The sequence below is a fragment of the Saccopteryx bilineata genome, chromosome 5, assembly GCF_036850765.1.
Source record: "Saccopteryx bilineata isolate mSacBil1 chromosome 5, mSacBil1_pri_phased_curated, whole genome shotgun sequence".
Lineage (NCBI taxonomy): Eukaryota > Metazoa > Chordata > Mammalia > Chiroptera > Emballonuridae > Saccopteryx > Saccopteryx bilineata.
In genome coordinates, this window is record NC_089494.1 from 61,142,852 (window position 1) to 61,287,030 (window position 144,179).

Below are 144,179 nucleotides of genomic sequence, written 5' to 3' on the forward strand. Positions count from 1 at the left end.
TGTCAAAGCATGGAATGAATAGGCCAAGGGTCAATATTTTGGCAGGCTAGACATCCAAAAGCAACAAAAACTCTGAAGCAAGAGAACTCTAGTGTGGGAACGAATTAACAGATCTCAAGGGTAATCCTATTTGTCCAGATAATCTGGCAGTAGCAATAGTAAATAGAGATAGTTAAGAAGACTTAGTCCTAATTCTTAACCTTCCACCTATCTCCTTGACTTATTTTGTTTTTAATGTTCAGATATATTTGGATAGCTTGTGTTTTGCTTATACATGTAAGAGGTAACTAAAGATGCAGCAGTACCTGTGAGCTTTGCCAGAAGTTCTGACCAGGCGGTGGCGCAGTGGATAGAGCGTCGGACTGGGATGCAGAGGACCCAGGTTCGAAACCCCGAGGTCACCAGCTTAAGTGCGGGCTCATCTGGTTTGAGCAAAGCTCACCAGCTTGGACCCAAGGTCGCTGGCTTCAGCAAGGGGCTACTCAATCTGCTGTAGCCCCACAGTCAAGGCACATATGAGAAAGCAATCAATGAACAACTAAGGTGTCCCAACGAAAAACTGATGATTAATGCTTCTCATCTCTCTCCATTTCTGTCTGTCTGTCCCTATCTATCCCTCTCTCTCGCTCTGTTAAAAAAAAAAAAAATCTTGACCCCTAACGCTGAGGTTCTTGTACTCTTGAAGGGAGGTGTATGAAGTGAGCAAAACCACAGAAAAGCATGACCTAGCTCCTGGTATGTCAGTTTTACTGAAGAAGAAGAAGAATAAAGGGGAGAATTAAGTAATTTAAATTTTTGAGTAGTGAGTTTTTCATGCTCGCTGACTCCTGAGAGTGAGTTTCTTTTTCAAAAAATGAAATTAGTTCTAGTTAGTTTTATTAACTTAAAGTCATGTTTGTTTGATAACCAATTTATGGAAACAAGAACATACATTTGCCTTTTTTAAATGTTGCCTTACACATTTTAAAAATAAATCAATCATACTCTGGATGGTCAGGAGGCATGAGGACATATATGAATGTTCGTATTACTCAAAGGTTTAATTTATGAGTAAAATCATTTTAAATTATATCAATATCTACAATAGAATATGATATAAATATTGTATGATTTTTTAAAAGAGAAAATAGAACAGGAGACTTTTTCACTAGCCCTTTAAGGCTATAATTGTATAGGGTATTGGTCTGTGCCTCTACACTGGTAAGAGTTCTCTGGTAAAACAAGTTGAGGGGACTCCCTTAAATGGTTAAGAAAGGCAGATGGAATCTGGCAAAGAACAACCTGGAACAACTGATAGACAATTAAATAACATGTGGCTGCTATGAACATATATGGCCATTCTCCTGAAATGATTGACCAGCCCTGTAAGATTGTACAACACTAATCAAAATAATGACCAGATAAAACAAGTGCGTTTCCATGTGTGGCTTTCCCAACAGGATTGTTCTCATCTCGAGAGAATGGGACCCTCTAAATTAAAGTCTTTATCTACTATGAATTTTGTTTTCCTTTCCTGCAGTCATTTATCACAAGTGTTTGTCTTACTGTTTTCTAATTCAAGTTCAAATACAAAATTTTACATTTAAAACTTGTAGAAGTTGAATATCTGGGTCCACTGAATATGGATGGGCTTAATTTCTTGAAGAAAAATATGGAATTTTACTTATAATTAATTATTTTTAAAAATAGATGAAATAGATGTAAAACCTTCCTATCACATATAAGAAACTCCAGACAATATATAGATAAGAAGGTACACGCACACATACACAATGCTTTAAATGCATAGATAGAGTTTGAATATAATTTAAAGAGTACTGAGTAGGGTTATTGCCTAAATGTATACCCAAACTCGTCACCAAGAAATAAAATTCAACATATAAGAATGCTTCCTTTGGTTTAATCAATGCAAGCACCACAGCAAGGATAATGTAATGAATGCTATCAATTACTGTGAATCAGTAAAACTTTTCTAATACATATTTTTTAAAAATTTGAAGTAATTCATGCATGTGGTAACATATCAAATAATACAGAGATGTGTGAAGAAAACTTTAACAGTTATTCTTCTTTCTTCTCCATCTCCATTGCTCAAAATTTTATTGAGTGCCTATTAATGGGCCAAGCATGCTAAACTACATGAATACAGTAATGAACCAAAGTTCTTGCCCTCATGGACTTATAGACTAATGTGAGAGCTAAACAAACACACAATAAATAATTCCACATAACAGTAGGTGCTATGAATAAATATAAAGATAGGTAAGGGATCCAGGAAGGTCTTTTATTTATTTATTTATTTATTTATTTATTTATTTATTTATTTATTTTTTCATCTTTCTGAAGCTGGAAACAGGGAGAGACAATCAGACAGACTCCCGCATGCGCCCGACCGGGATCCACCTGGCACGCCCACCATGGGGCGACGCTCTGCCCACCAAGGGGCGATGCTCTGCCCCTCCGGGGCATCGCCATGTCGCGACCAGAGCCACTCTAGCACCTGAGGAAGAGGCCACAGAGCCATCCCCAGCGCCCGGGCCATCTTTGCTCCAATGGAGCCTTGGCTGCGGGAGGGGAAGAGAGAGACAGAGAGGAAAGCGCGGCAGAGGGGTGGAGAAGCAAATGGGCGCTTCTCCTGTGTGCCCTGGCCGGGAATCGAAGCCGGGTCCTCCGCACGCTAGGCCGATGCTCTACCGCTGAGCCAACCGGCCAGGGCTCCAGGAAGGTCTTTCTTAAGTGGTGATTTGAACAAAGAGTTGAAGGAACTGAAGGTGTAAGCCAAGTGAATACCAGGGGAGAGGTGTTCTCAGCTAAATGAACAAAAAGTGCAGCTCTGTGAGGTGGAATATGGTTAGCATGTTGGAGGAACAGCAAAAGGCCAGAGCATGTGAAGCAGAATGATCAAGGAGTTATCTTTTTATCCATTTATAGAAATCCTTTGTGTTTACCCTATGTATTTATGCTACCAATCAGATACAGTTAAAATAATTTCTTTCATTTACTTTCACATTTTAGGAATTTTTTAAATTAAAAAGGTTAAAATTTTAAATTGAATTTTTAAAAATTTACTTTCATAAATGTTATGCATGGTTCCAAATTCAAATCTACAAAACAAAGTATATTCAAAGAAGTTTCCATTCTTGTTCCCTCCAACCTATTCCTTCCCCTGAAGCTGAGAAACAATCTATGAACCTTCTTGTTTGTAAGTACTGTATAGGAAATACACTTGTAATTCTCTCCATTTCTTCTATGGAGGTAAATTGTAAAGATATAGAACACTTACTGAATTTGAGTCATCTTTGCACAGGCACCATGCTGATCTTCTCTGTATCATTACAATTTTGGTATGTCTGCTGCTGAAGCAAGCACTAAGATATTAAGATTTTACATGGATAAAAGTTCAGAGGCAGGAAACTGCCTGAAAAGAGATGGCTTCCCATAGAGAGCCTTCTGTATTCTGGAGACACCATGAAGATACTAGGTGCCTACGGAGACAGTAGGCTGCCTAGGGATAGACCAAAGTCATTGAAAATAAGTGAAGGGGTAACTGTAGACTGGCATTGCCACTTCTCAATTCACCTAGGGCCTAGCTCTCCTTCAGCTTGTGTCCCATTCCTGCCAATATTCTATTGTACCACAGAATGGATAAATAAAAATGCTTTAATGTTTTGGGTTTTTTAATGAATTCTTTAGGCTTCCGAGAGCATAAGGATCCTTCATAGGCATGCAAAAATATTTGCTTGACCAAACTCATACCACAGATCAAAAAATGTTCCTTGGGGTATTGAAGTTTGAATTTTGCAATACTAGGGGGAAAAAGGCATTCCAGAGGTCATTCTAATTTGTTCAAATTGAATAAACTCTTAGTTTTAAGAGAGAACAATGTAGTTATTGTAAATTACTCCATACATACTAAGACCCTTATTTATTTATTTATTTATTTTATTTGAGAGAGAGAGAGAGAGAGAGACAGGAAGGGAGGGAAATGAGAAGCATCAACTCGTAGTTGCATCACTTTCGATTGTTCAATGATTGCTTCTCATATGTGCCTTGCCCAGGAGGCTCCAGCTGAGCCAGTGACCCCTTGCTCAAGCCAGCAACCTTCTATTCAAGCCATCTACCTTGGGTTTCAAGCCATCACCTTTGGGCTTAAGCCAGCGACTGTGGGATCACGTCAATGATCCCATGCTCACACTAGGGACCCTGTGCTCAAGCTGGTGACCTCAGGATTTCAAACCTGAGACCTCAGCATTGCAGGTTGATGCTTTATCCACTGTGCCACCACTGGTCAGGCAGCCTCTTATTAATGAACAAAAATGTATTGAATGACTACTATGTTTAATACTCTGTCTTAGGCGCTGTGGAAGAAATAAATATAAATTAGACCTAATCCCTGCCCTTGAGAATCTTAGCAGCTGTGCCAGTTATTAACTTGTGACTTCTCAGCTACAAATTTATCCTTCTCTATCTAGTTTGATTTATTCTCAAGCCCGACCCTGTAGGCATTTTTGCTCTGACACCTCGCAAAATATTAGGCTTTGCCAATAGAGGGCGATGGAGAGACACTGTGAGCCTAGGCCAGGAGGAATGGACTTTTCTTTCTTGTGTACTTTTTCACTAGGGCATTGGTTAGCGGGAAATGACTGGCTACCTCCTCAGCAGGACTCATGTTCACTTGTGGCCCATACCGTTGGATTGCACTTTCCTGTGGTAACCATACTCTCTCTAAATTTCTAAGTTCTTCCTTACTGTTCTCTCTTCCTTAGCCAAGAGTAGACACTATTCCCACGGTTGCTACTTCTATATCCTTAGAGTCCACTTTTCTTTTCTTTGATAGGTAAGCACCTTTTACTGGTTAATAACCTTTATATTAAATTTTACTTGTTCAAATTACTGATATGATTTTTGTCTCCTGATTGGTCCCTAGCAAATATACTAATGAATAAGGTGGGGGGGGGATAGATATTAATTTAATATAAATTCTGTGGGAGAAAGGCCATTTCTGCTTTAATCACAGCCCAAAGACCAAACTGCTCCAGAGATGTAGATCTATAGAATTATATATCGGTTTGGGTTGTATTCAGCTGCATATAACAGAAAACTGACTTTAGTGGCTTTACCAAATAGAAATTTATTTTATCATGTAATATAAAGTCCATAAATTGGCACTTAAGAGCTGCAATAACTATTGAAGAAAATATTGAAGAACTCAGGTTTCTTTAGCTTCTGGTTTCTCCAACCTTCATGTGTGGCTTTTGTCCTCATGGGTGAAGGTTTCTGCTTCACCTCCAGATGCTGGATCTGTATTCCAGGAAGGAAAAGGAAAGGGAAAAGGAAATGAGCCAGCTGAACCCATCCCCTTTCCAGACATTAAGGAAATAATGCCAAGTAACTTCAACTCACCTGTTACTGACCGTCCGTAACTATAAGGGAACCTGAGAAGCTCAGTATTTTTAAACTGTGAACAGGGTTCTGTAAGAAAAAAGGAGAAAATGGATGTTGCACAGGCAGCTAATTGTGTCTGCTACAAATTAATTGAAAAATTAGTAAGTTGTTTTTGAGATGGGCAAGAGTCAGCAGAGGGCCTTGATTTCATATCTATACGCTTATTCATTTTCTTTTTATATAAAGTTTTTCTATATTAATTATCGACCATGACAGAAATTTTTTTCTCAATAACTAGCATATATTATCAGAAAAAAGATGGACTAATATCTATTTTATTAGTATATTGTTTTCATGTAACTCTTTAATATAAATTTTTAGCCCAGACCCTCAGGCCATCTGAGAGGACTTGGAAAGATATATTTATTTTCAATTTCTTACTGAATTATTGGAATTCACTTAATAAATATGCTATTCCAGTATATCAGATAGCATGAAAGTAGCCTAATAATATGTAAAGGAGTCAAAATGAAATTTAAGGACAAAAATTTCTGCTCTAGAAAGTGATTTGTTAATAGATCTTGGAGTTTAGGTTTTAATTTAAGAGATCCCAATACATTTTTTCTTTTAAAAAAAATTATTGATTGATTTTCTAGAAAGGAGAGAGAGAGAAGCAGGAAGCATCAACTCATAGTAGTTGCTTCCTGTATGTGCCTTGACCAGGCAAGCCCAGGTTTTCACACTAGTGACCTCAGCATTCCAAGTCAATGGTTTACCCACTGCGCTACCACAGGTCAGGCTCCAATAAATATGTTTGAAACAAATCATCTCATCTCTTTCATCCTAGGTCAACAATGAAGTATTTACTGAATAGGTTAATCTCTTTTCTTAAGCTCTTTCCCTTATCATATACCACAGAACTTAGTCCTAGAACATACTGATTTGTATTTTTCTCGTTTTTTTATATACCTTTGTCCAATTTTTCTTATACCCCAGTTATATTGTAAACTGTTATCAATACATTTTCCTGCATAAGACAAACTGATAACAAATGAAGGCAAATAATAAGAAACAAAAACTTTTATAAGAAAAGCAATATTATAATGGAGCCCAGAATTTTATTTTTCTTTTGTATGACAAACACAGAGAGAGTCAGAGAGAGGGACAGACAGACAGGAAAAGAGAGAGATGAGAAACATCACTTCTTTGTTGTGGCTCCTTAGTTGTTCATGGATTGATTTCTTATATGTGCCTTGACGGGGGGGGGGGGGTGCTACAGCAGACCGAGTGACCCCTTGCTCAAGCCAGTGACCTTAGGCTCAAGCTGGTGAACATTGCTCAATCCAGATGAGCCCGCGCTCAAACTGGCGACCTCAGGGTCTTGAACCTGGGTCCTCCACATCCCAGTCTGATGCTCTATCCACTGTGCCACCAGCTGCTCACATGAGCCCAGAATATTTTTTACTTGCATTTCTGATTTTCAATTCTACAAACAGTATTTTTTGTATCATACTAGTGTGAGAAGATTGGTGAAAATTTCACTATTAACGTGAGAACTTTCAAAAGTAAATAATTTAAGCATCTTTCCATATGTTTGGGTTAGAATTACCTTGTACGAGTTTTAACAATAACAACCCTACTCCATCCCATTACTTCAAGGAAAGGTGAGTCAGTTGTCAAGACATGTGCTTCTCTCCCTGTCTGGTTTGCTATGAGCTTTACCTGGAATTCTGAACTGAAATTCCCCATAGTAAGATCCTACTATGCTGCTGCCTCCAAACAGAACTTAAAGAAGTAGTGAATATTTGGTACACAGTATTTCTTCTTTCAGTTATCTACTGCTGTGTAACAAACTACCATAAAATGTAATAGTTTCAAACAACAACCCTCTTATTGCTCTTGACTCTGCAAGTCAGGAATTTGGGCAAAGCTGTGGGTCAGGAATTTGGGCAAGATTCATTTCTGTTCCATGTTGTGTTGGCTGGGAACATTTGACGAAAGCTAGAGAACCTAAGAGAGCCTCACTCACGTGTCTGGGGCACCTTAGTTCTCTTTTATGAGGCTTTCTCTGTCCATGTGGTTTCTCAGCATCTAATAGTCTAACTCATGTTTCTTGACATGGTGGCTGGCTTTCAAGAAAGAGGTATGGGACCTCTTAAGGCATAGTCCAAAATCACAAATTGCCACTTCCAATACATTCTCTTGGTCAGAGCAAGTCACAGGATTAGCCCAGATTTAAGAAGGGACACAAGACTTCACGGCTTGAAGAATGAATGCAAAGGGGCTTGTAGGATAGGAGAAATTGTTGCAGATATATTAGAAGTGATTTTTCATACTTCTCTTTACCTCCCCATTTCTTTCTTCCCTGCACCATCATTAGCCAGGCTTATTAGATACTACCAAATTATGATGTTTCATAATTTAACATACCTCCACAGTCTAAGAAAAAATACTGAATCAAATACCTCACAAAAAATTCTCTATTCATCTTTATAGTCTCAGTGTACTCCTCTCAGAAGGCGCCTTTTTTATTCAAACTTCCTCAGTGTAAATAATCACCCTCTATCAACATGGGTTGGTGTCATTCAAGATACACAAGCCAGCAAAGTCTGAGTAAAGTGATCAAAAGCATCTTGGAGACACGGCCATGTTAAGCCCTCAACTGTCTAGGCTGCACTTTAGAACCCTATATCCAGTTTCTAGCCTCCAGCCTGTGTGAGGTGGATATGCTTTCTCATTCTTTAAAGTCTATCTTCCTCCAATAAATAATTATTGGATCCTTTTTCTCTTTCTCTCTGTCTTTCTGTTACACACACACACACACACACCATTCTCAAAGATACAACATCCGTTCTTTGAACACATAATATTCTTCATAAGTATTTAGACTCTAACTGATAGAACCCACAAAGGACCTAGTCTCTCCTCTTATAGGCCAGTTCATCTGCTACTGACATGTTGACAGTGCAGGGCCTGAACTTAGATTTCACCTCTCCATGCCCTAGACCTCTGTCCATGTGTACCCTGGAAGTGATCCTGTTAGGAAGCCTAACTTGTCTTGTGCCTCCTCAACAGTTACTACTACTGATTTAAGGTTGGACAGGTAGAAACTTTTCTTTATCTCCATATACAAATCCATTTAGAATCTTTTTTCCCTTAAGAGGATCTATTTGAAGTATAAGTCATATATAATGGTTAATTTTATGTATCAACTTGGCTGCCCAGGGAGGTGCCTAGATTAAACAAAATTTCTGGGTGTGTCTGTGCAGATGTTTTTGGATGAGATTGGCATTTGAATCTGTGGACTCAGTGAAATGGAAGTTCAATAAAAGCCATTTTCTCTGAGACATTTCTGTATTCAACTAAAGAACATAATTTGTCTAAAGTTAGCAAAAGCTGGTGTTCAAGTTTGGTAGGTTTTGAAAATATTCAGACGTGAAATACATGAAAACCCCTTAATTCTTCCAATCATAGAGCTGTAAGAAAAATTGACTTCCCTCTTCATCAAGAGCCAACTTTGTGCCCCAATTCACAAAACTCTTAGATGTATTCATTTGCTCATTCCTTCGTCCCAGTACTTCTTTCATCAAAAGAAGTCAGGTCCTCTTTCATCCAAAGGATTAACCATACTTCTGTAACCCTTTTCCAGATTCCTTTCAAGAAATGTATTCACTTTGCTGGGGATCCTAATTTGTTCTGTCAAGTAATGAATGAACTTTTTTCCCCCCACACAGAGAGTCCTATTTCACAGGGCAGAATCACCAAGAAGGGGACCCCTCTACTGAAGAGCAACTAATAAGAGGCCAAATCTCACGAAGTGTCAATTGAAAGAAAAAGCAGCACTTTCCTTCTCTGGCTCAGATCAAAACCTGTTTATTTCTCTCTTCCAGGGCTAGTTTTCAACATCTTTTTGTCTCTCAATCAAACCCTGTCCACCAGCCCATCATTGGATGGCTGTCAATGTCCTTCCCAACTGGTAACCAATAAAGTTGTTACAAAGTGACCTTGAGCGTCTTCCCTACTGGACCGGATTCCCCGCCTTCTCCATCCGGGTGCCGCCGAGCGGATAAGAGCCGGTCCGCGCCTGCGCGTTCAGCCCCACTCCTTCGACCTCTGCCGCCGCTGCCACCGCCGCAACCTCCCGGGAAGGTAAGCCGAGGGCGCCGGAGCATGGCCTGGCCCAGGCAGAGCGGCGCCCACAGGGACCCATTCATTCCGCTGGCGCCTCGCGGGGCGCGGGGCCCAAGCTGACAGCGTGCGCCAGAGACTGCGGCTCCTGGCGGGGAGGACAGGCCCTCGGAGGGCACTTGACCTTAAGCCTCTTTTCCTCCGTAGAGAGAAAGCGGGAGAGGAGCCCACGTCGCCTGTCACCCAAGTCCTCCAGCCGCGCCGCCCCCAGGACTGTAAGATGTTCGCCTGCGCCAAGCTCGCCTGCGCCCCTGCTCTGGTGCGTAGCCTGGCTGGGCGGGGGACTGAGGGCCCGACCTGTTGGCCGGGAGCGTCCACGTTGCCGAATGGGCCACCTGCCGGCGGCGCAAGCCGCCCAGTCTGGACAGTTCTCCCTCGCCCCTCACACTTGTGTCCTTTCCCCCCTGTCCCTCCTACTCCTGGCGCGCCTCTCTCTGCTCCTTCCCTCCGCCGGGGCGGTGGAGGGCCGCCGAGGCCTAGCCGTCAGGCCCCGAGCGGGGTAGGTCAAGCCCTCCTTCCCTCCGGGTCCGGAGCGGCCCACCCCCGCCGCGGCGGCGCTGGTGTGTTGGGGTCTGCGCTCAGGTTGGGGTGCTGGGAGGAACGTGGCGGGCCGCCGAGGCCCAGTTCCCAGCCGCAGCGCTCACCATTGCTGTCTGTAGGTCAGACGCGCTGCTACGGAGGGAGGGACTTTGCCTCACCCTGTGTGGGTGGAGGAAGGTGGCGAGGAGCTGAAAGTCTTTCTTCCTGCCTCGAGAATGTTATTTCCAGGACCAAATTTTGAAGGCTTTAGGTGAAGTGAAGATTTGGGGGATTTGTCTTTGAGAATCAGATCTTGGTTCGAAGGGATTTTTCTGTGACCTTAGTTTAGTGGACACTCAAGGGCAGGCAGAGCACCTAGGCTGGAATCTGTCCTTATGGTCAGAGTATTTCACCGATTATTCTTACTCTGATGTAGAATTGCTTGAACTGCGTTTTAATTTTATGATTAATAGACATACTGGTATATATTGGAAAATGTGGGAGCTCATATTAACTAATGGGCTATTTTAAATAGGAAACTGTTATTGTGACACTCCTAATATACTCACTTGTTGGTCCACCTAAACTTACCAAACAATGTGTAGTGTTTATTGCCATTTTTCTGATCTCAGTTCGGCACTACAATAATGACATTTTAAAAGCAATACATATTTTTTTAAATGTTCTTCAAAATTTTAAGTATATTACAAATAGCTTTTGAGACCAGCTTTAAAATGTCATTAGCAACTTTAAAATTATTAAAACTGGTTATTATTGAAAATAACCAAACAGCCAAGATAAGTGTCAATACAAAAAAGTTATGAACTTTTGAGGCAATTTTGCTGCTTGCTTTCTTAGAGTTCATGGTGCAAGATGGGTCATTGAAGTCTTATCTATATCGTTTACTTATTACATGGAATCTTCTTTTATTAATAGATCCGAGCTGGATCCAGAGTTGCATACAGACCAATTTCTGCATCAGTGTTATCTCGACCAGAGGCCAGGACTGGAGAGGTAATAGTAGCAATCACAGAAATTAAATGACACTCCTAAGTCTTAGGGTTTGAGTCAAGTGAAGAAAAAGAAAAGAGTTTTTGATTAAAGTTTTGATAAAATGAAGAAAATCTCATTAATGAATGGCTTGAAGGCAATCCTTTCTACACTTTTATTCAAAAAAAATGTGCAGAAGATGTTAGCCAATAAAAAACTTTTGTACCCCAAATTTACCCACCCAATTTGGCTAAGACATATTGTCAGTTTGTATATTTAAATATATAGGTTTGAGCAGCTTATATTTAAGATTATAATAGTTTTAGTTTTTGAAAGCCTACTCTGTTAAAAAGCATATGCATATATATTGTTTCTAAATTTTCAACAATTTTATAGGGTGTAGATATTGTTATTCCTGTTGTATAAGAGTGGAATTGTTTTAAGCCCGTGAATTTTCTATTGTGCCAAACCACCTCCTATTCAAACTTGGCTATAAAATAGAAAACTAGTTATCATTTTGATGTATAGTAATTAAAATAGCTAACTGTGATTACTGATTTGACCTTTGCCTTTATTTCCTGTTCTCTAGGGCTCTACGGTATTTAATGGGGCCCAAAATGGTGTGTCTCAACTAATCCAAAGGGAGTTTCAGACCAGTGCAATCAGCAGAGACATTGATACTGCTGCCAAATTTATTGGTGCAGGTGCTGCAACAGTAGGAGTGGCTGGTTCTGGTGCTGGTATTGGTACAGTCTTTGGCAGCCTTATCATTGGTTATGCCAGGTAATTTTTGTTGCCAAATAAGAGCATGCTTGAAATAGTTGGAAACTTAGCAAACTAGTGAAATAGTAATAGCTACTTTGCATTAAGTGTCTACTCTGTGTCTTGTATTTTGGGGGCTTTGCACGCAGTATCTTACCTCCCCACAATACCCGTTGGAGATATACTCTGGAATATCTATGAAGGACTACAGACACAGGTCTCAAAGTCATAGCTATAAGTGTCAGAAAATAAATTTTAACTCAGTTTGACTTCACAATCTGCACTCTTAAATTGTTAAGCTATACAGGAATATAACTAACAGCACATTCATTTAAGACCTTATTTCTAAACTATCAGATCTTAAAAGGTATAGAACATACTTTCACAGGCATAAGAATGTCAGGACCCCCAAAATGGAAGAAGACTAACCATTTATATTGACACACAGAGAGACAGCTCTCCCTTTCTTCCCCATTTGCTTAAGATTGAGGAGAAAGGAATGTCAAAGGCAATGCAAAAAAGACTAGGCAAATACTCTTCCAGTACTTTCCAAAGATCCTCACACAAGTAATCTGATTTTTAACATTTACCAGACATGGAAATTCAAATAGTATTTCAAAGTAACAATTAAATGTGTTGTGTCTCTTTTAGAAACCCTTCGCTGAAGCAGCAGCTGTTCTCATATGCTATCCTGGGATTTGCCTTGTCTGAAGCTATGGGTCTCTTTTGTTTGATGGTTGCTTTCTTGATTTTGTTTGCCATGTAACAGAAATTACTGCTTGAAATGTTGGCATTCATATTAATTACGGATATAATTCTGTGTACCTTACTGTGACTCCAAACACTGTAGTATTGGTGTCATGGAAACATACGTTATTTCCAAAGTCATTTCATTAAAGATGAAAACTTTAATTTTTGCTGTGAGTTGTACTTACCTAAATTTAGATTATCACAAAGAAGAAAATGCATTCAGGCAGATATACTAGTCAGGAGGCACTGTAGCAATTGCCTCACTGATGAAAGAGATCCTAATGTAATTTTATGGGAATTTTTTTATGTAGTGTTCTGAACATTATAAATTATAGGGTTGTTTATTCATAAAAGGAGAAATAAACTGCTCACAAAAATTAAGGGATATTTTATAGCTTCATATTCATTTGAAACATCCCCTAATTTTTGTGAGCAGTATATTTGCATGCTTGGAGCTTCTATGAAATATGATTAATTAAATCAAGATAGTTAATTGCTCAAGGTGGTTTTGTGTTTTTAAGGGCTAATGTGAATTCAATATTTGGAAGCAGGATCGCCTTCCAAGAGTAACTTGGCTGGTCTTACACAGCTGGATCTAAAAATCATGTCAGCCTTTTAGGAATTGAAGCCTTGTTTAATGGGGGTGGAAAGTAATTTTTACTTTTCAATAAGTCTGTGAGCAATTGTGTGTTTATAATGAATCTTAATCTCTCTTCTAAGAAGAAAATCTAGCAGCTAGTTTCTTGGTTAAACAAGGTCCTTATTAAAGACGAAATATCACAAAGTAAACCAAATTGGCTACATTTTTTAAAGCCAAAAATTGCTAAAGCATTGCTTATTATCATTGATACTAACATGTTTATAATAGGAGTCTTAGAAATATAGTTGGTTCAACAGTATTTTGTTTATAATAGTACATGTGACATCTTGGTCAAATTTTTCCTATTAAAAGGAAGAAAGTGGTGCTACTATAGAAAGATTGAGTTTTTCCCCTAGCAAATAAATTGTACTATTATATCATTTGTTATGTCCGTTTCAGGTTTCCATGAAGGTTAGGATGACAGTTAGGCAACCTACATTTTACTCCTTTAGTGTCCTCTGCCTAGTTTGATTTCAGCTGAGTCATCAAATACTAGGATTTCTCAGTGTGCCATGGGAAGACAACCTCCATCAAAAATCACCCAGGATGTCTGTTTAAAATACAAATCCCTAGGTTCTGGACCTACTGAACTAGAATCTTTGGCCATGAGACTCAGCCATCTACATTTTTAAAAAGGTTTCCCAGGTAATTTTTGTGCACACTTAGAAAATCACTAACTTATGCCTGACTGGTGGTGGCACAGTGGCTAGAGCGTCAACTTGGGATGCTGAGGAACCAGGTTTGAAACCCCAAGGTCACCAGCTTGAGTATGGCATCATACACATAATCCTATGGTCACTGGCTCAGCTGGAGCCCCCCGGTCAAGGCATATATGAAAAACAATCTAAACAATTCAAGTGCTGCAACTACAAGTTGATGCTTCTCTCTCGCTCTCTTGCTAAAAGAAAATCACTTACATATATCTTTCCCACTGTTTTTTAAAGTGAAATTAGTCCACAAAAAGCTAGAGCAAGAGTTACTACTTTTTAGTTGGTTAATCATCTAGTCCAGGGTTCCCCAAACTTTTTACACAGGGGGGCCAGTTCACTGTCCCTCAGACCATTGGAGGGCTGTACTATAAAAAAACTATACACAAATCCCTATGCACACTGCATATATCTTATTTTAAAGTAAAAAAACAAAACGGGAACAAATACAATATTTAAAATAAAGAACAAGTAAATTTAAGTTAACAAACTGACCAGTATTTCAATGGGAACTATGCTTCTCTCACCACCAATGAAAGAGGTGCCCCTTCTGGAAGTGCGGTGGGGGCCGGATAAATATGGCCCACGGGCCATAGTTTGGGGACCCCTGATCTAGTCTATAACATTCCTGGAGCCTTCACTGTTTTTTGTACTACCCAGTATTTGAACTCAGCAATATAAATAAAAAGTACTGTATTATATGACCCAGCAATTCCACACCTTGGCATATACCCCCAAAATTTAAAAATGAGTGTTCAAACAAATATTTGTATTTGAATACTCATAACACCACTATTCATAATAGCTAAAAGGTAGAAACGACAAGTTATCTAACTGATCAATGCATAAACAAATGTACATCCATATAGTGGAATATTACTCATTCATAAAAAGAAGTGGGTACTGATCTTTCCTACAACATGAATGAATCTTGAAAACATGGTAAGTGAAAGAAGCCAGACACAAAAGGCTGCATACTGTATGATTCCATTTACAATGGTGGGTAAAAGTAGGTAAAATTACCACCCATCATTACCTAAAAGATAAAGCATAGGATATGAGATAATAATATAAGAATAAACTCACCTCAGAACCATAAACCTACTTTTGCCCACCCGTGTATGAAATATCCAGAATAGGAAAATCCATAGAGAATGCAGCTTACCAGGGGCTGGGGGGGGGGGGATAGGGAGTGGCTGCTGACTGGGTATGGGGGTTCCTTTCTGGGTAATAAAAATATACTGGAACTCGATAGTGGTGATGACTGCACAATACTGTGAAGGTACTAAATGCCACTGAATTGGTACACTTTGAAATACTAGTTAAAATGGCAAATATATTTCCCTACTATTAAAGTACTATTAACACAAAGTACAAAAGTATAAATCATACCAAATTCTATAAATCCTGGGAAAATACATAGATTAGTCCTCTGCTCCAAGTTCATTTAAATTAAAACAACTTGTGTTTAAAAACAAAAGCTGTTCTTAATGCTGGTTTGGTGGTTGGTTGAAGAGGCCTGAAACACTGATTCTGGAACAGGTTTCTTGCAAGAGATTCCCCTGAGAACATCTGTAAGTGGAAAGGAAATATCTGGGCTATGGCTGCCTTCCATATTACTGGGCAAAAAATAATAATAATAAGGTCTTTAGAAAGTCAGTATAGCCCTGGCCGGTTTGCTCAGTGGTAGAGCGTCAGCCTGGCGTGCAGGAGTCCAGGGTTCGATTCCCGGCCAGGACACACAGGAGAAGCGCCCATCTGCTTTTCCACCCCTCCCCCTCTCCTTCCTCTCTGTCTCTCTCTTCCCCTCCTGCAGCCAAGGCTCCATTGGAGCAAAGTTGGCCCTGGCACTGAGGATGGCTCTGTGGCCTCTGCCTCAGGCACTAGAATGGCTCTGGTTGCAACAGAGCAACACCCCAGATGGGCAGAGCATCGCCCCCTGGTGGGCATGCCGGGTGGATCCCAGTCGGGCACATGCGGGAATCTGTCTGACTGCCTCCCCGTTTCCAACTTCAGAAAAATAAAAATTTTTTAAAAAGTCGGTATAACAGAAATACAACCACAACCTATTTTACCTAAAGGCAAAAGGGCATTGAAAAGATCAGCATCCTGGAATGTATCCTATTATTTATTCATTCCCAGTAACAAGTTTCTGACATTGAAAGTGCCTCCCTGGAGCCTGACCAGGCGGTGGCGCAGTGGATTTAGGGTCGATCTGGGATGCTGAGGACCCAGGTTCGAAACCCCGAGGTAACCTGCTGGCTAGAGCACAGGCTCACCAGCTTCAGCTCAGGGGTTGCCAGCTGAGCATGGGATCATAAATATGACTCCATGGTTCCATGGTTGCTGGATTGAGCAACTGGTCACTAGCTCAGCTGGAGTCTGCCCCCTGCCCCATCAAGGCTGCTATGAAAAAGTAATCAGTGAACAACTAAGGTATTGCAGCTACCAGATGATGCTTCTCATCTCCCTCCCTTTCGATATAAAAGGAAAGTACTTCACTGGAATACATCTGCTCTGACATCTACTTTGTGTTCCATTTTTTACAGAAGTATCACCTCCCTTAGTTCATGATCTTTACAAATAAGTATTAATGGTACATGCTATTCTATTCTATTCTGTTCTATTCTTTATTTTATTTTATTTTATTTTTATTTGACAGAGACAGAGAGGGACAGCCAGACAGGAAGGGAAAGAGATGAGAAGCATCAATTCTATGTTGCTGCACCTTAGTTGTTCAATGATTGCTTTCTCATATGTGCCCTGGGGGTGGGGGTGCTACAGCAGAGTGAGTGACCCATTGTTCAAGCCAGCGCGACCTTGGGCTTCAAGCCAGCAACCCTTGGGCTCAAGCCAGCGACCCCACACTCAAGCTGGTAAGCCCATGCTCAAGCCAGGGACCTCAGGGTTTGGAACCTGGGTCCTCTGCATCCCAGTCCAACACTCTATCTACCGCGCCACCTCCTGGCTGGTACATGCTTTTTACCAGCTTACTTTCTAAACAAGCCAATGAGATGTTATTTTCACATCAAACACCAAATCAATTCATGTTGATAAGAGTTTGGTCTATTTAAAAAGTCCAACAGGTGAGAGTACCCAAGAGGTAGAATGCCAATTCAATTATAGTATTCAGAATATTATTCCCAACAGTATTTCATCTTTTTCAGTCAGTTTTGGGTTTTGGGGTTTTGTTTGGGTTTTTTTTGGTATTAAGTTGTTACTTTTTCACAATACAGAAATGTGATTTTTTGTTTGTTTTAAGATTTTATTGATTTTACAGAGAGAGGAAAAGGGGTGGGGAGCAAGAAACATCAATTCATACTTGCTTCAGTTTAGTTGTTCATTGATTGCTTGACATATGTGCCTTGACCAGGCAAGCCCAGGGTTTCGAACTGGCAACCTCAGCATTCCAGATCAACACTCTATCCACTGCGCCACCACACAGGCCAGCCAGAAATGTGATATTTTTTTTTATTTCTTTGGGTTTAACTTAAAATACAGATGTATGAAATGTATGTTTGAACTAAAGACAAATTTGCCATCTAGCCACAAACACTAGATATGTATGGAAATAACTAAAACTCAAAGTAGAATGGTGAGTACTTATATGTTCAGAGTGGGTAGAAAGAATTTCCAGTGATAAAATCATGAAGAAATGTGATTTGTCTACAAATTAAGATAAACCTTAGAGAACTGGCGGAATGAAGACAGGTCAGAAGAAGGGGGTATCTTGGCTAGTGGACAGTACCAGGAAAGGTATGTGAGAAATAAAAGAGCTGTCTGGGAATGGGAAGGAAATAGTGAGATAGTCTGCAAAGGTAGTCTGGGGCCAAAGTATATAAACTGGCAGATATGAAAGTGTGGATTTTATTCTGGTAACCACAGCCAGCCTTTGAAGGGTTAGAGCAGTGTGTTAGAAAGGTATAAGACCTAAAAAGAAATAAAATAAAATAAAATAAAAAAAAAGAAAGGTATAAGACCAGTGTGTAGGAGGAGTAGGGCCAATAACAATCAGTGGTTGCTATAGTAGCTTTGCTGAGAGGTAACAAGGGCCTCATCTAGGATGGTGGCGAGTGTTTTTTTTTTTAAGAGAGTCTACAAAAGTATCAGGATTTGATATCTAGATTTTGGGAATTAGGGGAGGAGACGGTGTATAAATTAAATAAGTCATTTAACTCTAATGACAGTCTTGTAAAATTGGGATTTTCTTTTAAACCTTTTTATTTTATTACATTAGGATTTAAAAAATCATAGTTTAACCCTTTTTTATTTTAATCTTTTAATTATTTTTAAAATTATTTTTTATTTTTAATGTGTTGACATGTTTAATTTATTGCATTGGGATTACATTCCAAAATGCAGAGAAAAATTGGCTCAGAGGGGTTAAACAATTGCCAAAACCACAGAGCCATTAAGTGACAAAATCAGGACACAGATTTATATTTTTCACTGGTTCCAAAGTCCATGTTTTGATTTTTAGTATGACTATGTTAGGAATGACAAGGAAAAGTGATTTGGGGGAAATGATTATTTTGTTAAAAATTTTAAATTAAAAAATTGAAGTATAATCTTAGAGACTTGTGGACTTAAAAAGAAAGTTATAGTTTATGGTGTGGAGTAGATGTGAATAAAGGAAATGCAAAACTGCAGTAAGGACCCAGCTCCAGGCAGATAACATGAATTTATAGTAAACCTACACTCTGTGGTCAAGTTAATGAGTGGCTAAAGTTGAGTAGAAATGAATGCCATTGAAATTAAGTTTAAGGAAGAATTGGAAACAAATACGAAGTAACATTTGAGAACCAAATAAACTATACTCATACTTCTGCTGTAAGTTTTAAATTCTATTAAGTAAGTTTAGTCAGTATGATGTGATTTGAGTGATAAGTGTTTGGGAGAGAAAAAGTTTGTATTGTTGCAGTACTATCCTCTGCAAAACCTTTTAAAACATTGGATTTCTGCACATGAAATAATAACTGAGTTGAATTTTCTACATGCTATGCATGTAATAATTTAGTAATTCTCACCTGGCTTGTGGTAGTGCAGTGGATAAAGCCTCGACCTGGAATGCTGAGGTCCGAAACCCGGGGCTTGCCTGGTCAAAGCACATATTGGAGTTGATGCTTCCTGCTCCTCTATCTCTCTCCTCTCTAAAATGAATAAATAAAATCTTTTTAAAAACTTAGTAATTTCATGGTATAACTCTACTGATAATATTAAGGACTTGAGTCCCAAATACACAAAGTTCATAAATAACTTGCCCAATTCTTTATTAGGGGCAGTTTGTTTTTTCAGATCTAATGCTATCCTCTGTCTCAACAAATATGGCAGTTGGATTCTGTCTGTCAGTAGCAACATTATGCCTTAACTTACTTTGACGTAGAGATAATTAGTGGCGCCTAAAACTTATATAGGACTTATAAGAAAATATAGCTTTTTTTAAAAAAAAATCACAAGTGTATTACATTCCTCTCTCCTCTCTGCCTATCTTTATCCTAACTTCTTTCCCCACCCCACTGCGTCCAACACACACAAGCTCACTTGTGCATGCATTTATAGGCTTTCTGATGTGTATAGCATAATTAATAAATCAGAGCTTTGCTACTGAACATGAGGTCCACAGATCAGTAGCATAGGCAACACCTGGGAGCTTGTCAGAACTACAGGTTCTAGAGCCTTATGCCAGGACTTCTGAATCAGAATATAAATTTTAACAATGATCCAAGGTGTTTTGTATATATATTAAACTTTTAGCTTGACCAGGTGGTGGCACAGTAAATAGGGCATCAAACTAGGACGCAGAGGACCTAGTTTGGTTGAAACCCCAAGGTTGAAACCCCAAGGTCACCGGCTTGAGCACAGGCTCCCCCAGCTTGAGCACGGGGTCACTGGCTTGAGTGTGGGATCATAAACATGACACCATGGTCGTTGGCTTGAGCCCAAAGGTTGATGGCTTGAAGCCCAAGGTCGCTGGCTTGAGCAAGGGGTCACTAGCTCTGCTGTAGACTTCCCCCACCCTCACTATCAATGCACATATGAGAAAGCAATCAATGGGCAACAAAGGTGCCGCAACAAAGAATTGATGCTTCTCATCTCCCTCCCTTCCTGTCGGTCTGTCCCTATTTGTCCCTCTCTCTGTATCTGTCACAAAAACAACTTTTAAAAGCACTGTATGAGAATACTGCAATTTCCAGCATACCATGACTCAGATTCCTTATCTTTCAAGCTGTCCATTCATTGGAAGATTTCTCCTTCTTATTGGAGTATACTGCTAATCCCATGATTCTTAAAGTGTGGTCTGAGGACTTCCAAGACTTTCAGAGGCTTCAGAAAGGTCCTCCTTTTCCCATTTACATAGCTGTGAGGCTAGATTTTCATCATATTCTCCAACCAAAGGAACACATTGCAACAGATCCAATACTGAAGCAGATACAAGAATGCAACTGTAGGGATACCTCTTTTTATTGAACTTCACTTTATTGCACTTTGCAGGTGTTGCATGTTTTACAAAGTGAAGGCAAGACCCTCTACCAGCAAAAGATTATGACTCACCTTACTGCAATACTTGCTTTATTACAGTGTCTGGAACCAATCCCACATTATCTCCCAGGTATGCCTGTATCTTTTATTTCTCGAGGTCACATCCTTTCAGTTATCAATCTGTTTATAATATAAAACTTGGCCCAGGCTCCTGGTCAGAATATTTACTTCTTTCTCCTGATCAATGCTAGTAATCTCTTAGCAACTTAGTACCTTATAGCTCCTTTCTCAGGAGAGCTTCACTATTAAAAAGAGAAATTGACTTAAGGTCCACGGGCACTTGTAAATCCTAGGGTTTTTTATTGTTCCACCTATTAGTGTGAGCTAACATCCTACAACTGATCTTGGCAGACTCCTAAGGGGACCCATGGTTGTTGGCTGCCATTCAATAACAAATTTTAGTCAGCACTTCCCAGCCATGGAGACTCCAGGATCTGCTCTTGTAGGAGAGTTGCAGGGATTGTTTCCTCAAAGAGCTACAGGTTGGCTGAGTCTTTCAGCCGCTGGACAGTTCAGCATTATTCCCTTAATACCGCTAGCTAAAGGACAGCTCAGAGCATTTATCTACCTCTTGAAATATCTAAAATGTCACCTCTAAAGTCATATAAAAGCTTATAATACTGCATATTATCACAACCTTGCTATATTTTCTCAATAGCACTTATTACCACTATTTGAATTCTTATTGTATACATATGTATTATGTGTCCCCTCCCTCATGATAGTCTTCTTAAGGGACTTTGTCTTGTTTGTAGTTGTAGCCTGAGCACCAGGAACAATGCCTGGCATGTTTATGCTCAATAAATCTTGGCTTTGTGATTAGTGAACTATGTGGAGACAGAGCATCTGATTGGCAGTTAACCTAAGAGGCTGTGTCCAAGGTAAGAAGGTAACAGGAGAGAGCAGCGTATGAATCTAAGGGCCCAGGAGGATCCATTTGACCAGACCCTCCTTGGTTCCTGGTATAGGAATTGATGGTTTTGGTATTATGTGGGCCTCAGATCAACAAATAGACTAGCCATGAAGGGTAGATACTGGAATGCCAGACAAAATTCTTTCCCTAGGAGTGGTTCTCACTTTTTATTATTTATTTCTATTGATAATTTTATAGTGTGTGTAAAGCAGAACATAACTATGACAAGCTTTCTTTCTAGTGAGTGGGATGAGAGAGAGACTGGAGAAGGCATTGATATGAAAGATGAAAATAGAGCCCTAGATTCCATTTTCTGTCTCTGGGCTGGTCTCACTGAGGCTGGCATAAACTAATGGCTATGATACGACAAAAAATACAGCCCTCTGGCCTGACCTGTGGTGGCGCAGTGGATAAAGCGTTGACCTGGAAATGCTGAGGTTGCCTGTTCGAAACCCTGGACTTGCCTGGTCAAGGCACATATGGGAGTTGATGCTTCCAGCTCCTTCCCCCTTCTCTCTCTCTGTTTCTCTCTCTCCCTCTTTCTCTCCTCTCTAAAAATGGATAAATAAAATTTAAAAAAAAACTTAAAATAAATACAGCCCTCTAATTTTTTCCTCACAAAGCCACACACAGTAAATAAACATTTTGAGAAACCAAAGGTTGGGGGTGGGAGGTGGACAGTGGTCCCTATTGCACTTGAAATGCTCTAAATGGAAATTTCCATAGTGAGAACAGGCACTGAGAGGTAACTGTAACACAGGTCATTTCAGCAATATGCAGGAGGACCCTGGGCTGTCAGATATAAGACACCTGCCATAAGTAGAAGCTACCAAAAAAATCAACTACAATGCCTAGGGCCATGCTGTTCTCATCTCATCTCACTGATAACAGGTGAGTGGATAATCATGGCTTGCTCCTTCCAGACCTGTCATAACACACAAACACACAAGCACATCTGGTACCCAAAGGATGCCAATTTTATTCAGAAGTCATGCTGAATTCTTAAAGATTTACCAGATCTTCACTAATTTTCCTAGGATTAAGTTGGGTAGCTGCACGTATAGAACAAGAAGACAGGCAAAAAGTGGGTCCAGAAGAAGTTTCCTGCATGTGTATTAAGAAGATTCTAGAGAACATTAAGGCTCTTGGGGGATATTGAAGAATGAAAAAGTGAGGAAAAAATTAAAAAGCCTTTAATGAGGATATGGAAAACTATGAGACTTTCAAATTCTCAGAATCAGAACTGAAAATAGTTAACTACGTTCATTTTATCCACACTGAATGTTTTCTCCATGTGTAGAAAAGCTAGTCAGTGAACTGTGGTGTAAGTAGAAACATGTAAAGTGAGACCTTTTACCAACTGCCAGGCTGCTAACATGCACAGAACAGATTCGCATCCTTTCCACCTGTTTTTCCACAGCTTCTTTGTTTTATTAAAGTTTTTTTTTCAATTTTTAAAATTTATTCATTTTAGAGAGGAGAGAGAGAGAGAAAGAGAGAGAAGGGGGGCAGGAAGCATCAACTCCCATATGTCCCCTGACCAGGTAAGTGCAGGGTTTCAAACTAGTGATCTCAGTGTTCCAGGTCAACACTTTATCCATTGCACCACCACCAGTCAGGCTACATCTTCTTTGTTTTATTTCATGTTATACCTTCTTTTTAGAAAATTAGCCAAAATTGCATTGTCACAACAGATCTGAGTATTATTTGTATTAGTAAATGATTCTTCTCTTGTCTAAGAGATTCCTGAAAAACTTTATTTAAAATAACATGTTCCTCTAGTGTGTTATGTAGATACTTACTTGACAATAGACTGGAGAAGTAGAGAGGAGGAGAAATTTAAAACCAAAACTACTGCCAACTGAAAATTAGTCAAAACTAGAGAAAATAATTTAAAATATTTGATATAAGTGAAGGAAAAATAACTTTAAAAAATAGACTCCAATTGATGCAAACTTTTTTTTTTTTTTAATTTTAGTGAAGAAGGAGAGGCAGAGGGAGACTCACACATGCATCCCCACCAGGATCCATGCAGCATGCCCACTATGGGGCGATGCTGTGCCCATCTGGGGCCCTTGCTCCGTTGCAACCAGAGCCATTTTTCAGCTCCTGAGGCAGAGGCCATGGAGCCATCCTCAGCGCCCAGGGCCAACTTGCTCTAATCGAGCATGGCTGCAGGAAGGGAGGAGAAAAGACATAGGGAGAGAGAGAGAAGCAAGAGGGAGAGGTGTGGAGAAGCAGATGGGCGCTTCTCCTGTGGGCCCTGACTGGGAATCAAAGCTGAGACATCCACACACCAGGCCTACGCTCTACCACTGAGCCAACCGGCCAGGGCCTGATGCAAATTTATTTTGAAATGCTATAACATTTATAGTTTGTTTTTTTTCTCACATTAGACAATTTGAGGGATGGAGAGAAGCAGCACCATATTAGTGAATGTATTCTAGACCTAACAGTTTGTGATTTGTCTGTCAGTCACACATTTTGTCCATCATCATGTTCATCATTAGTAATCTGAGCCACTGAGACTTGGTTGATATAATTAGTGTTACCCTACACTAACCCTACTTTAATGTTACTGATATTATATAGAAATAGTACTTTCATTTTAATTTGAGAGGTAAACAGAATTAATAACATGGCTTCTTTCTGGTCTCTTGAGTAATGAAATTAGTTATAAAAGAAGAGTCAGTTGGCTCACATACATGTTTATAGGCCAAAAGCCTGTTAAAAGGTCCAGTGCCATTCCAATTTCACTTTTATGCCAGATACCATTTTGAATTTCAGGTTCATTAACTCTTAAATACGATCCCCCATTATCTTCCAGCCTTTTTTTCAGTCCCACTTTGATTTAGAGATAATGTTCTTGAGTTCATTTTGTTAATCTATGTATAAACTTTATTCATAATTTTGTTAGAAATCAGCACTTAATAAAGAGAAAAACAAGATATTGAAAAAATTTGCCTTTAGAAAATAGTTAATGCAAATTTTCACAAGGATTCTGATCGTACTTTTCAATTTATACAAGTATGTCTTTATTGAACAGTCAATATCCCTACACTTAACATTTGTACATTTAAGTTGTATACAGAACCACAGAGCAACATTAGGAAATAGTTTTAGCACCCTACTTATTTCTGAGTTTTTAGGAATTTATCTGTGTCAATGTCAGAGAAGTAAATACAAGGGTGGGCAAAGTAGGTAAATTACCAGCCATCATTACCTAAAAGATAAATCATAAGAATACAAAATAATAACAATTATAATAAGACAAATAATACAAATAAATAATAAAATAATTAATTTTAAAATAATACAAGAATAAACTTTTTCAGTACTCAACAGTAAACCTACTTTTACCCAATCTTGTATGGTTTCTTGTCTCATGTTAATTTAATCAAACAATCTCCCTCTCTCCCTCCTTATTTTAAAGTTACTTTAAGCCCTGGCGGAATAGCTCAGTTGGTTAGAGCATCCTCCCAAATTACAGAAGTTGCTGGTTTGATCCCTGGTCAGGGCACATACCTGTCTCTCTCACTCTCTCTAAAATCAATAAATAACCTAAAAAATAAACAATTACTTTCAAAGCTTGACATTTCTTTGGCATTGCAAAGACCTATTAAACAGTGGGATAGTATTGTGGAAAGAAAGTCATCTCTATGCCATATTCTAATTGTTGTCCTTTGGTCCTCTCTAAAATAGTCGTTTTAAAGGTTTTAAATTATTTCTACTAAAATTTATACATATTCTTTATAACTATTAAGTAAAGGAAAATTGATAAGATAGAATACACCATTCTCTTACAAACAAGTTCTTGCACTGTTTTAAATTACGGTGTTATAGTAGAAGACATTGTATTTCCTTTTGTTGTTATTTAACATAATTATATGCTAATATCATACAGTGTACTAGAAGCTTAGGAGCCGGAAAAATCAGTTCCAGCTATAGCTTAGTAAAATTCGAACCAACACCACTCAGAGCAAACGCTTTTTTTTCTTGCTTCAAGCATATGGGGGACCTGGGGGTTATTTCCGTCAAACTCCGCCTCTTCCAAACCTCAGCTTAACCGAAGCTCCCCTTCTCAGGCTTCACGGTAGCCGGAAGGTGGGTTTAGGCGAGCGCCTCCCTACGCTTTCCCTTTTTTCCTAGCCCGAGCAGGAAACTGACAGAAACGGAAATGCGGGCTCGCGTGGCTCGGCTTTGGGGGGGGGCTGATTACGCTCTCCCTCCCGCCACTCACAGCTTTTCCTCCCCAAATACCTCCAACCCCTTCCCGCTACTTCAGCATCTATTCTACCTGCTCCAGTTCACCTATACAGCCTCCGCCTCCAGCCGGCTGCCAATCATAGGCTTACACAGGTCCTGTGCTGATGAGACACCTCCTTTTGGCTCCATGGCTCCGCCCCCTCCAAAACTTCTTACCGCCCTTCGCGCTCTTTTTCCAATCATCAGCTAGTGAGTGTCCTTTGGTTTCCGCCCTCTTCATCCCTTGCCTTCCTGAAGTCCCGCCCTCTTTTCTTAAACCTGAAGGATCACCTGACCCGGAGGCACTCCGTAAAGAAGGCGAGAAGGGGCGTTTGCATGGAGAGAAGGGGCAACAGAAGAAAAGGGGGCGGTGCCAAGAGTGGGGCGGGGAGAAAGGTTGTCAATCCGATCTCGCGAGAGAGGACGGAAGCCTGTGGGAGCCCGTGGCCTTTAAAGTGCCGTTCAACCCTTTCCTCCAAGGGTAGTTTGTAAACACGGCTGAGCTCAGCCCCCCCCCAGGCGACCGAAAGAAGCATGGATTAGTGACTTAGAAAGGTGAGTAGTGATGGGGACAGTGCCGCAGGACTGGATACTGTAGGGATACGGAGAAAGAAGGCACTAACATGGCGACGTCGTTCACCATAGTCCCCACCCCCCCGTTTCCCATCACCTCGGGCGCTCCTGCCTGGGTGCCTAGCCCTTGGGGCGGCTGTGACTGTGCTGCCACCTCAGCGGCCGCGCCACGTCGGCTTCAGGAGCCCGGCCGGCCAGGCCGGACCGTTAGGTAGCTGGTGTTCGTTGTCCCGGCCCCTCCCCGCTCGCGCGCTTTCCTAACGAAGAGGGAAAAGGAATAACGGCTCCTCTTAGACCCCTCCCCTCGGTTTATCTCCTCTCGTCATTTCAGAGGTTCCTGGGCAACGCGTCGGGTATGATCAGGGATCAGGGAGCTCCCCTTCAGTTCTTGGATTGAGCAGGAAGAGGGCTGGCTCTGGTCTCCCACCCAGGACCCGGTGGCTGGAGACCGTGTATGTTATGGTGGCGGGGATGAAGATGGGGAGGCGCGTCTGAAAACAGGGTCGGGGTCTCTTGCTGCGGTGGAACAGGACGGAACAAATGGTATGGAGAACCTGGGAGTTGGACGTCTCGGCCTTTTCCATCCTTTCTGCCCCCTCACAGTCTCGCCACCCCCTACTTTTTCCGGGTGGGGCGGGGCTGATATGTGGGTGCATATTGATTCGTGTATTTCCCCCCATATTTTGCCTCTGTGGGTGGACTGCAGAGCTTCTGTTGGGAAATAACCTGTGCTTTTTATTGATGCCCCAGGGACCGGAGCAGAGTGTGTGTGTGTGTGTATGTGTGTGCTCGGGTTCTATGTTCGCTCGCTGAACCGACACAGGAAGAAGGGAGAGGCTGGACAAGCCGGGGACTGTGCCTCTAGGTAGTATAAAATTGTCTTCGCTTAATTGGGAGTCTTACAACAGGTGAAGCCAAGAGTAACACTACCGTGAATATGATTGAGTAAAAGGATTACTCCTGATGGACTTTAGGCCTATTGACTAATCCCTAAATTATAATGTGAAAGCATCAACTTTTTAGGAGTTTTAAATCGTGGAAACAGTAACAGTGCATACATTTCATTTATATATTTGAAATCAGAACAAAAACTGTACCTCTGAACACATTTGTTCTATTTGAAGAAATTCATAATCACTGGAATTGTCAATAATAGCCTTTCTAGGTATAATCTTTAACTATGTATCCTTGGTCCTTTGTACCAAAGCTATGGAGGTGAAAAGCTTGTTAAAAAAGTCAACCCTAGAAGTTCATATGCTTTGAAAGACACCATAGCAATTACATCACTTAATTAAATTTGTTACACTGACTTGAGAAATCCATTGTAAACACTTTTTTCAAAATTACAGAAACAATGTAAAGTATGTTTTAAAAAAATAGATTCCTTTCTGCAGCTCAATAAACAGATTTAGGAAGTTCATGCATCTTTAAGGCCACCAATGATAGAGTTACAATTAAGAGTCCTGGTCTTTGTAATTATAAGAATCTTCCAAATTTACAGAGGTGTGCATGCTGCTTTCCTAAAACATGTTTAATCTTGCTTTGAGAAGATGCTAGTGTCATTAAGTTTTTAATTATTTAAAAGTAGTTTGGTAATTTAGAACTTAGGTGCTTGTATTTTAATTGTCATTGAGGAAATAGCTTCCAGGGACTTTTGTGTATGTGTTTTTAAGGTACATAATGTCTTCTGTACATCTCATTGTATTTATTGGAAGTTTTCTTTTACATCTTATTAGAGTGACAGGAGATAATGATATTATGATTTATTAAACATGTATCCAGACTTTTTTTTTTTTTTTTTGTATTTTTCTGAAGCTGGAAACGGGGAGAGACAGTCAGACAGACTCCCGCATGCACCCCACCGGGATCCACCCGGCACTCCCACCAGGTGCGGTGCTCTGCCCACCAGGGGGCGATGCTCTGCCCCTCCGGGGCGTCGCTCTGCCGTGACCAGAGCCACTCTAGCGCCTGGGGCAGAGGCCAAGGAGCCATCCCCAGCGCCCGGGCCATCTTTGCTCCAATGGAGCCTTGGCTGCGGGAGGGGAAGAGAGAGACAGAGAGGAAGGAGGAGCGGGGGTGGAGAAGCAGATGGGCGCTTCTCCTGTGTGCCCTGGCCGGGAATCGAACTCGGGTCCCCCGCACGCCAGGCCGACGCTCTACCGCTGAGCCAACCGGCCAGGGCTGTATCCAGACATTTCTGCATTTACTTTTATACTTGGGATATTCCTTTCATGTATTTAAGCTAAGATAATAGTAGATGTGGTTATTACTATATGTCAGCTCTTTAATATTTTGCAGTGATGCTTTTTATTGTATTCACGATTTGGAAGCTGTATGAATATCAAACTATTATATTTGTTGTGCATCAATGCCTACTCTCTATAACTAGCATTAACTCTCAAGAAATCATCTACATTTTTTCTACCTAAGTTTTTGTATTTTGGAAAAGTTGGGTTTTAATGATTTATATGTTCTCTGCTGGTATATTAAATTGTTAGATCAAGTTTGTGAATCTTACTGTTTGTCACTCTAGGCAAATAATAGAATCTCTCATTTAATGAATATCAATAATTAGGTGTTCAAATTGTTCTTTTAAAAATCCATACATATAGTACTTGCTATGTTAGTCCCTGCAATTAAAATGAACTGTAGGCCTGACCTGTGGTGGTGCAGTGGATAAAGCATCAACCTGGAACGCTGAGGTCGCCAGCTCAAAACCCTGCACTTGTCTAGACAAGGCACATAGGGGAGTTGATGCTTCCTGATCCTCCCTCCTTTCTCTCTCTCTCTCTTTCTCAGTCTTTTCTCCTCTCTAAAATAAATAAATAAATAAATAAAGTGCTTAAAAAAAAGAATGAACTGTAAAAAACTAAATATTTGCATTGTCAAGTCAGTAGTTTAACTTAGTGATTCTGTGTTTATCCTATACTCACCCCTATTCTTTAAAGCTAAGAACTTATTTAAAATGATGCAAGTTCTCAATGTTATTAATGATGAGGTAGTAGTGAGGGTATTTACCTGTTTCTATACGGGGAAAACGCCACTAAGCATATTATTTCTTTTGTTCTGTTTCTTAAGCTCAGGATTAAAAATTTAGAATAAGGGATAGTTTCATAGAAATATAAGCAAGTATATGGATCCTTAAAGCCAACTATAATTGGAATTATTTTACATATTGTAAATGTATATCATATATGTACATATATTCTCTATATGCTGTTTTTATTCTTAACCTCTTGAAACTGGTGTATTTATTTACTTTTTTTTTTTTTTTTTTTTTTTTTGTATTTTTCTGAAGCTGGAAACGGGGAGAGACAGTCAGACAGACTCCCGCGTGCGCCCGACCGGGATCCACCCAGCACGCCCACCAGGGGCCACGCTCTGCCCACCAGGGGGCGATGCTCTGCCCCTCCGGAGCGTCGCTGTGCTGCGACCAGAGCCACTCTAGCGCCTGGGGCAGAGGCCGAGGAGCCATCCCCAGTGCCCCGGCATCCTTTGCTCCAATGGAGCCTTGGCTGCGGGAGCGGAAGAGAGAGACAGAGAGGAAGGAGGGGAGGGGGTGGAGAAGCAAATGGGCGCTTCTCCTATGTGCCCTGGCCGGGAATCGAACCCGGGTCCCCCGCATGCCAGGCCGACGCTCTACCGCTGAGCCAACCGGCCAGGGCCTTTATTTACATTTTTAAGTACATTTAGTGATGCTTTTTTTTCTTCTTGGCATTTTGCAGTGGTAGTAAAGTAATTAAAAACTTTTTTACAACAAGAAAGGATGTAAATAAACAATGTTTTGTAGAGAGGCCTATTCATCCACATCTGTATTGTGTACCTTAGAGAGAGTGGTTCTCAACCATTTTTTTCTGTCTTAATATCTGAGGACTAGAAAACCCTACCAACAATGGTAGCAGCTTATTACCACAGAGTCTCAACAAGATTACTGAGAAAGACAGGGTGGGAATGATTGTAGTTAGCAAAAGCCATTTGGCCAAATGCCAAGTGCATTTTGGTTATTTTGGTAATATATGGTTACTTTCATGTATAATTAAGTTTATAAATATGTGCCCTTACTGTTCTTTAGTTTGCCTAACTAAACCTAAACCACTGATATTTCAATTTTATAGCTTTGTTTATTTCTAATTCTGCTGTTTAGGCAAGTGTGTTTCCTTTTGTTTATTATTGAACATTTGTTAGAATACTGTTATTAGAAGTCAGCTCCAACTGTTTTCATTATTTTTGTTGTCTTTTAACTTGTGCATATATATTACAGTTTTTACAGAATTATAATACAGTTTTATTTTACTTTTTTTTCATCAAAACGGACCTATTGGGGTGCCAAAACCACCTGCGAGGTGCCGCCTGCTCCCCTGAACAACCTCTGGCCCCAGCCTATTTGCTTTTATAACATTAGCATTTTCCTCATGTTATTTAACCTTTGTAACTTTTTTTTTTGAGAGGGAGACAGACAGACAGGAAGGAAGAGAGATAAGCATCAACTCATAGTTGTATCACTTTAGTTCATTGATTGCTTTTCATGCATACTGTGAGCTCAAGCTGAGCCAATGACCTTGGGCTCAAGTCAGCATCCTTTGGGCTCAAGCCAGTGACTAGTGACCTTGCGTTCAAGCTGAGGAGCCTACACTCAAGCCAGTGACCTCAGGGTTTTGAACCTGGGACCTCAGCACCCCAGGTCTATGCTCTAGCCACTGTGCCACCACCAGTCAGGCTAACCTTTATAATATTTAATGGTTACATGACATTTACCAAATGACACATTAAAAAGTGTCCTCAGTTTTAAGTACCCAACATGAAACTAATTGTCTTTAGTTTTTGCATATTTTAACACTGAATTGAGGATCTCTGGTCATATATCTTTCTACGTATTTTGAATTATTTCGATAGTATACTAATCTCAAATGAGATTACTAGGTCAGAATATAACTGTTTCTTGCCAATTTTTTGCCTCCCCAAACATTTGAGCAAATTTGCACAAACAATATGAATGTACCAATGTTGTCATAATATCACTAACTTGGGAGTTGTGCTTATTAATAAAGAAGTATTACTTAATTAGTAATTATTAGTAGAAGTAAGTTGCATTACTTAGTGTTTTGATTTACATAGTTGACCATATCAATCTCTATTTCTCTAACAGTGATCTATGTCCTGGGACAGATATTATATATTTCATATTTTGTCATTTCATTGACTTTCTTAAGATTACTAAACTTTTTGACAGTCTAATAACAATAATTCTTAATTTTTATGTAGTTTTACATAGTTTACATGTTGGATGTCTTATTCTAGTTTGTTTTAATATAAGAGCTACTTGCAGCCCTAGATGGTTGGCTCAGTGGTAGAGCATGGGCCCGGCATATGGATGTCCCGGGTTTGATTCCTGGTCTGGGCACACAGGAAAAGCAACCATCTGCTTCTCCACTCTTTCCCCTCTTCCTTATTTCTCTCAACTCTCTTCCCCTCTGGCAGCCATGGCTAGGTTGGAACAAGTTGGCTCTGGGCGCTAAGAATGGCTCCATGGCCTCACCTTAGGCGCTAAAATAGCTCTGTGGCTGAGCAATAGAGCAACAGCTCCAGATGGGCAGAGCATCGTCCAGTAGGGGGCTTGCCGGATAGATACCGGTTGGGGTGCATATGGGAGTCTGTCTCTCTGCCTCCCGCTTCTCACTTAAGGAAAAAATTCATAATGGCATTTTCATATAGGTAACCCTTAAATAAAGAATATGCATGTTATAGCCAAATTGAGTTATTGTTTCCTCAGTATTGTTTTCGGTCATATCGTATGTAACCACCGTTTTAGGGTAGTTATTAGGAACCAGATTTTTATGGGTTCCTAATAACTTTAAGAATAATAATATTTAACTTCTAGCCTGTTGTGATAATTCAAATAATTAATGTATATACAGTGTTTAAAATAGTGTCAGGAATTTAATGAATACTCAGTATATGGTGTGGTAATTATTATTGTTAAAGTTAATTCAGAAATAATAATCTTATCACGGCCCTTCTAGGCATGTGTATGATGTACAATGCAAAAACCATCTATTTGGTAGCTTTGTCAGTATAGTTGGATTTCCCTAGGAATTTTTAGTTTGTGGTAGAACTTACCACCTTAGAATTTTCAAAAATCCATGTAAGAGAATATCTCACATTTTGTCCATATATGCCCCTTCTCTCCAAGTCAGATTCCTTCTATATACAGCTCATGAAATATGGCATATCTATATTTTGAGATAGTAGAATTGTCATATTATGATTTCCATAAAATCCAATTATTATTTTCTTCTGTTCTGCCAATCCCACTTATGAACATTTCAGAGAGACCTTTCATTTCTTCCTCACCATAGTGGAAGGGATGATTAAATTAAAATGCCACGTTCTAGTCCTAGCCAGATAGCTCAGTTGGTTAATTTTCCACCTTTTTTGAGCTGCGGCACATTTTTTACATTTACAGAATCCTGGGGCACACCACCTACCAAAATGACACTTTAACACAGTACATATTATACATATAGTTAATAATATAGTTTCTAAATGTATTTATACTCACACCTGACCATGTCTCACGGCACACTGGTTGAAAAACATTGGGTTAAGCATCGTCCCAAAGTGCAGAGGTTGCAGTTTGATCCCTAGTCAGGGCACATACAGGAGCAGATCAGTGTTCCTGTCTCTCCTTCTCTCCTTCTCTCCTCTCTCTCTCTCTCTAAAATCAATACAATAAACATTTTAAAAATAAAATAAAATGCCACATTTCTAGAGATAATTTATTTTTTAGTAACTTCAACTAATATAACTACATGATCAGTTCTCCACCTGTGTTGAGAGTCACTGGTATCTTTTGTCGTTTGTAAGGAAGGATTTTTAGTGATTGTTAAATACAGGTGTTTCTAATTGAGGATTATTTCTGTAGTAATGTCTCTCACTGCAATTTTGAAATACTTTGAGAGGAAGAGAGGTGAGCTTACCAATGTTGTAATGGGAATTGTACATAATTTATACCCTATTTTATTTGTGTATTCTTCATAATAAGAATTATTTATGTACTCTTAATAGTAATGATGACTGTGAATTATATAGTACTTATGGAACTGTGAATTTGTCTTCTGTTTACTTTTACAAAAGACAAGTTTTTAGTAAGAAAAAAACTAAATACATTTTATATATCTGCCTTGAGCAAAATAATGTACTGGACATTATTTCATATAACAGATATGATTACCAAATCTAAAATGGTATTACTAGTAAAAACTTGCATTAGCACTGTTCATATTCATAACCATTAGGCTGTTTTAAGTTCTTGGTAATTATATATTTCTAATGTTCTGAGGTAATTTTAAACTATAAAACAAGAACTTGCTCACATTACTTTACCTAGTGATTAGAGGTCTCTGCATAAAAAAATTCACTTTAAAAATGAAGTTTAACATAAAAATTGCACTGCTGGTTTTTATTAACGAATATTTTCAGATACTGGGCTGACATCACTATTCAGATACTAATAATGTACTTTCATGAATAAAATATTGAGAAAAGTCTGTGATAACTCTTTTTTGTATCCCATTAACTTTGAGGAATTTCCTCAAAACTTGTAGTATACTCATGGAAGTTGTAGTATGTATGATGGACACTTGTCATATCTGATATGAGTGGGGAAAAATTAAAAACTGCTTCTTTCCTCATTAGAGTTGGGCTTATATTTTTCTCATGTCTGAAGAGTTTGATTTCATTATATTGGTGGACCAAATAACATTTATGTACCAAATAACATTTAGACTAGAGATTATTATAAAAATCTAAGAGTTAAACTACACTTGTTGTTCTTGGTTTCTGGCTTTAAAAATAAAGGTGGTGATAAGATTAGGATTGATTAAACATTGGGGAAATGTACAGTTAAAAGTTAAAGTACAGTAAAACTTCTAATACACTTAATGGATACTGTATGAATACTGCGCACTATACTATGTATTTAAACGTTTTCGTTTATTCTTTTTGACAATCCTGAAACTGGTATAGTATTTCTTAGTGGGGAGGACTGTAGTGAAATTACTGTTTAAAATTTCCTAACATAGAAATATGTAAAGATACTTTAACCTTGAAAGGGGAATGAAGTACCAACTCATAGCTACAGGTTTTCAAAACTCTTAGGTTTAAGCTTATTATGCCCATTTTGCTGTTCCCAAGGTGACCTCCAGGATCAATTCTTGAATTTTGTGGCCTTTGATCAAGATACAAGGAAACTATAGCACAGAGAAAACTGTGTCTATAAGGTGCTGATACCCTTGAAGCCTTGGAACACAAATTTATCTTTCTGGACACGTTAACATTTTTTACTCTACTATCTAAGTTTGCATCTCAGATTGCCACATACTTTACATCTTAAAACAGCACAAATCTGTCACAGTTTTTGTAGGTCAGAAGTCCAGCTGGACTCAGCTGAATCTGCTTAGGGTCTTGCAAAACCAAAAATCAGTATGTTGGCAGAGCTGCATTTCTTTCTTTCTTTCTTTCTTTTTTTTTTGGAGTCTCTGGGGAAGATTCACTTCCAGGTTCATTCACATTGTTGGGTGAGTACAATTGTAGGACTAAGGTCCCTCTTTTCTTGCTCACTGCTAGCCAGGGCTGGTCTTTGCTCCTAGAAGCTGCAATGCTTTCGGTGCTGCCCCAGTCCAGTAATGCTAGGTCGTCTCTCCCACGCTTCTGATCTCTTGCTGCTGCTGCTGAATCTCTGACCCCAGAGCGAGAAAGTTCTCTGCCCATGTAGTTAGATTGGAGCCCCCGGATAACCCAGGTAATCTTCCTATTTTAGGATAATGTTTTTACATCTGCAAAGTAACATAACCTATTCACAGATTTCAGGAATTAAACTATGGATTTGGGGGGGGGGGGTGACAAAGTACATTTTACCTACTACACTCAAATGCACCTGAAAAGAAACTTAATCTTTAAAAGTTGAAAAAAGTATATAAATTTCTGGCCTTTCTAAATATTGATACCACTATTTTATAAGTGCCCAATCTCCATGGTGATTTTGAACTACCATTGATTTTAGAAAACAAACTTGATTTTCCTTGCTGATAGCGCTCTTGCAAACATTGTGAAGTTCCTAAAACCTGCCTAACTTTCTGTAAGTGCGGCACGCATCAACTGCACAAAGTAACCCAGTACAGGAAGGGCAAGGATTCTCTGTACGCGCAGGGAAGGCGACATTAAGACAGGAAGTTGAGGGGCTATGGTGGACAGGCTAAGCCAATTTTCTGCAAAAAGGCTAAAACTACAAGAGTGTTTTGAAGCTGGAATGCATTGAGCCTAACTGCAGAACTAAGAATGCTGGCCATTAAGAGGCATATACTTTGAACTGGGAAGAGATGAGCAGGACCAAGTGATCTGAGCTTCACAGTTTGTATTATTATGTAACAATAAAATCTTAATATATTTACTTTAAAAAACTTGCCTGACCAAGTGGTAGCACAGTGGATAGAGCCCTGGCCTGGGATCAGAGTACCCAGGTTTGAAACCCGAGGTCACTGGCTTGAGCATGGGATCATAGATATGACCCCATGGTCACTAGCTTGAGCCCACAGGTCACTGGCTTGAAGCCTAAGTAAGGTCTCTGGCTTGAGCTCAAGGTTGCTGGCTTGAGCAAGGGGTTGATCATTCTACTATAGCCCCCCCCCCCCCCATCAAGGCACATATGAGAAAGCAATCACTGAACAACTAAGGTGCTGCAACGAAGAATTGATGCTTCTCCTCTCTCCCTTTCTGTCTGTCTCTCTGTTTCTCTCATAAAAAAAACCCTTGAATTTATCTTTAACAGTTGGTAACTTTTGTTATTCCTTTTTCTTACTGAAGTTTTAATTTCTACCTCTCTAACAATTTTATTTGAATCCAGTGTATTTTAATATTTTAGAGTATTTATTGATCACCTTATCATCTCTGCAACAAATATAAACTATACTTTTCCAAGTTTCTTACTGATTTCTTTGCTTTGTTCTCATGGAGCTCTCTGGCAGGACAGTGGATTTTTGGATAATAGTTTGAGAATGGAAGAGGCAGTCATGAAATGAAAATGTTTTTATTCCTGTCATTACACTGTAGAATATATCTGAATTCTGAGCATTCCAGAACATAGGGCAAAACATCATTCTTAAAGCCATGCATTGCTTTAAAAGAAATATAAGACAGGAAAGGTCACAAGTCTGAGGTTTAATGGTGCCTTGATTAATGGAAACTTTAAGACCCTATTCTTTTCAATGATCCCCTTGTTTTGTTCCATGGAGTTTCTTACAATCTAGGGCAGTGTGTAGTAATAAGATTTGATCTGAGTGAGAGAGATGGGTTTCTTTTGAAATATGGAAGCGTGAGGACTTAAGGAAAGTAGGAGGATCATTTTAGGAAAGCAAACAGAAATTGATTTTCTTAAAACGGGTTTAGGTATTTTTTGGAAAGTCTGTTGTTTTCAGTAATATACACACCCCTTTGAACACTGCTACCTTGAGAGATTTGTCACCCTTTTGCCTAGCTCCTGTCCTCCCATATGGCCAGAACTCAACTTCTCCCTTCCAACTAGGATTGCCTTTGAGTATGTTTGACTCTGCTGAGTCCATGTCAAAGAAAATTAATTCCTTTCTCACACTGCCTTTTTTGAGCCCTGTTTCCTGACAGAATACTTGCCACTAGCAGTGTTTGCTCCCTTTAGCAGAGACCCTATCCACTACCCACAGGTTAGTTATATCCAAATCTAAGAAACACATATCCAGTATCTAGAGAAGGGTTGTAGTAATTCATCTCTACCTAGAACATGAGAACCTTTACATTATCCCACAGAGCCCCTGGCTCTTTGAATTGCTGCTTCATTTATGGTCCCCATGTTACGTTTGTATAGCTGAATATCTTGTTTGGGCCCCTTTGCTTTCAACAGGCAGTCTATATAAAACAATTTTGTTGCCAGCTTTAAATGAGAGTCTCTAGCTTCTGGTATTTGCATCAACATTTTAAACATTAAGGCTATTTCAGCCAACTTTATTCCAGGTACAGTGCAACCCCCTTTGCAATAGTCTGTACAATAGAGAAATATCCGAAGTTAATATATGGCCTAATAATGTGAGAGGAAACTATTTCCCCTTGTAACATCTTGCTTCTGGGTTCACTGCCTTTCCTTAATGCATTTGGTAACCGAACTATCTGCCAAGTTCTTTCCCAATCTCACCTTGGACACTCCCATTGCTTACATGATGGTTCTAAGTAATTTTGTGGTTTTTGGACTGCCTATATGAGTTTATGCTCCCAGAGTACAACTATTTAGGTTATTTCTTTACTCTGGCATTGTTATTCTGGTCTTCAGATTTTCCCCTCTGTCACCTGCAGGTTGGCCTTGCATTAGAGAAGTCCTTGTGAACACTGGTCATGTTCCTTGGTCTCTTGGCAGGACTTTCTGCATTTGAAAGCTCCCTTCAGTAGACTGCTTGGGCAGCTTTACAAAGTATACAACCATCTTACATTTTAGAATGAGCTGAGTATCATCACAGAAAGAAGTAATTGTCCACCAATATTCATTCTCTTCTTTTTTCTTATAGATGCTCCAATTTTTAGATGAGCATATGGTGAAATATGGAATATATTTTCCAGCTTTCCCACTAGCTATAAGGTTCTAGCCTATCAGACGTAATAAAAGTGTCCTATGAGATTTCTGAAAAGTTTCCCTAAAAGGGGGCTATTGCTTATCTCCCCATTCTCTTTTCTATTGTGTGATCAGCAAACGTAAGGACTAGACCTTGAGCAGTTATTTTAAACCAGTAAGGGGACGCCACATGTTAAGGGTTGCAAACCTATAAAGCAGAAAGAGCTCAGGCTCCTAACGATCGTTGTTCTAGACTGCCTGTGTTTATATGAGAGAAATAAACTTCTGAATCATTTAAGCCATTATTATTTTGAATACTCTGTCACTCATAGCTGAATCTAATTCTAACTGATTCAGGTATAAAAAAGTCAAGTTGCTTCCAATAAGCAACCCATAAACTGGGTCTCATGGTGTTTCGGTATAGCACTGACACAAGGAAGACTATTAATCTTCATTCTAACAATTTTGATGTTCAGATTCAGCATTACCATTTTGCCTGTCATCTATGACTTCCTGTCCCTTCTATTCCTGTAAAAAGATTCATTTTTCTCCTTTCACCAAGATTACACTGCTATACTTCCATTCTTGAAACTTAAACCTCTGATAAGAGGCAGTGTGCCTAGAGTTACGGCAGGTCACAGAATAAACATCTTCCTAGACCATTTAAGACTTTGGAGGGAACCCTAATTTTTATATAAAAAAAATAGAATGGAAGACAAAATCCACATGCTTTTTAAAATATAAAATAAAATGCACATTTAAAAAATGTATTGGATAGAGTTGAACCGCATGAGGCATTTTCTTTAGATCTGACAGTAATGAGTTCATCTTTTTGTGCCTCTTCTTTGCCTTAGGGATACTTAGAAGGAAACCTGAGAACTTGATTAGAACTGAGGGATTCCTGGCAGCAGAGTGAATAAAGCTCATGGCCCACCAGCTAGAAAGGTAAGAGACTTGAAGCTTTTAAAGGAAAAGTGGTCTTTTTATTTTGTGATTGTGTCTCTACCATATTGATAGTGTTTAATAAAAAAAAGAATTTCTGAGTTTCAGCAAATTTAAAAATGTTCTTTTGGAGCTGCTATGCATAGAAGCACGTAACAGCACACTGAAGACTTACATTGACGTGTTTAATTTTGTTTAACCCAGAGGCTCCTGAGCTTACCTGACTAGGGAACCTTCTATATAGCAAAGGGTCCTAATATGAAAGTCCTAATTCTAGAATTTTATAAGAATAGTAATGGGAGTTAATTCATGATGTATTTTTTATATTTCAAAAGTATTTTGGATAATAAGTATTACCCACTTTGAGGATGTAGAAGCTAACTAAAAAGTCACCTCTGTTCATTTTGGCTTGATTTATATCAACTATGTTTAGTACCGTCATTTCATGTTGCTCAAAAACATTAATGAGTTATATATTCAAACATTTACCTTTGTTAAATATCTATATGGCAGTCACAGTGTACTGATTGTTAAAATATATACTGCTCACAAATTGGGATATTTCAAAATGAATATGAAGCAATTAAAAAAAGAAGCATTTGATTTTTTTATTAAATAACATCAGAAAAGCAAATGACAAGTAGAAGAAAGTTGTTCAATTATTCAAATAAGATGCAAAACCAACTTTTATATCATTGATGAAAATGCGCTATACAGAAGGCTGAAAGTACTGGAGTATCTGCACGTTCCCTGATCCCCTATTTTTTGTAAGCAGTGTAGAAAGTACAATGATTTTTTATCTCAAGCCTTTTGTGGTTTGAAGATGTAGCTTCTAAAAATAAAAAGAAAATACTGATTTAATAAATGTGCCCTGGTGTATAGAATCTTTTAAAACAGTGTGGTCTGGTGATAGACTTTGTCTGATATATCAAGACTAGAAAGCCCGGCGGTCATACGAAATGACCGCTGTTCTAGATATTATAAATTGTAATTAAAATGATTTGTGCAAAGGTGTCTGCTAATTCAAACTGAATTACCCAGGGCAGGCAGCGAGGACGCCCCTTTGCTTAGTGCCCCACAGGGTTTCCCCCTTCTACTTGCTTAATTGCTTAAAGTGCAATGAAGGAAACCACTGGCCGTACATTTCTTAAGAGCCACCACTAGCTCAATAAATAAAGGTGATTTAAATAATAAAATGTTAATTCACATGTCAAAGATCTCTTTGTACACAACATTTCTTGTGTAGATCTTTCCATCATTTTTAAGCTCGCCTTGCAGAGGACCATCAATTATTTTTAATTTTACGTCCGTTCTTTCACGAACTCTTGAACAGGCAACATAAAGTTGACTGTGTGCAAATGCAGGCTCAGGTAAAAAAAAAATTGTCGAGAAAGCTGTTTTTGTGCAGCTTTAGCTCCTTTTCTCTCCTCTTCAGTACTGTATTTTCTAGGAGGCATTCTTAAAAGAAATTACATTAAGACATAGTTTTTATGTAAAACAGATGATTGCCAATGCAAACAAATGTTCACCTTCCCCCTGACACGCTCAATTTGCGTTCAGCCTTAAATTGTTTCAAAAGCAGATGATTGCCAATGCAAACAAATGTTCACCTTCCTCCGACCCACTCACTTTGCGTTCAGCCATGGCAACTTCACCCCATTGGCTAGTACAGTTACGCAAGCAACCAATAAGCTATCGGCAACAAACAGACACTTAAGCCGCATATAATAAAGATACACAAGCAAATTGGCCTGTGCTGTTGTTGTACCTGAATCTGGAAGTTCACATCAAAAGAGAAGCTGTATTTGTAAATGTACATTTACTCTAATTTGACAAAAATTTGGAAAATAATTTTCCATTTATTTGACAAAGTAACAAATTTTCAGCAGGGATAAGAAGCAAAGGGTAGCAACACTTGATCATTTTTTCTTATACACTGATACCTGCATTAAATAATTTTGAGCTCCTTATCAAACTTCAATGTTCAAGTCTACTGATTTGGTTAGAACTATTTTCCATAAAAGGTAAATTCCATGAGGACAGGGATTTTGTCTGTATCATTGAACTCCGGAGTCTAGCACAATTTCTACCCTTCTGCACCTACTCAAATATTTATTAACTAGGCCCTGGCCTGTTGGCTGGCTCAGTGGTAGAGTGTTCGCCCAGCATGTGGATGTCCCAGGTTCAATTCCTGGTCAGGACACACATGAAAAGCACCCATCCACATCTCTACCCCTCCTCCTCTCGTTTTTCTCTCTTTCCCTCCCTCCCTCCTTCTCTTCTCCCTCCCTCTCTCCTTCTCTCCTTCTCTCCCTCTCCCCCACCCCTTTCTCCAACTACTGAGGATGGCTCCATGGCCTCTGCCTCAGGCACTAAGAAGAGCTTAGTTGCTGAGCAACAGAGCAACACCCCAAGTGGGCAGAGTATCACCCCTAGTGTAATTGCCGGGTGGATCCCTGCCAGGGCGCATGTGGGAGTCTGTTTCTATGCCTCCCCTCCTCTCACTGAATTAAAAAAAATTAAATATTTATTTATTTATTGACTGAATGACTAAGTAAATGAGAGCTCTGAATTTTAGAGTAGGGGGATTAGTGGATGGAGGGATATCAGAGGTGAGTGATTTTAACTAAGGAAGGGATGGATGAGTAGGATGTAAGACTGAGAGGGAACTGATTAAAAGTCCGAATAGCTAGAGCCAAGAGATAAAAGATTGAGATAAGAGGTAGAAGTCAGTCTATGCAAGGGTCTGGGAACACTGTTAAGGAGATGAGGTCTTATCCTAAGATCATTTTTTCATAAATAGGTCCTTCCCTCTCATTTTGATTGGCACTGCTTGAATTCAGACTATTATTCTCTTTCCTTAAATTAGCAGTAGCTTGTATGTACTGGTTTTCTTATGCATAGTGTTGCCCTCTCTAGTCAATCCTCCAGTGGCCTTACCAACATGCCCCTTTCATTATCTAGTTAACCTGCTTAAAATCTTTTTATTTTTTACAGAAGAATTAAGCATTTTCTTTTAAGGGGCAGATAGCAAATATTCTAGGCTTTATGGAGGCCACATATCATCTCTGTTGGTTGTTCTTTCCCCCCTCCAGTCCAATTAGAAATGTGAAAAACTTTCTTAGCTCAACATTTTGGCACAGGTTCCTAGTTTATAATCTCGGAGTGGGGGTGGGATTGGGAGGTAAGGATGGAATCGAAATTCCTTGCCGTGGCATTAAAGGTCCTTCAGGATGTGCTTCTCTCTCTGACCTCATCTCTCTTCCCTTCTGCCTATGTTCTGCACTTCAGCCATCAGAAGTTCTTAGAGGTCCTTCAGTGTATTCTTCTTTACTATGCTTTCTACCAAAGTGTCTCCACTGCCACAGCATCATCTCTAACTCTCTGATGCCTCTTTCATTGAGAAGACTAAGCTCAGGCTTTGCTTCCTTCAGTAGTCTTCCCAAACCCTCTCTCTAGGGCTGGCCAGGTCTTTGTCTTAGTTAGGGGATAGAAAATCAGATAAGTTCAGGTTTTAAAAAAAAGGAGCCTCATACTCAGGATATAGAAGACTCTCTCATGACCCAATCATAAGCATAGCTAGGCGTCACAGAAACTACATTCCTTCATCTTGGCTTCATGGTTTCTCATCTCTCTTTTTCTGTGCCTACTTCTGGCTTTTATTAATTTCTTACTAGTGTGAACATGACAAAATATTCACCAGTCCTGAGTAAGATTTTGAATTTCTGGTGCCCACCTCTGTTTGGCATTTTCTTTTCTCTCTCTCTCTCTTCTTTTTTTTTTTTTTTTTTTTTTTGTTAATTTTCTGAAAAGGAATTTTATTGGCTTATCTTGGTCTTGTATTTCTCCTGGTTCACCTGAGCCATGTATGGAGGGACATGGATATATAGGATTCCCCTTTACCGGCACTCAGGTTCTCTAGGAGGGGAATGTGGGTGCTGAGGAGAGATGACTGCTCCAGAATACTCCTTAATCCCCATGTTCCCATAGTGTGTGTGTTTATCTTTATTACTAAGTGTATAGCACTGAACTAGTAGTAGTAGTTTCACTTATCTTCCTTACTAAGCTGATTTTCAGGGCAGAGACCATATCTTTTCTTCTTTTTTTAAGTATCATTTTATTTTATTTTTTAAGATTTTATTTATTCATTTTAGAAAAGAGAAAGGTAGAGTGAGAGAAAGAGAAGGGGGAGAGGAGCAGGAAGCATCAACTCCCATATATGCCTTGACCAGGCAAGCCCAGGGTTTCTAACCCGCAACCTCAGTGTTCCAGGTCGACATTTTATCCACTGCGTCAACACAGGTCAGGCAATATCTTTTATTCTTAATATTGGGTACAAAGTAGTCCAGTGTTTTCCAAATAAATATCATAAAATAATTTATATTAGAAATATTTGGGAACAATGTTTATTTTAGAAATCTGCTTTGAAACATGCTTTAAAGGTAATGTTACAACATTTATAATTCTGTAACCAACTAATGAGAAAATCAGCCAAATTTACATTTTAGAACATGTAGATTTCTGAAGTTAGTCACCAGGAATTGATTCTCTCCTGTTTTTTAGGATTCACTTATCTATACTATTTTCTAAAAAGTGAATTAGTCTCCTTCTTACTTACTTTTAATAGAAATGTAAAAGATTTTTTCAGCTGAATCACTGAATGACAGAATTCAGAATGGCATGGGAATATTGTTACCACAGACTAAAATTGTCATAAGAGCTTTAACCCACATTTCATATTTTTTAAAAAAAGGAAACTCCTGCCTGACCTGTGGTGGCGCAGCGGATAAAGCGTCGACCTGGAAATGCTGAGGTCGCCGGTTCGAAACCCTGGGCTTGCCTGGTCAAGGCACATATGGGAGTTGATGCTTCCAGCTCCTCCCCCCTTCTCTCTCTCTGTCTCTCCTCTCTCTCTCTCCCTCTGTCTCTCCCTCTCCTCTCCAAAAATGAATAAATAAATTAAAAAAAAAAAAAAAAGGAAACTCCTTTTGAACAAATAATTGTCTAATATCCCTCGAGTCTTTTTTCAGATATGGAAATTGTTCTACTATAGTATGGTTCTGTTTGCTCTTAACCTTGCAGTACAGAACATAGGTTTTCTACTCTTTGATATAACATGCAAGTTATAAACCAAGAACAAGCAGGGAATTGTTAGAGAATCCATATATTTTATAGTATTTTTCTTACAACTACTGCTGAAAACTACATATTAATTATATAACGGTTATATAATTATTATAGTGCATAATATTTACATACAACAATCTATGTTTTAAAATTTATTATTTATTTTATTTTTATTTTTTTTATAGAGACAGACGACAGGATGAGAGAGAGATGAAAAGCATAAATTCTTCGTTGCAGCTCCTTAGTTGTTCAATGATTGCTTTCTCATATATGCCTTGATGGGGGGGTGGTTACAGCAGAGTGAGTGACCTCTTACTCAAGCCAGCAACCTTGGGCTTCAAGCCAGTGACCTTTGGGCTCAAGCCAGTGACCCCTCACTCAAGCTGTTGAGTCCATGCTCAAACCAAATGAGCCTGCACTCAAACCGGCGACCTTGGGGTTTCAAACCTGGTCCTTCACTTTCCAGTCTGACACTCATTCCACTGTGCTACCACTTAGTCAGGCTTAAATTTATTTTTTCAAAAAAATTTTTAAGTTTAGAATCTTTTAAGAATAAGTTACTAGCATGATATCTCATCATCCCCAAATACTTTGTTTTCTGCAATAAGACATTCTGCTACAAAACAATACAACCATGAAAATCAAGAAATTAATGTAGTACTACCATCTAATTTTTACATCACATTTAAGTTTTGCCAGTTATTCCAATGATGTCTTTTATATTTATATAAAAACAAAAAAATTCAGGCTAGAATCTTACAGGGTAGTCAGTTGTTAGGTCTCATTGGTCTTTCTCAGTCTGAAACAGTTTCTTAGTCTTTCCTTAACCTTGATGACTCAGACACTTTTGGAAATTATAGGCCAGTTTTTTTAAGTTTACCTCTATTTGGGGTTGTATAATATTTCTTCATGATTAAATTCAGTTAATGTATCAATCTTTGGCTTGACTGTCATAGAAGTGATAATATATTCTTACTGCATCCTATTTGGGCATGTGGTATTAATTTTCCCTATTTCTAGTGTTAATTTAGTTCACTTGGGCAAGGTAATGTTTGCCTGGTTTTTATACTATTAATTACTCTTGCCTTTAAAATGAAAATGTATTTTATAGGGTGGTACTCTAAGGATATAGTCTGTCTTGTCAAACTGAGAGTTTATTCTTTCATATCAGTAGGATTAATGGAATCCTATTTTATTCATGATATGATCCATGGTTGTCATTATTTATTTTGATTCTCAAATTGTCCTAGATTTGACCAGTTTCTGGCTAAATTCATATGTAAGTCCTTCTTGACCTTATGGCACAAAATAGTCAAACTCTATCCTGTATTTTTCCTGCCCAGCCTGAAATCAGCCAAATTTTCAAGGAGCCCAGGTTCCTTTTGATGGAGAATGTTACCTAGACTTCAGTATCTGGATGCTAAGTGGGCTCATCGCTAAAGGGGCATCAGTGTTTCCAGGCCCTTTCAGTGGGCACAGCTGAGAAATACATGAATATATATATGCATGTATATGTTCACATCATCTATATTTTTGTGTCTTTATATCAAAGTCATAAGTTCACACCAATATCTCAAAATCTCACCTGATTTGAAGTTCATTATATATAATTATCTTCACCCATAGTGAATTTATCTTCACCTACCACATTCTTGATATGTTTACTTGTTTAGTGTATATAATGAACTGCCTCTTGTCACCAGGCCCTTTCCTCCTTATCAAATAGATGCCCTCCTGCTTAGGCCCTGATGTCCTTTGCTGGACTGGTACCAACCCTATTCCTTACCTCATGTGGATGCCTCCTTACCCAACTTGGGCATTGACTACCCACATCAGGATACATGCCCCCTCCACACACTCTACTTTCCCAACTCAGACTCCCCTAAGGCCCAGCCCCTGCCTTCCCACCCATGGATACCTTGCTCACTTTGCCCAGGCTCTGACTCCCTGCACTGGGCTGTTCCGCTGTTGGTCTGATTTTGGAGACTATGAGGCTCCAGGAGCTGAAGAAGACATGAGGAGCTATAGATGATAGGACATGCTTTATTGAACAATGGCGGCGGCAGCAACAGCAGGCAGCAGCCCCCAGGTAGCAGGCAGGCCACTGACCCTGCACTTAGGCTTTTATGGCTAATCAGACAATAGTGGCACTTAGCCAACCACCGTGTCCTTAATTACATAAGGTGCTTACACTGAGGCAGTGCTCAAGGTCCTGTGTCCTTGGTTACATCAGGTGTTACAGCTACACAGCCAAAAAACAAGACAAGCAAGCAAGCCTAACTTTAACCATTTCCCCAACACCCTACGTGCCCTAAGCTGCCTCCTATGAAGGCACCCTTTCCTTTATTTTTGGAGGCTTGACTTTTATGTTAATTTTAAGCTATAAAAAATAGTTTGCCAGCCTGACCAGGCAGTGGCGCAGTGGATAGAGCATCGGACTGGGATGCGGAGGACCCAGGTTCAAGACCCCGAGGTTGCCAGCTTGAGCGCGGGTTCATCTGATTTGAGTAAAGCTCACCAGCTTGGACCCAAGGTCACTGGCTCGAGCAAGGGGTTACTCGGTCTGCTGTAGCCCCACGGTCAAGGCACATATGAGAAAGCAATCAATGAACAACTAAGGTGTTGCAACGAAAAACTGATGATTGATGCTTCTCATCTCTCCGTTCCTGTCTGTCTGTCCCTGTCTATCCCTCTCTCTGACTCTCGCTCTGTCTCTGACAAAAAAAAAAGAAAAAAAATAGTTTGCCAGTTAATTTCTCCCATTTCTTTTATTAATCTTTCCTTAAAGTATTCTTTACTATTTTCTTATTGGCATTTTATATTATATGTGATTGTGATTTTATTTAATAAAGGGTCAGTCCCATAATTCTATAAGTTTCAAAAGTGTACTTTTTTTTAAAGTGGTTTACATAAAATTTTGGTGTAATGGGTAGGCATAGAATTGCATGATATCATAGTTGATATACATAGGAGAGCAAAGCACATCAGTTGGCACAGGATAGCAGTTGAGAAGTTCTTGTCTCATTTTTTACCTTAAGAAAATCATTTCACCGTTTGGGACTGCTTTTGTAAGTAGAGTAGTTAGGACCAGGAACACAATGAGGTACATGACCAGAAATCTGTATCATAAAAAAGAGTCTATGATTATATTCAAGAAAGAGAATTTTGGACTAACATAATTTTTAAAAATCAGCAAACGAAGCATTTCACAGGTAACTACGAAGAACCATTTTATATATATGAAAAAATTTGACCTTACTAGTTTTCTACTAATCTGACAAAAATGTTTTAAAAATATCTACTGTTGTGTGGATTATGAGAAATGAGGCCTTTATATATACTACTTGTAAAGTAGAAATCAATATTATATATGTATTTAAGGACAGTTTAGAAATATAAATCAAAAGCCTTAAAAATATACCTTCAAAACCCAAAACCTAATTTGAAAGAATATATGCACCCCTATGTTTATTTCAGCATCATTTACAGTAGCCAAGCTATGGAAGCAATCCAAGTGCCCATCAATTGATGAGTGGATAAAAAAAACTTGCACATATATACGATGGAATATTACTCGGCCATAAAAAGGAATGAAATCTTACCCTTTGTGACAGCATGGATGGATCTGGAAGGTAGTATGCTAAGTGAAATAAGTCAGTTAGAGAAAAACAAATACCATATAATTTTATTTATATGTGGAATCTAAAGAAAAATATAAACAAACAACAGAAACAGACTCATAGATACAAAGAACAGACTGGTAGTTGCCAGAGGAGAGGGTGTTGGGGGACTGGGTGAAGAAGGTGAAGGGATAGAGCAGTACAGATTGGTAGTTACAAAATAGTGATAGGAATATAAAACACAGCATAGGAGATATTGTCAATAATAATGTAATAACTACGTTTGGTGTCAGGTAGGTACTGGAAATATCAGGGGGAACACTTTGTAAAACAGGGGTCCCCAAACTATGGCCTGTGGCCGCATGCGGCCCCCTGAGGCCATTTATCCGCCCCGCCCCCCCGCCGCACTTCCGGAAGGGGCACCTCTTTCATTGGTGACCAGTGAGAGGAGCACAGGATGCAGATGCTGTATGGTCAGTACTGTATGTGGCGGCGCTGCACTTTGCGGCGTCGGTCATGTACAGTACTACTTCTGGTAACGCGAGACTCACCCTTCACGGCTCCAGAAGCGCTCATATCACTTGTTACGGCTAGCAGTGACAAATATGGAACCAGACATTGACCATCTCATTAGCCAAAAGCAGGCCCATAGTTGCCATTGAAATACTGGTCAGTTTGTTGATTTAAATTTACTTGTTATTTATTTTAAATATTGTATTTGTTCCCATTTTGGTTTTTTACTTTAAAATAAGATATGTGCAGTGTACATAGGAATTTGTTCCTAGTTTTTTTTTATAGTCTGGCCCTCCAACGGTCTGAGGGATAGTGAACTTGCCCCCTTTGTAAAAAGTTTGGGGACCCCTGTTGTAAAGTATATGATTGTCTAACCACTTGTACACCTTGAAACTAATACAAAATAATATTAAATATAAACTGTAATTGAAAAAAAATTTTTTTTTAATTTAAAAAATAAGCCTTTACTTTGACAGCACTTTCTTTTCTTTTCTTTTTTAAGTGAGCGGAGGGGAGATAGACAGACTCCCGCATGTGCCCTAACCAGGATCCACCCGGCAACCCCTATCTTGGGCTGATGCTCGAATCAACCAAGCCATCCTCAGCGCCTAAGGCCGATGCTTGGACCAACCGAGCCACTGGCTGCGAGAGGGGAAAAGAGAGTGAAAGGGGTGAGGGAGGGGAAAAGAAGCACATGGTTGCTTCTCATGTGTGCCCTGAGCAGGGATTCAACCTGGGATGTCCACACACTGAGCAGTGCTCTGTCCACTGAGCCAACTAGCCAGGGCCTTTGACAGCAATTTCATGTCTAAAAATTTATTCTGTGGGAAATATTACAGATACTGCACAAATTTTTTTCCTCAAGTATATTTATTGATGATAAAAATTCACTAATGAGAATTAGTTATAATTAGGTCACATTTGTATGATGGAATGTTATATAGCTATTAAAAAATGACATCTAATATTTAATGATACTACTATCTAATGATGTGGCAGAATTTATAAAATTACATTTTAAATGAAGTTGTAGTAGTGTTTTTACAATTTTTAAAGTTATGTTATCTGCAGCCTGACCTGGAACACTGAGGTCACCAGTTCAAAACCCTAGGCTTATTGATGTCACCCTACTAAAATTAATAAAAATTTATTTATTAAAAAAAAAAGAACTATCAGGAATACCTCTTTCTAAGCCCCAGAAACTTCTGCTCCATGGCCATTGGTATTTTGTTCTGGGATCCCCTTTATATTTACCCTGCAGATTGTCCCCATTATTCCTTCAGTGACTTAGATTACTCCCCAGGTTAAAAAACTTGACTTGGGTGAAAAATATGTGGTTCAGTGTACAAATGATGTATTATAGAATGGTACACCTTAAACTTAGGTAATGTTATTAACCAACGTCACCCCAATAAAGTAAAAAAAAAACCCTAGGCTTGCTCGGTCAAGACACATATGGGAAGCAACAACTAGTTGATGCTTCCTACTCATCCCCCTTTTCTCTCTCTCTCTCCTCTCTTTAAAATCAATAAAAATCTTTAAAAACTTATGTATCTTCATACATTGATAAGACTAGATGTGTACTCTGGAATGTTAAACAATTATCTCTGAGTGGTGGTATTTGGGCTTATTTTTCATTTTTGTTCTACTATATTTATTTTTTTGGGAGCAAATTTAAAGTTCTTTACAACATTTTAGTTCAGTAGGTATAATTTAGTTCATACTGTCACGAAATAACAGTGATTTTCTGAACCCCATTTATAACTTCAACTTTAAGGGTTTTATAGTAATTAAATGAAATTGACCATTTATGTGGGCTACCTAATAGTGCAAATTGCTCTGGCTGTGTTTTAACAAACAAAAATCAGAGTTACACCTTTAACCAAATTTGAGGTTCCAAAGTAAAATGTCTAATGACAGTGTAATACAGAAAATATGATGAACCATATACATGTTTACATGTGGAATTGTCTAGAACAGTGGAAAGAGGAGGTCTGAGCCAGGGGCTTGATTTGTTAATATAAGCTCCCTAATTATACTGGAAGCTTCTGAGGGCAGGTATTCATCTCAATTCACCTCTACATTCCTAGGATCAGGCACATAGTTGATACTCAGAAGCGTATTTGTTGACTGAAAGAAGACAAGGGTAAGTTTGGATAATACTAGATTATGAGGACAAGGAAGATAAAGGGGAATAAGAAGAGTTGAGAGAGAGAAACCAAAGAAGCTAATTTGTTTAAAATTTTTGCCTGGAACCATCCTGTGTACTCTTTATAACAGTGATCTTCCCACCAGTTTAGGTTGTGGATGCTTGCCAGAGAGAATGGTGTGGTATATTAACAGTTCTCTATCTGCAGTCATTGACTCCCTAAACAGTTTACCATATTTTTCACTCCATAAGACGCACCTGACCATAAGACACACCTAGGGTTTTTTTGTTTGTTTGTTTGTTTGTTTTGTATTTTTCTGAAGCTGGGAACAGGGAGAGACAGTCAGACAGACTCCCGCATGCGCCGGACTGGGATCCACCCAGCACGCCCACCAGGGGCCACGCTCTGCCCACCAGGGGGCGATGCTCTGCCCCTCCGGGGCGTCGCTCTGTTGCGACCAGAGCCACTCCAGCGCCTGGGGCAGAGGCCAAGGAGCCATCCCCAGCGCCCGGGCCATCTTTGCTCCAATGGAGCCTCGCTGCGGGAGGGGAAGAGAGAGACAGAGAGGAAGGAGAGGGGAGGGGTGGAAAAGCAGATGGGCGCTTCTCCTGTGTGCCCTGGCCAGGAATCGAACCTGGGACTTCTGCACGCCAAGCCAACACTACCACTGAGCCAACCGGCCAGGGCTGACACACCTAGGGTTTTAAGGAGGAAAATAAAATATTCTGAACCAAATGATGTGTTAAAATAATAAAATACCATATTTAAGCAAAGACGGGAAGAGCCTCCCTTCTAGGCTTTCCTAAGCATATTTCCAACCTTCCTGTAAAAGGGAAGGTGAGCCTGGATTTAAAGGTTTGAGATTCAGTTAGATCTTTGTTAAAGAGATGGCATTAAAGCCTCCAAGAGGAGTTACCATTTATGTCTCAAAGTGCTTCAATTTTTATAGTTACAGCTACCTCAGCTAAGTATTAGAAAAATAGTCATAAAGAATGGGAATTTTTATTGGTTGGCTAGGATATAGGCTGATATGTAGGTAAGAACCTTCTATTTTAGAGAGAGGGGACAGATGTGGTGAGGGAGTGGAGAAAATGAGAGAGAAGGGTACCAAGGGGTTAAATCTCTTAGAAAGTATTTCTAGCCTGACCTGTGGTGGCACAGTGGATAAAGCATAGACCTGGAACACTGAGGTTGCTGGTTCAAAACCCTGGGCTTGCCTGGTCAAGGAAGTTGATGACTCTTGCTCCTCTCCCCCTTCTCTCTCTCCTTCTCTCTTTCTTATTCTCTCCCCCTCTCCCTCTGCCCTCTCTCTAAAAGAAATAAATTTTTTTAAAGCATTTCCAGAACTATCAGATTGGTCCTTCCTATCTCCTATACCATATCGCGCTTGACTCCAGGCCCCAGAACTGTGGCTAGTTATACATTTCCTTAGAAAAATTATCCACTGTTTCTGAGTAAGACATTCTTGACACCAAGAATTATAAGAAAAATTATGAAAAATTTTTTCTCTGTACCATTGGCTTACTTGAATAAGCTAATATAGTTACTCTGTTCACCACTAGATGGGGTTTCAGTGAATGCAAGATGAAATACTATTAGCAGAGTTTTAAAAATGGGCCACTGACCTGGATTGTTTCAGTGTGATACCTGTCCTGAAATTAATACCAAATAAGTTATAAAGTTACAAAACAGAGACCTACTTATATAGATTAAATACATTATGGGACAAATAGATTTTGATAAATTAGGCTGAGAACCTGACCACCACAGACTACATTTAAAAAAATTAAAAGCCTTCTGAGTAGATATTTGAAATAACTAGCTTTCATCTTTTTCTTTAGAATTCAGAAGTCAGGCTTTTTACTATTTTAATGACTGTTTTTTAACCACAGCCATAAAGGCCGAATTAAATGTTTCTTTCTCTTTTACCTTCTTTGTGGTAGAGTTCGATATATTAGTATATATTTATATAAATGTTTAAGGTATTTATATGGGCATTCATAATTAAGAAGCAGAGCTCTATTATAAAGATTCTTAATAACTGGAGTTTTGGATGATGGTAATGTTACAGTGTATCATTATTTGAGTGGTTTTTTTCTACAGTGTTTCAAGAAATGCTTTAAAACTATTAACTGGGAAACCACATTGTTTTTCAGTATCCTTGCCATGAAAAAAAGGACTTGATAAGTTGGTCAACTTATGAAATTCAAGTTACATGTGAAATCTGCTGGGTGTGTATGAAATATTTGATATTTTTAGCCATTTTAATAATTTTCATAGGTTGTTTCTAGATAAATATTTTAGGGGTTTTTTCATTAATAAGAAAACACTTGTTTATTATGTAGTTAACTGAACATCCTGTTGTTTTTATATTATTAAGTAGAGCATTAAAACATGCTTAACTATAACAGACATAAACATATTTTAGGGTTTTGATTTCTATCCTAAAATGAGTTATAAATAATACTTCTCCCTAAGATACTCTGTGAAAGGGGGTTCAAATAGTAAATGGATGTGGGAAACATATTCAGGGTGCTCTTTTAGTCATTTCACTTGAATGTATTGATGGCTCTGAAGAGTCATTCCAAAAAATAGTGCTCCAGCATTTCCCAAATTTGTTTGGATTCATACCATTTTTCTGTAATAGCTAGCTATTGCCATCACAATTAGAAATGCTTTGGGAAACATTGCTCTGAAGAGTTAACCAAGGTAGTGTTAACCAAGGTAGTGTTAACAGAATTTTTATTTGAGTGAAATATAGTTGTTATATATAATTTCTAGAATGAAAAGCAAAAACAAAAATAAGCTAGTTGATAGAAGAAATAATTGGGAACCTTAAGTCTAAATAAAAACATTTGGAAAATACCTTGACTTAAAACTTTTTCTGTAATTGTTTTTTTCAAATCAGGATCCAAAATGGTTCCCATATTACATTTGGTTAGTATATTTATTAAACCTCTTTAACCCTAAAGTTAGTGTTTTATATGACACTGATGATAGTTGCCTAGATTCACTATTTTAGTGGGGGTTAAAGTGGTGATTTTCTAACTGCAGTATTTGATTTTTTGTGCATTTTAACAGGAAAGATTTAGCTTGATACACCAGTGTTCTTACCCTTTTTATCTTTGGTATAAATCTGCATGTTACACATACTAGTCTACTCATAATAAGATAGAAGACAGGGTTAAAATGAAAGTAAAAGTGTATTATTTCACATTGAAATACAAAAAGGAATTTATAGTAAAAAATTTTAAAATAGTACATTTTAAGTTATTCTTTATTTAAAAATCTGTAAACCATTTAGCCATCTGTTAATGTCTTATTATAGGCAATACAAGGACCTGTGGAATATGAGTGATGACAAACCCTTTCTATGCACTGCCCCTGGGTGTGGCCAGGTAATACATACATTACTTAAAATCATTTTGTATATATTTTTAAAACACTGATGATAGTATATGTTGTCATTAAAAGGATTCTCTTACAATGTTTTGTATAATTTTGGAGTTAAATGAAAATAACCCAGAACAATTTGGGGAACAAATTCTTTTTTCTCAGTAGCATTATCCGAGTTTTTAAAAATTCAATCTAGTATGGAAAAAATGTCTTATAATGAAAAGGAGGAAAACCTGGATAAAATCCAGGGTTTAAAAGTATTTTTATATGACCATTGTTTGTTGAAAATCACTGGAAACTGCCTAATGGGAAATTAGATGTACATTATTTTATATGAAAATTATTTTATTTGCTAAACTTTTATGAAATTAGCTAATATATACCTGGGAATATTACTAAGGTGGTAATGTTTTGTTTTGTTTTTGTGACAGAGAAAGGGACAGACAGGGACTGAAAAACAAGGAGAGAGATGAGAAGCATCAACTCTTCATTGTGGCACTTTAGTAGTTCATTGATTGCTTTCTCATATGTGCCCTGACCAGGGGGCCACAGCAGAGTGACTGACCCCTTGCTCAGACCAATGATGTTGGGCTCAAGCTGGTGAGCCTTGCTCAAACCAGATGAGCCCGCGCTCAAGCTGGTGACCTCGGGGTTTTGAACCTGGGTCCTCCGTGTCCCAGTCTGACCTTCCATCTACTGCGCCACTGCCTGGTCTGGCTAAGGTGTTAATGTTTTTTTTGTTTTGATTTTTTGTTTTTATACAAGAAGAGAGATAGAGTCAGAGAGAGGGATAGATAGTGACAGACAGACAGGAATGGAGAGAGATGAGAAGCATCAATCATCAATTTTTCGTTTGATACCTTAGTTGTTCATTGATTGCTTTCTCATATGACCTTGACCTCGGGCCTTGACCTCGGGCCTTAAGCAGACCGAGTAACCCCTTGCTCAAGCCAGCGACCTTGGGTCCAAGCTGGTGAGCTTTTGTTCAAGCCAGATGAGCCTGCGCTCAAGCTAGAGACCTCAGAGTCTCAAACCTGGGTCCTCCGCATCCCAGTTCAATGCTCTGTCCACTGGCCACCGCCTGGTCAGGCAAGGTGTTAATGTTCTTAAGTCTACCATCTTTAATATAGAGCATGTGTGGGAACATTTTTAGAAAATAATATTTCAGTGTTTTATAACAGATTATTAATTTATTGTTATAATCTAATACTAAAATAACTAAAGGCACTAGGGAATTAAAGAATAAATTTAATGTTTAGTGAAATAAAGAGTACTTTAATATATTATATATCAAAATAAGCATTAAAATGTTTTATTCTGGTAAAACACATTTACTCCTTAGATTTGGTACTGAGTTAAATGGAGAGAGAGGTGGTATTACTCAAGTCATCTATTTTGCTGGAGTGGATTGAACAGACACAACATGACTACAATCCCCTAGATTACAGTGAATGTGGTATGTTTCTAGAGCCAGACTTTGGGCAACAACCACTTTTGCTATGATGTTCTAGGAATTATTCTTAATCTCAAACAGCCCCTAATTCCTTCTCTATTCTTTCTTAAAATAGTAAAAATAGTTTATCTTGTGATTGACTCTTTACTAATACATATGCCATTTTTTAATAAAGAGTATTACATTTAAATTTGCTTAATTCAACAGAACAAAAAGAAACCTATTGCTAAATATAAGAATATATGTGTGTATGTGTCTAATAGAGTGTTTCTTAAAAGACCTCTCTAAAAGTAAAACATTAAGAAGTTAGAATTATATCGCCTGACCCCAGGCGGTGGCACAATGGACAGGGCATCAGACTGGGATGCAGAAGACCCAGGTTCGAAACCCCGAGGTTGCCGACTTGAGCACAGGCGGCTCACCAACTTGAGCACGGAGTTGCTGGCTTGAGCACAGGATCAGAGACATGAGCTCATAGTCGCTAGTTTGAGCCCAAAGGTCACTGGCTTGAGTCCAAGGTTGTTGGCTTGAGCAAGGGGTCCCTCACTCTGCTGTAGCCCCCACCCCCGTCAAGGCACATATGAGAAAGCAATCAATGACCAACTAAGGAGCTGCAATGAAGAATTGACGCTTCTCATTTCTCTCTCCCTTTCTATGTGTCCCTCTCTCTGTCTCTGTCTCAGTCACAAAAAAAAGTTAGAATTATTTTTTAGACTCCCTATTGTGAAAGTTAACATTCATACTTACTCCTTTTTTTCCCCATCTCTTGATGGCTAATAATTATTCTATTTTTTACATTGTTAGGGTTTGTGATACATTTTATCTAAAAAACCTATAATTCCCATATTTGCTTACTCTTATTCCCATATTTAAATAGCATAGGTAGAGAAGAAGGGATGAACTAAGCTGTAATGCATTTATATTTAGAAGTCAGTAAAAGGGGGAGGTTCAGCAAAGGAGACTGAGAAACAGCAGACAATGAAGAAAATTGTTTCCTGGAAGTCAGATGGAAGAAATAGTTCAAAGTGGAGGAACAATGTAGTCATATAATTGATAGGACAAGGTCAGAATTCAGTATTTATTTTACTGTTGATTTAGAAATATGAAGATTATTATGTGAGTAATTTTGATGAAGTGGCAGTGACACTGTGATGCCAGTAGGTTGAAGAGAAAACAGGGAGAACCAGAAGTGGAGATATTATAAGACAGCTTTTTTCTTGGAGTTTAGCCTAAAGGGAACAAAAAATATATAGTTGGAGGAGAACTAAAGATGGAGCTTGCTTGTTTTGCATTTTATAGTGGGAATATCACAGCATACTTGACAGTGCAGAGAGGAACTGTTGTGGGATTGGGATCCTTAAGTAGGTAAAACAAGGATGGGTTCTGGTGCTCAAGTGAAGGGACTGGCCTTACAGTAAGATGGTAATTATTCCATAGGAACAGAATAAAAAGGGAGGGGGCAGGTGGAGGTTTAGAAGGTTTGAGTAGAGAAAAGAAAGCATACAGACATATTTCCTTTGATACAGTCACCATAAAAAAACCCACTAGAATTTGTTTATTCCATTGCACAAAAGAACTTACCTTTAGAATCTATGACAAGTTGTTTTAAATTGCTTTAGGTTGGCAAATTTTTAGCCCTTTGTATTACTTAGGTTGCTGGTTAAGACAAAGATCAATCTAACAGTAGTTTAAACAGTGTTTTTAATGTAACAGCCCAGAAGTAGGAGTTTTAAGGCAGGCTGACTCTGCTATCTTCAACATGTGAAATCCATTTTTAGGTCCCAGATGGCTATCCAGCTCCTGCCATCAAGTTCACATTCTAGCAATAAGGGAGGAGAAGTTAGGGAAGCAGAATGCGCACACACACTTGCCATTTTATGAGCATTAACTGGAAGTAGTGCATATAATTTTTATTCATTTTGGCAAGAACTCAATCACATGCCCATTTTATTGCAAAGGAAGCTAGAAAATGTAGTCTTTGTTCTGGGCAGCCAGGTACTCTACTAAAATTGGGAACTTTTATAGAAGGAAAAATTTTGACGAGTGAAGATTGAGAGACAGCTTGTCATAGTTTCCAGAGATGATCTGGAATTTGGGGACATAGCAAGAAATCATTTGGAGCCTGAATTTGGTTAAGCTGGGTACAGTAAGTTCTCACTTAATGTTGTAAATAGCTTTTGTAACTTTAAGCCGAACAACATATAATGAAACTTCATCATAGACGAGGAAAGGCTATTCAGGGACCTGCTTTAATATTTTTTAAAGTTTAAAACAAAGTTACCAAAGTATTTCGTTATCAGTAATGTGGCAGTGTTGGTTTCTTGGTTTTGATAAACATACCACAGTAAGTTAAGAACATTAGTGGGAACTGAAACTGGGTTTCGAATGTGTGAGAACTCTCTGTATTACGGTACCTTTGCAAGTTTTCTGTAAATTTAAGTTTTTCATATTAAAAAGTTTATTCAATAACAATAATAACAAAAACTTTACTTCAGAAACACACACACACAAAGTTACCTATGAAATAGAATAGAGCTTTCAAATATTAAGTGTATACTATATCTATTATTTATCTGTTCCCCAACTAGATTCAAAAGTATTTGAGAAATTAGTCTGACCTGTAGTGGCACAGTGGATAGAGCATCAGCCTGGATGCTGAAGTCCCATGTTTGAAATCCTAAGGTTGCCTGCCAGCTTGAGCATGGAATCATCAAAATGATCCCATGGTCACTGGCTTGAGCAAGGGGTCACTGGCTCGGCTGTAACCTCCCACTCCTGTCAAGGCAATCAGTGAACAACTAAAGTGATGCAACTACGAGTTGATGCTTCTCATCTTTTTCCCTTCCTGCCTCTCTCCCTCTTTTTCTTTCTCTCTCTCAAAAAAAATAAGATAAATATTTGAGAAAATAAAGGTTCATATAATAGTTGTCATAATAATAAAACAATGGTTATATATTTTTTTAACTTAGCTAGTCACTGTGCTAAGAAGCTTATGTGTATTATGTCATTTAATCCTTGCAACAACCCTGTGAAATAGGTGCTACTGGCATTATTTTACAGTTGAACAACTGAATGTAAACATTATGAATTTCTCTTAGTCACAGAAACAGCAAGTATTGGAAATAAATTTGTACCCAAGCCTTCTTTTGTAAATAGAATGTTCATACATCAAGGTATATTTGAATACAGGTCTTTGTATTTGTTATCTTTGAATTAACAAAGTTTTTATTTCCTCTTAATAACAAAAGTTTCACAGAAAGTGTGGACAGGCTTAAAAGGACAAAATAAAATTCAGGGAAGACTCTGTTAACATTTGGAGCATTATATAAATCCTTCTCCCCCTTTTTTTTGTATTTTTCTGAAGCTGGAAACGGGGAGAGACAGTCAGACAGACTCCCGCATGCGCCCGACCAGGATCCACCCGGCACGCCCACCAGGGGCAACGCTCTGCTCACCAGGGGGCGATGCTCTGCCCCTCCGGGGCGTCGCTCTGTTGCGACCAGAGCCACTCTAGCGCCTGGGGCAGAGGCCAAGGAGCCATCCCCAGCGCCTGGGCCATCTTTGCTCCAATGGAGCCTTGGCTGTGGGAGGGGAAGAGAGAGACAGAGAGGAAGGAGAGGGGGAGGGGTGGAGAAGCAAATGGGCGCTTCTCCTGTGTGCCCTGGCCGGGAATCGAACCCGGTACTTCCGCATGCCAGGCCAATGCTCTACCGCTGAGCCAACCGGCCAGGGCCCCTTCTCCCCTTTTACTTTTAAAACAAAATTGGGACCATACTGCACCTACATAGTTTTGTATTCTATTTGAGGGCTGGATAAAAAAGGTGAAGAGATTAAGGGAAGAAAAATACAGACACAGACAACAGTGTTGGTGTTGCAGAAGGGAAAGGAGGGTGGCGGAGGTGAAGGAAGACATAGGGGGTTAGATGGTAATGGAGGGAGACTTGACTTGGGGTGCTGAGTACACAGTGCAATAGACAGCTGTAGAGTTGTGTGCCTGAAGTCTGTATAATTTCATTAATGTCACCTCAATAAATTAAATAAAAAATCTTTTTAAAAATTGGAACCATATGTACTTATATAGTTTTATATTCTATTTGTATGCAGATTATATTATATGTGTCATAAACATCTTGTGTTAATTGAAAACACGGGTTTAAGTTTCTATGTCCTATTGTCAAAGCATATCTCATAATTTATTTGCCCATTCCTCTATTATGGACTTTTATAATTTTATAATTTAGAAAATTTTTATAATTCATTTTATTATAAAATTATATAAAATACATATCATATAAGTATATAACAATTATAATTTTATAATTCTAGTATTATAAACAGCATGGTGAATATCCTACATAACTTTATATGCATCTCTAATTTCTCAAAATACAGTTTAAAAATAGAATTACTTGATCAAAACCTATACACGGTTTTGATGTTCTTCATACATTTTGCCATATTTTTAAAAGCTAAACCAGTTTTTTATTCTGATAGATTTTTTAAGCACTGGTTTCATCATAAACACTCCAGTTTGGGGTATTACTAATTTTGGGTGGGGGGGCCTATATTTGTTTTCAACGGGATTTAAAATAGTCACAATGTAATAATAATATAACTGTTACTGATAAAAATAGTAATCTGGCTAATGTTAGCCTCATCCATTTGTTAAATTTTTCTGAGAACAGTAATGGAATAGTCTATCTTTAGATTCAAATAATATTTCTTAGGAAATCAAAATTTCTAATAATAATTGATTTTAGAAATAGTGGTCCTGTAAATTAATTTTTGTCTTTATTCCAAATTTGAATTTTAGCTTTAACACACTTACTAGACTTAAATTTAAAAATTTAAATACATTTAAAAAATATATTTTGTTGATAATATTTCAGAGAGAGAGACGTGTAGAAATTAATGCAAAGCATTTTAACTGTTGGCTCTTGCTATTAAATCTTTTTTTATATGCTTCAGTCACGATTAGGTATTTTACAGATAGAATTCTGTTAATTTCTTTTGTTTTAAGTGGTGTTCCATTGAATTCGTCCAAACAGACCAAGTGAGATAATTTAGTGAAAAAGTCATGTAACATTGGAAGTCTTCTATTTTTTTTTATAATACTTTTGCTTTTTATGACATACTTATTGAAAATTTATTTTTTGGTTAAATGTTTATACATTATAAGCTGTTTTATGACGGCGATAAAGATTCATTTTATTAAAGTTTCAATGGAGGTGTGTGTGTGTGTGTTAATCAGTATTTTCTAATGTTGACTAGATCCTCCAACTGGTGTTCTGATGGCCAATTAGTTAGCTGTACCTATTTATCTGTTAGGAGTAATCTATATTGTATGTGTGAGATAAATGTAGAATGACTGATTTCTTAGGAAGTTAATTCTAGTGAGTGTGTTCAAGCCTTGTAATTACATATTCCTCAGATAGCAGAATTTATTATCAATTTATTATAGAAGTTTCTGGGTTCACATTCCTCTAATCCAGGGGTCCCCAAACTATGGCCAGTGGGCCGCATGCGTCCACCTGAGGCCATTTGTCCTGCCCTGCCGCACTTCCAGAAGTGGTCAGTGAGAGGAGCACATTGACCATCTCATTAGCCAAAAGCAGGCCCATAGTTCCCATTGAAATACTGGTCAGTTTGTTGATTTAAATTTACTTGTTCTTTATTTTAAATATTGTATTTGTTTCCGTTTTGTTTTTTTACTTTAAAATAAGATATGTGCGGTGTGCATAGTTATTTGTTCATAGTTTTTTTATAGTCCGGCCCTCCAACAGTCTGAGGGACAGTGAACTGGCCCCCGGTGTAAAAAGTTTGGGGACCCCTGTTCTAATCTATCAAGGGTTACCTTTCATTTTTTTAACCTTATTAGAGAGATGATTATCCTGTTCTTGACTGCCTTTCCCATTGTTTATTCAGCTAGATGCTGAAAGTCTTGCTTAATACAATACTGTGCATATTTCTCATTGGATTTGTGCTCTTAATTATATGAATTCAATATGTTAATTACTAGCAGTGTCATTACAATTTTCTTCAAAACTTTTATTTAGGGTGAACTTTAATTTGGCTGGAAAATAATTTAAATAGACTTTGCAAATATTTTATTTAAGCATGTAATAACTATTTTATGTGTTGAAAAAATGCATTTTATTCATATATATATATAAATATTGAGAGAGGGATGGGCAAAGTAGGCTTACAGTTGTAATGTATATAATAAAATAAATAATACAAGACTACACTCTTTCACATACAACTGTAAACCTACTTTTGCCTACTCCTGTATATATCTTTTGGTGACTGCTTTTTGACAATTGCCTTTTGACACTGTCTTTAGGTTTCTTGTTAAAGGTAAATAAATTTTCTTCCATAATAGCCAAGGTTAAACTCACCTGTATTAAGGGCCAATTTCAGTGTATTTTATCCTTTTATATAAAATTTTATCATTATACAATGAACAGTCACTTTATAAATAGCATTTAGGTAAATTTGATCTGGAGATCCTACATTCATATTTCTCTCCTTTCTCCTGTTAATATTAGTAAGACCATAAATCATCTTTAGGGCCTTTCTAGCTGCTCCTTTTCACTTAGAATCAGTCTTTGTGCCATTTTCACATTTTGTACAAAACATAATGTTGTTTATTTATATGTAGTTGCTCTTTGATTTGAATATTTGTGGTCAGGCCAATCCAAGCAGAAGATACTGGTAGAGTAAAATTCCCGGGAGATAATTTTCCAAGTTCTTCTTATCTATTAATTATATTGACTTTGCCGTTTTAAAATCTAGAACCTCTACGAAAATATAATACATTCTCTCACAAATGTTTAATGATCCTCTCATGTGGAGAAGCTACATTTTTAGGTTATTTGTAACATAAAGTGGATTTTACTCTAAGATGCATTTAGTGTGGAATGTAAGACATGTACATTTAAAACTGTAATGCAAAGTTAAAAACAATGAAATAATGCCAGTGAACTCTATGGATATGTTCATTCTCCAAGAGCTTTGTTCAATTCAGCAGTCTGTCAAAGGATGATTACTTATTTCTCCAAATATGGTGGGGATTCTTATAATGACGCATAGGAGAACAGCACTTGAGCGGGGAAGAACTGGATTTTGCTCCTAGAGCCTATATTTGGTGCTTAGTAAATATTTGAGGACTGAGTGACTGACTATTTCAAGGTATAGAGGTACTGTTTCATCTGAATACTCACCTTCAGTGGGACCACAAGCAGGTTCTGAAGAGGAGTCATATAATAATAGATATTGTTCCATTGGTATGTACAGCAACCTAAAGGCTTAGTGGTAAACCATACTTACTGTGATAGCAAAATATTGCCAAATTAAATGAAAGCTTAATTCACTTTACTGAACAAGTTTGTAGTTTTGGTGTTTTCATTTCTTCTTTACGCTAGGCTTAAAGATTCAACTGTTGTTTTTTTTGTTTTAGTTTTATTTTATTTTTTTAGTGCTAGAGAAGGATAGATAGGGACAGACAGACAGGAAGGAAGAGAGATGAGAAGCACCTATTCTTCATTGCAGCACCTTAGTTGTTCATTGATTGCTTTTTCATATGTGCCTTGACCGGGGGCTACAACAGAGCCAGTGACCCCTTGCTCAAGTCAGTGACCCTTTTTTTGAACATTTATTGAATACTTACTGTATGTTAACTTTGGAGGAGCTCAGCCTACTTTAAAGGACAGGCATACAAAATTATTAATGTAATATTGATGGCTAGTATAACTAAGGCATTGCACAGAGCATAATGGGCATAAATGAGAGACATTAACTTCTAGAGATTGAGATCTGGTTGGTTTGTTAGAATGATATAGGTACTTAGTGTCATACTTTCAGAATAATTAGAAGATTTTTAGAATAAAATGCACAATGGAAAGAAATGTTTCATTTTTTTTTCATAGTTTAATTGTTACCCTAAAATTACTGTTACTAGTTGCATGAAAGAATATAGTGAATTAGATGGGAGGGAGGGGGGACCAAAAGAAAAGGAATCCATTTTGATCCCTTTTGATGGGGGAACTAAACTTACATATATATAATTTTAACATCCCCATTTATAATGACATACCTAGTTTAGAAAGTGAGTTTGGATCTCTTAATTTGGCATCTTATAATTATTGCTCTGAAATAACAAAGAGTAAGTGCACCCAATTTTTAGTTTCTTAGTAAAGAATACCTTCATAAAGGTTGATATTTAGACATTCAGGAAGTATTTAAATTATGCATTTATAATGTTGTAATCATAAATGTTACTTTTGGCATGCAGGACCTATCCAAGTTAAATGTAGCTTTAGAAGTAATTTTGCTTCATTTTTAATATAAGAACTGTAGTGGAGGGAAAAGATGAAAAAATATTTTGTTAAAATTTTATTTAAAAATTGACTATATTGTACTGTTGCTAATTCTTCACTGAATTATGACAGAGGCATTCTTCTTATATGTGGTAACATAACCTGATTTACTTACTAATTCATCCAGGAGTTACAGTTTTATAAGAAAATTCTCATTTTAAAAGTGGTAAGTAACCTGAAATCTATGTAATTACAGTACTTTCTTCAAAAGTCATTACACCATGGAACGTGAATTTCTACTGCGATATGGCAAAAATTCACAGTGATCTATTTCTAGTGTCCATTGAATTTATATAGTTTGACTCAAGTTTTGTTTTTATGTGCTCTCAAATGAGCTGTGTGACCTAGTGATATATCAGCATTGCTTATTCTTGGGTAATGGATTTCTCTATGATTGTTTGAAATCTAGTATGTTTATCTTTACTAACATTAGATTCTTTTATAGTTAACAAACTATTTTATTGTTAATGGTGGTTTTACATGTTGTGGAAATGAATTTCCTTATTTTACTTATTTGATCAAATTGAAAATCTTAACTATATTTTAAAACTTTTTGCCACAGCGTTTTACCAACGAGGATCATTTGGCTGTCCATAAACATAAACATGAGATGACACTGAAATTTGGTCCAGCACGTAATGACAGTGTCATTGTGGCTGGTTAGTATATGCTTTTATTAATAGCTTATATACATATTTCACCTGGAATGTGCACAATTTTTGTGTATTCTCTGTAAATAATATAGTCTGGTGATATTCCAATGACTTCATTTACAGTAAATGTTAGCAACATGTATTTTACCCATTACATCTCCATGTTTTCTTCTGACCATTCATTTCACTTTTTGTATGGTTTTCAAATGTAGATTTCAATGTCAGTTTTGTGGAAGTTAATTAGAAACCTGGGAGCATTCATACCATCTCTAAAATTTACATATAATAGATAATTGAACTAATGGGATGTTTAGTCACTGTTTCTTTATTCACTATTGGGTCTACAGTGCTGTGCAAAGATAGAAAATGATCATGCTCCTCCTGTTGAGGAAAGAGCACTTAGCCAACATGTTCATTACGATTTTGTTTCTGTTTCATTTTTGGACTAAACATCTGTGTTAGTAAAATACTTTGAATACTCTACTAAATTGAATCAATGTTTTTGTATGTTGATCCTATGAACATACAGTATCAACTAAACAGATGATTATCTTTCACAATATGTATTTAAATGTATATAAGCATACCTCTATATATATGTACACACACAATATGTTTAATTTCACTGCATCTTACGTATTTTATGAGTATTGTGATAAGAAAAAGTTTATATGACATTTAGTATATTTATATTTATACAAATTCCAGGCGTTTAATGTCATAACCACAGATTTATATATCTTAAATATTTAAAAATAACACTAAATTTTTTTTCCTTGTAAAGCTTAGGTTATTTTCTTCATAAGTCTGTATTATACCTGAATACTGAATATTATTAATACTGTTAAATTATTACCCAAATGTAGAGATCACATTTTCATATGCAGTCTTGGAAAGATAATAAGGCAAATATTAGATGGTTCTTCCAGGACTTCCAGGATCAAAATTTTTGTAATGAAAAAATTGGAGGTAACAAAAAGTTGGTAATTTGTCAAAATAATTTATTTATGAAAAATGTAGGGGGAATGTTCAGTCTATCTTCAATTCTGTAAGTGAAAGGACGTAAAAAAAATGAGTTGTGCATTTTAGAGAGTTTGCATCAGATATTATGAGCTAGAACCAGTCAAATAAGCAGTATAATAACATATAATAACAACCTGGAAGGTTCACTCTGGTAGGCATGAAGTCTTTGCTCCTCTGAAACTGACTTCCTTAGAGCAATATCTCTCTTTGTAACTTTTTGACTCTAAAGTGTTTGAGATTGCTTTCTAGAAATTACTTTTCTTTTTGCATTTAATACAATAGAAAAATAGATTGCATTCAAACCAAGCACTTGACCATTTTTTTATCAACATGTCAAGATGAGTAGTTTTGCATTACTATATAATGGAATGCATGATGTGTGTAGTACATATTTGATGAGCAACAGTCATAAGCCATCTACATGTTTAAATGATTGTGCCTATGTTGACTTTCTCAAGCCTGATCATTCCAGTCATCATTGATAAAAGTGATTTGTGCATATGCATTTTATTTTTAAGACTTTTTCTCTCTTTAACACAAATTCAGAACCTTCTGTTGAGCTTAGCTAGGTAAAGCCTATAACTGTGAACAAAAGACTCAAATTTATATTCAGTGTACTAATTCGGTCATGATGACCTAAGCTGATATGTGTACATGGACCCTTATAATATGATTTTGGAAATGTTTTAGGGGGTAGGGACTATATAAGACTAACAGGTAAAAGGGTGACTGATACATTAGAGTCTCCTTAGTAATTCTGATAATTCTTACAGTATCTGAGATAGGCCTACATTATGTGTAATGTGTGTGACAAGTAGATCATTTTAATGCTAACTACATCTATAGTAACATATTAATACTCAATATAATATCATATTAGTAGATGTGTGAGGGCGAAGATAAAACAGTAAATAATGCCTTCTTTATGGGACACAATAATTAACAAATATGTGAATTTTAATTTCACAAGATTTTATGAGTATTTTATCTTAAACTAGAAGTCATCCTTATACTTTTATTTAGCTTAGGCTAGATTTGTGGTATAACTTATAAAATTGAAGTCCTAAAACATAAAATGTGACTAGAATTTTGTGCTACCAACTCTGATCAATATAAATAAATAGCCTTGAAAATAATAAGACTTAACAGACAAAATTTATAAATTTACATTTTTTAACACAGTCATTTTTTTCTATAACTAGCACATATACATGTGTATTATTCAGTATATGTGTTAGTGCACATAGCATGAGTAATATTCAAATACAATGGAAATATTTCAAGTTTTGAGAATGTGAAGTTGACTATTCCTCTGCTGCCTAGAAATTAAGCTAGAACTTTATAGTTCTGGAACTCTTACATAGCTAGTCCTCATACAGATTTGAAAAATTCATTAAAATAGAAAATTAGCTCCAATAGGTAGTAATAAGGAGAATTTTGTTTTAGTTTGTTGTAGATTCTTATTTTAACCTTTTATTTCCTTGTAGTATTTTGATTTACCTGCTAAAGATTGTTTTATTTTAAGCTTGCTTTCATAATTTATGAAATCTAGTGGAAAGGCGAAGTTAGAGTAAATAAATATACATGCGCTTGTCTTAATTTTCCCCAAATTGCATGTATATATTTTAAACATAATTTTTAAAATAAAATTTTTAAAATTCTTATTGTGTGAGTAATAGTTGAGCTCTGAGGAGAGGATGTTATGTCACTGTACTCAGAGAGAAGGTACGGACTAAGAAACAAAAAGGACTTCTTTCATGGTTCATAAACTTAGAGGAAATACCTTGAACTGCAACAAAAACTTAACCAAATTTTGTTTGCTTTAAAGGAAGAGGACTTTCCAAAGAATTAACAGCTGACTGAACCAGTCCTGCTAATTTGTTAATATACTAGGTTTATTTTAGGGCTCTTCATGATATTTAAATCTATGTGATTGCTTCTTGACATTTATTTCAGATCAGACCCCAACACCAACAAGATTCTTGAAAAACTGTGAAGAAGTGGGTTTGTTTAATGAGTTGGCAAGTCCATTTGAGAATGAATTCAAGAAAGCCTCAGAAGATGACATTAAAAAAGTATGTTGTTAACCATGATATTAGAGTACTTACAGAACAATTACAGTTTACACTTCTTTCTTACTTTAGAGATACTGATTGGCTATTTTTTAACCGTTAACATTTTCTTTAATGTTCATGCTTATCTTAGATGCCTCTAGATTTATCCCCTCTTGCTACACCCATCATAAGAAGCAAAATTGAGGAGCCATCTGTTGTAGAGACAACTCACCAAGATAGTCCTTTACCTCACCCAGAGTCTACCACCAGTGATGAAAAGGTGAGAAATTTGGATTTATGGTAGAAACACAAACTAAGTGGAAAAATGAGCACCCTAAGATTAATATTTGAGCTACATAAAATGTTAAGGTAATAAATTGTACATAATTCAATGTCAGGTTGCGATAGTCTTATTTGTGAAAGCCTGTGAATACTCATAGAAATTTCAGGGAAAGAAGAGTCTACCTCCATAGATAATTAGCTTCTATTAAACACATAAAATTTATAAGGAGAACAGCAGTCTTTTTAGATAAAACTTTTTAAAGGGATATATAAATTTATAAACTTAATTTTCTGGATTTTGCTATTTTATTTTTAACTACTTTTATATGGTGACAGCTTTGGGATCTTTACAATGAAAAATTGAACAAAAGTTATTTAGGCTTTTAAAGGGTTAAGGGCATTAACTTAAGGGCAGTAACTCATTCTCAGTAATGGATCTTGGGTAGCAGCCACTAAGATGATGATGATACTGTCTTAGTACAGGCCTTTACTAGGTGGTTTAGGGCCTCAATTCTGGATTTTGAATAGTCTGGTAACTTGGGACCATCTGGGCTCTCAAATTTAATATGTCTAAATCAGAGCCCTTGATTCTTTCCACAGCTTTTTCTATTTCAGTACATGTTCTCCTAATCCATTTAGTTGCTCAAGCCAAAAATCCTTAATTTTTTTCTTTTTCCTTCACACTGAAACCAATAGCAAATCTTATCAGACCTACTTCCTGATAGTATATTTAATTTATCCTCTTCTGTCTTCAGTGTCACCACGTTAGTTCAAACCATCATAATACATTGTCACTTCCCTACTTGAAATCCTTCAGTGGTTTGCCATTGCATTGAAGGTAACTTACACTCCTTCCATAAGCCCTCATTGATCTGGGTTTGTTTACCCTTCCAGCCTCACCTTATGCCATTCTCTGGTGTATTAATAAAATACCATAAGCTTTTTCCTACCTGAAAGGCTTTACTCTTGATGTTGCTTCCTTCTCCCTAGAATGTTCTCCTAATCTTTTCAGTATCAGTAGAAAATACTATTTTTTTCAAAGAAGCTCATCTTACTTTACTATCTAAAGTAGCCCACTTTAACCTTCTTTCATTTAATCTTTCGTTATTTATTGTTGTACTTTTACTCTATAGCACGTTTCAATCTGAAATTTTCGTTTTATTTGTTAATTGTTTGTCTCTTCCCACTAGTCCTTGAGAGCATGTTGTAAATTCTCGAACCTGTTGAATAGAGGAGGTTCCAGTAGTATATAATCATTCTATGTAGCCTAATAAGATTTTGATAGTAAGTTGCAGCTTAAAGGCTAATTCAAAGTACACAGTAGACCTGATTTTTATACTAACTAGTAAAGAAGTTCTGAGTAAGGCTCATAATTTCTTTATTTCCTAATCTACAAAACTGGGGAAAAGACCATCTGTGAGGTCCTGGTTAACTCACAAATTCTGCATTTTTCTTTAACGTGGAAAGATGTCATGCCAATAACTATTTTATAATTATATAATTATTGTGTATTTTATACTTTGTTGTATGAAAACTGGAGACTCTTTTGCAGACCAGCAGTTGAAAACCATTGTACTATTATGTGTTTTATCTTCAAAATATTAGTATTACTTGGCCTTTTGATACTGAGATATTAATGATAATGGAGGGGCAGGTACCTAAAGCAAACATTTGCATTGCTTTAAAAATATTTTAAATATTTCTATTATTTAATTTTTATCAGCCATAACTTCATCTCCCTACACATATTCTTTCCTCTTTTTATAGTATCATGGTAGAGTGGAACTAGGCAGTCCCTTCTGGATTTCAAGTTCTGTGAATCTATGAGAATGGATTTTATATAAAAAAAATTTCTTACTAAAATTCTTATGAAATCATAGCCAAGTTGCTCAGTCTAACTTATTTCTGGATTGATAGAAAGAAGAAATTGTACTGAAAAAACTCAGATATTTTTAAATTAAAATATGACTGTTGCATTTGAAACTTTACAGCTGCTTCTAAACATTTCTTTTAATTAACTTTAGATATTAATTTATTTGGGGGCTGTTAAGTATTAGCCTATAGATGCTTTTCAAATTGTGTTATATTCTGTTCATTAAGGTATATGAATTGACTTGAATTTTAAAATTCCACTCTTTCTCTGTCTCATTATTAAATAGGAAGTACCATTGGCACAAACTGCACAGCCAACATCAACTATTGTTCGTCCAGCATCATTACAGGTTCCCAATGTGCTGCTTACAAGTTCTGACTCAAGTGTAATTATTCAGCAGGCAGTACCTTCACCAACCTCAAGTACTGTAATCACGCAAGCACCATCCTCTAATAGGCCAATCGTGTAAGTGATTTAAGTGATTTGGGCCAAATTGAACTATTCATGAATTGTTAAGTTTCTATCATGTTATCGTTCAAATTGTGACCTTAGTGTTTGTGTGTGTATGATATTTTGCATGCTTTGGTTTTTGGAAAAATTACTTGGGTCGCTTTTTAAAACATATATATTATTTAATTAGAAAATAAATACCTAAAACTTAGATGGTATTTCTTTTAAACACATAACTCTTAAGAGCTTTCTGACAAAAATTTTTCCCATTTAATATATTGGAAATAGTTTTAAGTATAGTAAACCCATGACTTTCTCTGTTTAAAAATTTTTTTAATCATTTTTTATTTTTCAATTACAGTTAACATACATTATAATTAATTTCAGGTGGACACCCCAGTGATTAGACATTACATACCTTACTAAGTGATCATCCTAATAGATCTTGCATTCATCTGAAACCATACATAACTATTAGAATATTATTGACTATATTCCCTATGCTGTACTTCACATCCCCATGATTAATTTTTTTAAAGATTTTATTGATTGACGTTAGAGAAAGAGAAGTAAGGGAAGAGTGAGAAGCATCAACTGGTAGCAGTTGCTTCTCATATGTGACTTGACCGGTCAAACTGGGGTTTCAAACCAGCACCTCAGCATTCCAGGTTGATGCTCTATCCACTCTGCCGCCACAGGTCAGGCTTTCATGACTATTCTTTTTTTAGAAATTAAATTCAGTGGGATGACATTGATCAATAAACCCATGACTCTTCAGTAATAACCAATTTGTACTTCTTAATTCCTTTCCTTTTTTCATCCATCCTCTCAATCCCCCCTACTATCTGGCAACCATCAAAATGCTCTCTGTCCACAGTCTTCTATTCCACTTGTTTCTTTATCTTGTTTTTTTAGATTCATTTGTTAATAGATATGCATTTATTACCATTTTATTTTCATATTTTTAATCATAATTATTTCTTCTCTAAGCAGACTCTAACATTTCTGGTAATACTGATTTGGTGGTGGTGAACTCTTTTAGCTTTTTCTTGTCTGGGAAACTCTTTATCTATCCTTTGATTCTAAATGATAGCCTGGATGGGTAGAGGAGTCTTAGTTGTAGGTTCCTGAATATCTCTTGCCAGTCCTTTCTGGCCTGCAAAGCTGCTGAGAAATCAGCTGACAGTCTTATGGAAGCTCCCTTGAGGTAACTATTTTTCTTGCTGCCTTTAAGATTCTCTCTTTGTCTTTAATCTTTTGCATTTTAATTATGATGTGTCTTAGTATGGACCACTCTTTGGGTTCATCTTGTTTGGGATTCTCTGTACTTCCTAGACTTGTGTGTCTGTTTCCTTCACCAAGTTAGGCAAGTTTTCTGTCATTATTTCTTCAAATAGGTTTTCAATTCCTTGCTCTTCTCTCCTTCCAGCACCTCCATGATGTGGATGTTGGCACTTTTGAAGTTTCCCAGAGGCTCCTTATAACATCTTCATTTTTTTTTTTCTTTTTGCTATTGTGATTTCGTGTTTTTTGCTTTCTTATATTCCAAAATGCTGATTTGATTCTTGGCATCATCTACTCTACTGTTGATTCCCTGTAAATTATTCTTTATTTTAGTTAGTGTATCCTTCATTTTTTCCTGGTTCTTTTTTATAGTTTCTGTGTCCTTTTTAATGCTGTTGAAGTTCTCACTAAGTTCCTTGAGCATCCTATAACCGTTGTTTTGAACTCTGTATCAGGGAGTTTGCTTTCCTCTATTTCATTTCGTTCTTTTTCTGGAGATTTCTCCAGTTCTTTCATTTGGGACCTTTGTCTCCGCATTTTGGCTGCTTCGCTATGTTTGTTTTATATATTAGGTAGAGCTGCTACATTTCTGGACTTGGTAGAGTAGTCTTGTGTAATAGGTGTCCTGTAGGGCTTAGTGGCACAGCCTCCGCAGTCACTCAAGCAGGGTGCTCCAGAGGCGCCCTTGTATAGGCTGTGTGTACTCTCCTGTTATAGTTGAGCCTTGACTGCTATTAGTGGCATGGAGAGGGATTAACCCTCTCCCCCCAGGCCCGTTGGCTGTGAGGACTGGCTGCAACCACAGTGGTGGAGCTGCTGTGCAGGAATCGACCCTTGGAGCAGGACTTGCTTCAGTGGGGCTTTGTTGCTCACCTGATTCACCCCTTGAGTGTTGCTCGTGGAGATGTTAGGGTTGTAATCTGGTGTTGTCTGAAGCTGTCCACCAGGTGCATTGGCTCTGAGGCCTCCCAAGAGGTGCAGGGTTGGCACTGCATGTGCCTTGCATTGGGCCATCCAACACAAGCTACAGAGAGATCTGCAGGTGGTTGCTACTTGTGCTGGGCTTGAAGGTGCCTAGTAGAGGCCAGGCTGCTAACTGAGGTGGGCTTCTGCTAGTGCCAGGCTTGGGGCCACTTAGCAAGAGGTAATGGGGTACATAGGGGCCACATGCTGCTGTTTTGAGAAAAGTTAGGAAAGTCTGAAGCATGAGACAAGAAAGGCCAGCTATATGGAAAAGCCACTAGACGTGGCTTAGATGGGCCTTGGGCGGGGTCTCAGAGAATCACCAGTGTGGGGCAAACAGTATGAGCCAGGTTGATGGAGATTAAGATACGGTGCCCACCTATGGGCTCTGTTGGGGGAGGTTTCAGAAAAGTAATGATGACCTTTACCAGCACTTCTGTGTGGCAGAGAGCTGCTCTCCCCACTCCATCCTTACCGTGACACTGGGCAGTTCACTTCCTCCCGGTATATCCCTGGTTCCTTTCAAGCTGCTGCCCCAGCACTGAAGGCCAGAGGGAATGAGTTTGAGTCGGTGTGGGTCTTTTAAGAGGAACTGCATGGTACTCTGTCAGCCCTCTGTCTCACTTAGCCATAATCCCTGCTGGTTTTTATAACCAGAAGTTACTGGTCCTTCTCTTTCCAACACTGGAACCCTGGGCTGGCAGGCATGGTGTGGGTCTGGCACCCCTTGCTCCTTGGGGGGGTCAGGGAACTTCTGCAGCTGAGATATCGCTTCAAATTTTAAACCACCACACGTGTGTGTAGGACCAGCCCATTCTTTGTCTCTACTCCTATCAGTCTTGATGTAGCTTGTTCTTTAAATCTCTAGTTGTAGGACTTCCGTTGAGCCAGATTTCAGGCTTTCCTGAATGGTGGTGGTTCTGTAGTTGTAATTTTGGTGTGGAAGCGTTCGAGTACTGCAGTTACTTATGTTTCCATCTTGACTGGAAGTCCCCCTTTTTCATATCACTGCATACATTAGGCATTTAAGATACAATTGAAATAAATTTTGCAATTTGCTTTGCAATGGTTAGACAATTTATTTTTAAATGCTATAGTAATAGGAGTAAAAATACTCTTATGGTTGTAAAGATGATTCATACAGACTTCTTTAATTCCTGTCTTTTGTTTTTCTTAGTCCTGTACCAGGTCCATTTCCTCTTCTGTTACATCTTCCCAATGGACAAACAATGCCTGTTGCTATTCCTGCATCTATTACAAGTTCTAATGTGCATGTTCCAGCTGCAGTCCCAGTAAGTTTGAGATTTAGACTATTTAAATTTTTTCCTTGTGGCAAAACATCTTTGTAATCAGATGTTGGGCTGTTTGATGGTTTATTTTAAAGTGAATTCAACAAAATACTAGTGACAAATAGTAGTTATTCATTGATCTTTTTAGTGATAACATACCATTCAACGGAAACATAGTTAGAAATCTTAATTGTGTACTTCATATTTTTAATATTAAGAACATTATTCCTAGTTGGCACATTTCAATTTAACTAAATTTTTAAAATTCAAATATTAATACTGATTTTTATTTATTTATTTTTATTTATTTATTTTTTTTCATTTTTCTGAAGCTGGAAACAGGGAGAGACAGACAGACTCCCGCATACGCCCAACCGGGATCTACCCGGCACGCCCACCAGGGGCGACGCTCTGTCCACCAGGGGGCGATGCTCTGCCCATCCTGGGCGTCGCCATGTTGCGACCAGAGCCACTCTAGCACCTGAGGCAGAGGCCACAGAGCCATCCCCAGCGCCCGGGCCATCTTTGCTCCAATGGAGCCTTGGCTGCGGGAGGGGAAGAGAGAGACAGAGAGGAAAGTGCGGTGGAGGGGTGGAGAAGCAGATGGGTGCTTCTCCTGTGTGCCCTGGCCGGGAATTGAACCCGGGTCCTCCGCACGCTAGGCCGACGCTCTACCACTGAGCCAACCGGCCAGGGCCTACTGATTTTTATTTTTTAAGAAGATATTTATACTAGAACATTTGTCAGATAAATCCATGGCATTTCAAATGTTGGAGAAATTGTTTGTAAAAACACTCTCTGTGAATTTTATGGTCAAGTTGGGTTTATAGAATTATTTTGCTCTTCAAGCATGGGAAAATCTAAACAGTCTAAAACAATAGTTAATCCCTCACTTTTCTAGTGAGAAAATCAAAAACATAGCTTGAGGGGCATGTTAATAATATAAATTTTAAAAGACATAGACAATAGTTAAATATCTGATTATAATATTCACTAATCTGGTGAATATTTAAAAGCACATTCTTTGGAATAATGTAAGTTAGAAAATTTTTTTTTTCTGTTCTCACATTTCATAAAACAGTTTAATTCAAACTCTACAAATGTGCCTTTAACATTAAAGTTTTCATCATTAGAACCACTTTTTAAGACATCTGGCACAATTTTCCAAAGTATATTTTCAGTTTTACCTAAGTAATTTCACTTTTTGAATTTATTATTCTCTTTCTGGAAGTTCTACCCCAAGCACTAATACTCATCATATAATAGAAAGATACTTTCTTCTTTTACCTATTACTATTTCTGATTAGTATAATATCATTTATTATATAGCTTTTAAAAACTGTTTCTTAAAGCCCACTTATAGTAACATCAGCACTTTTGGTGAGATTATATACCCCAAGAATATTACTAAAATTCATTTTAAGTATTTTTATTAGCTAATTCTTCCAAATGACATTTCTGAGTATCCTAAATTAGCATCAGTTGAAATAATTTCAAGATTATATGAGCTTCAAACAGAACTTTGCTGTTCAAAATGCATTATTTGAATAACTTTATAAGGACTAAATATAAGGTGACTATACTTCTCCTTTTCTGAGAATATTTTTGAGGAGGAAACATTCTTGTCCTGTATTTGCAATTATATGGTTATTCTGTGAAATGTAACTTATGAAAGAAACTGAAATAAAAAAGAGATATATTTTAATTATACCATAATCAGTGTTAATACTATGTTTTTTTAAAAAGGCAAAAAACAAAATGTAAAAATCTGTTCCAGATTTTAGAGAAAGTATTGTAGGTAATCAGGTTCTTTTTTTGTCATCATGCAATATATTAATGTATCAAACTTTTTACATATTTTAGAAATTTTATATATTAGAAAAGTACAATGCATTGTTGAAATGACCTTTTATGTGTAGCTGCCACTTTTTGCCATTTTCTTTCACACTCAAAATTGAAGTGTGACAGATATATGAGAAGTTCTGCATCAATCATATTGAATACTGTGAGTTTCTTTAAGAAGGAAGCATTAAAAAAGAAATTGTGAAAATTGATGATTAGGGAAGCAGATGTTTCAGAACTTGATAACTTTTGTAGAATAAATTAGGATGTAAAATCGATAAGGGTTTAGGATATAGTTTTCTAATTTAAAATTTCAATTTATTATAGCATCTATTGTGCAGATAAAAGTACAAATCTCGTTTTGAATATATTCTCCAGCATTTATTTTTAAATATCTTTTGCATAGCTTGTCCGACCAGTCACCATGGTGCCTAGTGTTCCAGGAATCCCGGGTCCTTCCTCTCCTCAGCCAGTACAGTCAGAAGCAAAAATGGTAAACAAGGTTTTATTTGTTCTGTCCATTTCTTGAGTCGGTTTTGAAATAGTGTTTTTCATTAAAGCTCACTTCAGATGAACAATTTAAATCATATTTTGTAAAATTATGGAATGTTTAACACTATTACAAGAACCAGAAAAGTTAGAAAAGAAAAGCTTCCATTAGCATGCTGACTAGTTAGTGGTTTATTAAAATAAATGGATATATGGGGAGTAAATTTCTAATTCTTATCTGGTTTTTTGGGGTGTGCTTTTTTTAAACAAACTGTCCTTCTGGTAGAGGCAAGGAATATTAAAGCTGAAAGTAGATGCGGTCCTCTGCAGGCAGTGCTGATAAAGAGTTTTAAACAGGGATTTAAATTTATAGAACTGCATTGACAAAAATTCTGAAATAGTATACAAATTAGTAAATGTTGCACCTAATATATTAAGGAAAATTCTATTTTAGGGCTCTAAGATACTAAGAAATTAGTGTTTAAGAAATGAACTGTAGATTAGGTGTCAGGAGACATGTTTTAATTTTAATCCTAACTCTGCTGTTCATTACCCTTAACCAAGCCACTTTTACTTTTCTGAGACTTTTTCCTTGTGTAAAATAAAGTAATTAATCTTAGCTTTCTGGGGTTTCTCTTAGCCCCAAATCCTATAAATTTGCTGGTTTTCTTGCTGGGCTTTTTTTTTTCTTTAATTCTCTCTACCCTTCATATGTCTTAAATTTCATCTAGTAACTTTATTTAAAATGGTGGTGAACCCTACTTTATATCTTATGTAAATTAATCTCCTACTAAAAGGCCTTGTAATTATTCCTGAAGGATAACAAAGCCAGAATTGGGCAGAGAACACTGTTTCCTCTTCTCACTTGAGTTGTGAACCTTTGAAGCAAAGGATGGTAGGACAGACCTGAGAAGGCCTTGAATGCATATTAACTCATGATACTCATTCAGTGGCATCCCTGAGAATAATTTCTGGGATCATTCCGCAATTGTTATGTGTGCTCAGTGATATCACTGAGCTAACTTATTGTGTGGTCTATTTTATTAGCCGCCTAGTTCTCTGACCCTAGGCATCAGGACTGTGAAATAACTTCCTTGGAGAAGCACTCTGTGGTTAGTGGGGTGAGGATGAGAACAGCAGTTTCTTTATGCTCAGCTTGCGCACAGGAGTGTGCATTTCCATCACAGCTTTGGGAAGAGACCTTACAGGGCCTATATGCCAAAAGAAAGTAATCGAGTATCCCACTGACTTTTGGGGATTGGCTGCCAGCTGGGGTCTCTTGCATTATGCCATGGGCCCCAAGGGACTCCAGAATGGGAGTGGAGGGTGTTACCTCTCCCTTCACAACCAGCTTGAAGGGTAGCCAGTAGCTAGGCTGGTGTTCCAGAATGTTGTACAGTCCAGTGCTTCTTTTGTGCAGTGTCACCATCTTTTTCTAGTCATTATAATTCTCCCTTCTATGGTCTAACACAGTGGTCGGCAAACTCATTAGTCAACAGAGCCAAATATCAACAGTACAACGATTGAAATTTCTTTTGAGAGCCAAATTTTTTAAAGTTAACCTATATAGGTAGGTACATTGTTATTAACTTAATTAGGGTACTCCTAAGCTGGTCTTTGCTAAACACTCAAGGGGCCAAAGAGCCGCATGTGGCTCGCGAGCCTCAGTTTGCCGACGACTTGATACTCAGGGCTGTTTCTTAACAGTAATTAATGAATGTATAATTAGGAAATTAATAGGTAGTTATTAGGTACCTATTATGTTCTTCACTTCAGTGCTATATTAACAATACAGATTTGTACACATGAAACCATTATATATTGCAAGGTTTTAAATGTTTTATTGCTATTCTTTATTAGTGCAAATAACCTGAAATTGGCATATGATTTTTTTTTTAACAATAAAACACACCATCTGAATGAACAAATAGGTGGTTGAGGCAGATAAAAAATTAGGTTGTTATTAATTGTGGTGAGATAACTTGGAAACTTGAGAGGGAAATTTTTCACATGATAGCATGTGTAAGTCAAAGTGTGGGAAATACTAAGGTGAATCGTCACTTGATACCCAAAGAACTTCACTGGGAATGTTTTTTACACTTTTTACTTTAAACATATAGTACTAATTAAAAATTCAATTAGTGAGAATTGAGAGTAGAAACGGGAGTTAGAGATAATAATGTATACTGCATCTAAAAATATTTTTACATAGTGGCCTTTGTTTCTTACAAATTAACTCAAAAGGAACAAATCAGATTTAAAGAAATACTCTTGTTTTACAAGAGTAGTATGTATTTGTAGACACTTAAATTTAGCACTTCCCTAAATAACTTTCTGTATTAAGTTACCAGGAAATTAAATTAATAAGAATAAAAATGTTTTGTCTGCCTGTATATTAAAAAAAATACCAAAGCTGTAATGTTCACAGATTTATATATGAATAATAGTCATTGGTGGAAGGCCCCCAAATAGCATGGAGAGTCACAGATTGCCCCATTTAAATTTAATAATCCAAATAAATGTTGTATTAGAACTTTGCTAATATGAAATAGCTTTATTTATTTGATTGCCTATTTTAATTGGTATAATAAATAAATTAGTCTTTTTAAAATTAAATTAAAAGACTTGGAAATAGACTTTCCTTATTTTAACTTTCATTATGGAAAATTTCAAACATATACAAAGTAAACAGGATAATATAATGAACCCCCATGTACTATCACCTAGCTTCAGCTATTAGCACTATAAGTACCATTCTTTTAGCTATACCTCAGACCACTCCCTACTCCTACTCAATTATTTTTAATAGGCTTTTTAATGTAAAATTGACATGCATTTACATGAACCAGTTTTAACTGTACAGTTTTGATAAGTGCATTCATGTAACTCACACCCTTACTAAGCATTAACACTTACCCAGAAAGTTTATTTTCCTTCCCAGTTGTTCATCTCCCCCAGCTGTTCTGATATTTGTCACCAGCAATTAGTTTTAGAATTTCATATAAATGAATTAGTATATACTGTGTCCAGCTTAGCAGGTGTCTTGTTCCTATTGTTTTTTATTGTTAAGTGTGAGGCGGGGAGGCAGAGAGACAGACTCCTGTATGCACCCTGACCAGAATCCACCTTTAAGCCCACAAGGGGCCACTGCTCCATTGCTTGGCAACTGAGCCATTTCAGTGCCTGAGGTAAGGCCATGATGCCATCCTCAGTGCCCAGGGCCAACTTGTTTGAATGGACCATGGCTGCAGGAGTGAGGGGAAAGAAGAGAGAAAGAGAAGGAGGAGGGGTGGAAATGCCAATGGTCTCTTCTCCTGTGTGCCTTGACTGGTTATTGAACCTGGGACTTCCACAGGCCAGGCCAATGCTCTACCTCTAAGCCAACTGGCCAGGGCTTATTCATGTTGTTGAGTGTATCATAGTTTGCTTTTTTATTGCTAAGTAGCATTCTATTATATGAACAGAATATACCACAATTTCTTTATCTAGTCTTCTCTTGATGAACAATTGAATGGCTTTTACTATTTAGCTACTATGAGTAAAACTCTTGTGAACATTTTTATATAACTCTTTTTGTGGATGTATATTTTCATCGGGTCTATCTACCAAAGAGTAGAATTACTGAGTCAGGGTAGGTATACATTTAACTTATGAGAAACTGCCAGAACTTTTTCCAAAGGTTTACATTCCCACAAGCTAGCATGGGATTCCAGTTTTTACCACATTTTTTGCCAATATCTAGTTTTATTTATCATTTTCCTTGTAGACATTCTAGGAGTATATAGCATTTCCAATTTGACTAGACTTTTTCTGTGATATCTTTTACCCATTTTTAAATTGGGTTACTTGTTTTTTATTATTGTATTATATGAATTCTTTATATGGTAGATAAAAAAAATTGTTATATAAATCTTACAAATATTTTCTCTTAGTCTGTAGTTTGCCTTTATTTTTCTTAATGGTATATTTGTACTATTACTGATTGCTACTGTTACCTTAAATATTTTGTTCCACCTACTTAATTGAGTTTACTTAAAAGTTTGCTTATCTTATTAGCTTCTTAAAGTGGAAGTTTAGATTATTGATTTAAATCTTTTTACCTTTTTTTTCCTTCTTTTTCCAAGTGAGAGGAAAGGAGATAGACTGACTCTCACATGTGCCCCGAGACTGGGATTCACCTGGCAACCCCTGTCTGGGGGCAATATTCTGCCCATCTGGGGCCATGCTACCAAGGGAGCTATATATTTTTAGTTCAGTGCCTGAGGCAGAGGCTCCACAGAGCCATCATTATAACAGGGGCCAATGTGCTTGAACCAATTGAGCCATGGATGCAGGAGCAGAAGAGAGAAGGGGGTGGGGTGGAGAAACAGATGGTCACTTCTCCTGTGTGCCCTGACCAGGAATTGAACCCGGGACATCCACATGCCGGTCCAACACTCCTCCGCTGAGCCAATGGGCTAGCTCTTCATCTTTTTACCTTTTTAATGTAGGCATTTAAAGCTATTATTTTCTATGTGCACAAATTTTGATATGCTGTTTTTCTTATCATTTATTTTTTAATTTTCCTTGTGATTTTTTCCTTGTGCTATGGGTTACTTAAAAGTGTATTGTAGCCTGACCAGGCAGTGGCGCAATGGATAAAGTGTGGGATGTGAAGGACCCAGGTTCGAGACCCTGAGGTCACTGGCTAGAGCAAGGGGTCACTCGGTCTGCTGTAGCCCCCGGTCAAGGCACATATGAGAAATCAATCAATGAACAACTAAGGAACCACAACGAAGAATTGATGTTTCTCATCTCTCTCCCTTCCTCTCTGTCTGTCTCTATCTGTCCTTCTCTCTTACTCTCTCTGTCTCTCCCACAAGAAAAAAAAATGTATTGTTATGAATTTATACAGTATTTACTGTTGTGTCTGTCTTATTCTATTTAGAAGAATGCTTTTGAGACTTATTCACATTGTATATTTCATTCCCTTTATTGCTGAGTAATATTTCATTGTATGAATATAGCGTAGTTTAGCCATTCACCCTATTGATGTGCATTTGGGTTGTTCTGGTGCTTAGATATTATAAATTAATCTTCTGTGAACATTCTTGTACAATTATTTGTCGAGAGAGAAATGTCTTCATTTCTCTTGGGTAAATATTCACTGTAGGTTTACTGTTGGTTTTTATTTGTATGACTAGAACAATACTAGCTGAACCAATTATTTGCTTTTTAAAATTTGGAAACTAAGGCTCTTTTGACAAATCACCCTAATGTTTCTATAAAGAAGATTATGTTTTAACACTTTGGTAAATATACTTTTATTAATTTATATTCATTTATTATTTAATGATTCAAATATTTATTAAGATCTTATGACAACAGGGGAAATTTTAGTATGGGCTGGGTATTAGATGATATTAAGAACTTGCTGCTAATTTTGTTAGAGCATTAATGTCATGTGGTGATTATGATTTTTTTAAAAAGTCTTCAGGCGCCTGACCTGTGGTGGCACAGTGGATAAAGCGTCAACCTGGAATACTGAAGTCACTGGTTTGAAACCCCAGGCTTGCCTGGTCAAGGCACATATGGGAGTTGATCCTTCCTGCTCCTCACTTCTTTCTCTGTCTCTCTCTTTCTCTCTCTAAAATGAATAAAAATAAAATCCTTTAAAAGTCTTCAGGCATACTGATTTATGGTGAAAATGAGACAAACAGGAAATTACATAGTTTCAGGCAGTACGAACCAGAATGATGTGACAGAGCAATGGTTACAGACTCAAAGCATAGTGAATGTGTTGGGTTCAGAGTTATGTTTTGATCTCTGTCTTTTAAAACTTTGCATTTGTTACTAATTTTAACAATTAGAATATTTCCACATGAAAATCCAGATTTCTGGCTTCTCTTGAAAACTCAACAATATGCATTTTGTATAGTTTTGAAGAATTTAAAAATTCTGCATTAGATGTATTTATCTAATCAAACTAGATTTCAATTTCAGCCATTTTTCAATAAGATATTTCAGAATTTTTTCTTTCAATATATGTATATTTTTAAATCAGTTTCTATAAAATTCTAGAGCAGGTAAAACTAATTTGTGGTGGAAAAACAGTGTTTCGTGGGACTTACTGGGAAGCGGCACGAGAGAACGTTCTGGGGTATGGCAATGTTTGTAGAGGCTTTGCTTACACAAGTGTGTACATATATGGAAACACTGACTAGTACACTTACGATCTGTGCATGTTTTTTTTGTTTTTTTCTTGGATTTTTCCGAAGCTGGAAACGGGGAGGCAGTCAGACAGGCTCCCGCATGCGCCTCACCGGGATCCACCCGGCACGCCCACCAGGGGGCGATGCTCTGCCCATCTGGGGCATTGCTCTGCTGCAATCAGAGCCATTCTAGCGCCTGAGGCAGAGGCCACAGAGCCATCCATCCTCAGCTCCCGGGCAAACTTTGCTCCAATGGAGCCTTGGCTGCGGGAGCGGAAGAGAGAGACAGAGAGGAAGGAGAGGGGGAGGGGTGGAGAAGCAGATGGGCGCTTCTCCTGTGTGCCCTGGCCGGGAATCGAACCTGGGACTCCTGCACGCCAGGCCGACGCTCTACCACTGAGCCAACTGGCCAGGGTTGTGCATGTTTTTATATGTATATTTCAGTTCCAAAAAAATGATAAAATATTTAGGGAAATATGTACTGATAATCTGCTACTTCCTTTAAAATGCACCAAAAAATAAGGGATTTATGAATGATGGATAGAGGAATAAGTTGTGAACAGGTGTGTGACAAAGCAATATAGTAAAATGTTAGTGGTAAACAAGTTTGTGGGTATACAGATGTTTATTGTATAATTCTTCCATCTAGGATGTGTGTTTGAAACTTTTTATAATAAAATGTTGAGAAAAACTAGTGTTTTTCAGAAGAGGAAAAAAACGGGGCTAGCCTGAGGATACATAGGACTTAGACTTTCTGAGATATTTGCTGATCTTCCTTTCTAGTTGACTTTGAATGAACTGATCTCCACTCCTGGTTCTTGTATAAACTGGTTGCTTCTCAGCAGTATCAGTCAAGTATCTGCTTTTGGACCTTAGGTCTCTGCATTTTCATAGCACTCCTTGTCTCTATAGGATAAGTGGAACTGGAAGCAGAAGTGAGAAGCAAGATTTATTTTCCAAGGTTCACAAAAAAAGATTAAAAACAACAATAATTATTATTTAGAAGAAAATGTGTTACCTACCCTGAAGCTCAGGTATCTATTTGGCTTATAACTCTCTCTGGATAATTATTTCAATTATCTTATCTGGCTTTTATTTTGATCTTCATAGCTGTGTAACAAGTGGTATTGTTTTATGAATAAAATAAAACATTAAGTAAAAAAAGTGTATCACATATATTCCAAATATTTTGGTGCTTTTCTCTTTTTTATTGATTTATATTTTAATTACACTGTGGTTTGGAAATATAACCACCTTTAGTATATTTATCCTGTGTTTTCATTTTCTAATATATCATAGTTATTTGGCTCATTTGTGAAAAAAATAGATGTTGCCATGCTATTCAAATAACATGAACTGGCAACAAAATATCAATTGCCTAGATGCTAAACGAATTTTGATTAGTTGGGGGTTATTTTGTTGTACAGAAATTATTTAATTTCACACTTCACTATTGGTTTTTATCAAATATTGTTAGTCTGTTTTCCTTGTCTTAGTAACATAGAATGAACACTATTTAGTACCTTTTAAGAATTTACAGTGCTTGTGTGCCATTATCATCAATATTAACTATACTTATATGTTGTTAGAAGTACGAAATGAATTTATCAACTTTAGGGAATAACCAAAGAAATTCTTTGGGTTTTGTATTTAATTCATGTTTTTAAATTTTGTATCAGCTGATTATTTCTATCGATTGTTACTTATTAACAAACATTTCTTGGGTACCAAGAAATTCAGCAGATTTTATCTTAAATTTTGAGGTAGGTTTGTTGTTTGTTTGCAAATGTTGCTTGTAACCATCAAGAGAGTCAAAAAAGTATTGCCTTTAAGAAGGCCAACATTGATTTTTTTTCAACAGGTACAGACAATATTAGATTTATTCAAGTTTTAAATTTACTTCTTCCCTAAGTTCTTTTTCTTTTTTAGAGGGTTTTTTTTTGTTTTTTTTTAACAATTTTAATTTATTTATTAAATTTAATGCAGTGACATTGATAAATCAGGGTACATATGTTGAAAGAAAACATCTCTAGATTATTTTGACATTTGATTGTGCTGTATACCCCTCCCCCAAAGCTAAATTGTCTTCTGTCACCTTCTATCTGGTTTTCTTTGTGCCCCTCCCCTTCCTCAACCCCTCTCTCCTTCTTAACCCCATCCCCCCACCCCCACCACTGTTGCCATCACATTCTTGTTCATGTCTCGATGAGTCTCATTTTTTTAAAAATCTTATTTTTATTAATTTTAATGCAGTGACATTGATAAATCAGGGTACATATGTTCCGAGAAAACATCTCCAGATTATTTTGACCTTTGATTATGCTGCATACCCCTCACTCAAAGTCAAATCGTCCTCCGTCACCTTCTATCTGGTTTTCTTTGTGCCCCTACCCTCCCCCCACTCCCTCCCTCTCCTTCCTCGCCCCTTCCCCACCCCTTCACCCCATGCTCTGTTACCATCACATTCTTGTCCAAGTCTCATCTTTATGTCCCATCTATGAATTGGTTAATATAGTTCTTAGTTTTTTTCTAATTTACTTATTTCACTCCGTATAATGTTATCAAGGTCCATCCATGTTATTGTAAATGATCTGATGTCATCATTTCTTATGGCTGAGTAGTATTCCGTAGTATATATGTACCAAAGCTTTTTAATCCACTCGTCCTCTGACGGACACTTGGGCTGTTTCCAGATCTTCGCTATTGTGAACAATGCTGCCATAAACATGGGGGTGCATTTCTCCTTTTGGAGCCATTCTATCGTGTCCTTGGGGTATATTCCTAAAAGTGGGATAGCTGGGTCAAAAGGCAATTTGATTTTCAGTTTTTTGAGGAATCTCCATACTGTTTTCCACAGTGGCTGCACCAGTCTGCATTCCCACCAGCAGTGCAGGAGGGTCCCCTTTTCTCCTCATCCTCGCCAGCACTTATTCTGTGTTGTTTTGTTGATGAGCGCCATTCTGACTGGTGTGAGGTGATATCTCATTGTGGTTTTAATTTGCATTTCTCTAATGATTAGTGATGTTGAACATTTTTTCATATGCCTATTGGCCATCTGTATGTCCTCTTTGGAGAAGTGTCTATTCATTTCTTTTGCCCATTTTTGGATTGGATTGTTTGTCTTCCTGGTGTTGAGATTTACAAGTTCTTTATAAATTTTGGTTATTAACCCCTTATCAGACGTATTGTCAGATATGTCTCCCATTGTATACTTTGTCTTTTTATTCTGTTCTTGTTGTCTTTAGCTGTGCAAAAGCTTTTTAGTTTGATATAGTCCCATTTGTTTATCCTGTCTTTTATTTCACTTCCCCGTGGACATAAATCAGCAAATATATTGCTCCGAGAGATGTCACAGAGCTTACTGCCTATGTTTTCTTCTAAGATGCTTATGGTTTCACGGCCTACATTTAAGTCTTTTATCCATTTTGAGTTTATTTTTATGAGTGGTGTAAGCTGGTGATCTAGTTTCATTTTTTTGCAGGTAGCTGTCCAATTTTCCCAACACCATTTGTTAAAGAAGCTGTCTTTACTCCATTGTATTTCCTTACCTCCTTTGTCAAATATCAGTTGTCCATAGAACTGTGAGTTTATTTCTGGGTTCTCTGTTCTGTTCCATTGATCTATATGCCTGTTCTTATGCCAGTACCAGGCTGTTTTGAGTATAGTGGCCTTGTAGTATAACTTGATATCAGGAAGTGTGATACCTCCCACTTTATTATTCTTTTTTAAGATTGCTGAGGCTATTCGTGTTCTCTTTTGGTTCCATATAAATTTTTGGAATATGTGGTCTATATCTTTAAAGTATGTCATTGGTATTTTAATTGGTATTGCATTGAATTTATAGATTGCTTTGGGTAATATAGACATTTTAATGATGTTTATTCTTCCTAACCATGAGCACGGTATATGCTTCCACTTGTTTGTATCTTCCTTGATTTCTTTTATCAATGCTTTGTAATTTTCCGAGTACAAGTCTTTAGTCTCCTTGGTTAAGTTTATTCCTAGGTACTTTATTTTTTTGGTTGTAATTGTGAAGGGAATTGTTTCCTTAATTATCTTTCTGACTGTTCATTGTTGGTGTATAAAAATGCCTCTGATTTCTGAGTATTGATTTTATATCCTGCCACTTTGCTGAATTCATTTATCAGGTCCAGTAGCTTTTTGACTGAGACTTTAGGGTTTTCTGTATACAATATCATATCATCTGCAAATAATGATAGTTTTACTTCTTCTTTTCCTACTTGAATGCCTTTTATTTCTTCTTCTTGTCTGATTGCTGTGGCTAGGACTTCCAGGACCATGTTAAATAAGAGTGGTGAAAGGGGGCACCCCTGCCTTGTTCCTGATCTTAAGGGGATTGCTTTTCATTTTTGTCCATTGAGTATGATATTGGCTGTGGGTTTCTCATAGATGGCTTTTATCATGTTGAGGTATGTTCCCTGTATTCCCACTTTGCTGAGAGTTTTGATCATGAATGGGTGCTGGATTTTATCAAATGCTTTTTCTGCATCTATTGAAATTATCATATGGTTTTTCTCCTTCTTTTTGTTTATGTGATGAATCACATTGATTGATTTACTAATATTGTACCAGCCTTGCCTCCCCAGAATAAATCCCACTTGATCATGGTGTATGATTTTTATTATATATTGTTGGATCCGGTTTGCTAATATATTGTTGAGGATTTTAGCATCTATATTCATCAGAGATATTGGTCTAGAATTTTCTTTCTTTGTGTTGTCTTTGCCTGGTTTTGGAATCAGAATTATGCTCGCCTCATAAAAGGAGCTTGGAAGTCTTCCTTCCTCTTGAATTTTTTGAAATAGTTTGAGAAGGATAGGAGTTAGTTTTTCCTTGAATATTTGGTATTGAATAGAATTCCGTTGTGAAGCCATCGGGCCCCGGGCTTTTCTTTGTTGGGAGTTTTTTGATAACTGTTTCGATCTCGTTTGTTGTAATCGGTCTGTTTAGGTTTTCTGATTCTTCCAGATTGATTTTTGGAAGATTGTATGTTTCAAGGAATTTGTCCATTTCATCTAGATTGTCTAGTTTTTTGGCATACAGTTCTTCATAGTATTTTCTTACAATATTTTGTATTTCTGTTGTGTCAGTTGTTATTTCTCCTCTCTCATTTCTAATTTTATTTATTTGAGTCCTCTCTCTCTTTTTCTTGGTGAGTCTAGTTAAAGGTTCATCAATCTTGTTTAACTTTTCAAAGAACCAGCTCCTAGTTTCATTGATCCTCTGTATTGTTTCTTTAGCCTCTATGTCATTTATTTCTGCTCTGATCTTTATTATTTCCTTCCTTCTACTACATTTGGGCTTTACTTGCTGTTCTTTTTCTAATTCTTTTAGATGCAGGGTTAAGTTGTTTATTTGAGCTTTTTCTAGCTTCTGAAAGTATGCCTGTAGTGCTATGAACTTCCCTCTCAGCACTGCTTTCGCTGTGTCCCATAAATTTTGAGTTGTTGTATGCTCATTGTCATTCGTTTCTAGGAATTTTTTTATTTCTTCTTTGATCTCGTTCTTAATCCATTCATTATTTAACAACCTGCTATTTAGTTTCCATGTGTTTGAGAATTTTTGAGCTTTTCTGCTGTGATTCATTTCTAGTTTCATGCCGTTGTGATCGGAGAAAGTGCTTGATATGATTTCAGTCTTCTTAAATTTGTTGAGAGCACTTTTGTGCCCTAACATGTGGTCTATCCTAGAGAATGTACCATGAGCACTTGAAAAGAATGTATATTCTGCTGCTTTAGGGTGAAAGGTTCTGAAGATATCTATTAAATCGAGTTGATCTAGTGTTTCCAATAAGTCTGCTGTTTCTTTGTTAATTTTCTTTCTTGAGGATCTATCTAGTGATGTTAGTGGGGTATTGAAATCCCCTACTATTATAGTATTGCTGTTGATCTCACCCTTTAAATCCATCAAAGTCTGCTTTATGTATTTGGGTGCTCCTATATTAGGTGCATAGATATTTATAATAGTTATATCTTTCTGTTGGATTACTCCCTTTATCATTATGTAGTGGCCTTCTTTATCTCTTACTATATCCTTTGTTTTAAAGTCCAATTTGTCTGATATAAGTATTGCTACCCCAGCTTTTTTTTTATTTCTGTTTGAATGAAATGTTTTTTTTCCATTCTTTTACCTTCAATCTATGTGTGTCTTTTGTTCTAAGGTGTATCTCTTGTAGACAACATATGTATGGGTCCTGTTTTCTTATCCACACAGCTACCCTATGTCTTTTGATTGGATCATTTAATCCATTTACATTTAAGGTTATTTTTGATATGTAGTTGCTTATTGCCATTTTCTTCTTTAAAGGTGTATTCCTTTTTTGCTATATTCTTTTCCCACTTTGATCTGTTTACAACAGGCCCCTTAACATTTCCTGCAGCATTGGTTTGGTTGTAATGAATTCCTTGAGTTGTTTTTTGTCTGGGAAGCTTTTTATTTCTCCTTCTTCCCTAAGTTCTTAAGGCCAGCTTACAAATCTAGTTATATAAGTGTCACTTTTAAAGGGCTCAAAATATAATTAATACTAAACATCTTAATCTAAGGATAATTTATTTTAGGTACTTTTATTTTATTTTATTTTATTATTATTATTTTTTTTTTTGCATTTTTCTGAAGCTGGAAACAGGGAGAGACAGTCAGACAGACTCCCGCATGCGCCCGACTGGGATCCACCCGGCACGCCCACCAGGGGCGACGCTCTGTCCACCAGGGGGCGATGCTCTGCCCATCCTGGGCATCGCCATGTTGCGACCAGAGCCACTCTAGCGCCTGAGGCAGAGGCCACAGAGCCATCCCCAGCGCCTGGGCCGTCCTTGCTCCAATGGAGCCTTGGCTGCGGGAGGGGAAGAGAGAGACAGAGAGGAAGACGCGGCAGAGGGGTGGAGAAGCAAATGGGCGCTTCTCCTGTGTGCCCTGGCCGGGAATCGAACCTGGGTCCTCCACATGCTAGGCCAACGCTCTACCACTGAGCCAACCGGCCAGGGCTATTTTAGGTACTTTTAGAACATAAAATACTACCAAATAGGTACAGATTATTTCTAAATATGAATTAAAATGTCAGTGTCATTGATTTACTTTCTTAAAAGCTTCAAGGGGCTAAAAATAAAAACTTAACAAAAGAAGAAATAATTATGTCATCTCAACTGAAGAAAATTGAAACTGGATTCATATTCCAATACACAGAGGTTTCTTAATGACCAGATAAGTATTCATGGGACTTTATTATTTTCACCATCAGTAATAGAACTCCAAATCCATGCTTTCCAAATGAGTGGTTCCCAGTTTACATCTCCAGTATTCACATTACATGATAAATTTTCTGACTTCACCGGGCTGCATTCTGCCAGTAAAACTAACAATTTCTTTTACTACTTCAGTTGGATTTTGCTTTGTTATTTTCAACTCTCTGAAAATACTTAAAAACATCCTCCCTGTATGGTTCTGCATGTCTCTTAAGGATTTGTTTGACCTTTGTGGTTACAGTCTATTAATGACATGCTAAAATACTGTAGCAGTGCTAATTCTACTAACATAACCTGTGGTTAAAAAATAATTTAAGAGAAATGGCAGCATTGGAACACATAAAATGAGTAGCACACTATAGCTGAAAAACTTACTTGTATCCTAAGATAGCTGAGGATGCTCCTTTTGTGGTGCCCTGATTTCAGATGCCCAGTGCTTACAATAAGATATTATACACCCATTGAGTTTGTGTCCACCATAAATACTGAAGATTCACAGATACAAGTTTATATAGTTTTTTTTTTTTTTTTGTATTTTTCTGAAGCTGGAAACGGGGATAGACAGACAGACTCCCGCATGCACCTGACTGGGATCCACCCGGCATGCCCACCAGGGGGTGATGCTCTGCCCCTCCTGGGCGTTGCTCTGTCGCGACCAGAGCCACTCTGGCGCCTGGGGCAGAGGCCAAGGAGCCATCCCCAGCGCCCGGGCCATCTTTGCTCCAATGGAGCCTCGCTGCGGGAGGGGAAGAGAGAGACAGAGAGGAAGGAGAGGGGGAGGGGTGGAGAAGCAGATGGGCGCCTCTCCTGTGTGCCCTGGCCGGGAATCGAACCCGGGACTTCTGCACGCCAGGCCGACGCTCTACCACTGAGCCAACCGGCCAGGGCTATATAGTACTTTTTAATACCACACAAAAACTCATAAAATCTGCTTTCTACAAAATTACACTGTACCTCACCAAATTTAGGTTTAGGGATTTTCTTTGTCATGAAGCAGATAAACCATAGATATTTGCTATCTTTGTTACTCTTCTAATAGCACAATTTTCTTATATAATATTTGTAATCAAAAAGTAAATCTTCTGAATGTTAATCACCTAGGAGTTTTGTTTAAGATGTTGTAAAGTATTTAAGTAATATTCTCCAGAATCATCCCTTTAAGACTTGTGTGACAAACTGAGAAATATCTCTGCACACAGTGGGTAGTCAGAGGGTTTTCTGCAGGGGGTTTCTACTGAGAGCTGACAGAGGGCATCTTGGCAAATGTTCAGAAACCCACATTAACTTAGCTGGGCCCTGCATGGAACCTCATGTTCAGCAGAATTCTTCTGACCTGCCTCTGCATGCCAAGCTAATCAGCAAACACCTAATGAGCCCACTCCAAAGAAACAGACTCTTTCCCAACTTACTTCATTTTCATATGTTCTCTGGGGGTGGGGAGACAAGACTTCATGAGGACTGATGATGCTGCAAAGACCACAATAATGATAATTAACTTGCTGAATTTAGAAGATTATGCTGTTAATTAGTTGCAAAATAAAGATAAGTAATAGAGCAGCAGATGGTAGGATAACACCCAGGAGAAGGAGGGTTATTACTCTGATGAGCTTTTGTGGCACATATGAAATATGAATCTGACTTTTTCATAAATTGTTTCTAGAGAACATTATGTTTTTTCTTTGAAGTATGATGGAGTAGTTTGTTCATACTAAGTTCTGACAGATAAAAAATTTGTTTTCAAGACTACAACAAACAACAGAGAATTTGAATAGCAAATTATTTTTAACAGATTACCTCGTAAAGTGAATGTCATACCAGCACAGTTTATTTTTAAGAAAATTTTTAATACAGTAGAATTTTACATTGAAAATTCTAAACATTAAAACACTAGTCTGCTTAGAAATACAGTAATAAAGATATTTTCATTTTCTTTCAAAACAAGGCATATGCCTTTAGTTTAAAATTAAAGTTATGCCTGTGTTTTATTGTATATGCTGGAGATAGATTTTTAAATATTTAATTTCATGAGTACTCTTTTTTTTTTTTTACTTATATTAAATTTATTGAAATTTTGGTCTTAGTAATAGGCTGACCAATGTCTGATATTCTTATTGATTCCTAAAACTCTTAAATACTTAATATTAGACAAGAATCTCTAGTTTGGCAAGACATTTGTTTTAAAATTTATTCAAAAGACAATTTCTTGTCCTAGCTCTGCTTCTGACTCACTCTGTGACTCTGGGAGTTAACCACTCTCAGGTTAACTGTAAGGTAGTGATTGGACTAATTGATTTCAGTATCTCTGCTAGCTCAAAAATTATATTTTAAGCCTGGTCAGTGTCTCAATGGATTCAGCATTAGCCCAGCATATGGATGTTCTGGGTTTAATTCCCAATCAGGGCACACAGAAGAAGTGACCATCTGCTTTCCTCCCTCCCCATTCTCTTCCTTCTCTCCTTCCCCTTCTGCATTAGTGGTGCAATTGTGTGCATGGCCCTGGGTGCTGAGGATGGCTCTCTTAGAGCTTGTCAGTCTCAGGCACTAAAAATAGCTCGGTACTTGAGCATTGGCCCCATATGGGGTTGCCAGGTGGATCCCAGGTGAGGCACATGCAGGAGTCTGCCTCACTATCTCCCTCTCATCTAAATATATATATATATAGCAAATATATATGAATGTATGGTAGATATCCTTATATTAATTGTAAAGTTTATATGAATCAGTGACAACTTTTTCACCTAACTCATTCTAATTTCTTTTAGTTTACATGTATATTTATTGCTATTTTTTAAACTGCATTTCAGAGCAGTGTTCATTAACCCTTGAAAATCTTTTTCTTAAAATTTGTACCCAGTGGCACATTTTCCAAGTCTGTCTCATTGTAATCAGTGTAACAGCATGGAGCAAACATTAGAGCTTCTTCACTGGATGAATACTGTATACCCTAGGGCAGTCAAGAGAGGATAATGAATGAATACTGATGCTGCTTTTAAGTGCTCTATAAGGTAGTAATTTGCCCTACTAAAGATTATTCAAGAGAGTGATGTTTATGTACTTCAAACTCCCCTATGTGCAGTTACTGTATTTCATTAATTCTAAGAGTTAAGCTCTTCACTATAAAACTTTAAATGCTTTTCAGTTCTCTTTTCTACCTAAGGACTTAAAAATGTTTTACTAACACATAGTTTATCATGATTCACAGCTCAACTACTATCTATATTTATGTTCATTTTATATCCAGAAATGAAAGCTCTAACCTAACACTAGAGACTAGGTACTATTCATTGTATTGTGATGTCTACTGTTCTGTTTTCTAAAGGTATAATTATGCAAAGTGATCACCTCCCCAAATTCTCCTCCTTTGTTCTGTTTATATGGCCCACATTTTTAAACTTGTATCTTTCTACTTTTAATTCTTCTTTGACTATTTAGCCTAAGTATTCATACCTGATTACAGCTGGCTACTTTTTTGGCCATTTACCTAATTTTAGTTTTAATTCATCTACTTTCACATTATCTCATCAGTTATGAATGCCCAAGATCCTGTATCATAACCACTAATGTAGTTGTTTCTGCTTGTTTAAAAAAGAAAAATAAGAGAACCAAGAATTTTTTTTTTTTTTGTATTTTTCTGAAGTTGGAAACGGGGAGGCAGTCAGACCGACTCCCGCATGCGCCTGACCAGGATCCACCCAGCATGCCCACCAGGGGGTGATGCTCTGCCCATCTAGGGAGTTGCTCTGTTGCAACCAGAGCCATTCTAGCGCCTGGGGCAGAGGTCATAGAGCCATCCTCAGCGCCCGGGCCAACTTTGCTCCAATGGAGTCTTGGCTGCAGGAGGGGAAGAGAGAGACAGAGAGGAAGGAGAGGGGGTAGGGTGGAGAAGCAGATGGGCGCTTCTCCTGTGTGCCCTGGCCGGGAATCGAACCCAGGACTCCTGCACGCCAGGCCGACGCTCTACCACTGAGCAAACCGACCAAGGCAAGAACCAAGAATTTTATTTTATCTGGATTCTGAAATACGCAGTATATGATGTGGTCTTAAGAATGTATGTTATGTAATAAAGTATGTCTGAGGCTAAGCCAGTGCTTAAGATGACCCGTAAGTGCATTTTTCCTAAGTACATTTTGAAAAAACAAAAGTGTAGAAATTCCTGATTCTTTGACATCCCCTCACACCTGTGCAAGGAAAATGGAGGCTATTTTTGGAGAAACAAGAAAGCTGACATTTGAGAAATCCTTTTATGAGTCAGGTACTTTTGCATATTTTATTTGATATACCGTACCCCACAGGGAAGTTATTATTCATTCCCAATTTTACAGCTAAGACTTAAAGATTAAATGATTTGGTCAGTTACATGCAGAGTTAAATTCTGAACATTAAGTGTCTTCTCAGCTGTATACAATATGTATACAGTGTATATTACGTATACGAACAAGTGGAAACATTAGGACTTTACATATTGTAGTGCACTTTGCAGTTCAAAAAGAAGACCTCTGTCAGAAAAGAGAAAAAAACCTACCAGATCATCGAGTGGTGTTGGCTTTAGTAGTTGCACTATTTAGACTTGGCATTCCTAATCCTTTGTGGTTGTCTTTTGTATCATTATGCTATACAGCCTCAGATTTTATCACTCCTTGGGTTTTTTGGACAGTTCCAGGATTTGAACTAGCTTAATAGCTGTGTGTCTGTGGGCAAATCTCTGGTTTCCTAATCTGTAAAACAGGGATGTTTTCCTATTAGAAACTCATCGATAATAACATGAATGGATCTCGAGTGCATTATGCTAAAGGAAAGAAGCTGGATTCAGAAGGTTGTATACTGTATGATTCCATTTCTTTGGTATTCTGGAAAAGGCAAAACTTTGGGGTCAGAAAACAGACCAGTGTTTTCCAGGGACTGGGTGTAAGGACAGAGTGACAGGAAAGGAGCATGAGAGAAATTTGAGGGGTGATAGAACTGCACTGTGTCTGATGGTAGGGGTGGTTCTGCAACTGTATCTGCTTGTTAAAACTCATAGAACTGCACACTAAAATGAGTGTATTTGACTGTATGTAACTTATACCTCAGTAAAACTTTTTAAACTACTGACTTTGTTTTTTAAATTATACTCAGAATCTACAGTGATTAATAGTAAAAGAAAATGTCCACTAACAATTGTCCAGGTGTAATTATTGCCTAGTGGAAATTTTGTTGATCTTTTCATATATGCTTCAGTTTTTAAGGGATCAGGATCACTGAAGGTAAGATACATGTAGATGAAAATAAAAATACTTAAAATTTTTGAATAGTTGTAAAATTTTCTAAATTGTTCTTAGTTGGCATGAATTAAAGCAGTTGTACTAGAATAATTTGGGCTCCTTTTTAAAAAGCTCTCTCTTCTCTCTTACCCCTTCCTGCTGTATCCAGGGAAGGGAGAGAGAAAAGGTTACCAAGAATCTGTTTTTAACTTGGAACATCCAGGCAGTTACATACTTCCAGAAAGTTTGGGAAGCACTGAGTAGACTTCAACACAGTCCTCATACCAATACCGGTAGCCTTTCTCTCCTGAAATTTACACCTGAGTGTGGATCTTAGGAAAACGTAATGGACATATTTCTGCACTAGATTTTGTGAGAGAACTTTATTTTGGACTCAAGGACTGTATCTCAGTTATTAACATTATCGGCAATAATAGATAGGTCTCTCAAGCCCCTGAGATCTCTTTCATCACTGAGATACTATAGTATGATTATCTTGTGTTAATCATTTTAAATTTACAGATTATAACAATAAAACTACCCCCAAAATCACATGTGCCATTTTCACCAAAGAAACCAGTTTCTGTTCATTACAAATATATATATTACTGTAGCAAATCAATAATGTACCTTGCTAAAAAGGAATGCAAAGAAATATAAGGCAATCTCTGCTCTTAAAATGTTTTTTGGAAGGTAATATGCTTACATATGACACATTTTTTGCTGATAGAATGGTGAGCTTTATTCAAGACTCAGGTAAGCTTTCAAATTGTGTCATTATAAAAAAGATAGCCATGAATGTCTAGGGCCTCATTCTGACACTAGACCTGTCATACTCTTGACAGTGGGTCAGGTACAATCTAGTTAACTGACAAAATGGACACAGGGAAGGGACAGAATTGGAAGTAGATGTGCTACTGTAGGAGGCTACACATACCAAGGCAAATCCAGCTGTAGGTTCTCAGAGGAGGTTTAGCCTAACAGACACTGTTGTGGCCTAAAAAAATGCAACATCAGGTCATTGTCCAAGTAAGCACTGACCTCAGATCTGTAAGCAGAGATCAGAAGGTTCATATTTGGAAAAGAAAAGATTTTGGTCTAAGAATCTAAGAGCCTGAGAATATTGGGATACAGGAGGCAGAAATGAGGTAGGAAAAAATAAGTGAAAGTATACATAATTGACCTTTGTTGCTTATTTTAGTTGAACAAAGTCATTTTCAGTTAACTGTGTTTATTTTTTCACTCTTTCTCAAAATTGATTAGGAATAGCAAAGTTTGTTTAATATTACTAGACGTAAAGACTCAGGTAAGCTTTCTAGAGGTCCTTCTGTTTATCTTACTGATATTTATAGTGATCTTAGGTATGTAATGAATTATGATAAATCAAAACTAATTATAAAGCTGAATGAATTTATGCATTTCTTAAAAAATATCTCTTGTCTAACCAGATTATGTTAGGGGTTGGATATAGGTGAAAAGTAGAAAACTTTTTAAAAATTGTTGCTTGCATTTCAGAGATTGAAAGCTGCTTTGACCCAGCAACATCCTCCTGTGACCAATGGAGATACTGTAAAGGGACATGGTAGCGGGTTGGTTAGGACTCAATCAGAGGAGTCTCGACCAAAGTCATTACAACAGCCAGCCACATCCACTACGGAAACCCCGGTATGTGTGTTGTTTTTATCATTCAGCACTCTGTTATCATCCTTTAAGAAATATATATATATATACACACACACACACATATAGTGCCTTAATAGCTATATACTTTGAAAAAAATATTTCTGGTTATATAGTTATTCCAAAAGTATAACAGAAGCCTTAGGAAAAGGTTGTTCATTGTAAAAGTTTTGATATTAAATAAAGTTGGTCCAGTCCATCATTCCATCAGGCCATTATTACTGCATAGGATATCTGATATGTATGTTGTTCTGACATGGCACAATCTCCATCAATTCTTTTTAATGGAAACTTTTTTTTGTCGATTGTATTCAAGTAACATATATATGTATTTCATTACTAGCATAAATCAAACAATATTTAATTAAAATTTGTGAAACATCACCAAAGGAAAAGGTACGCCATATGACAGTCGTTTGTACCAGATAGAGGCCCTTTTTACCTATCTCTAGTTTGTGACTGCCTATTAGATGGTTGATATTTCTATATGTCCATAGTATATTTTTTTCTTTTTTTTTTTTTTTTTTGACAGAGAGTCAGAGAGAGGGACAGATACAGACAGATAGACAGGAAAGGAGAGAGATGAGAGGTATCAATTCTTCATTGTGGCACCTTAGTTGTTCATTGATTGCTTTCTCATATGTGCCTTGACTGTGGGGCTACAGCAGATGGAGTAACCCCTTGTTCAAGCCAGTGACCTTGGGCTCAAGCTGGCGAGCTTTGCTCAAACCAGATGAACCTGCGCTCAAGCTGGTGACCTTGGGTTTTCAAACCTGGGTCATTTGCATCCCATTCTGATGCTCTAACCACTGCGCCACCGCCTGGTCAAGCCACAGTATATTTCTGTAGTAAAGGGTTACTGTAGTCCTCTGAATGTTTTAGAATTCTAAACCTTTTCTTTACCCTTTAGGATGGGAGCATTGGCATTAAAAAGAAAACTTTCCACTTACACAGATAAACAGCAAAACTTACACAGTTTTAATATGCCTCCTAAGCATAGGTATTTAGGTTATTATATCTTTATGAAACTTATGGTTACCATTGTCGTTCACTAAACAACTTTACTAAGGGTCCAGGAGAGGGAAAGGAAGTAAGTGTGTTTAATGTCATAAATCAAGGGTTAGCACACTGGCTCATGGGCCAAATGAAACCCAGGGCTGGTTTTTGTTGTTGGGTTTTTTTTTTGGTATGGCCTGCAAGGTAAGTTTGGTATTTACACCTTTAAAAGTTTATTTTAAAGAAAAATAAATATAATTTAATTCCTTATACTAACTATACTTTCCCTGGATCTAATTTTTACTTATATCTTTATATGTTTTTATTAGATGAACACTTCATTGCTGTATCTTGTTTCTAAAGTAGTTCATATTTTTTTTAATGAAGTGGAATGAATGAATCAGTGAAAGAAGGGAGAGAAGGAGGTACATATTCTTCTAATTAGTCTCAAGTCCTTGTTAGGCATAAAAATATATAAATGTAACTTTACAATAGTTTCTGCTTATTATACTTGGGTTTAGCCTTTATTGTAATAACTGAGTTGTCAACTAAAAAAAAAGTTCTCTCATTTGGGCAAGTGAGTAAAAGAAAAAAAACCTGCTATAAGTTACAAGGACGAAGTTAAGAATATATTTCAAAGTTGCCACTCTTGAAGCCAGCAATAGAAATATTCTTCTAAAATTTATGTATATAAAGTAAACAATCTAATACTTGATCTTTATTACAACTATAATATAATATAAATGGAATAACCCTCATAATGTTTATATGCTAGTTATTTGAAAAAGGAATTACATCATAACGTATATTTTGGAGTTACAATGAGAACTATGTAATTTGGTGATTTCCCTGCAGAATTATCTTGAGCTTATATACAATATAAGATTTATGTTTATTACATAGATTATGATGAGATAGACATTTTATTTTTTCACACTTTTTTTTTTTTTTTTAGAGATAGAGAGGGACAGACAGGAAGGGAGAGAGATGTGAAGCATCAATTCTTTGTTGTGGCACCTTAGTCATTTATTGATTGCTTTCTCATTATGTGCCTTGATGGGGTGGGGAGGGGCTACAGTAGAGCAAGTGACCCTCTGCTCAAGCCAGCAACCATAGAGTCATGTCTATGATCTCATACTCAAGCCAGCAACCCTGCACCCAAGCCGGGTGAGTTCATGCTCAACCTGGTGACCTTGGGGTTTCAAACCTGGGTCCTCAGCATCCCAGGCTGACACTATCCACTGCACCACCTCCTGGTCAGGCTGTTCACCTATAGGTAAAAACATTGTTTTCAGGCTTCTTCTTTGGATCATGTGCCTGTGGCCATTAAGTACTGATTCCTTCACACTATTTCCAATGGTTTATTTCCTGTCTCCCATATTCAGGTAGTCTGTGGTACAATTTTGGGATTTGTGAGATGCTTGGATATATTTATTGTTCTACAATCCTAGACACTAGACAGTATCGCTAGTGAGTGATGATATCTGTCTCTGGCTCATCTGAGATAACTGGGCCAATCTCTTTAAGGGTAGAGAGATAAATGAAAATGAAAATCTGGACTCCTGTGTGATCCTACCCCCCCCCATGAGAATTAATGAACCTGACCCTTAGAAAAAGACTCACCATAAATTTAAAAAACTGAAGAGAAGCTGAGTCACATGCCACATAACAATGTTTTGGTTAGTGATGGACTACACATGTGGTGATGGTTCTGTAAGATTACAGTATATGTATACAAGCAAATCTGTGATGGAACAAAGAGAAAAAGAAGCAAACCATAAAACCGACGGACACCGTGGACATACCTCTGAAAAGAGTGACACTTCAGAAGAGCCTCAGGCAGGTCATTCAGGCGGTACTTCAGAGCAGGCAGTGTTATCACAGGTGATGACCGCTCCATGGGTCACATGGGTCTTTCTTCCCCCAAGACTTTCCAGGGGGACAAGATATGGAGGTGGACGGCAGTGATGGCAATGATCCTGACCCTGTTTAGGCCTGTGCTAATGTGTGTTTGTGTCTTAGTTTTTAACAAAAGAGTTTCAAAAGTAAAAAATTAAAATAAAAAATTTATAAATTATAAGTCATAGAATAAGGTTATAAAGAAAATATTTTTGTATAGATTTACAGTGTGTTTTAAGCTAAGTGTTACTACAAAAAAATCAAAAAGTTTTTTAAAACTTCGAAGTGTAGCATGGCTGGTGGTGGCGTAGTGGATAGAGCATTGGCCTGGGACAGTGAGGTACCAGGTTCAAAACCCCGGGGTCTCTGGCTTGAGCCCCTCTGTCAAGGCACTGATGAGAAGCAATCAATGAACAGCTGAAGTACTTCTCATCTCTCTCTCTCACTCTCACTAAAATATATAAAAAGTTCACAGTTTATAAAGTAAAAAGTTAAAGTAAGCTAAGGTTAATTTATTATTGAAGAAAAAAATTTTAAGTAAATTTAGTGTAGTCTAAGGGAATAGTGTTTATGAAGTCTACAAGAGTATGCTGTAGTGTCCTAGGCCTTCACACTCACTCACCCTTCACTCACTGCCTCGCCCAGGGGAACCAAGTTCTGCAAGCTCTGCTTATGATGAATGCCCTGTACAGATGTACCATGTTTATGTTTTATACTGTATTTTTAGGTACCTTTTCTATGTGTAGATATGTTCAGATACACAAATACCATGTGTTAAAATTGTCTATAGTGTTTAACACAGTAACATGCTGTACAGGTTTGTAGGCTCGGAGCAGTACGCTGTATACCGCGTGGCCGAGGTGTGTAGTAGTCTGGACTGTTAGGTTGTGTAAGTACACTCTGTGATGTTCCCACAACAGCGAAATTGCGTAACGATGCATTTCGCAGACTGGATCCCAATCATGAAGTGGCAACTGACCACATACCAAAGTGTGTGCATAATTTTCATCCTTGATTTTAGAGAAACTAATTTTTAAAGAAAATTTACAGATTTAATGCTATTTTTACTTCAAAAATAGCATAGAAAACATAGTTTCCCATAGTAAGTTTAAGTTACTGAATTTTTACCTTATAGTTAGTTTTCAAAGATTGAATAATACCATAATATACTTTTACTTAAGAGCATACTTGGAAAAATATGAGCTCTGTACATGATCATTGTTATTCTGTTTTCAGTTTCTTTATATTTCTATATAAATGAAAATAGAGAAACTTTTAAAAGACTGTATTTACCATAATAGTTACTTAGCATGAGAATCTTATTTTAGCAATGCTTATTTATTTCAAGGGATTTCTTAAACCATAGGGTGATTTTCACTTTGCCCCAAGATACTGAGACTAAGAAAATAAAGTTAGCATCTCTCTTTCTGCGACCCTTTACTCCCTGTGTTAATTCACTCACTACATAAAAATTTTAAAAGCTTCCATTTCTGTTTATTATAGGCGTCTCCGGCTCACACAACTCCACAGACCCAAAATACAAGTGGTCGTCGAAGAAGAGCAGCTAATGAAGATCCTGATGAGAAAAGGAGGAAGTTTCTTGAGCGAAACAGAGCAGCGGCTTCAAGATGCCGACAAAAGAGGAAAGTCTGGGTTCAATCTTTAGAGAAGAAAGCAGAAGACTTGAGTTCGTTAAATGGACAACTGCAGGTATGGTACATATATGTAAGTTTTGTTTTATTTATTTTAATACATAGTCATGAACACAGCTCTTCCCTTTTTTTTCTAGGTAGCCAGCTAAATATTTTAGAACACAGTTGGGTGTGTATAGAAACTATGTAAAGCCTAATTTTGTAAACCTATTTGGAGGGAAATGAATTAATATAAAACTTAAAACACTGATACAATGAAGAAATTTTAAATGTGTTTAATTGTGTAGTATAAAAGTACCTAAACTTTATAAAGTTGTGATACTAAGTTCTAAGAATCTTAAAAATATTACTGGTATTTTACTTTTCATGTCCGTTTTTTGGTTTATATCACAACAATAAAGTTGCTTTAGTAGCAGTTTTTGTTTTTAAGCTCTTTTATTCTTTGAATTATAAATTTTGTTTTGTTTGTTTTATTTAAAGTGAATATAGTGCTCAAGGAAGGTGCCAGATTGACAGCTTTGGAAACTGAAGGACTCTTATTATCTGCAGAACAGGTACAATGTGGCCAGTGGCACTAGAAATCATGTCATACTGCCCTGCCAATGTGCCTCAGATACATTTCTTAGGAACCTCCTGGCTATAAAGATTTAAGGCTCCTTCTTGTTTAGTCTTTGGTAAGATTTCCAATGGAGAAGCACCAGATCCTTCTATTTTTTCTTCTTCGTCTTTTTTAATTTTATTTAAATACTGTGAATGTTCTTCAATAGAATCTTCTAAACTACCAATCGATGAGAATCAACTAGAAAATTGATGTTAATGAATTATAGTGTTATTGATCAGTCTTCTGAGTTAATTCATTCCCACTTAAAAACAAATCTTCTAGATAATTATTATTGATGATGAGAACTGCTCTCTTGTTAAACCTATCTCTCTTTTAAAATGTCACTAATATAAATGTCTATTTAAATGCTTTAGAAAGAGTTTTTAGCATCAGGGATAGCATTTTACTGGTAATATAAATTTTATAATTTAATTTTTTTCATATGTGAGGCAGACATCTTTTATACTGTATTGTGTTTTGAATATTGACATGTTAGTTTTAGAACACGTCTTACAAAATATATCTTAACCATTTAGAAAAAAATCTACATTACAGATTATTAATTTTTTCCTCTTAAATTCAGTGAAACAGACTATAGGTGCCATTTTATTTATACCCTATGACTATATCTACCAGGTGTCTCTGTTATACTTTATAAAAGCTATTTTAACTATTAGATTTTTAAAATAATATTTATATTACATTAAAGTGATTTAAGTACATATATTTTTCTTCTCTGTTTTTAACAAAGTCCTTTCAAATAACTAGACTGCTTGTATTTGTATGACATTAAACATATCATTCTTTGTTAACCTTAGTTATCTTACCCAGAGAATAGAGCCATTACCTGCTAATCTACTTCTCTGGGTTGTTGCATAAATCAGTTGAATTAGAATGAATGCAGGTATTTTTAAATACATAGGTTTTTAATTGTAATAAGATTTATTAATATTTTCTTTTGTAATTTGACTTAGTTGGCTTTTTAAGAAGTAAAAAATGGGCCCTGGTCAGCTAGCTCAATGGTAGAGCGTTGGCCTGGCATGTGGAAATCCTGGGTTTGATTCCTGGCTAAGGCATACAGGAGAAGAAACTTCTGCTTCTCCATTGTTCCCCCTCTACTTTCTCTCTGTCTCTCTCTTCCCCTCCCACAGCCAAGGCTCTGTTGGAGCAAAGTTGGATCGGGCATTGAGGATGGTTCCATGTCCTCTGCCTCAGGCACTAGAATTACTCTAGTTGCAATGGAGCAACACCCCAGATGGGCAGAGCATCGCCCTCTAGTGGGCATGCCAGGTGGATCCCAGTTGGGCACATGCAGGAGTCTGTCTCTGCCTCCCCGCTTCTCACTTCAGAAAAATACAAAAAAATAAAAATAAGTAAAAAATGTTTGAAAACTATAAATGATATATAAATACATTGTGTCCGTAAAGTCATGGTGCACTTTTGACCAGTCACAGGAAAGCAACAAAAGATGATAGAAATGTGAAATCTGCACCAAATAAAAGGAAAACTCTCCCAGTTTCATACCTATTCAGTGCAGTTTGATGTGGGCTCACACACAGATTTTTTAGGGCTCCTTAGGTAGCTATCCCGTATAGCCTCTACAGACTTGTCACTGACTGATGGCCTACCAGAACAGGGTTTCTCCACCAAACTGCCGGTTTTCTTCAACTGCTTATCCCACCGAATAATGTTATTCCTATGTGGTGGCACTTCGTTGTAAACGTGCCAATATTCACGTTGCACTTTGGTCACAAATTCTAATTTAGCAAGCCACAGAACACACCGAACTTTCCTCTGTACCGTCCACATCTCGACTGGCATGGCCATGGGCTGCTCCGCTGTATACATGGTGTTATGTCATCATCTGCGCATGTGCACATGCTGCCACATCATCCTACAGAAACTGGGAGGGTTTTCCTTTTTGGTGCAGATTTCACATTTCTATCGTCTTTTGTGCTTTCCTGTGACCAGTCAAAAGTGCACCATGACTTTACGGACACACTGTATATGGTCTCATTATTCTTGGACTTTACTTTGGGCCAGTTTTCTGCTATAACCCAAATTTTAGCAGTAGTAATAGCTTTTTTCTTTCTTTTTTTTTTTTTATTGACAGAGACAGGGAGTGAGAGAGAGGAACAGATAGGGACAGACAGGAAGGGAGAGAGATGAGAAGCATCAATTTTTCGTTGCAGCACCTTAGTTGTTCATTGATTGCTTTCTCATATGTGTCTTGACCAGGGGGCTACAGCAGAGCGAGTGACTCCTTGCTCAACCCAGCGACCTTGGGCTCAAGCCAGTGACCTTGGGCTTCAAGCCAGTGACCTTTGGGCTCAAGCCAGCGACCATTGGTCATGTCTGTGATCCCACGCTTAAGCTGGTGAGCCCATACTCAAGTCACATGAGCTTGTGTGCAAGCCAGTGAGTGACCTTGGGATTTTGAACCTGGGTCCTCTGCATACCAGTCCGACACTGTATCCACCGTGCCACTGCCTGGTCAGGCAGCAGTAATAATAGCTTTTAATGAGATATTGCTATTCCTTTTACTGCAGAACTGTTCACCATTATTAATGGCAGTGGTGTTTATTATTTGAGAAAACCTTGGAAAATTCAGTATTCAAAATAAGTGTAACTTTCATTAATTTTATGTATTTTCACCATATAAACTATGATTAAAATGTCATTGTAAATGTGTTACATTTTTATATTTCCTAAGTATGATAGAAATTCTTTGACTAGAGAATAAAGATAAGATTTGCCATCTAAGTACAAGTTAGCTAGCACATCATTTCCAAAGCATGAAACTTTTAAATAGAACAAATTCAAGATATCACTAAATTAATTAGTTATATTCAACCATAGAGCTTAACTCAAATTAGAAGTAGAACAAGTAAAATCAGTAAAGTCTCAGTGATGATGGCATCATAGTTAAATGAGAAAGTGTTCTGTTTTAGAGGTGCATACCAAAATATGAAGACAGGTGAAGTGTGATATGTTGTTGGGCATTTTCTTTAAAATATTTCTGCAGAAAAGAAGAAGAATAAGATCCATTTGTATGTGTAATCCTGGGAAAATGTAATATATTGTGGGCAAAAAAAAGTTGCTGGAAATAGTCTAAATGTCCATCAGTGAATAAATGGATAAATTGTGGTATATACATACAATGGAATATTATTTAGGCATAAAAAGGATTGACGGTACATGCGAAACATGGATGAACCTTAAAACATGCTGAAGTGAGAGAAGCAAGATACAAAGTCACATATTATATGACTCCATTTATATGATATACCTAGAACAGAAATATCCATAGAGAATGCAGATTGGTCATTGCCAGAGACTGAAGAAAGGAAGAAACTCATTAGGGAACTGATTTGTTTTAGAGTGGCAGAGATGTTTTATAAGTCGATAGAAGGAAGTGGTTGGTTGTACAACATTGTAAACGTACACTAAACGCCACTGAATTATTCACTTTAAATGGTTGATTCTATATTATGGGAATTTCACTTCAGTAAATTACTCAATAAAAGGTTAGTTGCATACTAAAATGTATACCATATATCTTTTTTATTAGTAAAAGGTTTATAATTAAGTTAGATAGATGAATGTGAAGGTGTAGCAATCAATATAGAAATGAATTTGTTAAGTATAGGTAAAATTTTAGGAATGTCACGTACCAGGATGTAACAGTGGTAAAGAGATAGGGTTTTGGGAAGCATGGATGGTCTGGGAAGAAAAGGTACTTCAATTATGACTTTTTCTATTATTTTGAGTGGATATATAATTTTTTATTGCTTTTTAGTTGTTAAATAAAAAGTTTTAAAATAGAGTGTGAAGAGTTAACATCCTTATAGTAGATTCAGGAATAAAAAGTTTTTTTCAGTTTTTCAATAGCAAAACCAGTAACTGTAAAGAATGGAATAATTCGTAAAGAAAATTGAATGTCAGAGAAGTAATTAAACTGTACTTTATGTGAAAACATCAGTTCTAGATTTTTTAAATAATCCTTCATGTAACATTTAGGCTTAGCTTATTGGTGTAGTGGGCAGTAATAATTCATATCCAATAAAATTAATTAATGTTGAGGTATGACTTTGTATTTTTACCAAATATATATTAAGTTTGAAAAAATACTAATTATTCAACCTTATTACCCCAGTCATGGAATTTAATTATATTTTAGCCTTCTCAGATCATTGCTAAAAAGGCCATTTTATCAAATTGTATTAGAGACATTTATGATAATCTAGACCAGGGGCCCCCAAACTACGGCCCGCGGGCCGCATGCGGCCCCCTGAGGCCACTTATCCGGCCCCCCACTGCACTTCCGGAAGGGGCACCTCTTTCATTGGTGGTCAGTGAGAGGAGCACATTGACCATCTCATTAGCCAAAAGCAGGCCCATAGTTCCCATTGAAATACTGGTCAGTTTAGCCCTGGCCGGTTGGCTCAGCGGTAGAGCGTCGGCCTAGCGTGCGGAGGACCCGGGTTCGATTCCCGGCCAGGGCACATAGGAGAAGCACCCATTTGCTTCTCCACCCCTCCACCGCGCCTTCCTCTCTGTCTCTCTCTTCCCCTCCCGCAGCCAAGGCTCCATTGGAGCAAAGATGGCCTGGGTGCTGGGGATGGCTCTGTGGCCTCTGCCCCAGGCGCTAGAGTGGCTCTGGTCGCAACATGGCGACACCCAGGAGGGTCGCAACATGGCGACGCCCAGGATGGGCAGAGCATCGCCCCCTGGTGGGCAGAGCGTCGCCCCCTGGTGGGCGTGCCGGGTGGATCCCGGTCGGGCGCATGCGGGAGTCTGTCTGACTGTCTCTCCCTGTTTCTAGCTTCAGAAAAATGCAAAAAAAAAAAAAAAGAAAGAAATACTGGTCAGTTTGTTGATTTAAATTTACCTGTTCTTTTTTTTAAATATTGTATTTGTTCCCGTTTTGCTTTTTTACTTTAAAATATGTGCAGTGTGCATAGGGATTTATTCATAGTTTTTTTATAGTGTGGCCCTCCAACGGTCTGAGGGACAATGAACTGGCCCCCTGCTTAAAAGTTTGGGGACCCCTGCTCTAGACCAAGAATTGCATGCTATTAATTTTAAATTATATTTTAAGGTAATATATGATTTTGTTGTTCTTTATTTGAAATAATTTTAACCTCTTTGTGGCTTTGTCTTTCAGTTATACTCATTTTGGGGGTTAGTTTTCAGTTTACAATTTCAGCATGTTTCCTTTATGAACAAAAGTCAGACCCTTTACTAACAGTTACTGTTTGGATAATTCTTGTGGATTTTGTTGTGGATGTCACTTTTAAAACTTAGGTACTGCAAAATGTATGTGGAGTAGAAGTTAAATTAACAGAAGCAGCCTGACCTGTGGTGGCGCAGTGGGATAAAGCGTCGACCTGGAACACTGACGTTGCCGGCCCGAAACCTTGGGCTTTCCTGGTCAAGGCACATATGGGAGTTGATGCTTCCTGCTCCTCCCCCTTCTCTCTCTCTGTCTCTCTCTCACTCCTCTCTCTCTAAAAAAATCAATAAATAAAATTAACAGAAGCATACTTTGATAGCTAGATGCATGAGTTTTTACCCATAAGTTAATGTACAGAAAAGGTTTTATCTACTGGTTCATTGACTGTAAAGGAATAAGGTAACATTTTTAGTTCTTATCACTTGAAATAGAAAGGAATAGCAACAATTCAAGATGCTATACAATGACTGCTTTTCCTGAAAAAAAAAAAAAATGTGTCCTATGATGTAACTGTCCTTTTTTTCCCTCTGAATTTTTAACTATATCTGAGAGGGGCAGAGGGGAAGGATAATAGTGATACAACCTGTACCGAATACATTTTGTTGAGAGTTTGAGACCTAGTACTTCTTTTTACTAGTCTTGACTGAAAACCTTCGAGTCTTTACTTTCCTATCAGTCATAGAGTACTTTATGAAGATCAGTGAGAGAGGATGTAGAAAAAGTATGTTGTAAATATGCTATGCAAATACTAGTTATTCATTATTCTGTCATTAAGCATCTATTGTGTGCAGGGCATGTTATTAGACACAGAATATAATAGTGAAAACAACATTGTCCTTGCACTTACAAAATTTATGGTCTAACAGAGGAGACAAACATGACACAAGAAATTACAGTATGATGAATGGAGAAGGGTCATTTCCATTCATTTTGCAAAATATTTTCAAAATAGAATCCTATCATCTATATTTCTATTTTGTTCTCAGGTATAAGGTTTTGCATCCATGACAGCCTGTGGAACTGTGTTGTGGGAGTCTTGATACTTGATCTTTGATTTTTCTAAAGACTGAACATGAGAAAAATTATGTCCTTAGCAACAAGAAATTCCCCAAAGAAGAAACCATCTCTAACATTATTTGTTTAATTTTAGGGGTAGTGGTTGAACTAATATAATAAGTCAAAAGTTATATATTTATGGGAATACCTGGTATCCATCTATGGCCAAATATCAGTGAGAAATTTTGATTGATTGATAATTGGTTACACTGTCATGATTTCATCAGTCTGATCTGCTACACATAAACTATTAAAAAAATTTGTTCCTTAGTATATAATTAATTTTTGAGTAGCTAAAAATATGGAGCAATGGTAAGATAATGCTAAAATAATTTACATTTTGTTTTATTTAGACCGAATGATTTTTTTCAGCATCTACTTTAACTTTACCAAATATACTTTACTTGGATTAGAAAAAAATCAAGAATTGCTCACATTTAAATGGGACTTTGACATTTTCAAAATGTCTTTATGTTCCTTATTTCACTTCTGGTATATTTTACCCCCTGGATGTAGAATTACCATGGGCCTCTCTAAATATCACTATGTACTGAGTCTGTGCTAGGCTGTGCTATGCTCTGGGGAGACGAAGGGCTAGATAATACTAGTCCTTGAGAAAATCCCAGAGGTGGCAAGCAGCTAAACCAAAGAATTACAATACAGTGTGATAAGTGTTCTATATTAATACACACACACACGCACACACATACATACATGGCTGTGGAAGCGAAGAAATGGACATCTAACCTCTTTCCTATGCAGACTTACACTGTATTAAGTTGACTGTTAAGATCAGTGAAATAATTAGGAAGGCAAAAAGGAAAGATTTTCTGGATAGAGACAACAGTATGTGTTTAGTTAGCTATACAAAATTTACATTTTTATAGATAAAAATGGTTAAGTATTGATTATTTCATAAGTTCAAACTAATGGGAAAGTGGTTCCAGGTACCAGATTATAAGATTGTATCTGCTTGACATACATATCTAGCCCTGTTTTATATTACAGAAATTAATGAGAGAAACTTGTAGTTATGAGTCTCAAAATCAAGCTGACACAGCAGACAGGCAGAAAGTTTCTTGGAAGTTATATGTTTGATTACTCATAACATGGTTTCTCATCAATAGTGCCATTAATAACGAACTATAACTAGTGATACTGATACTGACTATAGTATTTTATAGAAATGAGTTTTCTAAATAGCACTGTTTCTTTTTAAAGTGAAACTTTTAAGGTTTCCTTTTTGTACTTTGATCACTATAAACCCATTCTTGACTCAAATACAATAGTCTGAACAATTTAATCTTTTTATTAATGGTTCAGATTTATTATGAGCATCAATTTTTGTTCTGTGCATTAATATAGTGTTGCAGTTCATTATTATTGGGATGTGAGGAACTGTTTGACCCAACAGACTTGCTTTTTTATTGCTTAACTTTTATTCTTTTGATTTTTATGCTGTCATTAATCATGCCAGGGAGCCTAATGAATCTAATCTGCTAAATTACTTTGCATTAAGCTTTCTGGATAAGAGACTGAGGGGTGGAAAATGAAGTGCCTGAGCTTTTGTGTACACCCATTTGCTATGTTCAGTTAATTTTGGGTTCATGGCTGAAATCTGCATAGTTAAGGTTAATGTAAGTCCAAGTAAGTAGATATGTTTGTAAATTAAGGTGCTTTTTATGTTATCAACTTAATAAATTTATATTATTTCTAACTTTGAGTATTGGTAATTATCACTAAGCTGTGTCTTTAATATTTGAGGGTGACCCAGTGAGATTAACTGGACTGTCTCCATTTGAAACTTTTACAGAGAATCTTCTACATTAATGCATCCAAAACAAAAGCTGATATGCTCATTCTGTAATAAGGAACAGGACAAATCACCATTGATTTATCAGATTCAGATTTAGATGTGGATGAATTGCCTAGATCAGAGGCAACTAAGCCATTTAAATATCACATCTACTTTCACTGGTTTCATGTCCGGCACAGTGCCTTGCAGCGCATGTGAGGTATCTGTGGTTATTCACTGGGATTCACTGGTTATTGGGGTTTCCTGCATGGAGCTGAGTTTTCAAGATAAATTTTTCATTTTCAAATGAATAGAGTGAAATTTTTTCCTGACTCCCTTGATGTTTCAAAATTTTCACATAATCAAAAGGTAATAACACCTTCAACAGGTAACCAGTAATATATATAAGCAGTCCCAAGGCAAATGATAAAGTAAAAACTGAAATATGCTATCCAGTTGTAGTGTTATCTTAAATTTTTATAAAAGTTGCAGTTTTTATACAAATACTAAAATATAAAAACTGATGTGTACGAACTAAACATATTTAAGCAACATATCTTGTTTATTCTTTGATATTTTGTTAAAAATATCTAGTTTCATTATCTTAGTCTTCACTTGTTTTAAACAGTAAGAAATGTTTAATCTGACGCTAGTGGTAAAGTATATAACTTGTTCCTTCTCCAGAGTGAAGTCACCCTGCTGAGAAATGAAGTGGCACAGCTGAAACAGCTTCTTCTGGCTCATAAAGATTGCCCTGTAACCGCCATGCAGAAGAAATCTGGCTATCATAGTGAGTAATGTTCCATTACCTGTAGCCTTAGGCTACATCAGTGAAATACTGCCACAGTGAACCAGGCTCCCATTAAAACAACGGAGACTGAAATTCTAATATTTAACATTAGAACTTCTACAAGGTTATTATGGAATGGGATATACTTCTTAGAATCTACAGTTTTTGAATTTTCCTATTTCTAGCTTTTTTGTAGGGATGGCTGTAGATCAACAAGATGGGTTAGTTAATAATTTAAAATATAGTGTAAGTACTGATGAGTGTTTTCTCTTCCCAGTGTAACACTTTGGAACATCTCTTTTCCAACCTGCATTCAAGCTTCATTTTTTTTAAATCACCTGTCTTCACTTAATATATAGTATTTGTTTATATAGTATCAGATCCTGTTGCTCATTATTAGATAACAGCATTGTGCAGTTGTTTTTTTAATTGTTGTGAACCTTTTTATATCGAATCTTCTAGTTCAGGCGTCCCCAAACTACGGCCCCCTGAGGCCGTTTATCCAGCCCTCGCCGCACTTCCGGAAGGGGCACCTCTTTTATTGGTGGTCAGTGAGAGGAGCACTGTATGTGGCGGCCCTCCAACGGTCTGAGGGACAGTGAACTGGCCCCCTGTGTAAAAAGTTTGGGGACCCCTGTAAAAAGTGCTAAAATAGAACAGTATTTAAATTATCTGCTTATTGGTTTCCTCTTAAATATATTCCCTCAAAATGAGATTTGTCTGTGTTCAGCATTTTAGAGGTTAATTGTGGTTTTTTCTTCTTGTAATGTCCTTTTTGATAAGATGCACAATGTTGCAACCAGCTGTTACTCTTGAATAAATGGCCTATTTTGTCCATCCTACACAGATTTGTAACAAATAACAGGACTAGGAACGTGTTAGGCAACATTCATAATGTATAACCCGGGGCTTTCATTTTTGTGATTTAGTGATATTTCAGGATATTTGTAAATGTGAAGATTGGTTCAACCATATGTATCCACTTCATTTTAATTTGCCAGTGTCAGTAATTCAAAAGAAAGAAACATTTTTTTGGATGCAAACAGTTCCTCAGGTGCTCACAATAAAACTTATTGGACACCATCTTTACTTGCAGTCATTGTAAGCAGTTTCATCAGAATGGCAATATTTTTTAATTTAAAAGGTTCTGTAGATTTAGCAACTCTCTATTGCCATTTATATTTAGAACATTGATTTTTGTCAGTTTTGAGCAAATAAATCTCAATCCTTTGATATCTAGTCATTTTGACAGGATGGTAAAACACACTGTGGAGTAAATTGGACGCATATAGAAATGCTTAGAGTTTGTATTAATAATTGCTGCAGGGATGAGGCCATTACGGCTTTCATCTGACTTAACATAATTTCCTATAGCAGCTACTGAGTTCAGCATTATGCATACATGATTTTCTTAAGTGTTCTCTGGAATTTTGATAGCTCAAGAGGAGCTGTACAATTGATTCTATAAAATTAGAAAATTAACTCATTTTGCATTCAATTAAAAATTATCTGCAATTTTTAAATTTTAGATAATTTATTGGATAATCCCAACAGTTCTCTCTCTATTCTGTGTTCAGCAAATGTAAGCTAATTTTTTATTTTAAGCAGTAATTTATAGTTATATTTAAGTGTATAGCTATATGGGTTTATGTCCTATACCAGGGGTCCCCAAACTATGGCCTGCAGGCCACATGCGGCCCCCTGAGGCCATTTATCCGGCCCCCGCCACACTTCCGGAAGGGGCACCTCTTTCATTGGTGGTCAGTGAGAGGAGCATCGTTCCCATTGAAATACTGTGTTGATTTAAATTTACTTGCTCTTTATTTTATTTTATTTTATTTTTTATTTCTTTTCTTTCTGAAGCTGGAAACGGGGAGAGACAGTCAGACAGACTCCCGCATGCGCCCGACCGGGATCCACCCGGCACGCCCACTAGGGGCGACGCTCTGCCCACCAGGGGGGATGCTCTGCCCCTCCCGGGGGTCGCTCTGCTGCGACCAGAGCCACTCTAGCGCCTGGGGCAGAGGCCAAGGAGCCATCCCCAGCGCCGGGGCCATCTTTGCACCAATGGAGCCTTGGCTGCGGGAGGGGAAGAGAGAGACAGAGAGGAAGGAGAGGGGGATGGAGAAGCAAATGGGCACTTCTCCTATGTGCCCTGGCCGGGAATCGAACCCAGGTCCCCCGCACGCCAGGCCGACGCTCTACCGCTGAGCCAACCGACCAGGGCTTACTTGTTCTTTATTTTAAATATTGTATTTGTTCCAGTTTGGTTTTTTTTACTTTAAAATAAGATATGTGCAGTGTGCATAGGGATTTGTTCATAGTTTTTTTTATAGTCCGGCCCTCCAACGGTCTGAAGGGCAGTGAACTGGCCCCCTGTGTAAAAAGTCTGGGGACCCCTGTCCTATACCCTTAAATAAACTGACTGAAAATCTAGATTAATAAGTTTTAGTGAATATATATTATACTTGGTTGTGAGAAGAATGCAAGACATTTTTGGTTTTGGGAATTACACCTTTTTCCCATCAAGTCATCTAAGTAATCAAATTAACTGAAGTACAGGCCCTGGCCGGTTGGCTCAGTGGTAGAGTGTCGGCCTGGCGTGCAGGAGTCCTGGGTTCGATTCCCGGCCAGGGCACACAGAGAAGCACCCATCTGCTTCTCCACCCCTCCCCCTCTCCTTCCTCTCTGTCTCTCTCTTCCCCTCCTGCATCCAAGGCTCCATTGGAGCAAAGTTTGCCCGGGCGCTTAGGATGGCTCTGTGGCCTCTGCCTCAGGCGCTAGAATGGCTCTGGTTGCAACAGAGCAACGCCCCAGATGGGCAGAGCATCGCCCCCTGGTGGGCATGCTGGGTGGATCCCAGTGCGGTGCATGCGGGAGTCTGTCTGTCTGACTGCCTCCCCATTTCCAACTTCAGAAAAATACAAAAAAAAAAAATTAACTGAAGTATAGTTCTAGCATAAAATTAGTCTTCATCATCTTAGATAATTGGATTTTGCAGAAAATTTTAAGTAATTTTTATTTTCAAATTTGAAATCTTTGGGAAAAATCTGATTTCTCTATTGTTTAATTGTCAAGGTAAATGTAGAGATTGACTAAGTGAATATTTAAATTTTGTAGAAAATTGAAGAAATTTATAAAGATACAGCAATTGCTAATGGTGAGCTGTAGTGCTAGTTAATTCTTTGAAAACATTTCAGAGAGAAAACAGGTTTAATAGAAATAAAGGAATATTACAGAATCATGAGGATAAAAGTGACAGTTTAAAGTCACACTGTCACAGGGTCGCAATTTTAACACTGAAAGTTGTGTGTCCTAGGAAACCTCAGTCATAGAGAAACTGACAATTGGCACCTTAACCATCAGATAGTATAAAATGTGAATGAAAATATGATACATTCCAAATGTTTCGGTTCTGTGAAGAATAAAGTTTATTGCCATTAATTCATATTATCTAGATCTCTGAGCATAATTAAAATTGTCTTATAATTGTTTCTATAATCATAAATGGGGAAGGAACGCTTCTTGGGCCCTAAATGTAATTGAGAACTTGTACAATTGGGGCAAAAGTCAGTTTACAGTTGTGAATACACGAAACACAGTTTATTCTTGTATTTTTATTATTATTTTTATATGAACAACTATAAGCCTACTTTTGCCCCCCCTGTATTTTTAGTACTGAAAATATGTATGAACAGAGGTAGTTGTCAAACAGCTGGTTTCTTTCCATGCAGGGCTGAGAATGGCAGTGAGTGCCGTAAGATCTCTGTGTCTTTCTAGTGCTTGTGATTATACTAGTAATTTTCCTCCCCTCCCCTTCTACAAGTGATCAAAGGTACAGATGTATCATATTATAAAGGTAGTTTGTGTATAAAATTTATAATTACAGAATTTACAAGTGAGTACCTATTCTTTGTACAGCCTAAAGATTTGCTTTACCTAATTCTGAAAGACTGGAAATAATCACTTGTTCCTTAGAATTTACTGTTTAATTTTGAGTCACTGCCTTCTGTATATTTACATTTCCTTATTACACTCATCACAGATCAACCTCTTTATTTTTGAAAGCTAGTGCATTCCTTAACCTTGACAGAAAGGTCAGTTTGTTGGCCTGTTGAAAAATAGTGGTAAAGCCTGACCTGCAGTGGCGCAGTGGGTAAAAGCATCGACCTGTAACACTGAGGTTGCCGGTTCGAAACCCCAGGCTTCCCTGGTCAAGGCACATATGGGAGTTGATGCTTTATGCTCCTCCCTCCCTTCTCTCTGTCTCTCTCTCTCTGTCTCCTCTCTCTAAAATGAATAAATAAGAATCTAAAAAAAAAAGAAAATAGTGGTAAAATAAAGAGGGCTTTTTAGTGGTCTCTAATGTTTCTTTGAACACATAACAGTTGTATTTGCTATTTAACTAAATTGTGTTATATAACATTTATTATAATTTTAAAATAATTATGATTGTGATTTCATTATACCTTGAGGTCAAATTTTTATCCAGTGTGTGGTTTTGCATTCATAGAAGATTATGGAGAAGATGGGATCACTTATACGTTTTAAAACTTGCTTTTTAAAAATGTATGAATTGGGGCAAATGTCTCAAAATTCTGTAAGAATTGCTGTATTTCAAAAAACCCTCAAAATAAGGAATTTTACCTGAGTAAGAGTTGTGCTTTGCTAGGTTCATCCTTCTTCTATATTATACATCATGGGATAAGTCCTGTTTCATAGGGCCCAAGTCTTTTGATAATTGACTTCAAGAATGGGGATTTGGCCATTAGTAAGCAGGCCAGTATGCATTCTCAGATTTGATAGAAAGCCAGCTTATTGTCTCTTCTAAACACTAAATAAAAAATGATTTTAATGCCAGTATGACATTGTTTTTAGAATGTTCAATAATAAAGTTAAACAATATTGTTTAGGAGTACATACCTATTTGGCAAAGCTTCAAAGAAAAAACAAGGGAATGGTTAAAGAAATATCAGAATGGTGAGCATCTCTGGTAAGGAGAGGAGCTTACAGGTAGCATCAGGGTTATTGGGAATGTTCTCTTAAGTTAGGGGCTGGGTTCACAGGTGTTTGTTATTGTGTCTTATAACTACGTACACTGTGTGTTGTGCATATCACATTTCACTAAAATTATTAGATTCTATTCTGTTAAAGATATGGGAGATTTGTTTTTCAGGCCTACAAACTTGTAGATTTCTTTTTGTAAATATTTAGAATGCCTTCTCCTGAATATCTTTCAATTACAGCATTAGAGTTTTATATAGATCTTTATTTGAATCTCAATTCATGCAACTGTAACAGCTGGTGACATTTAGATTCTAGATATTGCTTATTCTCATGTGTATGCATCATTAGAGTCAGGTGTTGTGAGCACCCATTACGGCACTAGGTGGAAAGTCAGCCAGAATAAATATAGTTCTAGAGACTGTGGAGGGAATAATTTGAAGATATAATTTGTATGTGAATTCATTTTCTTTATGCATGTGGCAGTACATTTTTTTTTTTTAATAAGAATGGGGTGTAGGCAAATAGATTGGTTTTGTTAAATGTGTTGTTTAAGAAGGGTTTGAATATAGCAAGGGAGAGAAAGAGAAGCAGATGGTCGCTTCTCCTGTGTGCCCTGACTGGAAATCAAACCCAGGACATCCATACACTGGGCCAACACTATCCACTGAGCCAGTTGGTCAGGGCCGTAAAAAACTTTTTTTTTTTTTTTTAGTATTTTTCTTAAGTTGGAAACGGGGAGGCAGTCAGACTGACTCCCGCATGCGCCCGACTGGGATCCACCCAGGACGCCCACCAGGGGGCGATGCTCTGCCCATCTGGAGTGTCGCTCTGTTGCAACCAGAGCCATTCCAGCGCCTGAGGCAGAGGCCACAGAGCCATCCTCAGCACCTGGGCCAACTTTGCTCCAGTGGAGCCTTGGCTGCAGGAGGGGAAGAGAGAGACAGAGAGGAAGGAGAGGGGGAGGGGTGGAGAAGCAGATGGGCGCTTCTCCTGTGTGCCCTGGCCAGGAATCGAACCCAGGACTCCTGCACGCCAGGCCGACGCTCTATCACTGAGCCAAACGGACAGTGCCAAAAAACTTTTTACTCTGTATATTGACTCAGCTTACTGATACATTCTTAACAATCTTTTAAGAAACTGAGTAATTTTCCTTTTTCCACTCAGCTGCTGATAAAGATGATAGTTCAGAAGACCTGTCCGTGCCGAGTAGTCCTCATACTGAAGCTATACAGCACAGTTCTGTCAGCACATCCAACGGAGTCAGTTCAACCTCCAAGGCAGAAGCTGTAGCCACTTCAGTCCTCACCCAGATGGCGGACCAGAGTACAGAGCCTGCACTTTCACAGATTGTTATGGCTCCTTCCTCCCAGTCACAGCCCTCAGGAAGTTGATTAGAAACCTACAGTGCAGCAGTTTTAGATACTCATTAGTGACTTCAAAGGGAAATCAAGGAAAGACCAGTTTCCATGTATGTGAAATCTGTGGTTGTAAATTTTTTTTTTTAACTTGAAATTAAATTTGGCTCTAAAGTTGGTGTAGCAGCAGTTGATGATCAAACCGAACAACAGTTTTTAGTCTCTGGAAAAAAACTGATTTTGCTTTTTTTATAAATATTGTTAGATTTATTAATTTTTCTGTGCTCATTGTATAAATTGTATTATACTTCATCGTGGTTTATTTCATTTTTAATTTGGTGGTGTTTTAATAAATGGGGGTGTTACTGAATCTCTCCTCCCACTTCCATTTCTTTTGACCACCTCTTAACCCTCAACTGTGATGGTAATATTGTTATATCATTTATACCAAAGTTCTGCTTAAATTCCTATTGACTTTGTATGATAACAAAGTCATAAAGCACTAATGAGAAATTTGTTTTTAACTTTTTGCCGTTTATTTTGCACATTATGCAAAAGGAAGAATATTAGAGAACACGTTTTAAGTGCGTGAAAACATGGTAAAAGACATACAGTGCTTTTATGCACACTTAATCTTAAACTAAATCAAGGTCATTAATAGTGCATTTTTATTTTATAAGATTTTAAGTAGACATGAATTTTGGAATCCTTTATCATTTCAAAAATGACTATTTTTCAAGTCTTAAATTCAGTATTTTAAACCCTATGTTTTGAGGCTAATAAATGCGATATTATATCATGTACAATACAGGGTTATCAAATATCTAATAATTTTTTGAAATTAGGTTTTTGGGTTTTTTTTCAGATTTCAGGTTACAAACTGAGAAGTTTATGCATAATTAAGTATGGTATAGTTGCCAGAAAAGCCTAAAAATTACTACTTAGAAAATTTAAGACTGTTTACCCCCATTGTCTTGTACTTGCAAGCTAACTTGTACTTATTCTTGTGAAAGCACTGTCATCTTTTAGTAGCAAATTTTGATAACGTTTCTTGTGGGAAAAAATCAGTATCTATCTTTAGAACTATGTAATTATGTGGGAAGCAAAAGTGAGTGAGAGAGAGTATACGTATGTATGTGTATGTATGTCTTTCAATAGTTTATGCCAGCAATCTTTGCTTGAATGTTTAACGATGCCTTCAGTGTGATGCTGGCCAATAGGTGATTGCAACTTAAATGTCATTACTGTGCAGGCTTGGTTAACTAACATTCCATGATGTAGTTTGTTTCTGATGAGATGATTGTAGGTACACTTTTCTCATTATCCAGTCATCTGTGGGATACTGAGTTTTCTAATGTGCCATTATCTATTTTTATTCTGCAATTATGTTAAAAATACAGTACAATATTTTAAAATAGACTAAATTGTTAAAAATTTAAAGGTAGTAGATGTGTGTAAGAAAACTTTGTAAAATAGTAATGAGTCCTACCCAGTAGCAACTTCTGGCATTCAAGCAGGATTCCATTATGTAAATACCTGTAATGCATTTATAATAAGTTGTGTAGTTTGTTCTGTACCCATACTACACTGTTTGCTAAAGTCTCAGTGCCATCTCCTAATGAGACTGACATTTAAAAACGTATATGGAATATCCTTGATAATTCAAGGAAATAGCCCACCTGCCTAAGTTCCAGACTGGGAAACATTCAAAATACACAAATGACATTTCAGGACTTTTAAGTTACGAAGATGATAGCAATTTTATTGTTTCGCTTATTAAAATGAAGAACATTCTTAGTTGAAAATTCTACTTCTAAAATTTTTTTATTTTTAACTGATTTTATATTTTAAAGTAATCAATTTCTAATCATGATTTCACCATAGTTATGCTAAGGAGTTGATCTCAAAGGCACAAAATATGAATTCTGCAAGAAGGCTATTTTTATTGTAGTTTGGATGGGTTAGGAAAAGCCTCAAGTCTTCTCTCTCCTAAGTCCTTCAGTGCATTTTCCTTTCATTTTATTTATGCAACTTAAAGTTCTTTGATAACAGGAATTCTTGCAACTGTAAAATAAAGCTACATTAGATGTAAGAAGTCATGTAAACGGTTAATGAGCTTACCAACATTAGCAAAACTTTCATTGTAAATCAGTCTGTATTCAGCAAATAAAAATCATTACTAGTTACACAAATTTCATTTTGACTTTCAGGATGTCACACTACTTCTGTACCTAGCATTTTGAGTCCTACATTTGCAATGTTACACAAACTGTACTATTTTCTTTGATGTGCAGTTTGCATGAGTAAACCATCAGAGAATAAATTCTATCTTTAAATTATGTTCATAATTTGTTTGTTCTTAACTATCTTTCATAAAGTAACATCACCTGATAATGCTATTTATTTCCGTCAGGGCATTTATCACCTGAAAAGAACCTGGTATTCTATTTCTGTGATAAACTGTGTTTTTTCTCAAAGACCTTTTGACTGCAGGTTGCTCAGGCCTCATTCCTCTTTCTCAGCCATCACTTTAAGCCCATTCATACACAGTGAACCTTTCATTTATGTCCCTATCCTGAAACATACCTTCAACCTCAGCCACACACAGATCCACCAGCCTTTGGTGTCTCTTGGTGCCTGCCTGCCTAACAAAACATCTTAAAATATAACATGTCCAACACTGAACTCTTAATCTTCCCCACCCTACCCTGAAAGCTGATCCTCCCATGACCTTGCATACGTCAGCTGATGACAACTCCATTCTTCCCGTTGCTTAAACCAGAACAAACTTGTCATTCTCGATTTCTCTTTTCTTACAGTCCACATCCAAGCCGTCAGGAAACAATGTTTGCTTTACGTTCAAAGTCAACCAGAATTCAACCACACCTCACCATTTACACTGCTGTCACCCTGATCTGTACCATCATTTCTCACCCAGATTATTGTGTCTGCCTCCTGTCTGCTTGCTGTTGCCCTGCTTACTGCAGCCCATCGATACAGCAGTTAGATGCTTTTCAAATATAAGGCAGGCCCAGCTCCCTAAAACCTGGAGTGGTTTCTTGTTGCCCTCAGATCTAATTCCTTACAATGGCCTACAAGGCCTAGATATTCTGTTCCCCCACCCCCAGCCCCTTAACATCTCCAACTTACCTTCCACACCACTTTATTTAGTTTTTGATGCTACTAGGTGTCATTGTTCTAGGTGCTTGGAATATACCAATTGCCAAGACACCCCTTCCTTTGTGAAGCTTACATCCTACATGGAGTGGGAGGAGATATATGTTGGCAAACATAGCACAGTAAGTACATCGTGTATATTAGAAATAGTAAGTGCTAAGTGAAGAGCAAGACTAGTTTTGCTGCAGTTTCTAGAGGGATGTTTTGATTTTACCTCAGATTGAATTGATCCTGAGATACAAAGAATCACATGGCTACTTTTTATTTTAGGGTATACGTTCTAACAAATGTGCTTAACCTAGGTTATGTGATATTAGGTAAAAGATTTCATAAAGACAAACTGGTATATTTCTAAAACAAAGTTTGACAACTGATAAAAGAGCAAAGTCATAAATCCTTTAGGACAGGAAAGATAATCTCTTATCTCTGGCTTGTCCTTACTGTCAAACGTAGTTCTGATAATTCTACATCTCTGAGACTAGAATTTGATGCTTGAGAATGTTATAGAAGAAACATTTACTTGTTGGCCTTCATTTTATATAAATACACACATGCATTGACACAAACCAAGAGAATACCAAGTTATCAAAACAACTCTAAAAGAAATTTAGACAAAAGAAATTCTGACATTTTGAGATTATCTTGACCACAGGATAATAGTTTTCAGCTATTAAGAATTACATCATTGGCCCTGGCTGGTTGGCTCAGCAGTAGAGCGTCGGCCTGGCGTGCGGGGGACCCGGGTTTGATTCCCGGCCAGGGCACATAGGAGAGGCGCCCATTTGCTTCTCCACCCCCCCCCACCCCCCACCCCCGCTTCCTCTCTGTCTCTCTCTTCCCCTCCTGCAGCCAAGGCTCCACTGGAGCAAGGATGGCCCAGGCGCTGGGGATGGCTCCTTGGCCTCTGCCCCAGGCGCTAGAGTGGCTCTGGTCCCGGCAGAGCGACACCCCGGAGGGGCAGAGCATCGCCCCCTGGTGGGCAGAGTGTAGCCCCTGGTGGGCGTGCCGGGTGGATCCCGGTCGGGCGCATGCAGGAGTCTGACTGTCTCTCCCCGTTTCCAGCTTCAGAAAAATACAAAAAAAAAAAGAATTACATCATTTTGTCTGATGTAGTTGTAAAAAACATTTTAAATTTTGATAAATATAAATAACTCCTGTAATTCACTTACATGGTTTAAAAAATACAAGTACAGATCGTCCCAGACTATCTGAACTATAGACTGAGAACTTTAGTGTTCACTGAAATAGGCATTAAGATCCTAGAGAGCTAACACGTGTGTGTGGGGGGGGGAACAAGGTGTAAAATGAAGACCTTTCTAAAAAATACATAAATGGTGAGTTGCCGGTTACATATACTGGCATAACAAAAGTGTGATGAGTGAAAATGTTTCCAAAATTAAAGTATTACTTTTGAATAACAAAGGCCATGTGACATTGGAATCTGCAATCAAAGGGAAAATAATGTAGTTTTTTTGTTCTAATGCAGCAAACGTTAATTGCCAAATAAATTACCAAATATTTATCACAACATTCAAACTAGAGGGTGTTGTTAACTTAATAGTGAGCCTATGAGTTCCCCAAAGGTACATGCAAATTTTCCAATGGCTGAGAAGAGGATGCCATTCATACACCCTTATCCTGATCACAATGCCTGTTTATTTTACATTAGGTTTTACATTTAAGACATCATTTCTTGGGCTAGAATTTTATTTGAACAGGACAGTTGCCGTGGTTTTAACATGCATTATTTTAGTTATTTGGTAACTGTTCTAAGTCTTATTTTAATATATCAATTATGTCAAATAAGGGCTGGTTTGCTTTGTTTTACAGGGTTTTGCTTTCTGAGAAAGACGAGATGTTCCCCTGGAAGAGTACTTTTTAAAAGTATTTTTGATTTAATAATTTTTAAAACATGTAAATTAAGAAGATTTGCTGTTTTTCATAGCCTGACATGTAAATTAGGCAAAAATTATATACTGGGCTTTATTTAGCAGGATTTAAGATTATCAAGTTGTCTGAGTTTCTTATAACTGGGAACAAATGCATTAGGTGAGGTCTATGAGGAATAGACAAAATTTGTCAATATCATTGCTTCAAAAATAAACCCTTTTGCGTAATCTACTAATACTGTTGGTGGGATTGTAAATTGGTACAGCCACCGTGGAAAACATTATGGAGTAAATGGCTTCTTCAGTTCTGCCAGTTTAGTCCCCTCACACCTGGGCAAGAGGGACTTCTTCCCTGAGCCCCTCTATCACCTGAGATCTAATGCTCAACCCTTGCAGTACAGGGAGGATTTGAGTAGTAGGAGTGCCCAGGTTAAATAAGAAAAAGACAACGTCAAATTTTTTCTCTCCTGTGAATGTAATAGATCCTTGCACAACACAGTTATCATTTTCAGTAATGTCAAACACTCATTTTCTTTTCCTGTTTTAGTTTTTTGTTTTTTTTGTGTGGTTTTTTTTTTTTATTATTATTTTTCCGAAGCTGGAAACGGGGAGGCAGTCAGACAGACTCCCGCATGCGCCCCACCGGGATCCACCCGGCACGCCCACCAGGGGGCGATGCTCTGCCCATCCGGGGTGTCGCTCTGCCGCGACCAGAGCCACTCTAGCGCCTGGGGCAGAGGCCAAGGAGCCATCCCCAGCGCCCCGCCATCTTTTTGCTCCAATGGAGCCTCGGCTGCGGGAGGAGAAGAGAGAGACAGAGAGGAAGGAGGGGGGGTGGAGAAGCAGATGGGCACCTCTCCTGTGTGCCCTGGCCGGGAATCGAACCCGGGACTCCTGCATGCCAGGCCGACGCTCTACCACTGAGCCAACCCGCCAGGGCCTCCTGTTTTAGTTTGTAGTACTGTCAAAAGATTTACGTAGTGCTTGAGAAACATTTTGCAATGTCAATAATTATTACTCTTAAATTTGTAAATTTCAGGTCTAGATGCATAAATGAAGTTATATCAATTCCCTTTATTATTGGCAAACTACATAGATGGACATTGAATTGAAATTGCAATAAAAATTGCAGTAAATTTGATCATTGTGATTTTATTTTACCTTTTCATATAATTTTACTATTATGAAATAATTTTTGAGAGAATTATTTTTACATTTATATTTTCCATTTTAATAAAATAATTTTGTATAGTTTAAATAATTACATTTACTTTCAACTTCATATCACTACTGTCAGAGAACAGAAATTATATGAAAATCTTATATCAACATAATTTCATTGAAATGAAGACAACAATAAATAAATTAGCCTGACCTGTGGTGAAACAGTGGATAAAGCATTGACCTGGAATGCTGAGGTCGCTGGTTCAGAACCCTGGGCTTGCCCGGTCAAGGCCCATATGGGAGCTGATGCTTCCTGTTCCTCCTTCCCCTCCCCTCTGCCCTCTCTCTCTCCTCCCTCTAAAATCAATAAAAAAAAATTTTAGAATATATCAAATGTCATAGATTTTGTGTCTTAATTTTCTTATTTGTGTAAATACTGTTGATCCATCAAAGAACACCTGGAATATGTGCAATTGTTATTTAATTCAATCATCTTTCCTATTTTGTTAACTCTTGATCATAAAAATAACTTCAGATGATTTTTTATTTTTTTTTTAATTATAGAAATACTGCTTGAGACAGGAGGGTAGAACATATTTTATTTAATGGCTTGTTATTTTATAACTTTCAAATATTTAGACAATTGGTATATATCATATGTACACACCTATAGTACCTGCAAATAGTATATATATATAATTACACTTCTGTACCCGGGCCCAGATGGCTACAATGTTATTGGCAGGCCTACCCACAAAGCCTCAATCTCAAGATGCTCCTTTTCCCGTGTGTGTTTTTTTTTTCATTTTTGTGTGGGAACTGGTCGATTCTTATTTTAAACATTGCTTCTTAGTGTGCCAAAGTTGGGGGAAAGGAGAACTCCTGAGCAGTGGTGAGATTCAAATAATTTAACCGGTTCTCTGCCCTAATGGCCGTTTGAAGAATTAAAAAAAAGATATACCAAAAGGAAGTTTATTATTTCACGCATTTAATACTTAAGAACAATAAAAGAGGTACACAAAACTAGATTTTGTTACAAGAATTTAAAAATATTAATGAAAAAAATATTAAAATAATACCCGACAGCCTGACCAGGCGGTGGTGCAGTGGATAGAGCATCGGACTGGGATGTGGAGGACCCAGGTTCAAAATCCCGAGGAACAGACAGACAGGAAGGGAGAGAGATAAGAGACATCAATTCTTCATTGAAGCTCCTTAGTTGTTCATTGATTGCTTTCTCATATGTGCCTTGACTGGGGGCTACAGCAGAGTGAGTGACCCCTTGCTCAAGCCAGTGACCATGGGGGTCATGTCTATGATCCCACGCTCTAGCCAGTGACCCCACACTCAAGCTGGTGAGCCCATGTTCAAACCAGTTTGGGGAGACCAAAAGAAGCTGGAGCCTGGGACCAATGAATGCAACTGGGGTGCAGGACCATTCTTGGGGGTGACATGGAAGGTACAGCCAGCAAATAAAGAAGCGATTCCTTTCTCCTACCTTCCAGCATTCCTCCACTGCCCTTTTGTAATGCCAGTGGCTGAAGCCAGGCAGGTGCACGTTGGATTCAGGCAGACAGTAGAAAAACTGCAGAGCCAGAAAGCGTTGGGCCACTTCTATTTAATCCAGTCTCGCAACAGCAGACAAGCAAACAGGCAGGGCAAAACTTCTCATGGCAGCAAGCAAACGCACAGCAAAAACAACCCCTCACGGAGGCAGGCAGACTATCCACCATCAGCCACCCTAAACACAAGTACTCATAGCCTTACAGACTATATACATGTGGTGCTGCCACGTGCTCAGGCACTAATCAAGCAAAGGGTTGCAGTTATAAACCAGTGAGCAAGCCTAATACAGATGTTTTCCCAACACTTTTCTTGGTGGAACTTATCACTATGTGAGCTGACAAAGGAGACATGCATGCAGTTTGCAAAGCCGCAATCCCAGCATCAAAAACGAGAGTTTGGAGGGGTGGGAATTCACCTGAGAGACAACAACTCAATAACCAGCATGACTGCTTCTCCAGCCTCCAGATCCCTAGGTGGGCAGGCGATGAAGTCTGGCTCATTGATGAATAGAAATCACACGTGCAACTCCTGAGTCAGCTCTCCCCTCTGGTATTTCCTTAGGCTGCAATGTCCATGTGCAGGTGAGCCACAGGGCCACGCAGGTGAGGTTAACACCTTACAGATGGCCAAGCAATAAATTAAAAAGGCCTAGATCTCTGAAATCACTGAGTCACATGATGAAGAAACAAACAAATAGACTTGCTGATTTAAATAGACTTCAAGGCTTTTTAGGGGGGAGGAAGAAAGAAGAAAAAATAATATAGTGAAAATCATGAAATTGAGGGAAACAGAACATAAACATATAGCTGGGTGATAAAACAATCAATCTTTAACTACATTCTCTATACAAGTGAGACCTCTAAAATAAAAAGACACAAAGGTTGAAAGTAAAGAGATGAAAAAGCCATGCTAGAAAATGCACACTAATAAAATCAGAGGCCAAGCAATATGGATATCTGGCAAACTCGCATTCAAAGTCTACAGTATTGAATGAGACAAAAAATATTTAAATTAAGATGGAAAAACTCTATCAAAAATATAAATAAACCTTCTCATTCTGAACAACGCATTATTGAAATAGGTTGTAAGAGAGCAAACCATGTGTAAGATGGGTCACACAAATTTTTAATTCTTCAAAAGAAATTGGACTTTGCTTGTTATACAACCCAATTTCAATTCAGTTTGATGTTCCAAACCACTCTTATATTAGACAAACTAGCCAGAATTTGAGAAGTGTATTTATAGTTATAAGGCCATTATCCCTTTGAGCCTGAAGTCCTTGTGAAGAGCATGGTTTTCCTTTGAAGGGATGAGCATGCCCACCGGCATTCTGGGAGCAGTCAGCCCAGACAGTGGCAAGGCTTTGCGCTGGAGGGGGAAGTGTCCACGAAGTGGGAGGATGGGATCCTGGACGTGGAGACGCTGCAGGTGAGCTACTCCTAGCTCAGGTGGGCTGAGAGTGAGGAAGGCGCCTGTGTATAAGTCTGGTTAAGGTTGTTGCTATTGTGTTGTTGCTTTGTGCCCCCCCCCCTTGCAGGTTACTTTCTCCATGATTCCTGAGCCCCACCTGGTCTCAGCTTTCGCTGTGGGTAACTGAGGTAAACCGGGTACAGAGAAAGTGCAGTAGCCCAAAGTGGCCAGGGACCATCAGAGATTTGTTGTGGTCTCTTAGCTCCCACACTCCCTCGAATCCTCTTTGGACTCTTGATTTGTTTCAGAGGAAAACAGGTTTTGGAAGTCAGCACAGATGGCTGAAGTCTGGGTGGCATGCTATCGGGTCCCTACCATGTCACCGCCACTCTTCAGCAAAGTTACAGAGCCTAACAAAATGTTGAATGTGTTCAGAGCTCTTAGGATGCTGTAGAGGGGCTGGAGCATCCTGTCTGGTCTGACCCTCCACTGAGCCAGGGAGCTCAGGACGCAGGCGCACAGACAGCAGCAGGAGAACTTGGTGGGTTACCGTAGGGGGGAGGCTTTTACATTCACACAGGTCAGACCAAGTGTCGTCAAGATTTCTGGAGAAGCACAGAGGCCCTAAGTAATGAATAGTCTAAGGACATTTCTTGTGGTGAACCCCCATAATGCTGGTAGCCGAGGCCAGGCAGGTTCACATTGGATTCAGGCAGACGGTAGAGAAACTGCAGAGCCGGAAAGCATCAGGCCGTTCCCATTTATTGGAGGCTTGCAGAGAAGGCAAGCCAATAAATGAAGGAAAATCACTTTTCTCAGTGGAGGGCATGGGATCAGGAAAACCCCTCCTCACAGTGGTGGGAGAGTGATCTGGGAGAATCACCAAAGGAAAGCACCCAAAGTGCTTGCAGCCAGGAAACCAGCGAGCAAACCTAATACTAATACTGTACAGATGTTTTCCCAACACCCCTCCCCCAAGTGAGCTTAATTGCTGGGTCACAGGAACCCAGCTGGAAAAAGATGGTGCAATTAAATTGTTAGGTAATGTAAGAGATTTCTAAAGGGACTATATATGAAGGAGTGAGCAGGAACTGGAGGTTCTTCCAGTTTTGTTACTGGGGCTAGTTCTAGCGGGCAAGGAGAGCGAGGAGGAAGTGACCCCTGGCAGGAGAGAGCTGCACGGAGAGGGCTGCCTGACATGTCCTGGGACACTCAGTTGGGAGCCGCAGCCAGCACACAGTGACCCCACAAGGAAGGACCTGGATCAACAAATATTCCAGCCTCTCTCTCCACCCACCTCCAGTATCCTGTCCACTGGGCAAATTCAAGCAGAAGCTGGGTGACAAAATAATTCTATTCAAGCAGTTTACCCAGTGCCCCCTGGGGTGGGGGGCAGAAACAGAGATGAAAATGGGGGGCCTTGGACCTGGTGTGGAGAAAGGAGAGCAAAGGGAAGATGTCCAGCACGACTCCTGTGTGTTTGTTTTCGAGCAGAAATATCAACGAACCTAAAAGAAAAAAATGTATTTGTACACAATATCTGCAATTTTTCAAGCATTCTGTACCACCAACTTTACAACATTAAAAAAATAACAAGACCTGTTCATCCAACCCTGTGGGGCAGATAGTGGTGTTATAGGTGAGAAAGCCTCCGTTTAGAGAGGTAAAGAGGCTTGCCAACATCAGAGAGCTGGTCAGTAGCAGATTTAGGGTTCAAATCCAGGTTGGACATGGAGAAAAAGGAAGATTTTCAATTAATTTATAAAAGCATCTTTTTACCGTTTCTAATGAAAATATATATACTTTAGTTTATTTACGTAATCATTCTATTAGCTGGGAGTACTTTTACAAGTGATCCACAATTTCAGTTTTGAACAAAATGCCTTTAGTAATAACTATGCAGAACACTCAGTATGTCTAGGACACGAGCAGTAGGCAGTATTAAGTGAGGAATTAAAAAGTCTAGTATCTTTAGTTTAAAGGGGAATTTGATTTTTTTAATATGAAATTTTTATTTTTTTTAAAAAGGTACACAGCCTGACCTGTGGTAGCACAGTGGATAAAGTGTCGACCTGGAACGCTGAGGTCGCTGGTTCAAAACCCTGGGCTTGCCTGGTCAAGGCACATGTGAGAGTTCATGCTTCCTGTTCCTCCCCCCTTTTTCTCTCTCTATGCTCTCTAAAACGAATAAATAAAATCTTTTTTTAAAAAAAGGTACACAAATTGTAAATAAAAACTAATTTCTCAATCATTCTGCTCCCGGGTCCTTTGAAGGGGAGAAAAGAAAGACCCACTCATTTCTACTTCATTCAAAGAAAAATGGAACAGTGTGTACAACGCTTGAGAAAAGCCAATCTTTTGTTTTCACCGTAGTTGGTCTAGAAAATTGGAATTAGTTAGAAGATAAATATTAAGACTGAAATGCAGCTGGTAACATGTTTACTTTTCAGTACATTTCCTTCTGAAATAGTAGTCAAAAGAAATTTTGACTTTCAAATCAATTGAATAAAACACCACCTAGTGGTAGTATTTTAAAAGTGAAGAGAAAAATTTATTGTAGAAAAATTTGGAATGGATTCACTCTCAGTTTATTTTAGCACGTAATTATTAGTTTAAGATTAAAATGTACAAGGGCTTGAACAGTTAAGGTTTTGTGGAATTTTTTGTTTTGTTTTCTTGCCTATAACTGTAAAAAGCTAGACAGGTACAATCCTATCGCACCAAGTATCATTGAATACTCTTTTTTTTTTTAATGGGGTCCTCCCTAATGAAGTGCACCTGTGTCTGCCAAAGTAAGAACTGTGTGCTACATATTACATTGAGCACTTTAAATGTATTATCTCATTTAATTTGTACAACATACTCACAAATCACATTCTATTTATTTCTTCTGTTTGTAAATTAAAACACAGAGGCACTGAACAGGTAATTTTCTCTCAAGGACACACAGAAAGTAACAGAGCTAGGATTCTGTAATGGGGTAATGTTTCATACTAAATTACACAATTTTAATTTATTTTTTTGTATGACAGAGACAGAGAGAGAGAGGGGGGACAGATAGGGATAGATAGACGGAAAGAGAGAGATGAAAAGCATCAGTTCTTTGTTGCAGCATCTTAGTCGATCATTGGTTGCTTTCTCATATGTGCCTTGACTGGGGGTAGGTGGGTGGGGCTACAGCAGAGCAAGTGACCCCTTGCTCAAGCCAGTGACCTTGGGTTCAAGCCAGCAATCTTGGGCTTCAAGCTAGGGACCATAGGGTCATGTCTATGATCCCACGCTCAAGCCAGCGACCCCGCACTCAAACTGGTGAGCCCGTGCTCAAGCTGGTGACCTCAGGGTTTCAAACCTGGATCCTCTTCATCCCAATCCAATGCTCTTTCCACTGTGCCATGTACCACCACCTGGTCAGGCCAGTTTTAATTTCTTTAACCCGACCTCTCTCATTCTAACCATTAAGCAGTAGTAGTTTTCTAGGTACATGACCTACAGAGAAACAACGGTGAATCTAGAACAAAGAAGTTGCAGCTGAATTTTTACTTTCAAAACAAGCATTTTAAAGGCCATTGTAGAAAAAAACAGTAATAAGAGTCCTGGATTTCTACTGCAAGAACTGTGATAAGGTGCCAAGGAATTGCAAAAATTGTTAACATTAGTATTTTTTTTTTCTGAAGTTGGAAACGGGGAGGCAGTCAGACAGACTCCCACATGCGCCCAACTGGGATTCACCCGGCATGCCCACCAGGGGGCAATGCTCTGCCCATCTGGGGCATCGCTCTGTTGCAACCAGGGCCATTCTAGCACCTGAGGCAGAGGCCATAGAGCCATCCTCAGCGCCCGGGCCAACTTTGCTCCAATGGAGCCTCGGCTGCAGGAGGGGAAGAGAGAGACAGAGAGGAAGGAGAGAGAGAGGGGTGGAGAAGCAGATGGGCGCTTCTCCTGTGTGCCCTGGCTGGGAATTGAACCCGGGACTCTTGCACGCCAGGCCAACGCTCTACCACTGAGCCAACCGGCCAGGGCCAACATTAGTATTTTAAAAGGAAGAGTCAGCCCCCTTACCCCTCCTCTCTGAACAGAAAAAAAAACCCAGAGAAAGAGATTAAAGGGGCAAAAGTTAGTTAGAAACTAATCATAGTTCTCTGGAAGGACTGAGGCCACTAATTGTGAGACAACAAAGAAGGTAAAACTTAATCTGAAAACTTCCTCTTCCCCATCCTTAAGATCCTTTAGGAGACAATGTTTACATATCTTAATTAAAAATTCCTATACTAATTCTAACTCTTCCTCCCCTCCTGGAGTCCTGAGAGTGACTATACCTCTAGACCAGGCGTCCCCAAACTACAGCCCCTCGGGCCGCATGTGGCCCCCTGAGGCCATTTATCCGGCCCCCCGCCGCACTCCCGGAAGGGGCACCTCTTTCATTGTAGTCAGTGAGAGGAGCACTGTATGTGGTGGCCCTCCAACGGTCTGAGGGACAGTGAACTGGCCCCCTGTGTAAAAAGTTTGGGGACCTCTGCTAGACAAAGGGATCATGAGCCCACTCCCCTTGCTTGAAAAACCTGCATTCTGTAACATTTCATGTGCTTTCTAATAATCTTCCCTTTTGAAATCCTTTATATGTATAAAACTTGTAAACTAAACAAGCGGGGACTAACTTAGGTTTCCTAATAAGCTAGCCCCAACACTTTTAGCAAAGGTAATTTCATTTAGCTTCTCTCCTTATCCTTAGAGCTAACCATTTCATTGTGGCAACAAGGATGGGTGGTAGACCCTAGAAGATTTGGGAATGTCTTTGCCAGGTATGTAAAACAATGATCACTACTGTGTTATCTTGTGGTCTTGATGTGTGAGAATGCTTTTTCCTTTTAATAGATCCTATAGATAGATGTTGTAGGCTTGTTAGTAATTGACTATTGTACCATGCTTCCTCCTCATCCACCCCAACTGGTATTGATTTGATCTATAAAATCAGCCACAGAATGGTAGGGACTTTCTACATGATTTGGGATTGTGCCCCGTTTAGCTAGCCGGCTAATTAATCAACTCCTCAAAAATTCATTTTGACTTGGTGTCTCTATGTAACCCGCGGATTTAAGTACACTACTGTACAACAGAACTAAGCACTTGAATGAGACAAGGATTCTTGTTCTGTCTCTAACACTGAGAGTTCAGCTAGGAATATTAATCACAGAGTAAACCAAGAACCATGGAGAAGAAAAAAAATGCAGAATATGACATACAGTTCATGATTCCTGAGTTAGGGAGGAGCCAGGGAGCTTTGGGGGAAGATGAGTACTCAACACATGAAGGCATGTTCCTTGACCCCCACTTTGGGGTCACATTATGATGTAAAGAAGTGATGATGAAAAGGTTTGGAGAGCCCTGGCCGGTTGGCTCAGCGGTAGAGCGTCGGCCTAGCGTGTGGAGGACCCGGGTTCGATTCCCGGCCAGGGCACACAGGAGAAGCGCCCATTTGCTTCTCCACCCCTCCGCCGCGCTTTCCTCTCTGTCTCTCTCTTCCCCTCCCGCAGCCAAGGCTCCATTGGAGCAAAGATGGCCCGGGCGCTGGGGATGGCTCTGTGGCCTCTGCCCCAGGCGCTAGAGTGGCTCTGGTCGCAACATGGCGACGCCCAGGATGGGCAGAGCATCGCCCCCTGGTGGGCAGAGCGTCGCCCCTGGTGGGCGTGCCGGGTGGATCCCGGTCTGGCGCATGCAGGAGTCTGTCTGTCTCTCCCTATTTCCAGCTTCAGAAAAATGAAAAAAGAAAAAGAAAAGAAAAGGTTTGGAGAAATTCAGAGCAAATGGGTTGTTTCCTGTCTTCCAGTGCCTGGCAAAGAAAGTTGCTAGCCTCCTAGAGATGCCCTCTATTTAGAACGGTGCTAGAACAACGACCTCTGGAGGTGGATTAGCAGTGGGTGAGAGAGCTGTTTAGATGAACGTGTCCCAGGCAGCTTCACAGAGGCCCAGACTCTCCAGAATGGGGCAGGAAATGTAGTTAAGAGGTCCTGGACTCCAAAAGACAGGCACAGACGTGCTGAGAAACTTGGTTGCCTGGAAGGGTTGTAGGGTCAAGGCTATGGTGTTTCAGAGAACCGGGAGGCCAAACTCACCAACGCCAGCTGCAGAAGCCCACTTGTATAAATCAAAGGCCCGCTGGTTATAGCTGACAAGAGGGACAAGACCTTAGGGCATACTAGCAAAGTAGGATGACAGTTTGGGGACTGGGCCATTCTTTTTCATTGCTTTTATGTAATTTGAGGTTCCCTCCAAACCAAAATGTCATTTGGGAAGAAGAGGATGGAGGTGAGCAAATGAAGGAACGCTGATAGATGAAACGCTTATGCCAAAGAAACCTTGTAAAGTTAGCACAGACTAATGCTTAGGAGAGAGGATTTAGGAGAGAGTGAGATGAGAGTCTAGGCATGGAACTATCAGGGTCGTAGAAAACTCCCCCATCACATGAAGCTGTCTTTGTTTTTCCTGCTTTGTTCCTTGGTGTCCAAATTGCTAAACTTTTAAATGTAGTTTGTAACCAAGAAATCTGACAGCTACCAAGAAAAAAAAATTTTAAGTTGAATGCAGGCTCTCAGCAGACAAACAGAAGGTGAGCAGGAAGCACCAGGAAATGCAGCTCTTGCACAGACAGGAAGAGCCACCCACTGCAGGGGCAGGTTGCAGTGCTGGGTGCAGAGCCTGCCTGGCAGTGGTGACTGGTGCCTCCCAGGTCTGCGGCAAGGAGCTCCGGTCTCGCAGGAGGGAGAGTGCACAGTAAGCGCTGAAGGCGCCAGAGCAGACTGAGAGCAGAAACCAGCCCTGGCCAGTTAGCGGACAAGGTCACACTTTAGGACAATGGGAAGCTGCCAGTAGTTCTGCTACCCTTGGACACTTACTCAGAATGCACTGTTGTCCCGGTGAATAATTTCTCAGTGGTCCCTTTATCTCTGCATTATTGTTCAAGAGTTAATGTTGCAGGTTGCAGCATATGATTGGCTGAGCTCAGGTCCCTAGTTGCCCATGCTAACTCCCAGAACAGAAAGAGAGAGAAGCTACCTGTCTGCTTCAGGTTCTGTAATGAGAGGTCTTTCCCCACCAAAACTTATACAATTGAAGACGCACTCAATGTAGAAATAACATTTAGGTGCTGGATAATTAAAGGTTACGTTTGACAGAACAAGAGACCCAGGGACGCAGAGGAAGCTCTAAGAACAGAGGGACGCCGGCTAGGAGCGCAGCAGACGCTGTGCGCATGCGCAGGCAGAGTGCGGCCTCTGGATCCACCTGCTGGTGCAGTTTTCCTTCCACTTCTCTCTCCCTGAGACTTCACTGTGCAAGGCTTGAATTTTTTAGTTGTGCGGGTTTAGCAAAAGTAGACCCAGATGCAAAGTCTAGTGTGAGTTCTCCAAATAAGAGTGGGGGAGGGGTGGTTAATCAAGAAAGAAGTTCTTGGTACATCAGATGGGAGACTGGAAGCTGGGTGTTTTTTCATTTCAAGGCATACAAGCACCTCAGGGCTGAGGCAGAGACGTTCTTTGTTCTGAGGCTGGGTGCAGAGTTGACACCGTGGCTCTCAGGGGTCTGCACCTCACCCTCACAGCCAGGTCAGGACTGACACCTGCTAGAGGCTGTGGCCAAGCAGGGCACTTCCTTGTCTGTGGGTCTTTCCTCCCCCTTTTTCAGGCTCCTGCGAGGATCCTGGCAGCAGAAAAGAGGTTGCCTCAGCAGGTCTGTTCTAGTTGCTTGGTTTCTCTCTTGCCCAAGACTTGATTGTACAGCCTGGATCAGCTAAGTTTGATGACTGCTTTCTAGATTTCTCCTGCTTCTCTGCCCCAGCTGGAAGGACCAGTACTTCCTCCCACCAGCTGCCTGGTGTCATCTGAGGGCTCCCTGTGTCTCCAGGTCTCAGAGACATACCCTACATGACATAGAACAAGTTGAGGTTGTGGCTCGGGAACTAACTCACTGCTAAACAACATCCATAAATCCCCTTGCAGTTGCTGCAGACAGATCTCCATGACTGTCGGGGCCATGGAGAGACACACCCTAGATGACATAGAACAAGTTGAGGTTGTTGCTTGGGAACTAACTCACTGCTAAACGGCATCCATAAATCCCCTTGCAGTTGCTGCAGACAGATCCCATGACTGTCGGGGCCGTGGAATGCCCAGCAGGGCAGGTTGGGGATCACTGGGTAGGGAGGGCTGCTACTATGGCCAAGCTCCTTATTCCCAGGGGCAAGCAAGCCCAGCCCTGCCAGCTTCCTTAGAAATACAGTTTAGCTGTGATTAAAAAAAAAAATCTAGGTTTAATTAAATTCAGTGAAATGAACAAATCTTAAGTGTAGAGCAGGGTTAGTCAACCTTTTTATACCTACCGCCCACTTTTGTATCTCTGTTAGTAGTAAAATTTTCTAACCGCCCACAGATTCCACAGTAATGGTGATTTATAAAGTAGGGAAGTAACTTTACTTTATAAAATTTTTAAAGCAGAGTTACAGCCAAGTTAAAGCATATAATAATAATTACTTACCAAGTAATTTATGTTGGATTTTCACTAAGTTTGGCAGAATAAATCTTTATAAAACAACTTACTATAGTTAAATCTATCTTTTTATTTATACTTTGGTTGCTCCGCTACCACCCACCATGAAAGCTGGAACGCCCACTAGTGGGCAGTAGGGACCAGGTTGACTACCACTGGTGTAGAGCTTGAAGAGTTTTTATTGGTTATGTATCTGTGTAAATGACACCCAGATTCAGATATATGTGTGTTTAGAGCTGAGAGTCAGTTCCTCATGATGCTGGTGGGGGCATTTAAGGACAGGGGTCTCAAACTCTAGCACAGTGGTCCCCAACCTTTTTTTGGGCCACTGACCAGTTTAATGTCAGAAAATATTTTCACAGACCGGTATTTAGGGTGGGACGGATAAATGTATCACGTGACCGAGACAAGCGTCAAGAGTGAGTCTTAGACGGATGTAACAGAGGGAATCTGGTCATTTTTAAAAAATAAAACATCGTTCAGACTTAAATATAAATAAAACGGAAATAATGTAAGTTATTTATTCTTTCTCTGCGGACCGGTACCAAATGGCCCATGGACCGGTACTGGTCTGCGGCCCGGGGGTTGGGGACCACTGCTCTAGCATACATCAGAATCACCTGGGGGCTTGTTACATCACAGATTTCTGGGCCCCACCCCAGGGTTTCTGACTCAGTAGGTCTCAGGTGGGCTAAGGATTTGTATTTCTAACAAGTTTCCAGATGATGCTGGTACTTCCCTTCAGGGCCACACTTGGAGACCACCCCTCCACCTTGAGACCTATACAAAGAAGAAAAGCCCATTAGCAGAACAACTGTAATTTATATGAAATAGCCAGGTACTTTGGTGGATGGACTTTAAATCCCAGCCTTCAGAGACTGACCCAGAATCCTTGGATCAGTCTCTGTGTCCATCAAAGGTCAACAGTTATAAACACGGATTGGATCAGTACATTGACTCTTTGAGACTACTTACCAGTGAATCAATCGGGACTGACTCCTCAGAGCTCAAAAAAATCAGTATGCTGTTAAAGACTAGAGGACTCCTATTTTTGCAGGTAGAGAAGGGGTATTGGTAACACTTTAAGATCCTCAAAGGAAGGATCATGTTTAAAAAAAACCCCAAAAATTTAACTGAGTAAATTTAAAGATCAATTTGGCTTTAATCAATGATTCATGAATGGGCAGCATCCCATCCAGCAAATAGAAAGGAGTGCCCAAGAGAAAAAGGAATGTTTGTAACGGCAGAGATGGGGCAGGAAAAGGAGATATATTAATTAGCAAAGAGAGGATTGGTTCAGGCTTAGGTAATCTACCTGTGGTGAATGGAAGGGGTCTTACTGGGGGTTACCTCGCTGGTGCTGACCAGGTAACTTCAGGCTGCCTGCACCCAGCCTTCTGGGAGAGGCTGAAACTGCAATTAGGTATTAGGTCTTGGTTCATTGACATGGAGCTTAGCATCTGTGACTCCGGTTGGGGGCTGTTGTTTATCATCGGCACCAGTCAGCACCCATTGTTAGAGCATTTTAAACAGTTTTGCACCGTGTCATAATAAATATTAACTAGGGTTTTGTCCCCATTTTCTGACACACAGCTCCTAAAACCCCAAGAATCTCTAAAGAGTGGTAAGTGTCTTTTGTATGCCTGTGAGATGACTTTGTATGCTTTAGGATGGGAGCTGGGTGACCAAGGTATAATTAGAGGGTTGGAACTTCCAGTTCCACCAAACCCCCATCCCAGACCTCCAGGGAGGGGAAAGGGGCTGAAGATTAAGTTTAATCAGCAATGATCAATGATTTTATAAACCATGCCTACATAATTAAACCTCTAAAACCCCCTAAACCACAGTGTTGGGAGACCTTCCAGGCTGGTGAACACATACATGGAGGTGCTGAGAGGGTGGCCCACCCAGAGAGGCATGGAAGCTCTGAACCCCTTCCCATGTCCCTTTCCTATGCATCTCTTCCATTTGCCTGTTCTTGCGTTGTATCCTTTCTAATAAACTAATGAAGCACTTTCCTGAGTTCTGTGAGCCATTCTACCAAATGTGGACTCTGAGGAGGGAGTCATGGGGTCCCCTGGTTGAGAGCTATTTGGTTGGTCAGAAGTACAGGTGACAACCTGGGGCTTTTGTCTAATGGGGACTGTGTTAACTCCAGGTGGTTAGGGTCAGAATTGAATTATAGGATTCCCAGTTGGAGAGTTGGAGAATCAACTGGTGTGGGAAAAACCCAATACATTTGGTGTCAGAAGTGTTGTGAGTAAAAACAGCTGAAGTACATTTAATAAATGTAAAATTAATCACCTAGAATATGCATTATTTTTATATTCATTTTCTGAACCTAGAAAATTTTTATAATTTTCCATATATTCCAGATTATTCTACAATGTTTATATAATGATTTTAAAATTAGAAAAAGGCCCTGGCCAGTTGGCTCAGAGGTAGAGCGTCGGCCTGGTGTGCAGGAGTCCCGGGTTCGATTCCTGGCCAGGGCACACAGGAGAAGCACCCATCTGCTTCTCCACTCCTCCCCCTCTCCTTCCTCTCTGTCTCTCTCTTCCCCTCCCGCAACCAAGGCTCCATTGGAGCAAAGTTGGCCTGGGCGCTGAGGATGGCTCCATGGCCCCTGCCTCAGGCGCTAGAATGGCTCTGGATGCAACAGAGCAACGCCCCAGAGGGGCAGAGCATCGCCCCCTGGTGGGCATGCCAGGTGGATCCCGGGCGGGTGCATGCAGGAGTCTGACTGCCTCCCCATTTCCAACTTAAGAAAAATACAAAAAAAATTAATAATAAATTAGAAAAAGCAAACCCCAAAACAAAACAAAAATTTTCCAGGCAAAACAACAATGAAGTTTCAAGGGCTTTAAATGATTCACCGACTGACCTCCCTTGCTTCCTCTGTTTGAGTAAACAGTTATATTTAAGAATCACTGTATCACAAGATATTTACTTTTCTTCCTACAAACACAAATATATCAAAATGTCTGTGGGCTGCTTTTCATTGCAATTTGAATCGATAATTTTTTTGCTTTTTGCATTTTTCTGAAATGAGAAGCGGGAAAGCAGAGAGACAGGCGTCTGTATGCGTCTGACTGGGATCTTCCCAGCATGCCCACCAGGGGGCGATGCTCTGCCCATCTGAGCTGTTGTTCCATTGCAACCGGAGCCATCCTAGCACCTGGGGCAGAGGCCATGGAGCCATCCTCAGCGCTCAGGCCAACTTTGCTCAAATTAAGCCTTGGCTGCAGGAGGGGAAGAGAGAGATAGAGAGAAAGGAGAGGGGGAAGGGAGGAGAAGCAGTAGGTCACTTCTCCTGTGTGCCCTGGCCGGGAATCAAACCCAGGACATCCACACTCCAGGCCAACGCTGTACTACTGAACCAACCGGCAAGGCTTGAATTTATAATTTTTAAATAATAGTCTTTTTTTTTTCTTTTTTGTATTTTTCTGAAGTTGGAAACGGGGAGGCAGTCAGACAGACTCCCACATGTGCCCGACTGGGATCTACCCGGCATGCCTACCAGGGGGAGATGCTCTACCCATCTGGGGCATTGCTCTGTTGCAACCAGAGCCATTCTAGCACCTGAGGCAGAGGCCATGGAGCCATCCTCAGCGCCCAGGCCAACTTTGCTCCAATGGAGCCTTGGCTGCAGGAAGGGAAGAGAGAGACAGAGAAGAAGGAGAGGGGGAGGGGTGGAGAAGCAGATGGGCGCTTCTCCTGTGTGCCCTGGCTGGGAATCAAACCTGGGACTCCTGCACACCAGGCCGACGCTCTACCACTGAGCAAACCGGCCAGGGCCATCATAGTCTTTTAATATACTATCATCATCTATATAAATACACAAAGAATACAAACATTCTGTGTATAATACATATATATATTCTTTTTCAAAAGCAGCATGGAAATAGAGCAGTGTTTGAAACAGAAGGAAGGTTTTTTTGGCTTTTTTTTTTAAAGAAAAACTAAAGTACTTTTGCTGTGGAGTAAATCATAATTCTGGTCCCCCTGATTCATTTTAATTCCTGTGTTTATTTAGCGTGAGCTCTGCTAGTCAGTGACTATTCTCCAAGAAAACCATTCTGGCAACTCTTTATTTAGAAAGAAATGCACCTGCAGATAGGATTAGCACTGTTAGTTCTGTGACAAAGAGAGAAGTGACCCAAATGAAACACAGCAATTAGATGAATTCACATCTAACATCATCTTAGCATCCCACCAAGACAGGACCCGTGCTTCTCCCAGGTCCTTCCTCGGCTGTGGGGAGAGTATGAGCGATAGTGAAAGTAGACTCAATACTAACAGCATGAGCACAGTCCTAAACAGAAGTCCAGCTGGGGATAATCTGCCCTGGGACGCATCAATGGCTCTTTCCATTCCCGTGGAACCTTTAGGATAAAGGTAACCAATATATGCACTGCTTCTACTTGTCAAATAGCAATTCATTGGTCTAGTATTTGGTTAACCTCCTTTAAATCTAAAAAGACAAAATCTCCAAAAACTAGCCATGTATTTTTAGAATGTGAAATGAAACAAAGCAATCATGTCTGATCCAACCCTCCCACACTGAGGATTCTTTCTTAACGTGCCTCTAACCTCATGTTCACCTAGCTCCTCTCGGAGTCAGTGACTTGCAGCTTCTCCGTCACCAGACAGCTCTCATGGGTAAAGAGCAAGTCCTTATACTGAACCCTTGAACACAGTTTAATCTCTGAATATTTTGTGATAGCCTTGCCATTCTACTGAACGCATGGTCAGCTCAGGGTCTGTATTACATGAACTCCTGTTAAACCATCTATGTCCAATAATTTGAGCCAGACTATGGGACTTGAGGCATGCCTGGTTACACAGTAAACAACTTTTCTCAGGGAAACTAGGCCTTTCATTTAAGAGCCCACAACTAATAGCTGAAGTTTTAGCATATCATTCCTTGATAGCACATCGAAGATTCAATCTTGTTTCAATCTTGACTCTATCATCCAAAAAAATTGTCAGTGTCAAAACAAAGCAAAAAAAAAAAAAAATTAGAAAGCACCTCTATGTATCAGACATTAAGTGCTTTTTATAAATTAACTAATTAAACCTCATGACAAATTTATGTGGTAGGTCCTATTATCACCCACATTTTAGGATTGAAGAAGCTGAGACACAGAATAATTGATAACTTGCCCAAGGGCACAGAGTTGATCAATGGCAGAGCTGGGATTCATACCCAGACAGTCTGGCTTCAGAAGAGATGTGCTTAACCACTGTGTCTCTCAAAGCAACCTTTCCAGTTTATTGTCATCTCCAGATTTATAGAAATGCCTTTAATTTTAAGAGTGCAGTGCCTTATTTATTTACATGGCACCGCTGAGTCCCAGGCTTCATGCTTACACACATATAGGGCAGACAAGGGGAAGGTGTGTGCAGGGTAATCTCAGTCATAAATGACAAAAGCCTGGATCTAACCAGATGAAGCCAAAAGAGGGATTTATTGTCTTATATATCCAAAGTATAAGAGGAATTGATCTTGGTTTCGAGGCAATAGGATCTAGAGGCAAAGATGCTCCGGTTAGGGGATGGGTGGGATCTGGTACCAGTAGAGGAGGGAAAGCCAGCCAGGCAGAGGTCAACAAGAGTCACCCTACAGTGGACAGAAGTCTTTGGTTACAAGCAACGGAGGCCTATTCTGGTTACCCCAAAGATAAAGGAAATGTATTAGAAGGCAGATGGCTTGAAGAATTATAAAATCAGCTGAAGAACCAGGGTCACCAGTTTGGAGGATCCAAGGAGCATGAGATTAACTGGCAGGCATCTTTCCTAGAATGAATCAGCATCAATCTTTATTTTCCTGCCTCATGTCTCTTTACTCAAGATCTTGAGATATCTCTATCAGAATGGTTAGAATTAAAGAGACTGACCATACCAAGTGTTGATGAGCATGTGGAAGAATAGTTCTCCTACACTGTTGGTGGGAATGTAAAATTGCACAACCGCTTTGCCAAAACTGTTTGACTAGTTCTTGCCAAGTTAGAAATGCACTTATTATCTGAACCAGTCATTTTACTCCTAAATATTTACCCATTTGTGTATATTAAGACTTGTACCTGAATATTTATAGCACTGTGTTCAGTATAGCACCAAACTGAAAACCACCCAAAAACAACAATAAAAAGGAGTGAACTATTGGTGCACATAATGACATGAGTGAATCTGAAATAATTATGGTAAATGAAAGAAGCCATTCAAAAATGGTTACACAATTCCATTTCTATAAAAGTCTTTAAAATGCTAACTGCTCTATAGTGACAGAAAGGAAATCACTGGTTTTCCAGGGGGAGCAGCTCAAGGAAGAAATTACAAAGGAGAACAAGAAGACTTTTGGGAATGATAGATATATTTATTACCTTGAATGTGGTGATGGTTTCATGGATTTATACACATGTCTATTTATATCAAAGTGTCCATTTTAAATATGTGGTTTGTCATATGTTAATTATATATCAAAAAAGCTGTTTAAAATGTTCCCTGCAGTTTTCACTATAGACTTAGAAAAGAGGTGATCTTTATCATCTCCAATCATCAGTATTGGAGAAACTATTAAATGTGTGCTAATTTCTTAATGAGTCTTTGGCAAGTTAGTCTTCGAAGGTGTTGGCTCTAGTGGATGTGAAATACCTTGGGTAAATGCAGCATTTAGCTAGTTAATGGTTTCAAACAGCCCAACACATTCCTACACAGGACACTAGTAAATCAGTACATCAGAACTTTTATGTTTGTAGGAACATTAGAAATCATCTAGTCCTAGTGAAACAGTGACATTTAGTAAGTGAAAAAGTTGAAAATTGAAAAATAATTTGCCTATTGTTGTTTGGCTGGGTTTTTCTAAAATCATGATATAATTAATTAATTTAACAATGATCTTACTGGGCAAATGAGAAGCTCCCTCAAAATAAATACAGCAATCCTGCCATATTTTTTTTCTTTGTTTGACTGGTTTCTGCTTCTTCAATAATCTCTGTACTTTATCTGATCTAGAGATACTCTCTTCCCTCAGGAAGAAGGGATGGGAAGGCAGTGGCTCTCACCTGGCTGAGCTCAGCTGTTTCCCCACCAAAGGTCCAGACAAGGCTTCCTTGAACATGGTGGCCTGAGTGGCGCCCATCCTCGTGTCCATAAACCATTATGGTATAATAATCATGCTTGGCTGATTCCATCCTGTGGCCTGTTTGTTTTTTTTTAATTGGTAAGGAATAACAAACAATAACAACAAAACATATAACCAAGAGAAATTTCCATTAATCATATGAACTTTATTTAAACAGCAATAATCATCAAAGTCCTTTAAACAATCTAAGATATAAGACATCTGGTTCATTTCAACAGCAATTTTAATATAAGTTCAATTATTTTTTCTCTCTCAAATTTGGAAACAATTTTTGCAATAAAATAAAGTGATAGTGCTATAGTATACTGTAGAGAAAAATTAATTTCAGATATTTGGAACATTTAAAACCATAAAAGTACTAGAATAATATACTACAGATAAATGTGAATTTACTTCTAAAAATTTCTTTCTTTTTTTTTTTTAATTTATTGTTGACAGAGACAGAGAGTGAGTCAGAGAGAGAAATAGACAGGGACAGACAGACAGAAACGGAGAGAGATGAGAAGCATCAATCATTAGTTTTTCATTGCGCGTTGCAACACCTTAGTTGTTCATTGATTGCTTTCTTATACGTGCCTTGACCGCGGGCCTTCAGTAGACTGAGTAACCCCTTGCTGGGTTCAAGCTGGTGGGCTTTTGCTCAAACCAGATAAGCCCGCACTCAAGCTGGCGACCTGGGTCCTCTGCATCCCAGTCCGACGCTCTATCCACTGCGCCACCGCCTGGTCAGGCTGAATTTACTTCTTATATGCTATATGCTCAATGCATGGCCTCTATTCCCTTTAAGAACTGTTCATTCTCCACATGCCCCATTAAAATGATACCCTCATAGCTTGTGGCTCTGATACTCCTTGGACATAGCTTATTTCTTCCAGGGCAAGGGGTTCAGACGGGTAGACCAATTTACTAGATGAATGAATTAGCTTCTCTTTCCCATGAGCCAAAATTGGGTCACAGAGATGCTATTCCACTTGCCAGTGGTGCTAAAACTGGGTGGTCAGGCCCTGGCCGGTTGGCTCAGTGGTAGAGCGTCGGCCTGGCGTGCGGAAGTCCCGGGTTCGATTCCCGGCTAGGGCACATAGGAGAAGCGCCCATCTGCTTCTCCACCCCTCCCCCTCTCCTTCCTCTCTGTCTCTCTCTTCCCCTCCTGCAGCCAAGGTTCCACTGGAGCAAAGATGGCCTGGGCACTGGGGATGGCTCCTTGGCCTCTGCCCCGGGCGCTGGAGTGGCTCTGGTCCCAGCGGACCGACGCCCCGGAGGGGCAGAGCATCTGCCCCCTGGTGGGCAAAGCATCGCCCCCTGGTGGGCAAAGCATCGCCCCCTGGTGGGCGTGCTGCGTGGATCCCGGTGGGGCACATGCAGGAGTCTGTCTGACTGTCTCTCCCCGTTTCCGGCTTCAGAAAAATACAGGAAAAAAAAAAAAACTCGGTGGTCACAGTAAGGATAAATAATTTATCAGAGAAGAAGGGAGAAGAATAAAGCAGATGCTGAGAGAAGGAGAGAGGAGAGAGGACATAAGCTGAGAGGACACGGAAAGATGCTTTGGTTCCAGGTTAAGTTTTAGTTCCTAGTTCCAGAGTATCAAGAGGCCTGGGTAAATCTCCTTGCTCTAGGTTCCAGTATAAATCCCAAGTATTAGAATAAATTTCCCTTTAATTGAGCCAGCTTCTATGTTTGCAAATAAAAAAGCCTAGACTGAAGCAATAATCTTGGCAAAGTATTTTCTAAGTATTATATCACAAGCAAAATCCCTAAAAGAAAAGTTTATTTTTTAAATCTGTTCTCATAAAAATTAAAATTTCCTCTATACATCAGAATAACCTGGAGATGTTTTCTCTGAACATATGTACCCTGATTTATCAATGGTACCCCATTAAAATTAATAATAAAAAAGATAAGTAATAAAAAATAAATATTAATTATGAAAAATAATTTTTCTCTATACAAAAAATTATAAGCAAGATTAAATTAAAGAACAAGTGGGGACAGAGAACTACACGTATATGACAGAAAAGAGCTACATTTTTAATATCATTGAAAATTCATAACAAGATAAATCTGATAATAGAAATATCAGCAAAGATCTTAAAATAGGCTGTTTCCAAAAGAAGAAATACAACCAACTTATACAAAATGTTCAAAATAGGCCCTAGCCGGTTGGCTCAGTGGTAGAGCGTCAGCCTGGTGTGCAGGAGTCCCGGGTTTGATTCCTGCCAGGGCACACAAGAGAAGTGCCCATCTGCTTCTCTACCCCTCCCCCTCTCCTTCTTCTCTGTCTCTCTCTTCCCCTCCTGCAGCCAAGGCTCCATTGGAGCAGAGTTGGCCCAGGCACTGAGGATGGCTCTGTGGCCTCTGCCTCAGGTGCTAGAATGGCTCTGGTCGCAACAGAGAGATGCCCCGGATGGGCAGAGCATCGCCCTCTGGTAGGCATGCCGGGTGGATCCCGGTCGGGCGAATGCGGGAGTCTGTCTGACTGCCTCCCCGTTTCTAACTTCAGAAAAAATACCAAAAAAAAAAAAAAAAAGTTCAAAATAAACCACAATGAAATACGTTGTTCATCTAGCACAGTGATTTTCACCCTATTTTATCTCATGGCACACATAAACTAATTACTAAAATTCTTCGGCACACCCAAATATATATATTTTTGCCAATTTAACAACAAAAACATAGGCATAATGTTTTATTCATTCACACTGGACTACTATTGTTGCATTGGCTGTTGTCATTTTTCTATTTGACAATCTACGGGAGAAGAGGCCACTGCCCCTGACTAGTCAAGTATTGCATGCTTTCAAAATTCTTATGGCACATAAATTGAAAATAGCTGATCTAAAAGACAGGCAAAACCTGGGTTCCTTCACATTTCCCATTTTGCCTTTACTCTAATGTTTTCTTAACAGAGC

The 144,179-nt window shown here is 38.4% G+C and overlaps 2 protein-coding genes and 1 pseudogene across 17 annotated transcripts; 2 read left to right on the forward strand and 1 right to left on the reverse strand.

Annotated features, from left to right (window-relative positions):
• Nucleotides 1-3,264: 3,264 nt before the first annotated feature.
• On the reverse strand, nt 3,265-3,365 carry LOC136307120 (U6 spliceosomal RNA; annotated as a pseudogene).
• Nucleotides 3,366-9,403: 6,038 nt separating this feature from the next.
• On the forward strand, nt 9,404-12,756 carry ATP5MC3 (ATP synthase membrane subunit c locus 3). Its single transcript, XM_066233258.1, has 5 exons — nt 9,404-9,534; nt 9,721-9,832; nt 11,029-11,106; nt 11,672-11,865; nt 12,496-12,756. The coding sequence occupies exons 2-5, from the start codon at nt 9,794-9,796 to the stop codon at nt 12,608-12,610; spliced, it is 426 nt and encodes a 141-aa protein (XP_066089355.1). The 5' UTR covers nt 9,404-9,534; nt 9,721-9,793; the 3' UTR covers nt 12,611-12,756.
• A 13,283-nt stretch (nt 12,757-26,039) lies between these two features.
• On the forward strand, nt 26,040-118,721 carry ATF2 (activating transcription factor 2). 16 transcript variants are annotated; one of them, XM_066233245.1, is made up of 17 exons: nt 26,053-26,194; nt 34,406-34,491; nt 38,696-38,786; nt 47,388-47,542; nt 48,546-48,714; nt 52,350-52,424; nt 53,522-53,591; nt 63,983-64,079; nt 67,053-67,171; nt 67,302-67,430; nt 69,592-69,770; nt 73,180-73,294; nt 75,540-75,626; nt 95,831-95,980; nt 100,394-100,615; nt 109,915-110,020; nt 116,192-118,721. In XM_066233245.1, exons 6-17 carry the CDS (start codon nt 52,393-52,395, stop codon nt 116,416-116,418), a joined length of 1,533 nt encoding a protein of 510 aa, XP_066089342.1. In that variant the 5' UTR covers nt 26,053-26,194; nt 34,406-34,491; nt 38,696-38,786; nt 47,388-47,542; nt 48,546-48,714; nt 52,350-52,392; the 3' UTR covers nt 116,419-118,721. The 16 variants fall into 16 exon arrangements, with proteins under 16 accessions (XP_066089338.1, XP_066089351.1, XP_066089340.1 ...); XM_066233241.1 differs by lacking the exon at nt 34,406-34,491 and having other exon boundaries at nt 26,040-26,194; XM_066233253.1 differs by lacking the exon at nt 34,406-34,491 and having other exon boundaries at nt 26,041-26,194; nt 100,394-100,600.
• Nucleotides 118,722-144,179: the final 25,458 nt, after the last annotated feature.

What these genes read in the sequence shown, in the direction of transcription:
- ATF2 (XM_066233241.1), top strand. Translation starts at nt 52,393, where the DNA reads ATGAAATTCAAGTTACATGTGAAATCTGCTGG. An exon ending in TCCTCTAATAGGCCAATCGT is followed by an intron (nt 69,771 to 73,179) that starts GTAAGTGATTTA and finishes TGTTTTTCTTAG; the next exon opens with TCCTGTACCAGGTCCATTTC. An exon ending in TGCAGGTATGGTACATATAT is followed by an intron (nt 100,616 to 109,914) that starts GTAAGTTTTGTT and finishes TTCCTTCTCCAG; the next exon opens with AGTGAAGTCACCCTGCTGAG.
- ATP5MC3 (XM_066233258.1), top strand. Translation starts at nt 9,794, where the DNA reads ATGTTCGCCTGCGCCAAGCTCGCCTGCGCCCCTGCTCTG. An exon ending in TCGCCTGCGCCCCTGCTCTG is followed by an intron (nt 9,833 to 11,028) that starts GTGCGTAGCCTG and finishes TTTTATTAATAG; the next exon opens with ATCCGAGCTGGATCCAGAGT. An exon ending in CTTATCATTGGTTATGCCAG is followed by an intron (nt 11,866 to 12,495) that starts GTAATTTTTGTT and finishes TGTCTCTTTTAG; the next exon opens with AAACCCTTCGCTGAAGCAGC.